The sequence below is a fragment of the Vipera ursinii genome (assembly GCF_947247035.1).
Source record: "Vipera ursinii genome assembly, chromosome: 10".
In the NCBI taxonomy this organism is placed as follows: domain Eukaryota; kingdom Metazoa; phylum Chordata; class Lepidosauria; order Squamata; family Viperidae; genus Vipera; species Vipera ursinii.
Genome location: NC_139520.1, coordinates 2,804,863 through 2,921,909, shown reverse-complemented (window position 1 = coordinate 2,921,909; position 117,047 = coordinate 2,804,863). Strand labels below are relative to the sequence as shown.

General features: G+C 46.0%; 2 protein-coding genes and 1 long non-coding RNA gene across 4 annotated transcripts; 2 read left to right on the top strand and 1 right to left on the bottom strand.

Annotated features, from left to right (window-relative positions):
* Nucleotides 1–4,477: 4,477 nt before the first annotated feature.
* On the top strand, nt 4,478–70,938 carry WTIP (WT1 interacting protein; the record flags this gene model as incomplete). The annotated part of the gene is made up of 8 exons (XM_083370318.1): nt 4,478–5,288; nt 19,551–19,652; nt 44,390–44,457; nt 57,176–57,238; nt 64,275–64,405; nt 64,993–65,044; nt 65,558–65,626; nt 66,664–70,938. The coding sequence occupies 8 exons, from the start codon at nt 4,478–4,480 to the stop codon at nt 66,814–66,816; spliced, it is 1,449 nt and encodes a 482-aa protein (XP_083226444.1). The 3' UTR covers nt 66,817–70,938.
* Nucleotides 70,939–78,995: 8,057 nt separating this feature from the next.
* On the bottom strand, nt 78,996–103,553 carry GPI (glucose-6-phosphate isomerase). The gene is made up of 18 exons (XM_083370184.1): nt 103,409–103,553; nt 97,350–97,440; nt 95,925–95,993; nt 92,419–92,538; nt 91,669–91,752; nt 91,445–91,591; nt 89,839–89,910; nt 86,409–86,453; nt 86,133–86,186; nt 84,870–84,930; nt 83,298–83,341; nt 82,816–82,968; nt 82,404–82,533; nt 81,914–81,990; nt 80,915–81,043; nt 80,354–80,429; nt 80,185–80,251; nt 78,996–79,465 (listed from the first exon to the last, which is right to left on the bottom strand). Exons 1-18 carry the CDS (start codon nt 103,525–103,527, stop codon nt 79,342–79,344), a joined length of 1,662 nt encoding a protein of 553 aa, XP_083226310.1. The 5' UTR covers nt 103,528–103,553; the 3' UTR covers nt 78,996–79,341.
* A 103-nt stretch (nt 103,554–103,656) lies between these two features.
* On the top strand, nt 103,657–109,591 carry LOC310645299. Of its 2 annotated transcripts, none has more exons than XR_014493468.1 (2): nt 103,657–103,731; nt 108,885–109,591. It is a non-coding gene; the product is annotated as an uncharacterized lncRNA (long non-coding RNA). The 2 variants fall into 2 exon arrangements; XR_014493469.1 differs by lacking the exon at nt 103,657–103,731 and adding an exon at nt 104,122–105,190.
* Nucleotides 109,592–117,047: the final 7,456 nt, after the last annotated feature.

The window sequence follows — 117,047 nt, the reverse complement described above, 5'->3', positions numbered from 1 at the left end:
CAAAGGGTTTTTTCAGGGCTGTCCTGTAATTACAGTCACTGTGACTGAAGTACAATAGTGGTGACCCACTCGCTCTTCAGCATCCAGAAAAGTTCAAAATCATCAGCAAAATAATATTTAAATCAGAAAAATAGCAGATCAGCATACCTTACAAAAGCATCAACACTTTGACTTGCACAATTACAAAGTTAGTTGTTGCCTTCCTGTCCTCTACCATCTTCTGGAGTCCATTTAAGCTCACGCCTACTGCTTCAGTGACTCCATCCAGCCACCTCCTTCTCTGTCGTCCCCTTCTTCTATTGCCCTCAATCTTTCCCAGCATTAGGCTCTTCTCCAGTGAGTCCTTCCTTCTCATTAGGTGGCCAAAGTATTTGAGTTTTAGCTTCAGGATCTGGCCTTCTAAAGAGCAGTCAGGGTTGATCTCCTCTAGGACTGACCGGTTTGATCGCCTTGCAGTCCAAGGGACTCGCAGGAGTCTTCTCCAGCACCATAATTCAAAGGCCTCAATTCTTTGGCACTCAGCCTTTCTTATATTCCAATTTTCACAGCCATGCATTGCAGCTGGGAAGACCACAGCCTTGACTATACGGACTTTTGTTGGCAGGGTGATGTCTCTGCTTTTTAGTGTGCTGTCGAGATTTGCCATGGCTTTCCTCCCCAGGAGCAAGCGTCTTTTAATTTCTTGGCTACAGTCCCTGTCTGCGGTGATCTTGGAGCCCAGGAAAATAAAATCTGTCACTACCTCCATTTCTTCCCCATCTATTTGCCAGGAATTGAGAAGGCCGGATGCCATGATCTTGGTTTTACCAAGACATTGAATGGTGGAGTGTATCACCATTAGAAGGGGCCATTAAAGTCACTGAGTCCAACTGCCTGTGCAAATCAGGACTCTGTCCAATTCTCCAAAGGTTTCAATACCTCCAGGCATTTCTGCTCACCATCTAGCCAAGTCAATGGTCAATTTTTATCAATGTTTTGTTTTGCAAATTCCATTAAACTTTGGACTGTTTATATTTCGCTGAGCAAATTTTCAGAGATAGGGTTAAGATTAGGGTTAGAACACATCACCTTGAACTGTTTTACAAATCATAATAACAGCTGTACATAGTACTTTAAACCAAAGCCAAATAATCCATAGATTAGATTGGATTGGATTTTGTTGGGGGGGGGCATGGGGAGACATATGGGGTAAGGGCTTCAGCCTGACCACAGTGGTCCTATAGGAGCTAATGACTTGGAATACCAACGTCATGGTTCCGACAAATGAAACTTCGAAGAACTTCAAGGCATTGTTTACCTTAAAGAATCTTTAATAGAAAAGCATAGCTTCGGCACATACATGGTTGAAGCCGAAATCTGAATTCCCCTCCCCTAAACACATAGTATCAAAGCACAATTCACTCTCCTAATTTAGTCATAAATCACATTCTCCAATTAGTTTGAAATGCAAGCTCTCCCTCCTGTTTCCAACCCGCCATTTCTTATCATCTCTTATTTCAAAAGCCCCAGAATTGTTATGTCTAATTAACTCCCATCCCATTCTAAGAGTAAAGCATAGAAAGAAAAAGGCTGCATCTCCCTATGTTGTCAAAACAAGAAAGTCCCATGTTAGCAGCATTGACAACCGACCTTTCTGAAGAGCAGAAGGCTGGGGGTCAATGCAGACATAAAGAATCAGTTTGGTGTGGTGTTGAAGGCTCCATGCTAGAAAGGGGCGGAGGTGAGTTCTTGTCCCACTGTGGCACAAAGCCGGCTGGGTGACCTTGGGCTACTCCCTTTCTCAGCTCCAGGAAGGAGGCAATGGCAAACGGTTGCCAAAAACTTTGCCAATAAAACTCCAGGGATTTTAAAGGTAGCCTCCAGGAGTTGGGACTGACTCAAATAAGAGATCCGGTTGAAATGACAATGTTCAACTAGAAGCCAAGAGCTGTGAGATCTAGTCCCCTCTTGGGCATGGGGGAATTTGAGCCATCCCTCCCTCTCAACACAACCCTCAAAATGTTGCGGTTGTGGAGAAAATAAGACAATGTGTCAGGCTCGGGCATCGCGGACAAGCCTGACACAGGGCATTAGATATCCTATAAAGGCAAATTGTTAAACAAAGAATAATAATTCAAGACTTTAACAAACCAGCCCCTGCCACATTTCACCCCAGGCTTTACAATTGCTGATAAGAAAGAGAAAAGTGTGTGAATTTGACACTACCTGGAATCAGCAGAAGAGAAGAGAAACAACTGGAGAAAATCACTAAAAACAATGTCCTGCAAATAGAAGTGAACTGACTGGGGCAAAAGAAAGCACAGATAGTATCAATAGTGAAGGCGCCTGGGGTGCAATCCTAAAAAAACAGGAGCACAATTTGAGCACCATCGGCCTTGACAAAATTCCCAGCACTCAATTGCAAAAGGCAGCTTCACCGGGAATAGCTCCATCTTGTGACCAAACCTATTACGCCATCAAACATCCAGATCTGCCCATCCCAGGACCCTGGAAAGGACTCAGTAAATGCCAATCCAGTTTTCAACATCTGGCTGACTGTCTGATGACTCCCCCAGACGATTCCACAGATACCTCTACACGTCATCTGGGGGGAGGATGAACCGGTTCTTGGTTGGCATGTCAGGAGCTGAGTTAATTGATGGCTCCAAGTGGTTGTCTGGAAGGAGGTTGGCTGAGGCTCCAGCTGGAGAAAGCATGCAGTTGCAGATAGTCAGTGGGGAGGAAGAGGACCTGCCTTCTGCGCCTGATCCAAGAACAGGTAGGACAAAGAAAAGTTGGAGCAGAGACGGTCAGCCAGACTACTTGAGAGAAGAAAGCCTCGCCCCTCGATGGGCTGTACCAGAAGCTGCCTATTTAGCACAGCAGACGGAAGCAACTATGGGAACTTGTCTGGTTCCTACCTACGTGTTTTCTGGTCGTTGTGATTCCTGCCTCGCTTTGGATTGAAAACGTACCTTGATTTGAATTGTGCCTTGGAAACTGGACTTTTCTTGACTCGTAAGCTCTCTTCTCTTGCGGATTTAAGTTTGCCTGGTAGATTTATTTTGTTTTATTTTGTTTGAGAAACTTTCAAGTGCCTTGCAGAGTCTTTGGCCATTGCTCTCTGCTCATGGCTGGACTTAACTGAGACAATTCTGGGGGTTTTGGTGAAGGGAATTGCTGGGGAATATTAATAAACTCAGTTATATGTGCATGTGAGTGAGCGGGGCAGCACACTACGTGATGAACTATAATCATCATAGGCACTACCATGCCCCCAGAGCAGCACTATTTTGACCTCCGTGAGACGCTACTTTGATGTGGTTTTGTAGGGCTTGTGTGCTCTGAGGAAGATGAGAGCTACTCAGAGGTTCAATCCTATTGGATAGGTCTCACTAGAGGAGCCAGACAAAGAGCGTCTCTCCCATTAAAAATATGGTGGTTTAGAATTTACAAAAACATCTACTAGATCAGTCATCTCAACACAAACTGCACAAGGTGTTGCAGTTCCTGGACATCTGGAGGGAAACGGGCTACAGAACTCAGGACTGCTGGCTGAGCTCAGGGTCGCAGCTAATACGAGGCGGCTCCACACACACAATTGCACTTCTCAGATGACCCTGAGGACGCGGGTCCGCGGTCTGGATGGGGATAATACAACCCGTGGGAAACTTTGCCTTCATTCCCTAAGACAGTGTTTTCCAACCTTAGGAACTTGAAGATGCGTGGACTTCAACTCCCAGAATTCCCCAGCCAGCATAGCTGGCTGGGGAATTCTGGGAGTTGAAGTCCACGCATCTTCAAGTTCCTAAGGTTGGGAAACGCTGCCCTAAGATGTGAAAACTGGGAAACAGGTCAACCCACCCCAGAGGAGGCTTGCAGGAAACACCGAGCTAATCGCCGCATTTAGTGAATTCTCGCCCTCGTCTCCCCAAAGGCCAGCGGTCGGTTCCTCCTCGCGCTTACAGCCCTCAATCCTCCCGGGTTACAAAGCGAGGACCGCGCCGTCGGGCCGGGCCTGCGGCGGGGGGGGGGCACAGGCCGCGGGGGGTGGAGGAGCGGGACCCGCCCCCGCCCCGCCCCTCCCGGAGGCCCGCCGAGAACGGCAGCGGCGCAGGCGGGGGGGTCGGCTCCCCTTGCCCCGCCCCCGCCCGGGTCAAGCCATTGTTTGGCGCCGGAGCGAAGCGCATTCCGGAGGGACGCAGCGCCGTCGGGCTCCTCCGCGCCTCCCTGCCCCGCACAAAGAAGGGCCGCCGCCGCCGCCGCCTCGGCCGCACAAAGGAGGGCGCCGTCCGGAGAGCGCCGCCGCGGGCAGGGAGCGCAGCGCAGCGGCCGGGCGCGAGGCGGACCTTCGCGCGGCGCCTCCCCCGCGCGTGGCCGGGCCAGGCCGGGATGCCTGGCGGCGGCTCCTGCCGGCCGGACGCGGGGCGGCCGCGGCACTAACCGGCCAGGCAGGCAGGCGGAGCGCGTGGAGCGGGGCGCCCGGCCCGGCGAGCCCATGGCCGAGCCGGCGCCGAGCCAGGAGGGCGTCGGGCGGCGCCGGTGGCGGGAGCAGCCCCCGAACGGGCCGCCGCCTCCCTACCCGTCGGGGGAGGCCGCCTGCCCGCCGCCGCGCGCCCCGACCGGCGAGGAGGGCCCGCGCTCGGAGGTGGCGCTGCCCTGCTACAAGCGCTACTCGGCCGAGGGCTTCCCGCGCGGCAAGGCGGCCGGAGGGGCCAGCCCGCGGGCCTCGACGTGCTGCGGGCCGGCGGCGGGGAGCGGCGGAGCCCTGGCCAGCCCGCGCGGGAGCCTGGCCGCCGCCGAGCCGCCGCTCAGCCCGCGCTCCAGCTACGCCAGCACGGCCAGCGACGCCAGCAAGCACTCCAGCCCGCGCGCCAGCCTGGCCGGCTCCTCCGACGGCAGCAAGCCCAGCAGCGCCCGCACCAGCGGCATCAGCATGGGCTACGACCAGCGCCACGCCAGCCCGCGCTCCTCCGCCGAGCTGGAGGCCGCGGCCCGCCGGTCCCCGGCGCCGCCGGGCGCCGCCTCGCTGGTCAGCCCGCGCTCCAGCCTCTCCAGCCACAGCTCGCGCAGCTCGCGCGGCTCGATGGGCGCCTACCCGGAGCCGCCGGCTCCCTCGCCGCGGGCCTCGCTGCTGCCCGAAGAGGCTCCGCCGGCGGCCCCCGACGCCGAGGCCGCCAAGCTGCGGCTCCCCTGCCAGGTCACGCCGGCCCGGGAGAGCGGCCCCAGCCAGGTGGAGCGGCGGCTGGAGGCGCTGACGCTGGAGCTGGAGAAGGAGCTGGAGCTGCACGTGCGGAAGGAGTACTTCGGTGAGTGCGGCGGCCCGGGCGGGCCTTCCCCTTCTCGGCCGTGGCCCCCGCGCTTCCTCGGGTGGCGGCGCCGGGCCCGGCCGCCTGAGGGCTTCCCCCGAGGGCCGCTTCCCCCGGCCCGCCCTCGGGCCCACCTTGGCCGCCCCCGGCTGCCTCTTTCCGGGAGGGGCCTGCCCCCCCAACCTGTTTTAAACGGGTGCGTTAAAGAGCGAGCGGCGCAGGCGGAGGTTGGCTTCCATTCTGGCTAGAAGGTTTTCCTTTGTTAGCAGTCCCCGGGCTTTGCGCTCTGCAGCCTTGCTCTGCTCTGGGCCAGAGTCTTTCCCAGGCAGCGACCGGGGAGATCAGAAGGCAGCCTTTTGACTCCCAAACAGGCTCCCTGAGGGGGAGAGACCCCTCCTCAAAGGAAGCTGGCTGGAGTAGCTGCTCCAGAGGGGAAGAAGAAGAGGGGCTGGGATTCTTTTTCACTGTAACAAGACTCGTTTTCTCCTAGTTAAGCAATGAGGAGCCCTCTAAAGTTTTTTTAGAAAAAGCAAGTTTGGAGCTCGGTGGTCCGAAGGGCCCCTTTCAACTCCAGGCCGCTGTGAGAACCGGAAGGGCCGCTGCCTTAGCAAGAAGGCCTCAGGCAGTCCTTTTCTGGGCCTTGCCACTTTCCTGGAACATCTGGCCAGCTAGTGGCAAACTGACAGACAGGATGGCCCTTTTGTACCATCTGGCAGGCGTTTGGCCTGATCTGCCAATCTCTTAATAGGGCCCGCCTTCTGGACCTTCAACTTCCAGAATTTCCAGCCATCAGAATGGCCGGGAGAGAGGATCCTGAAAGCTAATGCCCAGGTTGGGAAGGCTGTTCGAATGCTGAAAATGCCCCAAGGAATCCAGGCAGGTTTTGGATGTGGCCGTCACGAGGCAGGAGAGGGTATCCTTGTAGCAGCTACAAATCGCCCTTAATGTCTTTTGGAGGAGGAAGCCTCTTGGAACAGGCAGAGGTGCAGGAAAGTGGAGAGCAGAAATTTTTCATCTTTCAGTGGAAGAAGGCTTGCGGTTTTCTTTTTTAATTTTGTTGTGCCTCTTTTGTGAGTTACATTCTAGTTTTGGGGGTTTCCCCTTCTTCATGACAGGAAACTAGCATCTGCTTTTTTGGTTAACTTGGGAACTCCTTGACCCAGATTAGTTTTCCAGGTCTGTACATTATTTGCTCCTGACCTGATGAAGTTTACCATGTTTCTAAGGTGAAATGACTGATCATCTCTCTGAAGGTCGACATTCCAGATCATTTGCCTGCCCTGCAACATCCCATCTTTGTAAGAAAAGACCAGGAAGGGCAAGTTTGGGGAGTTGCATGTAGATTGCTGTAAATCATTTTCATGGAAATCCGGGCACTTCTTGCTGAACCACGATTGACACTTTTTTCCTCATGAAATCGATAGTGTTTCGGTTTAGCATTTGTTTTACTTTCAAGCAAAAGGGACGCGGTGGCTCAGTGTGTTAGGACGCTGAGCTTGTCGATCAGAAGGTCAGCAGTTTGGCAGGTCAAATACCGAGTGCCACGTAGCAGAGTGAGCACCTGTTACTCGTCCCAGCTTCTGCCAACCTAGCAGTTCGAAAGCACGTAAAAATGCAAGTAGAAAAATAGGGACCACTACGGTGGGAAGGTAACAGCGTTCCGTGCACCTTTGGCGTCTAGTCATGCCGGCCACGTGACCACGGAGACATCCTTGGACAAGTGCTGGCTCTTCAGCTTTGAAACGGAGATGAGCACAGGCCCCTAGAGTCGGAAACGACTAGCACGCATGTGTGGGAGAACCTTTACCTTTACCTTTACTTTCAAGCAAAGCTAAAACAAATGCACTACTTCTGCTTGTATTTTGTTAAAGCATCACAGTATGTTTAGATTTAGTTGAACTGAAATGTAGCAAAATATAGGAAAATGTATTTTCAAAGTGCTCTATTTCAAAATACATAAATACTTGGAAAAAGGCATGACAGTCCAGTAGCGTTATATCAGAGGCTCCCAAACTTCGTACTATGTGATGTCTAAAAGTGATACATGAATTTGTGTGAGCTCCCATTAATAAAGCAAAGGATTTAACTGGAATTAGGGCTCAGCAAAACATACATATTTCACTTACTTGGAATAATTAAATTTGTAGTCAATACAAATAAACATCTTAGAACAGGGTTCCCCAGAGTGGTCAGTATCAAGCCCCAATCCAAGGTCAACGTTGTTATTGCTATTACCCAGAGTTCTCACACTATAACTAGTGTGGGAGGGTGTCAATGAACAGTCTGAAATTTCATGAGGCGGTTGATGAGCTGAATAGTTTCGAGAACCTTGGAAGATTTAGGAGTATCTTGACAAGTTGGAACAAAGGGCAACCAGCCCCCTTTGTCTTAGACTCATCGGCAGAAGTAGACTGTCAAAAGCAGGAGAAGCCATGCTCAGATTACATGTAGAATATTATGCCTAGTTCTAGGTACAATATTATAGGACACATTGGACATAGAACAGTAGCCCCCAACATTTTGGGCACTAGGGACCATTTGTGTGGAGAGGTTTTTCCGTGGACTGGAGGGGGGGCGTGGTCTTACATGCTACCTGCATCCCATAGACTGGTATTGCTTCACTTGTTTGTGCAAACCAATGCCAGTCCAGGGACTGGGGGTTGGGGACCCCTGACATAGAAGACAACAACCAGTAACAGGGAAGAAGAATGAGAACAGTTGGAGGTATTTGGTATCATTATCCTGAGGAAAACAAATTGTGGGGAGACATTGTAATGGCATTGGAGCATTCTATGGTCTGCGGGCCACATCTGGCCCCTTGGCTGTCCCCGTCCGGCCTGTTGGGGTCACCAGGGCAGGAGTGGCCCTATTGGTTCAACCCTCCACAACAGTCCCAGTTTCATATATGGCCCCTTGGGAATATTAATTGTCCACTCCTGCCTTAGAGAGTGTTTAAATGGCTGCCGTGTAGAATTCTGCAGCAGAATTATTCAGAATTGTTTTAGAACTAGAAAATTCAGATACAACTTACAAAAAATGGATCAGGAATATCCATTCAATGATGGAATAAGCTATCTCAGAATATTTCGTGAACAGGACAGTGAACTAAAGAGTTTGGGGATCACTGAGGTTCTTTAAGATCCTTTCTAAGTCTTCCATTCTATGTTTCTGGGGATTTTTAATCTACGTAACAAACTGTCATACCACAAATACCTATCGCACAAACAGAGACAGTTTGGTGTACTGGTTTAGATAGCAGGCTAGAGCCCAGAAGAGTGTGGGTTCTAGTCCCTCACTAGGCATAAATCCAGCTGGATAGCCTTAGGCCAGTCACTTTCTCTCAGCCCTAGGAAGGAGACAATGGTGAATCACTTCTGAAAAATCTTGGCAAGAAAACTGCGTGGATTTGGCCAGTACTCTGCAAGAATCAGACATGATTGAACAGAAGAAGAAAAATCGTGAAGCCTGGAATGAGTTTTTACACTGCTCTCTTTGTAAAGCCTGATCAGTTTTTTAAACCCGATTGTACACTTTTCTTATGACGCTCAGCATTTCCAATCTACAGTTTAGAACCTTAATGTAATGATTGAAATAATGCAAATATATGCATCATACTTTCTGTTTCAGGGTAAGCATTCTTATACAGAACATAAAAGCATAAGCTTAAGAAGAAAGGAAATTATAACTAAAACCACATACGCCAATTCCATTGCTTTGTAACTCTTTGTACCTTTGTTTCTCTGAAACAACCCTCTTTGCTTCCACCACATTCATACTTCTTGTCACATGCTGCCTTGTGCTCTTCAAGCTTTCACTTGTCTCGGTTTGAGGATCTTGTCAGCACCTTACCATGACTTGCTGGGGCTTCCCTCCCTCTCCCACATATTCTTTCATATATTTGTTTTTGTGACTGGATTCTGCTTCCTTCAGTCAACAACATATCATCTGCCTACATTCCTGCTTCTAAGGTGATACGCAAAGGCATTTCTTACACAGGTAGACCTTGACCTTTGACCCATTGGGTCAGCAATGTTCCGGATTACAACTGCGCTGAACAAATGATGGTGCTCAGAGTTTGGGTTGTTCCAGCACCCTCTGGTCACATCATTGCAATCTAAGTGCCGTTGGTTGCCAAGTGCTACAATCGTGTGATCATCATTTGCAACCTTCCCTACTGGCTTCCCCAGAGAATCAATGGCAGGGAAATGTGCAAGTGGTTGGAATAAGTCTCCACCAGCCTAATCTTTGTGTTTCGGCTGGCTACTAGCACCCCCCCCCCACGCACACACCACCTTCCGCCCCCAACCCTCGCTGTACTTCCCACAGACCCATGCAATCTCCCCGACCCGCGTCTCTCACACCCTCAGGTACCCTCCCCAATCCTCCCTGACCCACGTAGCGCCCCTCCTCACCTGTCCCCAACTTGCACTGTGCCTCTGCAAATGTGTCTCTTGTTTGGGGCTTAAGCCATGTTTTCCCCCTTGTCATTTTGGCAACAGGCGGGGTCTATCCACGACAAGGTCATCTTCCTTGCAGTACTCTTTTAAGTCAGTTGTGAGTGAAGAATAGGGGAGAGCTGCGATAAGCCCTGAGAGATACCAGCACTGGGAAAAGAAACTTCTGCTTGTCGGTTCTTCTGTATCAACCCCACCTCTTCCTGTTTAGAACTCCAGTAATCTGTGTTCCCACTAAAGGAACTTGGAAGAGGCCATCAGGTCCACTATTTTACCGGCTTAATACATCCAGTTGCTCGGGTGCTATTTGAATGCATCCAGTGAAGGCAGCCCCTCCCCTCTTTGGTTTTATTCTTGTTAAACTTTCTTAAAGGATGTACAGGAATATAATCCAAGTGAAAGCTAGTAAATTCACTCATATTCTGTGTCTTGGGATTGATGGAGAGCAGGTTTTGACTTCTGTACAGTATTTTAGGTATTTGGAGACTATTTTCTGTCCCCGTCTCAGATTTTCTCAAGGCTAAATACAGTCAGTTTGCTCAGTCTATACTCTTAGGATTTAGTTTCCAGTCTTTTTACCATTGCCCTGCACACACTCTTTCTGTTATACCTGTCGAATGTTAATTGAGGCAGAGTCTAAAGGAGAATATCGTGGAGCTCTTACTTCCTAGGACAGGACTTTTCAACCAGTGGTACGCGTACCACCGTTGGTACATTGGCACCTGGCAGGTGGTACATGACCATCCTAGAAAAGTGGTAGCTGGGGGAGGGGAATGAGTTGAAGCGGCGGCAGCACCACACAAGCCTGAACAAGAGACGGCTGGAGCTGCAGGGCTGTCAGGGCTCAGTGGAAGCGCCAGGATAAGCCCCGGGCTCCAGCTGATCCTGGTGCTTCTGATCATCTGGAGCCCGGTGCTGATCCTGGTGCTTCTGCTGGGCCCCACAAAAGCGCCGATCAGCTGGAGCCTGGCACTTATCCTGGGGCTTACAACAATCACTAAGCGAACTGTTGTAAGTTGTACTACTTTTAGGATATAGCAATATCCTAAAATATCCGAATACCACCAATCACCTAGCAAGGTGTCAAAAACTTGATGACTTCATACTTTATCGCTTTTTTCCTTTTTGGGGGTGGTGTCATCAAGTTTTTGACACCTTTTTAGGCAACTGGTGGTACTCGGATATTGCCATATCCTAAAAGTGGTACAATGGGTGAAAAGGTTGAAAAGTCCTGTCCTAGAATTTGTAAACTACATAATTAAATTGGGCTTTTTCACTCTGGGAATGCATTTCACATGTATGTCACACCATCTATGTATGTATGTATGTTTATATGCACGTTATACCTCAATTCTGTACATCTGCATTTGATGTTATTTTTGTTAATTGAAGCCTGCATTTCATACTGTTATTTTCTAACCAATTCTCTAACTTAGCTAGTAAGTTTGAAATTGCTACTTATTGGTAAGTTTCCATGTATGCCTACTAGCTTTAATATTTTTAGTTGCCAGGGGATTTTGAATATCCCTGTTCTGTACCCTTACTTTATGGATCATGTCCTCCTATTGGCAAGAGCTTCTCCCCCATTGTCTGTGAATCTGTTAAACCCTGGCCTATTTGGATCAGTTCGTTTTCAATAGAGGACAATCTCTATAGCTAAGAGTTGAACTCTGCTGCTTTTGGTGCTCTCTCAGTTTGATTGTTTCTTGCATTATTTCATTATCCAACTAGGTACCGTAACAAAACCAGTGCATTGATGATGTTACCTATTCTGGTACCGAAATGTCTGCAAGCAAACAACCAAGCTCAGAGTGCGCTAAGGATTCTCCAGCTCATTTTGTTTCTCATCCTTCTAAAACTTCATTCCCCTTTTTGAATATTTGTTTTAGACTATTCAGTTAGTAAAATCAGTGGTGTAAGTGGGATGACCCTTGGAAAATGTCATCATACATTAGTTTGGAACACCCAAGACTAACCCAGTCCTTGTGATTTCATTTAGCAACCAGTCCAAAGCTACTATGTTTTCTTTGTGCCTTGAAATATTCTCCATCTGATTATTTACCGGTATAATTTTTTTAAATATTTGGATTGTCTGCAAGGAAACAAAAGGACATCTTTGAAACAGATACCTGAATATCAGTTTAAAAAAAATCAAAGTTGCTAAAAAAACATTTCCACTGTGATATACATAGGAATATGTTGGTTGTAAATGGGAAATATTTCAGTTGTTGGAATTCTCTAATCTGGTGTCTTCCCTCTTCATGAATTGACCCTGCAACTCATACTTGGAAGGAATTGCTTTCAATTTTATGCACCTGCCAGTCCAACAATCCGACCTTAGTGATGTGCCATGCATACATAAATGCTGTATGATAGTTCCCGATGCATTCTTATGACGGGCCTAGGAGACATGGAATGCTGCATCTGAGTGCACATTTTAAGGAGGCTGTTATAAATAGGAACGTGCCCATTGTGTGATGATTTAAAGATGGGGAGCCTTTGGAAATGACAGGGCTGAAAAATTTACTCGGTAGAACTGTAAGATTAGACATGAAAGGCTGCTTTTTGGAACATTGCCACGTAGAAGTGCCCCATAGTTGCTCTGGAGAAGGACTAGAATTGCATGAAATAACATTTTGGCTCGGTTTTGTGTGAAGCTTCCTAGAAATAGCTGATATTACGAGTTCTGATTTGCTTGAGGAAATTTGTTGTCCCTTTCAATAATGTGATTCTCGGAAGTTAGGGCATCAAATCTGTTGCTGTGTTTGAAGATTTTTCTAAATGAAGACTTATTAAAATAAATGTTCATTAAGTGAGCTTGTTAGTGTAAGATTGCACTAATTTTGGAAACTGAATTACCCATTCATGAGTTATCTTTTTACCAAGGCAGAATTTTCACATTTATTGCGTTGAATTCAGGCTGATACAGCTAGTGCATTCCTCTGGAAGAGAGTAAGGGATGTTCTCCCCTGAAATTGCAGCAGCTCATGACTCTTGCTCATGAATAAATAAATAAATAAATAAATAAATAATAATAATAAATAATATACACAGTGTGTTCCTCTGTAGCTAACAATGTATGTAAAGAGCTTTAATGTTTGTTAATTAATGTTTCTGTAGTAAATTGCAAAGATTAAGTAATTTTTTAATCAATTCTGAATAAAGGTATTTTGCTAGACCTTGTTATGGAGCCAGACTGGGAGAATTCTATCACTGTAGGAGAATCCCGGGTTACTTTTCGTATCAGTGGAAAAGAGATCTAATCTCCTAACTGGGGGGGGGGGCGGTGGGGGGGAAAGTATTCACTAGTCATAGATAATTACTGAAATATATCTAATCCGTCTGTTCTCTAGATGTTGGGGGACTACAAAACTACAAAATTGAGATTAATATTTATATGTTACATATGTCTATACATATGTTGTATGTAGTATGTTTAAATGTGTGTTACGTATGTGTACACTTTGAGAGGAAGCAACAAAATTTCATTTTTAAATGTGTGTCTTTGTGCCCACAGTAAAAAAAAATGACAATAAAGGTTATCTTCTCTCTGTCTGTCCGATCTACCTACCTACCTACCTTTCCCTGCTTGCTAAAAATTGTCAGAACTGGAAAACCAGTAACTTTTGCATGGTGTTCACTGGGGAGAAACCCAATGTTCAGAGACACCAAGGGATCACCTTGATACTCTATAAACTCTGCCTTTATGGATCTCATAATTAACTGGTAAAATTTGCTGCCATTGTATAGTTATAGATGACAACTTAGATAGCGTGTAACAATTTCTGTGTTCTGAATTCATAGTGGGCAGATACAGTAATTGTACTTGATCATAACAACATTGGAAAGCAGAGAGGTAGGTGCTAAAGCGAGGCAAAAGGAGTGTTGTGCCCTTTCTAGAAGCATCTGAACAGGTGCTGCTCTGAGTGGGTGCTGGGTTTGGATGTTACAGTGACACACTGTGAGGAGAGTGGGATGGGCAGAGCATTGAGGATGAGGCTGACCAAATCACTTTTTCTGTTTGTCTTTTGAATATGCTTGTCTAAAAAAAGGGGCTGTAGCGTTTCTTCATTCTTCGGATGCTCCAGTGCCTCTTTGAACAATTTTCCCAAGTGAAATAGCATCTGTTTAGTGGAGGGAAATGACCGCGATCTGCTGTACACAAATGTTCTCCCGAAGTACTGGAATTGTCCATAGGCCAAATTTTATTTTCAGTACATAACTTTGGCAAACAATGCAGCTGTGTTTTCTTCCAGTGACTCGGCAAATGCTACTCTTTGTTCTTGTTCTCTGGTCCCATGTAATGAGTACTCCTTCTTGCCCCTTGCCAATAGTTTCTTAATTCTTAATTAATAATATAAGAGAACGGGCTAAATGTACACATGCAAATTTGCAAGTGGTACTTTCTTATTTTATTGCAAGAATTGGCATTTGTTTCTCATGGAATTAGGGAATATCTTTGGTCTGGTTTCTGCAAGGGTTGCAGGGTTCATCCTAAGGACCAATCCATTTGGCACCAGTCACCTTGAGCAAAAGTTCTTCTGTGGTTCTCAAATGGTGAAAGTGCAGGGATGTACGTGACGGGGCTTTCTGCCATGGGCAGCCCTAACCTTTTACACACCCATTGGCTGAGGCAAATGGCTGTTGGGGAAGACAAAGTGACAGAATGCTAGAAGATAAGGATTGGAAGGCGATCGATCAAATCTTTCTTACAGTCACAGGCTGTAATAATTAAAACAAAAATTACATAAAATTAAACAACACATTTAAAAAGTATGTATGTGTTTATATTTATACAAAATATGTGACTCAGTGGTTTGTATCCACCAGAAAGCTTTGTTTTCCTGACTTCGTCTCTCGCCATGATATATCGATTCAGGAAACGTGGACAGCTAAGGGACTGATGTTAAATTCACTCATTCTCAATTGGAGCAGAACCAGCTATAAAGCAGGGAAGTGCGAAAGTGGGCTTGGAGGTTATAGTCTCCACTACTGCATGTGCCATATCAGGGCCCTTCCTCCCATTCAAGGCGTGTGCCATTCGATTGAGTCACCATGCTTAGATGCCTCCAGTCAGCCAGAAACCCCAGATATAAGGGACTGGAATAATAATAATAAGGTTTAGAAGGCTCCTAGTTCTAACCCCATGCAAAAAGCAGGAATCCATTACTACAGCATTCTCAACAGAACAATATCAAGTGAAGCAGCATTGGCCTGTCCTAACCATTTGAAGCAATTATTTCTTGTTTAATTCTGTCCATGGTCTACATGACAGCTGTTCGGATAATTGAAGAAATTTAATTTCTTATCTGTTTGTTTGTATCCCACCTTTACAAATACCTCAATGCAGCACACATACCCAACACATCTCCCTCCTCCTATTTCCCCCACAATAACTACCCTGTGAGGCAAGTTGAGCTGAGACAGAGTGACTAGGCCAAGGTCACCCTTTCATGGCTATGGTGGGACTTGAACTCGTAGTTTCCTGCTTTCTTGTCTATTGCCTGGACCAGACTGAGACCCACCATCTTTGTTTCTCACGTCTGGATGCTCTTGTGTCTGTCAGTGTCTGTCAGTGTCCTTCTTAAAATGCTTTGCTGGAAGCATATTCCAGGAACAGTGACTTAATCTCATCTTGGCCCTCTTCCACTTATATTTCTGGCTTGATGCAGAACATTTGATGTACATATGGTGAGTTCAAACAACTGTACCCATGTAGTGATAATATAGTCTTGCAGGGACTTGTCAGTGCTTTTTTCAAGTCAGAGCACATTGCATTTCTTCTCTCAAATCACCTGCTTAATTATTATATGGTTTTGTTCTGTGTCAGTTTTAGGCTGACAGATATATATTTAGCTAGAAACTCACTTGTCCCCTTTTGGAAAATACAGTAAGTAGGAGCAATATTTGCCCATTTCTAATCCTCCCATTATTTCTTTCTATCCTACCAGATTTCCCAAGCAGTAGATCTTCCCCTATTTCATATACACATCATGTAAACAAAAGCTCACTCTGGAACCATCTTTCTTTTTAAGGCGACCCTCCTTTTTTTTAATATAAACTTGGTGCATGGTCCCAGAGATATAGGATTCTTTAGTTTTTTTCATTAAAGTTGAATTTAATAAATAACATTTGCTTAAAAGAATGAAATATTAATGTAACGATAATAGGATGAAAAAGAATGTCTCCCTTAGTCGCTGTTGATCATACTGCCAAAATTTGCCCAAAGAGCCATCCCTTCAGCAAATTTTGCTTGTGATTGGTGGGGGAAAGATTGTATCCCTCTTGGCCCCGAATCAGCTGCCCCACTATATCACCATCCCTGTAGCTCGGGGATGCCAAAAAAGGCCAAATGCTTCCTCTGAAGTTGGTTTTTTCAAACCTGGAGCAACAGTGCAGAATCTGTGTCTACACAGTCAGTAACTGGGGTGTCCCAGCTTTGCAAAGCAGCCCCTGTTCAGCGTGTTTGATGTGGCGAACCAAGACACCCCCCCCCCAATGCTTTCAGGAAAGCAGGTCGAACTCCACCTTTGGGCTGCTAAGTCACAGCTTGAGTGTTCTTCTTTTCTTACACAATTTCTAGGATGAATATTCATCCTGGAACTGAAATCAAACGATATGTTTTTATTTCCACATAATTCCATCTGGATATTGTACAGTCAAAATGGGATCTGTGTCTGTTTTTCCTTCTTGGATATAGATGGGTGAGGGAACGTATCTGTCAATTTTGTGCTTAAGTGGCTTGGACAGATGTTGGCATTTACTTGTTCCAGGATTCCTTCCTAGTCCAGCTGTTTCGATCAGGCCTCACCACCTGATTTCCAGTCCCCCAGCTGTTGGCCTGCAGGGTAGGCCAGCCTTGGAGATAGGGTAGAACAGAGGAAGCCCTGGATCCACAGCTGAGGATTCCTTCTGTCAGCAAGTATGTCTGATTCTGGGTCCTTTAACAAAAGCAGCAAAAAATGTTGTTTGCCCACCTTCCTTAAGAGAATGTGACCTAGGTTCCCACCTCCCATCTTTCTTAAGACATAGCTTTCCTTCTGACCTGCTGCTTTTAAAATGAGGGCAGTCTTCCAAAGCCTCTGATCTGATCTCTGCTTCTCTGCTCTGACTCAGCCCCGTCCACCACGCTCTGGGGCTGCAAGAAGCCTCTGAGCTGCAGCGTAGTGTGAAGGTGTAGCCGCCACAGAGCCCCCCTGGACTCCCAGACTCATCTAGATGACCTTCACCATCTTCTGCAGGAGTTGAAGGTCATAAATGCGAGGGGGCTGCCAAGTGCCCAGATTTTGATCACATGACGGGGCAAGTGCTGCAACGGCTTCAACTGTGAGGATGGTTGCAAGTCACTTCGTTCAGTGCAACCGTGACTTTGAACCATTGCTGAACAAATGGTCATGAGTGGAGAGGCACCTGTAGCCGTTTGTTGGCCCCTGTCTGGTGATCTTTCCTCATCTCACTTTACTCCTTACTCTTAGGAAAGTGTTCTCAGGTAGTATCTATTTAACTTGAACGTGTTATTTGTTGTCTCTGCTTGCTTTTTATTAGATAATTTCTTACGGATCATGGCTTTCGTTGCTTAAATTTTGCACTACTTGTGTTTTCAGTGCTTAAAGTGATAGACACGTGAAAGGCCAGATACCAGTCTCTACATATTTATTTAGATGTTGCCCATCTCAAGCGGCTGTGGGTAGCTAAATGCATTTATATTTATATATTTTACATTATGTTTATATATAAATAAAAACTGGACATCGCGCAATTGACAATGGAATGTCAACATTTGCAAAATCTGATCTTAGCTTTTGTGCACTCATGATGCAGCTGTTCATCCAAGGCAAACGTATTTTGCGTAAACTACATCAGGGATTATTTCAGTTATCTTGATGATTTATATGCTGAATGTTCTAGAAGACATTTTTTTTCAACCTGGCAGTTATTCAAAATTCCATTGTGTAATTGAATGCATTGCAGTCATCAGGAACTTGCTAATAGCTTAAAGCAGAAGTCCCCAACCTTTTGGGCACCAGGGACCGGTTCCGTGGAGAGAGGTTTTTCTGTGGACCGGAGGGTGCCTGGTTTTGTATGCCGCCTGCATCCCACAGATGAGGGTTTGCTTGTCTGTGCAGACCGGTTGCTGGCATGCTGTGGCCCGGTACCGGCCCACGGTTGAGGAGGCAGATAAAACCCAACGGGCTCTCGCACAAGTGCTGTTTCCCAAGAGAAGAATGTGCATGAATTGATTGAAGGTGGGGCAAGAGCTGGTGATGTTTTATGAATGAGTTTGCAGAAAACAAGATGTTTCATTAAAGAATGGACTTATACCATGTTTGGGCTGAAACTCAGGGAAACAGTTTCTATTGTTCCAAAATATTAACAAAGTCAGTCAGTGTTGGAGGAGGGCAGCGAAAAGCTGCCCAAAGACTGAAAGAGTTGTTGTCATTATTAAGACACTAATTCAAGGGTCGAGGGGTCTAGCTGAAAAAGGGGGGATCAGTGCTTACTCTGTAGGACTGAGCCCCAGTCTAACCACTAGGTAATATTTCCGTGGTGATTTTCTATGGATCAAAACCAGTATATACTGTATTTTCACTTTGAGAAGTTGTTTGCACAGAATTTTAAAATCTTCCCATTCTTTCTGAATTATTAAAACTAGGTAATTTAATTCCAACTTTTTAATCCATTTGATTTATTTTTTTGAGATACCTTGTGCTGAATGTCCAAAAGATGGTTGCTGCCTTTGCTAGAGGTCTTCAGAAAGGTTAGGCGGTCATTGCCAGAGAACTTCCAATGGATCTTGTATTGAACAGAGGGTAGAGGATGGATTACATGACCTCTGTGGCCCTTCTAATTTGGTGATTCTGTTCTTTTCTTTATAACTAAAAGGACTTTCTTTCTAATCCCACTTTTGCAATTTGAGAGATTACATTCTAATGTATGTGTGGCAAGAAAATACATTAGGAAGAGAACTAACCGAGTATCCTCTCTACCTCTAGTAATATTAGAACTTAGATTTGCCTGTTTCCAGACAGAAGAAATAAATTCATAAATAATTTAGTACCATCTTCTGATTTTCCAATAGGTTACAGCTATAGGATTTCCTGGTGGCCTTCCATCCATATCCTAACTAGATGGGGGTCCTACCAAGCTTTTGAGATCAGCCAAGATAGCCTAACAAGCCACATGTACATAAGAGTTCTCACACACCTTTGGGTATTCTCCTCAGCGTCATTGATGTGCAAATTCTGTTTTGAGCAGATATGAAGAAGCAATACTGTATTTATCCAAAAGGAGAGAGCCTCAAATTTAAGGGGTCCCCTCAAAGGAAGAGTAAACAGAAAAAGCTAATCAGAGGAAATTCCTGCCCAATGTCCAGTTTCCTTGCCTTGTCAACTTAGGGCAGCCAACTTGAGGGAGAAGGCGACAGGGAGTTCCCATCTGAGGCTATTCTCCCTTTTGCCCCCCAGTGCCAAGAGCAAAATAAAAGCAATAGCTGGCAAGAAAATTACTTGCCTCTGAAATGAGCTACTCCTTGGCAACAATAACTGATTTCCATTTGAGTTTAACAGCCATGATCCCCCACGTAAGTATGAGCGTGTTAATTAATACCCACCTCGCTTGCTCCAGCAGGGCAGAAAAAGGGAAAAGAAATTAAAAGTGTACCACAGGGGCTAGAGCCATTTGCACCTCAGAACTCCTCTGTTGGAATTTCATGTTTTTCTACAAACAAGATACCTGCAGATTGCTAGTGGGGAGGGTACCTGCAGACCATTAACAAGGTCTAATGCCTCTTCTGTTTTTTCCTCCAAAGGTATTTGTATCAAGTGTGGAAAGGGGGTGTATGGGGCCAGCCAAGCTTGCCAAGCCATGGGGAACCTTTACCATACCAACTGCTTTACATGCTGCTCTTGCGGTAAGTTGCACATTTATACTCGGACAACACCTATACAATTCTTATACCTTGTGCCCCTGTTAAAACTGAACCCCACCAGCAGGGTATCTCCATGATTGTTCAGTGTGAGTTTTGATTCATGCAAAAAGTCTATCGTGAGAATGAAGGATGAGGTCATTTAGAGGGTGTGCAAACGGGCGTGGTGTCCAAAAGTTGTGATTTGGCCAGAAATGAAAAGGAACAACAGTGTGTGTGGCTGTGGTGAGACAAGTGACGAACTATGTATTACAATATCGCGCATTAAATACCATCCCTTCTGTACTTGTGTGTTCCCATGTGACAGAACTACTAAGGAACAAAGCTGGCACTAGGAAGTAGTAATACACGCTTCGTCATCTTGGCATCGCTGTGCTTAGGATTGGGCAGTTTGGAATTGGCGCCCTGCTTAACACGGTATAAAACAGGGATTTAAAGCAACTTCTGTCCTTGTCAGGGCTGAATTATGAAGCTAAATAGAGAAACCTTAAAAGAGAACAGGGAGAGCTTTAAAGAATATTGACGGAGGGAAAGGAACGTTGTGGCTCCCAATGTTTTTTTTCTCTCTCTGGGAAATGGGCCCAAGTGGCTCTTTGAAGGTTGCCGACCCCAGCTACAGGTAGTCCTCGACTTATCAGCAGAATTGAGCCCAAACTTTTTGTTGCTAAGTGAGACATTTATTAAGTGAGTTTTGCCCTCATTTTATGACCTTTCTTGCCACAGTTGTTAAGTGAATCATTGCAGTTGTTGAGTTAGCTAAGTGAATCCGGCTTCCTCATTGACTTTGCTTGTCAGAAGTTTGCAAAAGGGGATCAGGTGACCTCGGGACAAGGCAACCGTCATACATGAACCAGTTGCCAAGCATCCGAATTTTGATCACGCGACCATGAGGATGTTGCAACAGCCATAAGTGTAAAAAATGGTCATAAGTGACTTATTTCAGTGCCGTTGTAATTTGGAATGATCACTAAATGAACTGTTGTAAGTCAAGGACTACTTGTATAGTGACTGTCACACGCACTCAGAGGGAAGATTTGAACAGACCTTCAGATGGATCTGCTTCCCTGATCTGATCCATGTAAACCTGGAAGCTTCTTGGGATTGTACAGCATCTTGAGTGACTTTCCCCCAGATGTAAGGACTCCCCCTTGCCTGAAAGACCCAGGCGTTCTTGAGGGCATTTGGGGAGCAGACGTGGCTTCTGTTGTGGTCACTGGAGCAGCACATCTTGTGGGTTTGTCGTATGACTTCTGATCTCATGATGGTAGCAGATTGTAAGCCATCAGAGTGTCCCATTGGATTAAAAAGACATTTCAAGTAAAGAAGTATTTAAAAATCAACACATAATTATTGCAAATCAGTTGTAAAGAGACAGTAGACATTTGCTACAAGGAAAGAATATTTCTGAAATAGTCCTAAGAAAGTGCTGAAAGAATGGTACATGTTTTCCTTGGAGGAAAGGGAAATCCGATCAGTAAACATTTGGCAGAAACCACATTGGAAACATCTGTTTACTCCATATTTCGGATCTGATGTTATCAAGTGTTGGTCTAGAACTAGAAACATCTGGGATCAAAACATGCTTAATTGGGAAGCTTAGTGGGTAATCCTGGGAAAACTACCGTTCTCCTAGCCTAAGCTGACTTTTGGGGTTATTGAAAGAATAATACGGCAAGCAAACCATGTATAGGTAGGTAATCTTTGGGTTATGGGATCGGCATTTCCATAGCTGAGCAGTATGGCCGGATGGCATCGCTTAGTGACCTGGTGGTGTTGAGACTCCAGGACCCAGCGAGGTGGGCGGAGGAGCAGGCACGGCTGCTAGAGGTGGGGGAGGGGCTAGGCTGCCAGGGTGAGCCAGTGGAGGCCTCAGGCAGGCCGTAAGCAGAGCCAGCGGTGACTGCACGCATGGGTGCAAGGGAACACCGGCTGGCAGGGGTGCTGGGGGTGGGCAGGGCATGCTACAGTCTGGGATCTCATACTTGTAGTGGGGGCTCCTTGGGGGGGGAAGAGTGGCAGGAGCATCTCACAGGTGGAACATGCAGCCTTCCTGCTGACTTCCTCATTGACTTGAACTAGAAAGGGTGCAAAGAAGAGTGACAAACTAAAGGAACTTCATATGTTTGGCCTAAAGAAAAGAAGGCTGAGGGGAGCCATGATAGCAATTTTCCAATCTTTGATGGCTGCCACAGGGAAGGAAGAAGGGGTGGATTGCCCAGAATCAAGAGCAAGAGATGCAAACTCAAAATGAGGAGGGATTTCCTGAGCTCCATCAAGCAGTGGGGCAACCTGCCTCTTGGGGTCATGGACGGTTGCGTCATTGGAGGCTTCCAGCTGTGGGGACAGCATTTAAGAAATCGGACATTGTTCTCCTCACATATCCGCCTCTATCCAGCCCAGGAGGCAAGAGGGAGGGCTGAAATCTCCTGGGTTGTTGGGCATCTTACATATCTGCTTTTTCCTCACTGTGATGGGCAAAACCCAAAACACAACAACAAAAGCTGCTCAGGTATATTGTAACTTTAATATAATTAATAATATTTGGGTTTGTGGGGTCCATCCTGCTTTCTGAGCTTGTGGTTTCCCTGCAGATGTTTCATTACACAACTGGGTAACGTCATCCGTGCTAGAAGGGAGTGGGGTTGCCCCTCTGTCTATATACAAGTGGCTTGCCCCGTCAGGGTTAATGAGAGTGTTCCTCCAAGTTCCTTGATCAGGCGCCTATTTACTGCTTGCTACTAATCCTGATATTAATCTATGTTTATCTGGGTGTTAATTGCTGGTGAGGCAGTCTCTTGGTGCTTTTTTTATCCTTTGTCACTTTTTGACAGTGTCCTTTAAAGTCTAAATGGTATGTAGATGTTGTTCAACCCTGAGCTACGAATATTTGCTTCTATTGATACATTTGGGTTTCTTGTTGAAAAATGTGGATTGCTTGGTAAAAGAACGTTTCAGTCCTGTGTAGTCTTTGGCCAGGCTTTCTCTGCGTTCCACACAGAATACTTTTTGCTATGATCTGTATACAAACAACTTTTTAAAAGAATGCTCTTCTACTCCCTTCCCACTGCCCAGATCTTATATTTTTAACATTCTTTGGATGCTAAAAAAAATTATCTCCAGCAGCTGTGGGAACCAAAGCCATGTGGGACACAAATGCCCCGTCTGGCTGATCAGAGCAGTTTGGCATCAAGCCTGCTCAAACAGCAAATTCCTCCTGTTAAATGGAAGGTTTCCACATGATGCTGGCCAAAGAAATTGTCCTTGGAAATCTTCGAAAGAAGGCTGTCATTGCCCCTTACATGAGCCACGTGTTTTTATTTTTCTCCATTCTTGATGTCACAAAATGGAACTGGATCCATAACCCATAACTTGATGGATGTTAGCTGGTTGTAGCCTCTCCAGCTTTGTCCTTTGCTGGTCTGTGCATCTACAGCTCTCCCTGTAGCCATGTTGACAAGCTGGTTGGACGAATGTACTAGATTAGGGAAGAGGATCAGACCAAGGAGGGATGTCGTTTGGCAACTTTTCTCTCGGGGTTCATAGAAAGTATTCAGGGTAATCCATGATGCAATGGTGGCCAAGATCTAAGATCATGGCATCCGGCCCTCTCAATTCCTGGCAAATAGATGGGGAAGAAATGGAGGTAGTGACAGATTTTATTTTCCTGGGCTCCAAGATCTGCAGATGGGGACTGTAGCCAAGAAATTAAAAGATGCTTGCTCCTCGGGAGGAAAGCCATGGCAAATCTAGACAGCACACTAAAAAGCAGAGACATCACCCTGTGAACAAAAGTGCGTATAGTCAAGGCTATGGTCTTCCCAGTTGCAATGTATGGCAGTGAAAGCTGGACCATAAGAAAGGCTGAGCGCCAAAGAATAGCAGCCTTTGAACTATGGTCCTGCGAGTCCCTTGGACTGCAAGGCGATCAAATCGGTCAGTCCTAGAGGAGATCAACCCTGACTGCTCTTTAGAAGGCCAGATCCTGAAGCTGAAACTCAAATACTTTGGCCACCTAATGAGAAGGAAGGACTCCCTGGAGAAGAACCTAATGCTGGGAACGGTTGAGGGCAATAGAAGAAGGGGATGACAGAAAATGAGGTGGCTGGATGGAGTCACTGAAGCAGTAGGCGTGAGCTTACATGGACTCCGGAAGATGGTAGAGGACAGGAAGGCCTGGAGGAACGTTGTCCATGGGGTCGCAATGGGTCAGACATGACTTCGCGACTAACAACAACATTCTTCTCAGGCTGTATGCTTTCAAGGACAGTTCCATCTAAGTCCTCTGGCGTTGCAGAGTTTTTAGATCAGGTTCTCAGGTCGATACTCGATTCGTAGGGAGGACACAGTCACTTTTGTGGGAGCTGAGAAGCATTTCAGGTGCATGTAGTGGAAGAGTTCATACTTTAGATTCGAAAACTGCCCTGAGGGAAAAGTGGGAGGTAGGGTTCCCATATAATGTAGTTTGGTAAGTATAAATCCAGTACAATAAATACATGTGCAGTTCCTATATATTTTAAGCTTCTACGGGATTCTTGGACAGGTTCTTGCCCTCTGTGGTTCGGCCGTAGTTCAGCTAGCTTAGGGTACCAGCAGGCCTCCATTGCTCCTCTTTGTGCTGAGTGGCATTTTAGAATCCGCAGAAGGATCAGGCGGTCCATTTAAAGGGCAGACGTCTGTGCAGATACTTAGACCTTGGAGGCCATCTTCCTTCTGGGTCCCTTTTTGTGCAGTCATATTCCTAGTAGTGGTGAAGGGGCTTTCTTTTGTCTTTCAAGGACTGGTGGTAGAGCTAAAGGGGTGCAGAAAAGTAGTTCCTGGGATGACCCTGCGTAATGTGGAATTTTGCTTAATTTAATTTACTTGTTACTAGGGAGGAAGGGGGAGTTCTGCTCAAACACAGCCCAGTGGGCGACCTGAGCAATCTGGTCTTGCTTGAGATTCCCATGGTCATTCCCCACACATTTTCAAACAAATCAGCGGAGGTACATGAGCTAAAACTCACTAATAAAAATTAAAGTTCAGATTTTCAAGAAGCTGCACATGAACCAGTGCAATATTTTATGGGAACTCAATATTAATATTGGCAGCGATAGATGCTGTTGAACAAAACAATGCCCCTTTTAAGAGATGCTCAAAATACTAACTTTGGAGAATGAATAATAAATATTGGAATTAGATATAAAATGTAATCAGTGTAACCACCCCCTCTCATGTTCACACACGTGTGTTACTTCATTCTTAAAGAGGGATTTTTCCAACACTTCAGTATCTTAACATTAAAATAATCTTTCCTGAGAACAGTGTGCATGGGACGGAGCTTTCATTGGTAAACCTTTTGAAAGAACAACTTGCATTCTTCAGGGTGTGCATGTGTGTGCATGCTGCGAGGTGGGGTAACAGGACAGCCTCTCCCCTGCTTAAATTGTCAAATTGCAGACTGGGGTGAAATAGAACTGAGCAAGTCAGTGACCTCAGCCTCCAAGAATGCTCCTTGTTTATGTAGCGCTCCTGCTAGTTTAGCAGCAAGCCTTTTGTTCTGCGCAGACATTGTAGGCCAGGTTTGGGTTTATTGGCCGGCCAAAAGCTTCTGCGATATGAGATTTGCATCCTAATACTTGTAGTAACAAGACACATGCGGCCCCTCAAAAAATCAGTGCTGGGATCTTTTACTATGTCTTGGGAGATGTGGAGTGGTTTTTGAAAAGATCGGCTGCAAACATAGAATGCTTCCTTCTGCAGAACTCTGATTGATGGAAAGAAAGAAAGGAAAATTGCACTGGCTTCGTTTTGTTTTAAATAGCAACTTTTGCCTCCAGGTTCCGTCTTGATTAGGCAGGAACTTTATTACTCAGAGGCCTGAGACTCCTAAAATATTTTGGGGTCTCTTGACGTACTGAACCACTGCAATGCACTCTGTTGTAGTGCAGAAAATGTGAGTGTTTGTATATCTTCTCCTCAGGATTGTCTTTCCCTTCACCACAAAAGGCCTTTTCAGCTTTTTCTGGCCTATCAGACGAGTCTCTAGTTCCATTTGATGGAGGAGTGGAAGTCTTCTCACTGGGGGGCCTCTGCAACAGCCTTAGCATAAAAGAAAGTACATTTGGGGAGAGGCCTTACTGATGTGGTCCAGGTTCATAAGGAATGCTACTTTTGTGTTCCTGTCGCTGGGAATAACGGCATGTGAAAGAGGAGGGAAAACCCGCAGGAAATGTTTTGCAGATGCAAAAATGTAGTTTTGTCTGTGGAGATGAATTTGGACTCCCGTTTTTTCTTCCCTCCACAAATTCTCTCCCTCCTCCTTGCAGTTCTTTATCAGCCTAAGATATAGTAATTGGAAAAGGATCAGAGTTAAGTGTAACCTGGACAGATTTCGCTGCTTTCCGACACTCTGGTTTTGAGCAATGTCTGTGCTGTGCTTCCTTTCCTGCTGAAATAGTGGGTTGGTTTTCATACATTCTCCAAGAAATGTGTGTGTGTGTGTGTGTGTGTGTGTGTGTGATTTCCATGCTTCCTTGATGTCAAATGTCCAGCTAGCAAATCCTGGGACATTGTTCTTCCCATAAGTAACACTTGTTTTGAATAAACTACATTGGCAGAAAAGAAGTAAAACCAGCTCTGGATTTCCCACACAAAATCCACATAGTTAAACCTGAATTCCCCTTTGGCTGTTCCCCTCAGACCATCGCGTTGCCCAATTGATTACGCTACTGTTGTTATGGGAACTGCCTGGATCGGTCAGGCACCTGTACAGCGTGGCCTTGAAGGGGGGAGCAGGGTCTCACAGCGTGCGGATGGAGTCTTGGCATTCCATTCCCACCCCAGACATTACAACCAACCCCCTCCCGATTGTTGTCGAGTTGAGAGTGGAGAAGAAACCAGGTGAAAGAGCAAATCACTCTTGACATGCCGACACCCCCCCCCGAATAAACAATAAACCTGGAATGAACATAAACACACAAACACATAAACAACTCACCACTTACAAACCACTGATTCACTAGTCTAGCTGCTCTAACATCCTTTGCTACCACCCATTTTGCTGCTGCTACGGGATAGCTCTTCTACCGCACCAGGTATTGCAACTTTGCCCAGTGGTGTCTAGAGTCCAGGATGTCTTTAATCTCGTAGTGCTCCTGGACCAGAAGCGGAGGGGATCCTCCTACTGGGCTTAGCTTGGAGTCTCTCACAGGTTTTAATAGACTGCTGGGTGGACCAGCCTAAGGCTTCTCAGCATCTACAACTCCACTGTCACCAAGTTTATAATCTGTACAATGGGGAAAGGACCTACATACTTAGGACATAGCTTTTTACAGGCCTCTCTTAGGTTTAGATACTTTGTGGATAAATATATCTTATCCCCCACCCAAAACTCCCTTTGAGGGCCCATTTTCCGGTCAGCTTGCTTTTTCTGCCCCCCCCCCCCCCGCTTTCCCAAGTGCCTTGCATACCATAACCCATGTGCCTCTCAGCGAGTCCATCCACTCAGCCAGTGTTGCAGAGGACAGTACTTCCTGGGGAAGCTCCGGCACGGCTACGAACTCAACCCCGGTAGCCATCTTCAAAGGGGCAAGTCCTGTGCTCCTTTGCACCAAGTTATTGTAAGGCACCTCAGTGAAGGGCAGCTGCTCAGCCCAGTTAGTCTGCTGATAATTTCCATAATACCTTAGGTATTGCTCCACCATTGAGTTAGCTCGTTCTGCCGCCCCGTTAGTGCTGAATGAAAAGTGGAACCGAGCCCCTGGGATGAGCCTATCAAGCCCACAAACTCCCGCCAAAATTTTGCCGTGAACTGCACCCCCTGGCCTAAGATAATCTTCTTTGGGACCCCATGCAGTCTGTAAATGTGCTGCGTGAACGGCTTCACTAGGACCTGGGCTGAAGGGAGCTTTAGGCATGGTGTGAAATGTGCCTGCTTGGAAAAGAGTGTTCCCGCCATATCTGGCAGCTCAACTATGAAGTCCATGGCTATTTCCTCCCATAGCAGAGTCGGGTTAGCTACTGGCTACAGCATTCCAGGGGTTTTCCCTGGCAAGCACTTCAGAGCAACTTGCTATATAGCGGGTTCCCAACCAGGGGTACTTGCACCCCCTGGGGGTGCGAGACAATATTCCAGGGGGTGCGAAAACGGGTTTTCAAAATTATAGTGTATATCAGGGGTGTCAAGCTGCTGGCCCACGGGCTGGATGTGTCATCCAGAAGCTGTGCCCATCCCACTGCCAGTAATGGCAAAACAGTCCCGTGACATCGTGAGTTTGACATGTCTGGTGTATATGCATAATTTGTTGCCATTATTTCAAACTTGTGTAAGGGGTGCAAGAAGCAATGGATGGAAACTAGTCAAGGAGAGAAGCAACCTAGAACTAAGGAGAAATTTCCTGACAGTTAGAACAATTAATCAGTGGAACAACCTGCCTCCAGAGGTGGTGAATGCTCCAACACTGGAGGTTTTTAAGAAGAGACTGGACAGCCATTTGTCTGAAATGGTATAGGGTTTCCTGCCTTAGCAGGGGGTTGGACTAGATGACCTCCAAGGTCCCTTCCAACTTATTATTATTATTATTATTATTATTATTATTATTATTATTGTTGTTGTTGTTGTTGTTGTTGTTGTTGTTGTTGTTATTATTAATATATCAGAAGCGTTGTAGGGGTGTGGGGTATAGAAAAGATTGGGAACCACTGCTATATAGGATTCTACATCTTTCTTCATCTTTGGCCACCAAAATTGTCTCTTTATAAGGTGCAGAGTCTTTACGAACCCAAGTATCCTGCTGGCTTTGCATTGTGATTGCTTTGTAGGACCATGGTTCTCCGGCTGGCTGGGAAGTACAGTTTACTCCCCATCCACGCTAAGCCTTACAGCATCAAGTCTCTCTCATGCTTTTGCAACCAGTCATCCCATCCCAGGGCTTCTCCTAGTTACTGGGTCAGGAGTCTCCTCCTGTTCAAGGGGGGTCTTTCTGTGACTATCTCACGCGTGCCAGTCTGCAAGTTGCTTAGATGGGGTGATAGAATTAACTCTCTCTCCCCTAGTGCTTTTATATTGAGGCATCTGCTAGCAGTTTCTTTAGCACAGCTCTCGCTAGCTTTACACGCTCTTCCATGGTCTCAGTATAGATTAAAATATCGTCCAAGTACACCAGCACCTCCTTATATTGGTCCTCATGTAGCACTTCGTTTATTAGCTCCCTGTAGCCCAAACAGTGTCACCTGGAACTGGTAGCATCTCAAGCGGCATTTGAATGTGGTCTTCCACTCATCCCCTTCCCTAATCCACACTCGGTAGTATGCTTCCCTCAAATCCAACTTAGTGAAAATCTTCCCCTTGGACAAGTAGCTCAGCATGTCCTTCACCAGGGGAAGGGGGTGCATGTTCTCAACGCAAATGGCATTTATCCCTCTGTAATCCACGCACATTCTCAGGGAGCCATCTTCTCCTTGAAGAGCACAGGGGCTGCTACCCTCAACTTGGCTGGCTGAAGCCCCTCGTTAGGTTCTTGTCTATGAACCCTCTAAGCTGCTCCATCTCCCTGGGCATCATAAAATACATCTTTGGCTTTGGCAGCTTAGCTCTGGCACAATTTCAATGGCACAGTCCGTTGGCCAGTGGGACGGTTGCACATCTAACTCCCTCTCGCTGAACACCTCAGCAAGGTCACAGAATTCCCCTGGAATGGGCTGTTCCAACTCCTCGCCCTCTGTTAGCACATTGGCCGGTTCCACTTTCACCTCCCTAGCGACAGGCTTGTGGCTGGCACCTGGCGCTTTCCTCAGCTTTTGCTGCTTAGCTGCCCTCTTTCTTACGTGCCACTTGTCACCACCCCAATCTGCTGCCGGCTTCCACTTCTTCAGCCAGGCTTCCCTCAGGAACACAGTCTCAGTCATTCTGGGGGCTACAATACAGCGGATAGGCTCTATGTGATTCTCGATCCTTAGGCTCACTGGCTCCGTCAAGCAGGTTGCTGGCAGCCTCCCCCTGAGGAAACCGTCTAGCTATTCAAATCCCACAGGCTGCCTTAGTTTCATGAGTCTCAACCCCAGTTTTTCCATCATTGGCAAGCTGATCAGGCACCAGGTACAGCCTGAGTCTACTAGGGCAGTAACAGTGCCTTTTACTCCCAAGTAAAAGGACACCAGTATCTCTATCTGGGCAGTCATTGGAGTTATGATGCTACTTATCATCGGGCTGTCTTTCCCCTCACTGTCGCTCTCGTAAAAGATCAGGCCAGGGTTGTTGAAGGTCGGAGCTCTCTCCCTCTCGTTGGACTGGGGAGAGACCTCCACGATCTGCTGCGCAACCCGTGGCTTCCCCTTCGGCTTTGCTGGCAGTTTTTTCTCCTTTGGCCAGGCTGCTCAATGGCCTTCCTCCTCCCATTGGAAGCAGGCCCTGGGATCTGGCGAGGCTTCTCCCTGTGGCCGGGCGAGCCCCTCCCTTCCCCCCTCAGGCTGCGAGGCACTTGTCAGCTACTCGGCAGGGCTGACCCTCACGGGCAGTGTGCTGTCGGTATTCCCATCAGGTCTAGCTCCACATTTGTGCCCAATTGGTACCACACCCGGAGGTCATTAGGCACCCCCCCAGGGTAGGCAGTTGTGGTTACAGCTCCCAGTTCAGCCTGTCCTGGGACTGGTAGACCAGCAGGGGCTCAGGCCAGTCGCTCAAGTGGGCTACTACGCTGTGAAACTCTTGAATGTTCTCTGTAACTGGCTGCTTCCCTTGCCGAATGGAACAGATCTTGGCCTCTGCCCAGCAGGTTTCCGTGGGGTCCTCAAATCTATACCACAGCTTCTGCATGAGGGTGTCCACTTTCGTCAGCTCGGGGGCACCTTCATCACGGAGAGACACCAACCGCTCCACGGCCTCTCCCTACAGGTTCGAAGTTGCACCTACACAGGAAGGCTCGTCGGGGTGCAACCGCACCATACCGCTCCAATTAATTCCACAACTGAGTCGGGAAATACACCAACTTCTGGGGCTGGCCATCAAAGTTTGCTCTGAAGGGGAGAGGCTTCCGGTCCTGTCACACCAGCACATAGTCCGGGGGCAGCCGCACCACCTGTGGGAGCCCCTATCTCCACGGGAGGTGGAGAGACCTGCTCTGGGGCTGTCAGAGGGAGGACTGCCGTTGCCCCTTGCTGTGCGGGTCCTGTTGCTCCGGTCACGCTTGACATTACTGGCTGCCCCTGAGGAGAGGATGGGAGAGGATGCTTGGTGAGGTGGCTCCTTGGACCTCCAGCCCTCCAAACTTCAGAAGTTTCAGAGAATTGGTCACCAAGCAGATATCCTTAAGTATTTAAAAGCAGCAATCATTTTTATACTCTATTCTTTCTTCCTGAGGCTAAATTTTTATTTATTTTTATTTTTATTTTTTATTACATTTATATCCCGCCCTTCTCCAAAGACTCAGGGCGGCTTACAAGTTTAGCAGTAGCCTTCATTCTATGTATATGCCTGCTTGTTAGGGCTTTCACACACACCCCAAGCGGCATTATTACAAAGTCAGCTTATTGCCCCCAACAATCTGGGTCCTCATTTTACCTACCTCGGAAGGATGGAAGGCTGAGTCAACCTTGAGCCTGGTGGGACTCGAACCTGCACTAATTGCAGGCAGCTGGTGTTACTTAAGGAGGCATTAGCCCACTGCTCCACCAAATGTGCCCAGGTCCTTTAACTGTTACTCATAAAGTTGTTTACAACACCTTTCACCATCTTGATAGCCCTCTTTTGGGATTGTTCCAGTTAGTCATAGTCCTTTTTTGAACTGTGGTACCCAGAACTAGTTGATCAACAACTTTCAGTCAACCTGTATAAGATAAAAAATGTGCTGCGGGTGTGTTCTCTAGTGAGGAAATGCAGGAAATGAGACGTGCTGAAACAAAACAAATATTGTGGGGGGGGGGTAGATGATGGCAGTAAGTGATGAGCAGGACACCAAAGCAATGCCAACCTTTAAGGCGCCCTTGGGCATTAAGCCAGCTGGTGACAGCCGGTCCTTAACAAATCCCAGAGCAGACGTGTCAAACACAAGGCCCAGGGCCCAGATCTGGCCCGCGAAGTGGTTTCATGCGGCCCGCGAAGCCATCCTGGAAACAGTGAGGGAACGGCCCCCACTGCCTTGGCCCTGGCCCAAAGACCCTTCTCCTGCCAGAGACCCTCAGATCTGTCCCACTCCTCCCCCTCTTTCTCTCCCTCTCTCTCTTTCTCTCTCTCCCTCCCTCTCCGATTGTCCCTTCCTTCTTTCCTTCCTTCCTTTCCTCCTTCCTCCCATTGTCATTTCTTTCCTTCCTTCCAAATCCATTTTTACCAAGAAACCTGACGCCCACTTAACTCTTTATGAAGCACCGGAGGAAAGTTGGGGAAGATCTATCAATGATACTTGGAGGTTGCTAGCTCATTTAATAAGCTTTATTCCAGCAACAGAAACACCTCGTATTCGCTCAGAGTCAATCCACACACCCCAACAATGCTGCTGTGGACCGCAGGGCAGGAAGGCACCCTTCACACGGGAGGGATGGAAGATGCACCAAAGCACCCTTCGCCCCGCTCGCCTTCTGCAGATGCGGCCAGAGTCCCAGGTGGGAGGAGATCCGGCACTCAGGGAACTCACAATCAGCTTCTCTTGGGGGATGGAGGCACAAAGCCGGCCAGACAGGACTCGGAGCAGTTGACCGTCCTGGACTACAGCTGCGTTTCCACCTTTCCCAGGGTGGCCCCCGCAGCGGAGCACAGCGGAGGGCACCAGCATGCCCCACTGCCACAGAAGCGGCCTGCCGGAGCAGCCCCAACTCCTTCACCCCTGACAGGCGTTCCAGAGCCTCCCGCTGCTGGAAACCTGCAGCAGCGGCATAGCGGCAATCTCCCTCGCTCCGTTTCAGCTTGTTTTCTCTTGCAGCAAGGCAAGCTGAAACCGAGTGAGGGAGATTGCAGCAGTGCGAGATCAGCCTGTTCGCATTCCTGGCAATCTCCCTCCCTCCGTTTCAGCTTGCTTTCTCTTGTAGCAAGGCAAGCTGAAACCGAGCGAGGGAGATTGCAGCAGCGCGAGATCGGCATTTCTCAGCACGCGCCGATTCATGCTCCTGGCAATCTCCCTCGCTTTCCACTTGCGGAGGTCAGGGCTGGCAATACGGATTAGCTGACGATTCCATACGGCCGGCCCCGACCTCCACCAAAGGGCTCCAGTCGGTGGAGGTCAGGGCCAGCTGTATGGAGTTGCCAACAGTGGGGGGGGAGGGAGTCGGGCACGTTTTTCCCTCCACACCCGCATTCTGATGGCTTCACCTGCCCTGGCGCGCATCAGGAAAACAAACGTGGGCCTCGATTCCCACCTGCTGCCCTGGATGAATCCTCGGGTAGGGCGTGCACTGTCTGGCCGCTTTGCTTTCCCCTTTGCATTGCACATTGGGACGAGGAGAGGGGGAAATCTCTCAAGCCCCGGGAGGGAGGCAATGTGAGGGCCGTGAGGGATATCGCAAGCTCGTGGGGGAGGGGAGGAAAAGAAGATGGACGCGAGTGGACGCAAACACCTACCTGCCGAGGGAGTGGATGGCTTTGTCCCCTTCAGGCTGGCGCTTGTTTCTGGGTTAAGGACAACATGGTTGCTGCACAATGAGTCCCAGGGGAGGGCGGGTTCTCACTCTGCGCCTGTGCTCTTCGCACGGCCTGATAGGTTCCTGCAACAGCATGTTTTCCGGCAGCAAGTAAGCTAGGAAGGAGCAGGGGGGAGGTGGGGGGAGGCAGGGGGGGAGGAAGGCGACGCCGCGTACCACCAGCCACGTGCTCACGTACCACCGGTTGAAAAGCTCTGTCTTAGATCTCTCAGCAACCTTCAGTACCATCAACTGTTGTATCCTTCTGGACTGTCTGGGGGAGTCGGAGGCAGCTGGGAACACGGGAGCCCCCTTGTGTGGTGGGGGAGGAAAGATCAAGTTGTAAGACCTGCTTTGCAGGGAGCCTGACAGCCCTCTTCTCTCTCTGCTCCTTTTCAATATCTATATGAAGCTACTAGGAGACTTCAATACTGTGGGACGATACCCAGTTATCCATGTCCCGTCCCTGGCTCTCCCAGGGAAGCTCTGGGGTTCTTTCCCAGCATCTGGTGGTGGTGAGTCTGGCTGGGGAAGAAATTGCTGTTCAATCCAGCCAGGACTGAATGATTCTGGGATTGAGGTTTCCCAGATCCGGGAAGGGTTTGTATCTTTTGTTCTAGATGGGGGTGACGCTCTTCCATTCAGACATGGTGCACAATCTGAGGTTTTTCCTGGACTCGCAGCTTCTGCTGGAACTGCAGGTGGCAGCATTGCCTGGGGTGCCTTAGCACAACTGCACCTCATTTATCAGTTGCTTCCGTTCCTGGACCATGAGGACCTGCTCATAATCACACATGCCTCGGTCACCTCCTGATGGGATTATTGCAAAACATGGGGATACCCTGAAAGCTTCATTTGGTCCAGAATGCAGCAATGTGGGTAGTTATGAGAGCAACCCATTACGGCCCCACTATTTTGCAAGTTGTACTGGATTCTATAATAAAACTTGCATGGAACACTTTTATAATGAAATAAAAATAGGCTTTTATCCCCAGGGAAATACTATAAAAAATTACAACTAGGAAGGTAAGAAAAGAGAATTGGAGGATGATTCAACCCCCTTCACAAGAAATTTAAATTCCATCTGCTTAGCTATGCATTTAATGAAATTGTTTGAATTGGGTTTTTTTGATGTAAACAGAATGGAACTGTGGGGACTTTTTTTTTACAATAACCTATGTAAAATAGACACATCTCATTTTGTATATGAGAAAACAGGTTATTCTTCTCCACCTCCCCTCCGCTTCTCCACTTTTTCTGCTAGCGAGCTCTTGCTTGCTTCAAGCTTCCATCTGGGTGTAGATCCTAAACAAGTCACTACAAGCCATCTCCGCCTAAGGACATGGTAAAGCCAGGGGGGGGGCACTTTTACGTCTGGATAAAAGAAGGCCTGAGCAGCCTTCTGCCTCCCTCCCTCTCCCCCCAAATCTAAAAATATTCTTTGATGTAGTCCAAATTCCAGTAGCTTCTATGATGGCACAGCAGACGATATCAACAGAAAGAAAGAAGATTTAGTAATTATTGGATATAAAATTAGGGCTTCAATGTCATTTCAGAAAAATATAAACTATTAGCCCTCAGTTCCTTCCCTTCTTTCTGCATGGTGGGCTGGAGATGTTGGGTTGAAATGGCCCCAGAAGTTCCCTGACTTTTTCCAAAGGGAATCATGGCTTATAAGAACGATTCAGGAGAATGGCTGGATGAGGGGTAACAATGCATGGATGAGTTGGAAAAAGTAGCACACAGCATCTTTGCAACTTTTGGGATCAAGTGATCCCCACATGTTATAAGTGCCATAATTGGGACTGGAATTTCCATCACTAAGCAATGCAGCCATAAAGTGTGAGCTTGCACAATCCTGGCACTCTCCGTTGCCGTCACTAACCAAGAATTATGCATGGCTTAGCAAGCACTCACCCCAACCCAAACAAGCTTGGTAAGATAAGAGACTGCTTTTCCTTCAACTCCCCCACTGGCCTCTCTTTTGCCACCTGCCCCCAATCTCCACCTTTTGACCACCCTCAAAAAGCTGCCGCGCTGCATAAAGCTGCCATTGCAGGAAGCACCAGCACGGTAGCAGAAAACCACAGCAGTGTGGAGCCACTGCCCTTTGTGAGGCATTTTCCCCAGGTCTCACAAGGAAACCACTACACAACCTGGGGAAGAAAAATGCCTCAGAAGTGGGAGCAGGAAGAGGTCAAAGGGGATCAAGGAACATGGAGTGCAGGGGATCTAAAGAACATGGGGGGGAGTGCCCCTGAAGTCATAAATGCAGATGGATTTCCAAACACCTCAATTTTGATCATAAGACTTAGGACTACTTATAAGTCACTTCATTCAGCACCCCTGTAACTTCAAGCTGTTAGTCATAAGTCAAGGACCAGCTATAAAAGTCCCATTCCCCAGGGGAAGTGGAACAGACCATTTATGTGGAGCAGACCCTGCAGGAGAGAGGTGGTGGTGTGAACTGAGAAAAACTAAGGATAACTTTGAAATCAAGGTGATGCTATAGTCTTATCGTTCTCTGGAAATACGGCTTGCTCAGCTGCATGAGTGTCTAGGTCTTGTGACTTTCAACACAAAAGTTCTATGATTTGTTGTCGTGAGGTATGTTTCTTACTTCTCATGGCCCACAGATGCCTTTATGTCCTAGGAAGATCATCTGCAAGTAGAAACTTCCTAGTTTGACTTCTAGAATGTTTTTTAATACTAGCGATCTTCAAACCTGGCCCTTTTATGACCTGTGGACTTCAACTCCCAGAATTCCTCAGCCAGACATGCTGGCTGAGTGATGTGCAGACTTTTATGGCCTACTGTGTTGTCTTCGGATTTTCTTGCAATAAGGGAGGAATCTCATAATCTGGGCTAATCATGTGATGTTTGGTGTAAAGAAGTTTATAATTTCATTCTATAAACACCTTATTATATCTGTAAACAACATTAATATAGTTAAACAAGTTATTCCAGTTATACGGTGAGGGAAAAAACAATCTGACAGGAGAACACGCGGGAACTTTGACAGCTGTCAAAGTTCCCCGCACGGCGCAGGCGCAGCCACTGACAGCTCGCGGCTGTCAAAACACCGAGCCATGCGGAAGCAAGAACTGTCAAGAGCAGACGGCGCGGATTGGTCCGGTTAGACGCGGCGCCAAAGGGAACGTTCCTGATTGGCCCTCACTGACAGCTGCCGGCTATAAAAGCCGGGCAAGTTATCCTGTTTTTGTCTTGCTCTAAATAAACCTTTAGTTAAGTAGCCTGTCGTCCCGAGTGGTCCTTTCGGCTACTTCACTGGCGACGAGGATGGGATCGCTCCTGAGCTGAAGTCACGGCCGAGGAAGAGAGTTCCCGGCCAGAGCTGTCACTGGAAGTTTTAACTTCCAACAGAGCGAGACCTAGGACCGGACGACATGGCAAACTTCGGGCGTGTGAGGGAATTCGATACCCGCCATCCCGAGAGGTGGCAATCACACCTGGGACAAGTCGAAGGATTTCTTCTCGTCAGCAAAATCACCGACGACAGAGCAAAAGCCGCCGCTCTCCTATACATCAGCGGACCCCCGGTGTACGACGCTGCCGTCGGGCTGTTTAGCCTGGTACCCATCACCGAAGTCTCCTACGCGGACCTGGTAGACCAGCTTAACAAGCATTATATGCCGGCACGCTCAGAACTGTACTGGCGAGTACAATTCGCCCAGAAGAAACAGCGACCAGATGAACCCGCGAATGACTTCATCGCAGGGGTCAGGCACGCCGCGTGGAACTGCTGCTTCCCCGACCTGGAAGACCGCATCAGAGACCAGGTGGTGATTGGGTTAAGGGACGAGCGGCTTCAGAAGAAACTGACATCTAAACCCGACATGAGTCTAGCAGAATTGACCCGAGAAATTATGGCCTACGAGTATAACCACAAGAAGAAATCGACTACCACGACCCCAGAGAGCCCAGCGACCGTATACCAAGAGAGCGCAACTCTCAGCGACAGCGACGAATCGGTGGACTTCACTGATGGGGAAGCCCTTCAGCGCAGGATGGAACGCAGACAACAGAGAAGAAGCGACACATCGGATCGCCGAAGAACCAGGAACCCCCCTCCACCACCACCACGTTACGAGCAACAGGCCGCCTGCGCCAGCTGCGGGGCAAATCATGCCCGTGGAAGCTGCCGGTTCAGAAACGCTAAGTGCCACAATTGTGGAAAGACCGGCCACATCAAACCGGTGTGCCGAAGCCGGGGCCGCGACAACGTGAATGATCTGGAGGCCAATTCCCCAGGTAGGCCAGCTACCCGGGCCAACATAGAAAAAACGCCAGGGGCCCTAGTAGAAACAATTGATAAGGTACACAGCCTAAGCTCAAAGGTGAGGATCAGGGTAAAAATTCAGGGAGTCCCCTGCCCCATGGAGGTGGACTCCGGGTCAGCAGTCTCCTTAATTTCATTCAAAACGTATCAGGAGATCTGCCAACAAAGCAAGGGAAAAATCCCTCTGAGGCAAACCCAGGTCCACCTAGCAGATTTCCAAAAAAACCCCATTCCTCTGGAAGGAAGGGCTAGGGTTGCTGTAGAGTACAAAAAATTCAAGGGGCCCCTAGAAGTTCTAGTGACGCCAGGGAACCGTACCAACCTGATAGGGCTGAACTGGTTCGGGCCTCTAGGGATCGCCATTACTGGGGTAAATACAGTCCAATCCTCTAGCCTCGAAGCCGTTTGCAACAAGTATGCAGACGTCTTCGATGGCACGTTAGGAAAATACACCGGTCCCCCCATCTCTTTACAATTAAACCCAGCAATCCAACCCATAAAGATAAGAGCTAGGAGAGTACCATTTGCCCTTAAAGAAAAAATAGAAAATGAACTAGAACGCCTCGTAGGTCTTGGGGTGCTAGAACCTACGGAAGGGGGAAGCTGGGAGACCCCAATAGTCACCCCAGTTAAACCTAACGGTGAAATAAGATTATGCGCGGACTATAAGGCGACCCTCAACCTAGCTCTCAGCCCCCATGCTTACCCGGTGCCAGCGGCAAGGGACGTATTTGCTTCCATCCGCTCCGGCGCCATTTTTGCAAAACTTGATCTGACGCAGGTGTATTTGCAACTGCCTGTCACAAATGACACCGCGGAAGCCCAAACAATTGTCACCCACCGCGGTGCCTTTAAAGTGAAAAGGCTCCAATTCGGCATATCGGCAGCCCCGGGTATCTTCCAGGGTATCATGGAGAAAACCCTGAAGGGAATACCCGGGGTCTGCCCCTATTTCGACGATGTTCTCATCGCCGGAGAAAACGAAGCAAACTTAGCTGACAGACTGTCAGCTGTGCTGAGCCGGCTCAGAGAAGCCGGTCTCAAACTCAAACGGGAAAAGTGCTCCATCGGAGTCACATCCACAGAATTCCTTGGGTACAAAATAGACGGCCAAGGCATCCACCCCACCACAGAAAAACTAAGGGCTATTCAGACAGCGCCAAGCCCAAAGAATAAACAAGAACTCCAAGCCTTTTTAGGATTATTAAACTTTTATCACGCTTTCCTTCCCCATAAAGCCACCATAGCGGAGCCTCTGCATAGGCTCCTGGACAAGGGGACTGCCTGGTCCTGGACCAAAACACATGAAAATAGCTTCCAATCATTAAAAAAGATTATTTGTAACAGTTCAACGATCACCCTTTTCCGAGAAGACACACCAATATGCATTGCTTGCGATGCATCTCCCTATGGGATTGGGGCAGTGTTAAGTCATCTATACAAGGACGGCACCCAAAGACCCATAGCCTTTTATTCACGCACTCTGTCAAAAGCAGAAAGGAATTACGCACAAATAGACAGAGAAGCCCTAGCAATAGTCGCAGGGGTTAAAAAATTCCATGACTACCTCTATGGGAGACCCTTTACCATATTCACAGATCACAAACCCCTACTAGGAATATTCACGTGGAATAAAGCAACACCACAGATTCTCTCACCGAGAATACTACGGTGGTCCACCTTCTTATCTGCCTATTCTTATCAATTAATACATAAACCAGGGAAGGAATTAGGACACGCAGACTGCCTCAGCAGACTGCCAATTCAAAGCAAGGACCCAGACCCAGCCCCAGCTGGACTGATTCTAGCAATCTCTCAACTTCCAGACTGCCCCCTCTCTGCAAAGATTATAGCTAACAACTCAGCTAGAGACAAAATACTCAGCAGAATCCTCAGGTGGGCAACAACAGGTTGGCCAGCACAAAACCCACACCCCCAATTCCAGCCATTCTATAACAGGAGAAATGAAATATCTTCACATATGGGATGCCTTCTATGGGGGAATCGAGTCATAATACCTAATAGGAACATAAATCAAACATTAGACATCTTACACAAAGGACATCCAGGCATTGTCAAGATGAAAGCTATGGCCAGAAGTTATGTCTGGTGGCCTGGCATAGATAAAGAGATAGAAAAATATGTAGGAGGGTGCTACACCTGTCAAGCAACACGAAGCGAGCCACCCCAAGCACCAATTCACAAATGGGAAACTACAAAAAACCCATGGTCACGCATACATTTAGATTTCGCAGGACCTATCCAGGGACAGAGTTTCCTAATAGTAGTGGACAGCTATTCTAAATGGTTACAAGTCACTCCCCTTAGAAAAACAACGTCAGGAGCCACTATACAGGCCCTAAGGAAAATATTCGCCACACATGGCCTCCCAGACACCATGGTTTCAGACAATGGACCTCAATTCACCTCTCGTGAATTTCAGATGTTCGCTATGAAGAACTGTATTAGGCTGGTCACGTCTGCACCGTTCCACCCATCGACGAACGGGATGGCTGAAATTATGGTGCGTTCCACAAAAGAAGCTTTGAAAAAATTCGTCAAGGGAAACTGGCAGCGGCGACTCAGCCAGTTCCTAATGTCACAACACGCAACTCCATGCACAACAACGGGCAAATCACCCGCGGAACTAAGATGGGGGAGGAGACTGATAACGCGGCTCGACAGACTACATCCTGACACATACCCGGAAGAAAACGATCACCCCCACCCAAACCGCACCCTCAAACCTGGGCAAATGATATGGGCACGGTCATACACAGACAAAAACAAATGGGTTCAAGGGACAGTGCTAAAACAAACAGGACCCATTTCTTATCTAATATCCACACAAACTCACGGCAATCTATGCCGCCATATCGATCAACTCAGACCAAGACAACCACCGCACAACCCAGAACCCCAACACGAGCTGCAAGCCCCCGCAGAAATACTGCTGATACCAAACCAAGAGGAAGAGGGGCAAGAAAACTTACTGCCACCTGAACCAGACATCGCCCCACTTCCAAGACGCTCCAACAGGAACAGAAGAGCCCCCACATACTTAAAGGACTACCAGTGGGCAGGTTCCAACGACCAAGGGGGAGGGAACGCTCCAGGGGAGGGGTAAGGGGTGTATTATATCTGTAAACAACATTAATATAGTTAAACAAGTTATTCCAGTTATACGGTGAGGGGAAAAACAATCTGACAGGAGAACACGCGGGAACTTTGACAGCTGTCAAAGTTCCCCGCACGGCGCAGGCGCAGCCACTGACAGCTCGCGGCTGTCAAAACACCGAGCCATGCGGAAGCAAGAACTGTCAAGAGCAGACGGCGCGGATTGGTCCGGTTAGACGCGGCGCCAAAGGGAACGTTCCTGATTGGCCCTCACTGACAGCTGCCGGCTATAAAAGCCGGGCAAGTTATCCTGTTTTTGTCTTGCTCTAAATAAACCTTTAGTTAAGTAGCCTGTCGTCCCGAGTGGTCCTTTCGGCTACTTCACCTGATGTGTCAAAACTCATTCCTATTTTATTTCATTTCAATTCTATTTCGTTCCACCTTTTCCTGGGTTTTGCCATACTTCCAAGGGGGAGGGGGGATGTGCCTGCAGGGCTATTGCTTTCACTTCCTCCTTTCACTAAAATGTAATCCTTTATTTTGGTTATTGGGTCTGTATCCTGTTTCCTGCCTTATCTCTCTCTCTGAACTCTATCTTTTAACCTATGATGCCTGGTTTATGTCTAGGCTCCCAGAGAAAGGTGTCAAGAAGTGCTGCATGAGCTGGAGACAGGCCGATGTTATCTCCTGGTTCCCACAACAGACTTAAGACTTGGGGATTGGCTATCCCACATCGGGCGGTCGATCTATGGAGTGGGGTCCTGCTTGGGGTTACTATAATCTACTGTGTTGTGCGGGAAATCTCAGATCCTGTCTATTATGCCTGCTATCACCTACTCTTAATAAAAGTTCCTGCTTGGAAGTAATTGTTTCCAAGAGGTCTGCTTTCTTAAGATGTGGGCTTGAAGTGGGTCCTGATGTGATGATTACTGCATGAGTAGATCTTCAGGAGGTTGTTCTAATAGATCTCCAAGTTAGTTGCTAATGTGTTTGCCTGGGAGCAGGATTAAGTTGAAGGAATATATACATTTACTACAAGCAAGGAAATCTTAATTACTTGAAACAGAACATCCAGAGCATATTGGTCAGTGTCTAACAATTTAATTTGAACTTTTATGGTAAGAGAATAGTAATCTTCCACGTCCAGCTATTGCACAGTGGGAATTTAAAAGAAGTTAGAATCATTTGTGTAGTGGTCATTCCCAATTTCAAATTTGGTGACAAAATCCATAAACCAGAATTTCTGAATCGTGCTGCAGTACAAGCATTTCAACAGGTTCCTGGAGCCCTTGTCAGAGATCCGATTCCCCTTCACAGGCTAAAGGGCCATTGTGGCAGAGTGAGCCCTGGTCATCCGTAAGCCATCCTAAGGAGCCATATAAATGTGTGAGGGTCCCCCACTGTACGTTTTACTTGTTAGCTTCCGCTAAGGTCAGGAACAAGCTACTTACTCAGAGGGATGATACCGGAAGGACGTGAGCATTGAAATCCAGCATCTTGGGAAGGAGACAGCGCAGGAGAGACTGATATTTCCAAACGAAGCACCATTTTTAGATTCATTCATTTATGCATTCACACATTCATTCATTCATTTGCCCATCTTGCGTAGAGGTGACTAGAACACATTCTGCATAAAACTCAACAACTGCACATCACTGCCCGTCCACACGGAGCGGTCCCCGGTTATTTCAGACAGATCAGTTGGCTCAGGTTGTGAATAGGGAAAGCCAAAGGTTCCTTCTTTGTGCTTCCTTCTTTCACAAAGATAAAATGTCGTTCACTGAAGGGGAGCTTCTAGGTCCCCAAGGCAAATCCACTTAAGGAAGCCCATGTGCCCTTTTTGCCCCCAAGGGCCTCTACAGGAGACTTGGCTTTGGATCTCTCCATCTTGGCTACTGATCTGCTCTTGATTCTTGGCATTTTGCATGATGTAAACTAAGTAATCCAGAGAACTTCAGAAATGCTGAAATGGGGAGGCAATAAATAAGCAAGCTTGGCAGGGAGGGCAGGAAAGTCGCAAGGCTGTCACATTTGAGCTGCTTTTTCTGTGGTGCTCTAAAGCTGAGGTCTCCAACCTTTGGGGCACCAGGTTCCGTGGAGAAAGGTTTTTCCGTGGACCGGAGGGGGCGTGGTTTTCTGTGCTGCCTGCATCTTGCGGATGGGGCTTTGCTTGTTTGTGTGGCCTAGTTGCTGGCATGCCGCTGCCCGGTACCGGTCCACAGATCGGGGGTTGGGGATCCCTGCTCTAAAGCAAGGCTTTTCTACCTTTTCACAGATTGTGCCACTTTTAGGACATGACAGTATTTGAGTACCACCAGTGCTTAGCAAGGTGTCGAAAACGTGATGACTAAAAAAAGGGAGGGGGGGAATTTTGGGTATACTGATTAAATTCATTCGTTGTTATAGAAATGGCTAGTTTATAATATTATGGAAAAGTAGAAAGCTGAGGTTCAGTGTTAATGCTTCCTTCCACTGCAACAGAGGAAGTCGGAAGTCAATGCCTTTTTTCCCTTTCTCCCCCTCACTTTTCCCCCTTTTTCCTCCCCACCATGTCCTCCTGTTTGCTTTTATATTTTTATATTTTATTCTATAGTCTAATAAAATGTTACAAACTGTAAGAAAAGGAGAAAAAGTACCGGTTTTAATTTCTCCAGTGGCGGTTCCTTTGCTGAATCACTTTCCCTTTGCACTGACAAATCTATGCTGAATTTGTCCATATTTGTTAATATGCGCCGCTACCTTGGTAGTCAGATGGCTGGTCGGCCCTTCTTCTTCTCTCTTCTTCCTCCCTACTTGCTGGGTTCTCCTTCCGCGGCTTCTTCTTCTTCCTTCTCTCTCTTTTTCCTCTCTGCCGACTGGACTCTCCCCTTCCGCAGCTTCTTCTTCCACCCTGTCTGCTGGGTTCTCCTTTCACAGCTGCTTCTTCCTTCTCTCTTTTTCCTCTCTGCCTCCTGGGCTCTCCCCTTCCGCAGCCTCTTCTCCCTCCCTTTCTCTTTCCCTGTTGTCTTTTTCCCCCTCTCCCACCAAAACTACTCCGTTTATATCCTCCCCTCCTCCTTCTCTCTTCTGTGCACCTCCAGCTGACTTTTCTCCTCAAGGCTGAGCTTTTCTGCCTCTCCATCCCCTTCTCTTCTCCCCCCCCTTGTCTTATTTTTCCCTCCCTTTCCTGCCACAACTTCCTCCTGTTATATCCTCCCCTCTCCCCCCTCTTTTTCGCTGCCCCTCCAGCTACACGCTGCTTCTGGGAGCGCCAATCATCTGGAGCCCGGCACTGATCCTGGGGCTGCTGCCAAGTCCCGGCAGCCCTGCAGAACAACCAATCAGCTCGTAGCCATGTGCACTACAAGCCGTCTCTCCCTCGGGCTTGTGCAGCACTGCCGCCACTTCAGCTCATTCCCCTCTCCCGCTACACCTGTCTCGAAGGGTGCCGTACCACCTGCCAGGTGCCAAAGCCCAGCTCATAATGCATAAAGCACAAGCTTTAGAAAGCTGATGGACCGCATCTCAGGACTGAGCCCCAGAAAGCTGCAAGACCAAATTGTTTTAATTTACTTCTAAACTTCCTTATTTACCCTTATGTGAAAAATTGCTTTTGTACCCACAACTGTAGTTTGAGCAGATACTCCTGAAGTCCTCTATTCCTATCCATTGTATTGTTACTAATCCCCTTTTATAATACCCCCAAAATATTAAAGGTCTGACAGTGCAATATTTTTAACAGGGAGAAGATTACGAGGGAAGGCCTTCTACAATGTTAATGGAAAGGTCTACTGTGAAGAAGACTTCCTAGTAAGTAAGATTTTAGGCATCTTGTAGGGATTAATGAATGTGTGTACTAAGTTCGCAGGCAGCAGCTATACATTAAATGAGGCACAAAGACAAATTGTGAATACTTTGTTAAATCCTTAAGAGGTTGGGTACTGATAGTAGCAGAGGAATTTCTTTTTTTCCAAGTTACCTTGATTGTGCTCCTCTCTGAGGAGCTGCTGTGAGGCATAATACCAGATTCTGGTAAAATCTAGTATACTAGCTTTATACATGCCACCATGTGAATTTTTGCACAGGCTTCTCCTCACTTTAAGTATAAATTACAGACCCATTTTGTCAGATTGGAGATAGAAAGGAATCTATCCACAAGACTTCAGACTGGTTTTCCATCATAATCCTATTTATTTGTATAATTCTATTGCATTTGAGAACTAATTGTGGGATGAACTGTTCTCTCTTGTTGCTAAAGGAAGATGGCTGGATGGCAGCTTCCTGTGTCTGATGGTGTGTCTGTGTATACCTGTGTATGTGTGTAAAGCCAAGATATGTCCCATATGAATATGCCTCATTTCTTTTCACGTGGGTCACAGGGTTGTGGCTGCATAGAACATAGCATAGTCATGGCCACCATCCTAACTTTTTCAGTCATCCCTGCATGCTGATACTTCCCTGTTACGTGCACAATCCGCAGTATAATCTCACGACTGAAAGGAGAAACCGTTTTAAGCCAGCTCTTGTAGAGTTCTAAACTGCTTATTGAGTTAGCCATGAAAGCCAGCTGGGTGACTCTGGACAAGTCAGCAGGAGATGGTGAGTTCTAGCCCAGCCTTAGCCATGAAAGCCAACTGGCTGACTTCAGGCCAGTCACCTGAAGATGGTGGTTTGTCCCACCTCAGCCATGAAAGCTGGCTGGGTGACTTCAGGTCAGTCACCCAGACGTGGTGAGTCCTAGTCCTGTCATAGGTATGAAAGCCAGCTAAGTGACTTGGGCCAATCACCAGGAGATGGTGAGTTCTAGTCCTGCCTTAGGCATGAAAGCTGGCTGGGTGACTTTGGGCCAGTCTCTCTTACTCAGCTCAACCCACCTCACAGGGTGGTGATTGTGGAGAAAATAGGAGCAAGGTATGTTTGATATGTTTGCCAACTTGGCAGTTATTTATAAAAACAATAAAGGTGGAATGCAAATAAGTAAGCATTTTGACTATCTTGGAGCAAGGCATAAATATTGACAGTGAATTAGTGGAAGATTAATTATTTGGATAAAATCCTGAAATCCTGAGATCAAATATTGGGAGTAATAACAGGCACAAAATATGCCATAGAAGCAGTCATATGATTGTGGGGCTGGCTTGCCCAATTGTTAGACCATCTCCTTAGACGGGGGGGGGGGGGGGGGGGCAACTTGGCTGAAGAACATCCATGGAAGGCAGCTATTTTGGGGCAGACAAGTGGCCATTTCATGTAGGTAGTAATTAGGATGCATTGCCTACTTAACAATAATCCTGAGTTAGAAGGAGTTATAGGGACCACTAAATCTAACAGGCAGCCTTACCCAGGCAGGGCCCAGCCGAGCAGAGACAGCCCGACTCCCACAGCCCTCTCCCTGCTTCCTTCCAGCCCCACAGAACTCTCCGGGGGAGACTTGGATCAGCATTCCCTCCCCCACTTCCTGCTAGCCTGGTCTGGCGGAGGACAAAAGGCCTGGCTGCAAAACCTGAGTGTGTGTGTGTGGGGGGGGGGAAACGCAGCAGTAGTGAGGCTTGGAGCCAGAGAACTCTCCCATCTCTCAAGCTGAGCGGCCAGCTAAGAGGAGCAGAGCAGACAGAGCAGCTGAGCCAGCCAGAAAGCTGAAGGGAGTCCCGACCGCACCGAAAGACAGAAGAGAGCCGGCAGAGAAGACAGCAAGAGCAGCGAGCAACAGAAATGAAGGCAACAGTTAAGTTTGAGGTCCCAATAGGCAGGGAGGGAGGGAAGGCCCCCAGTAAAGAATAAAAAGGAATTGGAGCTCAAAAACTTTAGAACAAACGGAGGGAAGGGGAGGATAAATAAAGCTAACATAATAGTAAGAAGGTTAAATAAATAGCAAGGTAAAAAAACGAGCACAAACAGAAAAAAGGATAGGGAACGAGATAGGCACCTAGAACGGGGAAGGAAGAAACGAGGCTAAGGGCGAAGCACGTCCACCCATCAGAAAGAGGAGTTTTCAAACAACAAACTCATGGAACAGGCGAATGAATGATACTGTGGGGGTATGCAGTACATGCTCCACGTATATGCTTATTCCCAAAGAATACCCAAATTATACATGCGTTGGATGTAAACTATTTGAACTATTAGAGGAAAAAGTAAGGCACTTATAGGCAGCTCTGGCCAAACTCGAACCTACACGAGAAAGCTATAACCAAACCAAACCGAATAATGAACAAATAACTCCTGGAAGATTTGACACTGCTGATAAACCCTTGGAGGAAGACAAATGGAGGTATGTCACACATACAAGGAAACACAATAATCAAAGGAAACAGCGGCACACAACTAACAAACCCCTGCTGCCAATCTAACCCAACCAGAAGCAGCCCCATTAAAACTCAGCAATCGATTTCTCCCCCTGGATGGAAGTGTGCAGACCCACAACCTCCCCTCCAAAGAAAACAAGCAGACGCCTAGCAAAGAAACCACACGAAACATCCCTAAAAGAGTCACATCAACAAACACACCTGAGATAAACAGAAAAGCGACCCAGACTGCAGCCCCCCCCAAAAGGAAGCTGAGTGTTGGTAATAGGAGATTCTATCCCCAAAGGAACAGAATCAGCATATGCAGACCAGACATGCAATCCAGGGAGGTATGCTGTCTTCCTGGAGCAAAAATGAAAGATGTGGCTGAGAACCTAACCAAAATAATTAGCCCCACAGATTACTGTCCTTTCCTCCTCCTTCACATTGGGACGAATGACACAACAAAGAGCCTGAGTACAATAGTGAGAGACTACAAACAACGAGGCAATAAAGCTAAGAAGCTAGGAGCACAAGTAGTGTTCTCATCAGTACTCCCAACAAAAGGCCAACCCCCATTGAGGGGAAAAAGAATTCTAGAAATAAACCACTGGCTAAAGGGTTGGTATCACGAAGAAAACTTTGGTTTCCTGGATCATGGACTGCATTTCCTATGCGAAGGACTCTTGGCAAGAGATGGGCTGCACCTCACAAAAATGGAAAAATGTATTCGGAAAAAGACTGGCACAACACATCAGAACGGCTTTAAACTAAAATTGAGGGGGAGGTTGACCAATCTTTAGACTCCCTAGAACACAAAGGGAGAAATCCCAAGAAAAGAAACAATGAGGTAGGGAGTGATGAAGAAAAAGAAAAACTCAAGCAACAATCAGGAGCAGGAAACATACCCATGGACAGGCATAAAAGCCTTAAATGCTTATATACAACAAATGCTCAAAGCTTGGGGAACAAACAGGGTAAACTACAAGCAATAGTACACGAGGGAGGGTATGACATTACAGAAACCTGGTGGGATGAAACCCATGAATGGAATGGACTGATGGTTACAAATTGTTCAAAAAAACAGGTCTACAAAAAGAGGAATGGGAGTTGCACTATATGTAAGAGAACACTACATGTCTGCAGAAATGCACATGATCCAAGACAAAATCTCCCCAGAATGTATATGGGTCAATATAAAAGAGAAAAAAGTGACATTACCATAGGTGTATATTACAGGCCACCCAACAACCCAAGAAGCATGGGAAATTGAAAAATGCAATCATAAAAGCCCATAGAAGCACAATACCACTCAAAAAGAAAAACAAGAAATTCAATAATAAGCCAGCATGGCTGCACAAAGATCTCTCTGACAAACTGAAAGACAAAAAGAACAAATACAAAAAATGGAAAAAGGGGCACATAATTAAGGCTGATTATCAGCAGACAGCCAGAACATGCAAAGATGAAGTCAGGAAAGCAAAGGCTCAGAATGAACAAAGACTTGCAACAGAAATCAAGGATAATAAAAAAAAGTTTCTACCAACACATTAACAACAAGAAAAAAGAAGGAAACTGTAGGTCCACTAAAGAGAGAAGATGGCAAGGAAATAATAGGTAACAGAGAAAACATAGCTACTTAACTCATACTTTGCATCAGTCTTCCCACAAAAAGAAACTATAGCCCAACATACCAAAAAACAAAAGACAAACTAGAAACAAAATTAAAATAAGCAAGAAAATGGTAAGAGAACACCTATCTGACCTTGACAAATATAAATCACTGGACAGGTTACATCCCAGAGTTCTGAAACAGCTGGCAGATGTTATCTGAGAACCACTGCACCACATCTTTCATAAATCCTGGAGCACCAGGGAAGTACCTGAGGATTGGAAAAGGGCTGTTGTGGTTCCCATCTTCAAGAAAGGGAAAAAACCGGACCCAGGAAACTGCAGACCAATCAGTCTAACATCAATACCTGGGAAGATCCTGGAAAAGTAAAAAAACAGATCTGCGAACAACTAGAAGCAAACCAAGTTATAACCAGTAGCCAGCACAGGTTTGTCAAAAACAGATCATGCCAAACCAATCTTATTTCATTTTTTGATAAAGTGACCAGTAGACCAGCGAAACGTTGTGGAAATAGTATACTTAGACTTCAGTAAAAAAAAGCAAAGTTTTACATTTAGGCAGGAAAAACCAAAGGTTTAAGTACAGATTAGGTGAGACCTGGCTCAAGAACAGCAACTGTGAGAGGGACCTTGGAGTCCTAGTGAACAATCACTTCACTATGAGCCAGTACTGTGGAGCAGCAGCCAAAAAAGCTAATACAATCCTGGATTGTATAAATAGAGGCATAGAATCAAGATCATGCAAAGTATTAGTACCGCTTTATAAAACCTTAGTAAGACCACACCTGGAATATGCAGCCAATTTTGGTCACCATATCACAAAAAAGATGTTGAGAGTTTGGAAAAAATTCAGAGAAGAGCAACTAAGATGATCAAAGGCCTGGAGACTAAAACATACGAAGAACGGCTGCAAGACTTGGGTTTGGCTAGTGTAAAGAAAAGAAGAAACCGGGGCGATATGATAGCAATATTCCAGTATTTGAAGGGCTGCCACAAAGAAGAGGGCATCAAACTATGCTCCAAAGCCCCAGAGGGCAGGACAAGAAACAATGGTTGAAAACTGACCAAAAAGAGAAGCAACCTGGAATTAAGGAGAAACTTCCTGACAGTGAGGACAATCAACCAGTGGAACAGCTTGCCTTCAAAAATCATGGGTGCTCCATCATTAGAGATTTTTAAGAAGAGACTAGACAGTCGCTTGTCTGAAATGGTATAGACAGGGCTTTTTTGTCATCGAACACCCAGAACGGAGTTCCGGCACCTTTTTTGGATGGAACTTTATAGGGTAGGCAAGGCGGGTTCGTATGACGTGTGAGTTCCGGCACCTTTTTTTTTTTTTTTTTTTACAAAAAAAGCAGTGGGTATAGGTTCTCCTGCTTGAGCAGGCGGCTGGACTAGAAGACCTCCAAGGTCCCTTCCAGCTCTATTCTGTTCTGTTCCATTCTATTCCTCTGCTCCATGGAGAAATCTAAACTTAAACATGCATGCATGTAACATTCAGTCATAATCTGTCTTGCTGTAACAACAATCCATAATTTTGGTTTTTTTGTGGTGACCTCTTTTTAGATATTTGAAGAATGCTATTCCGTCCTTCCCCAGTTTTCTCTTTTCAGGACTTCCCAGCTGCATAGCATATCGTCATAGGACTTGGTTTGAAGTCCCATGATTGTCCTAGTTGTTTTTTTCTGAACCTTTTCTACATTGTTTGAAACAATTTGTTCTCTTAAACCAGGGGTCTTTAAACTTAGTCCTTTTATGACTTGTGGACTTCAACTCCCAGAATTCCTCAGCCAGCATGCCTGGCTGAGGAATTCTGGGAGTTGCAGTCCACAAGTCATAATAGAGCCAAGTTTGAAGACCCCTGCCTTAAACTGATTATAATACTCAAAGAATGCTTAAATAAATGTAGAATAAAATACAGGTATTCCTTGCTTAGTGACCGCATTTGGTACTGACAATCTATTGCTAATATGCAGTCACTAAGTGAAACATCACATGACTTTGACAGATTTATATCACTTCCCATTTAGTCATTAAGCAAGTCACCGCAGGTTGTTTAGTGAGACATCAAGTGACTACGATTTGCAATTTTACTGCCCATTTTTCTGTTGATTCTGCAAATGGGGACCATGTGACTGTGGGATGCTGTGACAGTTATAAGCATGAGGACCAGTTATAAAGGTTGTCGTATCTTTGAATTGTCGCTAAACAGGACAGTTGTAAACAAGATCTATGTGTAGAACTTTGCTTCTATTGATTCAGCCAAAAAATTGATTTATCTTGTTTGTGCCAATTCAAATCAAATGGCTCTGTGAACAATCTCTAAAATTTCACAGAATTTCAGAGGCCATTCCTGTTGTTGATGGTCTCTTTCAACTCATCAGGATTCTAGCCTCTCTTCTTGTCCTTCTCTTAATAATACTAATCTTCTAGAAGAACCCAAATGTTGAATTAAAGATAAACTCATTAAAGCCAGCTAAGAGAAAAGATTATAATGTAATACATTTCACAGATCAATAGTGTTTTCGCTATGAAAATTTAAGATCGATGGGTCAAATTGTGCTCCTACCCTTGGCCTCAACATATTTGTATTCCTTGTGGTATGTTTGAGATGCAAACACAGACAAGCATCTCATTTTAAAGCTTGACAAATAACATAAATCATATAGCTTCTAGTTGGGAAGGTCCTGAAATATCAATTAAACTGTTCAAATGTTCTTGCTGTCTGAGCTGACATAATCTCCTCAACCCCTATCCTATTTTAACAACAACAAAAAAAGGACAGGCAAACTATTATAACTATAGGGAATGGCCTGGTTCACACAACCTTTTAAGACAATTACAGCCAATTTAGCAGATTAGCACAATGTAGCCTATCATTCTGTGTGAATCCAGCCACTGAGGCTTTAAATAATAAAGGGAAAGAAAAAATATTTCAAAATGAACACAAGAAGCCATATATTTCCAAGATGTATAACCGACATAATATTTTATCACAATCTAGATCCAAATTCCAGTAGAAATGAGACAGTAGTTGGACATCTTGGGCTGTTTCCAATTCCAACACAACCAAAGACTGTCGTGATGTTGAAAGATGGAACAGTGACAAGTTCCCTCATGGACTTTGCAGCAGAACTTCTAAAAGATGTTAGAAAATTTGGGAGAATTAGAAGGTTGTCTGGTGGACAAAATGTTGGGAACTGCTGGGCCAGGCTCCATGGACTGAATGCTTTGGATGGAGAATAGTATCCTGGATGGTTCTTGCTGGTTGATCAGCAGGCCTGAAAGGATGGGCTTCAGAGATTATCCATGGGGGTGGACCAAACCATGTGGCAATGGCCAGATCCTACAGTTCAGTGAGACAGCAGTTTCCACAGGAGGACAGATTATCTTGGGAGGTAGTTCAAATTAGAATTCTTACAATAAGATCTCAATACAAAAGATGGAGGACTCACCCAAGTGGCTCCCAATATCTCTGACTGAAATTAAGACCCTTATCAGCAACCTCAGGAGGGGGAAGACCCGAGGGGAAGACCCCTGGAGCTGACTTTATTCCCCCAGAACTATTAAAAAAATAACACAGAATGGTGGGTTCCAACTTTGGCATCACTTTTTACCTATATTGACACCAGTGGATGCATCCCTGAGGACCGCAACCTGGCCATTATAATCCTAGCCTTTAAGAAGGGAAAGAGATGACCCTGCTAACTGTAAGCTAACTAGCCTATTTAATACACTTTAGCAAACTTTATGCTAAGCACCTCCATGATAAACTTAAGGACTGGCTGGTTCAGGGAAATCTGATAGCACAAAAGCAGGCCAATTTCAGAGAAGGCACAGGCATCATTGATCCTGCAATTTGGTCCTACAGCAATTTATCAAAAAATATTTACCTAACAATATGGTATCATTATATGCCATCTTTATAGGTCTTAAGGCAGCTTTTGGTCCTGTATCCAGGACCAGATTATGGGAGAAGCTTGAAGCCTCATCAGTTCATCGATGAATTGTAAGCTTCTCAATTTAATTCATGCCCTAGACACCCACATGATTCATAAAGTTAGGTGCAGTATGCAAGGATTCTCTCAAAGCCAGTTACAACACAGGAGGGAGGGGGGACGGGAATTTATCCCCTCCCCACTTTTCAGTGCTTATGTCAACAGTAGGGTAAAGTAAAATAAATTAAAGTAGCCCAAAGTCCTTTTGTGTTGCGCTGCAGTTGTGTGTCTAATCTGATTTTTGCAAACAATTCTGGAGTACAGCTGAAACATGGTTGCCAGCCTTTGGTACTGCTACACAAACTCTTAACATTGGGACTGTTTGACTTAGTCAGTTGGATAAGGCTGGCATTCAGTTAGGGATGATTCTTTCAGTGGCCTTTTACTCACATAAATATTCCCAGCCAGACACTCTTAACTCCCTTTCAATGATAAATTGCAGCATTCTTAAGAAGAAAATAGGGCCTGAGGTGGCTGGATGGAGTCACTGAAGCAGTAGGCGTGAGCTTAAATGGACTCCAGAAGATGGTGGAGGACAGGAAGGCCTGGAGGAACTTGTCCATAGGGTCGCGATGGGTCGGACAGCGATGGGTCGGACATGACTTCGCAGCTAACAACAACAAAAGTTTTAAACAGGGACAATCTGCTCTCCCTACTGGTCTTTGAAATACCATGTTAGAAAATGGGAAAAAATAAATATTATTGACCTGGCAAAAGATTTAGGAGAAATTTCCATAAATTTAGTCCAGTTTGGTCAGCCCTGGGAAGGTGACATGCGTTGTACAGGACTGGAGTGGATTTTCTGGTTTTTATACCAGTAGGTTGCCAATATGGATTATGTAGTCGTTTTAAAGCTATGGCATTTGGAAAACAAATGTTATTGACTACCCGACAGAGTTCTCACACTGGGCAAGCGTAAGGCCTTCCTTGATTATCTTACACGGAAGTCAGCAGGTCCTGCCGCTTGTTATGGAGTTTTTCTAATGTTTCACAGCAGACTTCTGAATTCCTGGTCGAACCACGCTCCATGAACTTCAATAGCAGTTACTCCTTTGGCATCTTCATATTTGGCGGGATTTTCTATGGCACCACTTTCGGTGTGTTGTTGGTTCATGATAGCGCTTGCCCACTCACCGCTAGACACACCCAAGAACTTTTGAAGCAGTTCCATTGTTTTTGATCACACACACACACACACACAGAGGCCAGATTTAGCTCCGAGCAAATAGTACTAAGGAATTTCAGATCTTGTAAGACATTATGTCAAGTGCCTCAGTTTGAATGGCGATTATGTCGAAAAGTAATGTAATGGTGTAGTTTTCTAATGTGTTCTGTAAGGTTCTGTATCCGCGAGTGTCTCTCATTGATAACCAAATGGAGGTTTATTTCCAAATTGCCCTCGTATAAATATCTTGAACAAAATAGGGCCTAGAAGAGAACGCTGTGGTACAGCACTTGGCAGATCTTTCCAAATCACATTTATTCAACCATTGAATCCACCATTGATAACATAGTCCAGCCCACATTTTGCAGCCTTCTGTACTGGAATCTCATCAGAAGACTTTTCTCAGATGTTTTGCTCAAGTCAAGATGCATTTTACAAACAGCATTCCTGTGGTCAGCTAAACAGGTCACTCTTACAAAAAAAGTAGGTGAGGTTGACTTGCCATGATTTATTTTTGATAAATCCATGTTGTGTCCTGTCAAGTAATGCATTCTTTTCCAAATGCTCACAAATGAACTACTGAATAGTTTATATCAACTGACTGGTCTGAAGTTATTCTAGTCTTCTTTTCCCCCATTTTTTTCAAGACAGGAACAAACTTTGTTTTTAGGCAGGGAAAACCAAAGGTACAAGTACAGACTGGGCGAGACCTGGCTTAAAAACAGCAACTGTGAGAGGGACCTTGGAGTCCTAGTGGACGATCACTTGATTATGAGCCAGCCGTGTGCAGCAGCAACCAAAAAACCTAATACAATCCTGGGTTGTATAAACAGAGGCATAGAATCAAGATCATGCAAGGTATTAGTACCGCTTTATAAAACCCTAGTAAGACCACATCTGGAATACTGCAGCCAGTTTTGGTCACCATATCACAAAGAAGATGTTGAGAGTTTGGGAAAAATTCAGAGAAGAGCAACTAAGATGATCAAAGGCCTGGAGACTAAAACATATGAAGAACGGTTGCAGGATTTGGGTTTGGCTAGTGTAAAGAAAAGAAGAAATAGGGAGACATGATAGCAGTATTCCAGTATCTGAGGGCCTGCCACAAGGCAGAGGGGACCAGGTTGTTCACCATAGCACCAGAGGGCAGGACAAGAAACAATGGTTGGAAATTGACCAAAGAGAGAAGCAACCTGGAACTAAGGAGAAACTTCCTGACAGTGAGGACAATGAACCAGTGGAACAGCTTGCTTCCAGAAATTGTGGGCGCTCCATCACTGGAGATTTTTAAGAAGAGACTAGATATTCACCTATCTGGGATGGTATAGGTTCTCCTCCTTGAGCAGGGGGCTGGACTAGAAGACCTCCAAGGTCCCTTCCAGTTCCATTCCATTCTATTCTATTCTATTCTATTCTATTCTATTCTATTCTATTCTATTCTATTCTATTCTATTCTATTCTATTCTATTCTATTCTATTCTATTCTATTCTATTCTCTGGCATCCAGTTTGCTAGATCTAATTCTAGAGACTTAAATGCATTAATGCTGGCCAAAGACTCCTAACCATATCTTTATTCACCTTAGGTTTTCACTCCTTTTGGCCAGTTGAACATAGTTTCCCATTGGAGAAAAGATTTGTTGTTGTTGTTAGCTGTGAAGTCATGTCCGACCCATCGTGACCCCATGGACCACGTTCCTCCAGGCCTTCCTGTCCTCTACCATCTTCTGGAGTCCATTTAAGCTCACGCCTCCTGCTTCAGTGACTCCATCCATCCACCTCATTCTCTGTCATCCCTTTCTTCTATTGCCCTCAGTCTTTCCCAGCAATTAGGCTCTTCTCCAGTGAGTCCTTCTCATTAGGTGCTCATCTTCCAGCGTCATGTCATTTTGCCTCTTGGTACTGTCCATGGGGTTTTCATGGCAAAGATACTGGAGTGGGTTGCCCTTTCCTTCTCCAGTGGATCACGTTTTGTCAGAACTCTCTGCTATGACCTGTCCATCTTGGGTGGCCCTGCACAGCATAGCTCATAGCTTCATTGAATTACGCAAGCCCCTTTGCCACGACAAGGCAGTAATCCATGAAGGGGGAGAAAAGATTAAAGCAAAGTAATTGCTGAGAAGTTCTGCCCTTTTCACATCATCTCTCACTATCCTACCAACGTTTGCATTATTGAGTTTCACTTGCAAGCATAAGCTGTTTATATTTTCTCATACTCGTTCTGCAAATATGTTATTTGCAGCTACTCCTTGGCGGTTACACTAACTTCCTGTCACTTGAACTTGGGTAAAAGCTCTCTCCACCCAGAATGGCTTCTAAAGTTACTCCCTTATTCTACATTGGTATGGGGTACAATTATGTATCATAATCTTGTTTTAAGAACTCTCTAGCTGTCCCTTAAATATGAGGGTAGCTTAAATTGCTTCTTGAACCCTAACCCTAATGCTTCCTGTTGCTCCTCACATTTGCCAGTTACACTCAGGAATTCTTGGGTCACATAAGATGATCTATTTCCATTTTTTATTCATGTGCTTATTAATGGCTGTCTCCTCATTAGATAAAAAATATTATTTTTATTGGCTTATTGCACTTAACCTGTCTTCTCCTATGTCATTCTTTCATGCCATGTCTTCTCCTTCTGGCTTAGTGACACAGTGGCACAACAGAACAGACCATTGAACAAAGTGAGGGCAACATTGATGAGGAAGTATTTTTGGAAGCAATATCAGAAAATCACCCAGATAAATACGCAATTTCATATTATCTTGCATATTTATTTTTTAAAATAAATTACTTGCAGTCTCTAATTTAAATGAAGTAGATATTATGGATACATCTTGATAGAATTGAGGGTGGAGGACGAGAGTTTAGTAGACCCTAACATTTGATTCTATTATGTCTAAATAATAACCATTTGGAAAACATTTAAGAAATAATATCCTCCCTGTTCAGCCAACAACACAGAGACCCAGCAATTCCACCCTCAGTTGTGACAAAGTAGAGGTGTTGGTTTCCTTTCGTCTGATGTGGCAAACTGAAATTTCTACTATTGAAATTGAAAAAGAGGATTAGGTGCAAAACCTGGTTCACACTTGCTGTTCTCGCCATCTCTTGGGGTTTTGCCTGTGTTGAAGTGAGTTTTCCGTGTTAAATATCGCAGGTATGTTCTGTTTGATGACAGTTTCATTTTAACTAGATGAAAAAGATTTCAGTGCAAGTTTGCAATGCAAATTGAAATGCGTGGATCAAAAACGTATCTTCAGTGCTTTGTGAATATCTTAGGAAAGTAATGTGTGAAGAACCATTCTCACTGTTGCAATCTCATTTTCAGTTTAGTAGTTAATCATGAAGATTTGCTCGATTGCTGGAAAGAAAATGTGTTTGTGACTTGACCAAACTAAAAGGGAAAGTCTTGTAACTGTCTCCCCCCTCACTTTTTTTTTATAATAGTATTCGGGGTTTCAGCAGACGGCAGACAAGTGCTTCATTTGCGGCCATCTCATCATGGAAATGGTAAGAGTCCTAGCTTCAGAAAAAAAGGAGACCTCTGGGTCAGTTGGGCTGCAGTTCTCTTTCTCCTCCCCAGGCACACACACGCCTCACATCACAATTGTGTCCAAGTTTGCCTATTATGCTGAACAGGTTCATGAAGGTGCCAGCAGCTGCATTTGCACAATCTACTAAGCTTGATTAGCTTCAACTATTACTTTTTTGTATCGTAACATGTTCTAAGAGCTTGGCCTGTTGACTTTACATTTCAGTCTATTGTATGCAGCCAGAAAACAGATTTGTGCTTGTAACCAAGTTCAGTCTGTTGTATGAACCCAGCCAGTCACAAGTATTGTGTCTTAGGAAACTACTACTCCACTGTGATCTCCCCACAGGGCTCTTATCTGTGGCCCCAAGACATATTCCAGAAGGTTCTGGAGGCTGGCGGTCCTCTTCCTTGCAGGGGCTGCCTTTGAACCTCCGGCAGTGCCCGAGTGTTGGACGGGGCAGAGCCTTGAATGTGCCCCTCCCGGGGGGATTGTTTCTCATGATACTGCATAAAATCATAAAATGAACCAATTTTTTCCTTCAGGGACAAAGAAACTTTGCCACCAAGGGATATAGTAATATGTTTGCTTTTACTTTAAAAATGTTGCACCAGTTTTTTTTTCTTCAAGAGATGGCAGGAAAGCCTTCCAGATAGTGTTGGGTTTGCCTCATTTGTAAAGAAGGTGGAGCCTTCTAGCAGAGCAGTTCCTTTTTGGAGAGTCTTTCCCGACTCCTGGAAAGAATGAGGCTTCTTCCCAAACATTTGGCTTCACAGATACCATAGAAATCTGTGCTTGGCTTCGTTCTCTAATGAAAAGGGCTACAGGTGACATAGCAGTGTTCCAATACCTAGGGGGCTCTCACAAAGAAAAGAGGCTCAACTCATTCTCCAAAGCATCTGAAGTAATGGATGGAAAATTATCAAGGAGAGATCCAACCTAGAATTAAGGAGAAATTTCCTGTTAGTAAGATCAGTTAATCTCCAGAATCTTCTCCTAAGCACCTGAGGGAAGGACTAGAAGCAATGGATGGAAACTAATCAACTAATCTAACCAAAGAGAGAAGCAACCTAGAACTAAGGAGAATTCTCCTGACAATTAGAACAATTAATCGGTGGAACAACCTGCCTCCAGAAGTTGTGGGTGCTCCATCACTGGAGGTTATTAAGAAGAGATTGGACAGCCATTTGTCTGGAATGGTATATGCTTGAGCATGGGGCTGGACTAGAAAACCTCCAAGGTCCCTTCCAACTCTATTATTCTGTTAGCCACATGGAATGTGCTTCAGCAAGAGTTGAAAGATCGGGTTATTTCACCTTAACATTATTAAACCAAGTTATGATATTTCTAGCTGGAAACTTTAACATTATTATAGCGATCTTTAGATCAGTATTTTTTTTTTAATTTTAATCCCATTTATATCCCGCCCTTCTCCGAAGACTCAGGGCGGCTTACAATTTAAGCACAAATCAATGTGCTTCGCAATAGCCTTCATTCTATGTATATGCCTGCTTATTAGGGCTTTTGCCCCCCCAAGCGGCATTATTACAAAGTCAGCTTCTTGCCCCCAACAATCTGGGTCCTCAATTTACCTACCTCAGAAGGGTGGATGGCTGAGTCAACCTTGAGCCTCCAGCGCCCGTTCTGCTCTGAAGCTTTGCACCGAGGTCCGGCTTCTGCCTTTGAGGGCTTTTCAGCAGCAGCTGCTCATGCCTCTCTGTGGGGCCGCCCACCTGAGCCCCCTGCCCTTCCTTCTCTGGCCAGCTCTCTGAGGAACTCTGGCTTCCTTTAGGAGCACAGGAGGGAATGACGGTGGGATTCGGAAAAGTAGCTCCCCCCACCCCCGCTGCTGCCTTTCAAGGTTCGTATACTCACAATTTTACTCACAAGCATCCAGGCCAACATTGCAGATGCCTGTAATAATAGGAGGTGGGGGCTGTTCAAGGACCAGAAGCAACCTCTCCATATCCAGGTCCTTAGCTTACAAAAGCAAATGCTAAGACAGAGTGGGGGGAAATGGAGGCGACGTCTGGAGTCCAACAGCTATTTCAAGGGGGCAAGTCAACTGCTGGGACCCCAAGTTGCAGGGACTAGCATTTTTTTAGGGGGGAGGGGAGTTCCTGCTTTGCCAGAACTTGTTAAGCAGCTGGAGGAGAAAGAACAGCAGCTCATTGCAAGTAATGTGAGGACTTTTGGAAGGAGGTGAAAGTTGCATTCTGCTTTGGAGATTATAGTCTTGTGCTTGAACCAAGTACTAAACGACTGAGCATTGGAGGCCTACTTACAGGGCTGCCTGGCGTTGCGAGTTCTAGAAGGGTGAGGCGCAACGGTCTCTAGTAGGGAAGGTGTGTGCTGCAATAAAGCTTTGTGTCCAGATGTGCTAAGTGGTACATCCAGTCCTTGGAAAGCAAAGGACCCTCACAGAGCAGCCACTTTCTCTGCTGCCTCACTTTTCATTGTTTGCAGATTATATTAGAAGTGGTTAGAATGCAGTATTGCTGGTTAATTCCGCCCACTGCCAGCAGTTCAAGGTTGACTCAGCCTTCCATCCTTTCAAGGTCATTAAAATGAGGACCCAGATTGTTGTGGGCAGGAAGCTGACATTTGTAAACCGCTTAGAGGGGGCTGCAAAGCACTGTGAAGCAGCATATAAGTGCAATTGCTAAGTGCTATATTTGGTCATTTATTAGGTTTCCTTCCTACCTTTCCTGTAGGAGCTCAAAGCAATGCGTGTAGCATTCCTATCCTATTTCACCCACAACAGCCCTGTGAGGTAGATTGTGTGCGATCGGCCCACAGTCAGCTTTCGTGGTTTTCAAGGCCTAGCACTGGCTTGAAGGAAGGACAAGAGCAGCCTTTGTTGATGGGCTCTTGTTTCTCCCTTTCATTGGACAGTCAAGAGAAAAGGAGGAAAGACTCTGACTTGATTCAGAAATGTTGAGGATAAACCTTAACCCCCCCCCTTCACTCCAGCTTATCTTTGTCTCTACCCCCGCCCCCCCCCCCCTTCTGGCTCTGCGTGGGGCTCCAGAGCACACACACACACACACTCTCTCTCCCGTTTCCTCTCCCCCGGGGCTTCTGGGAGAGCCAGCCACGGCCTGTCCAGGCAGCCCTTCTGCCACGGAGCTCCAGGAGGCAGTTGGGCGGGAGGGGGAGGTGAAGTCCTAGACCTGGAAAAACGTCGGGAGGAAGGGAAGCATTGCTTCCTGGGATTTGGTCTCAGTCGTTGCTCCCTTTCATCAGAGCAATTTCACCCAGTCCACAATCAGCTTCGCTGAACCTACTGAGCAAACTATCCAGTCCTCGTTTTCCAGGCTGGGCAATTTCCTCTTCCCCCCCCCCAAGTGATGTGGCTTCCAAACAGCCTCCTGCCAAGGTTCATTCATTCATGGCAGAGATCAGGGGAGAAATGGCAGTTGGCAAAGCCTGCCTGATCAGCTCCTCACTTCAGACATTCCCAGAGCTGTTTTCTCTGCCTGCCACCTGGAGCAAGAAGCCCCCCCTTGACACTACTCTCCATGTTTGACCTTGGAGCTGCCCCCACAGCCACCTCTTGCTCCCTCACTAGCCCCCCCCCCCCATTTCTCTCCCTGCTTGACTCCATTGATATTGCTCTGAAGAAATCTCCATGCCCCAGTTGGCAGCCAATAAAAGCACCCTGGTGGGTTTTGCTCACAATAAACTTTTGGTCAGAATTCTGCCAACATTTTCCCAGGCACATTTAATAAATTCATTTCCCTGTGGTTTTTGCATTCACTCATTACTTTTTCAATCACTAGACACAACCGTAGCATTCACACAGTTTTTTCTTTTTTTTTCTTTTATTCTTACAAATAATTGTTATAATTGTTAAAAAGAAGAGGTATAATCCTAATATCAAAAGCAAGTTTAAAATTGGTCCCAGAGATTATAATGGTCATTACAATACCTGGAAAGGAGCCATTCAAAATAATGATAGATTGCAAAGCCCCGGGAATTTAGAGTACAAGATTTATGCCCAATTTCTAATCAAAATGTGCCTACTAAACTATGGTATCATAATTGCAATTAGAATAGAGCAGAACTGGAAGGGACCTTGGAGGTCTTCTAGTCCAGCCCCTGCTCAAGCAGGAGAACTTATACCATCCCAGATAAGTGATTGTCTAGCCTCTTCTTAAAAATCTCCAGTGATAGAGCACCCACAATTTCTGGAGGCAAGCTGTTCCACTGGTTAATTGTCCCCACTGTTAGCAAGTTTCTCTTTAATTCCAGGTTGCTTCTCTCTTTGATCAGTTTCCAACCATTGTTTCTCGTCCTTCCCTCTGGTGCTTTGGTAAATAACGTGACCCCCTCTTCTTTGTGGCAGCCCCTCACATACTGGAACACTGCTATCATATCGCCCCCGTTTCTTCTTTTCTTTACACTAGCCAAACCCAAGTCATGCAGCCGTTCTTCGTATGTTTTAGTCTCCAGGCCTTTGATCATCTTAGTTGCTCTTCTCTGAATTTTTTTTCTAGACTCTCAACATCTTTTTTGTGATATAGCGAGCAAAATACTTTGCGTGATCTTGATTCTATGCTTCTAGTACAGGGGTGTCAAACTGCCGGCCCGCAGGTCAGACGCATCACATGGAAGCCGCACCCACCCCATTGCCGGCAACGGCAAAACTGTCCCAATATATTGTGTGATGTCACATGTTTGACGTGCCTGCTCTAGTAAGAAGAAGAAAGTAACAAATTGTGAACAATATATTCATAGAATACTGTGACTAACATAAGAAAAATTTAGATATAAACTCTAAAGCTTAAAATTCAGATATGGTACAATTCCATTGATATTAGGATTTAGAGCTTTTGTTCCATTCTTAACAGTATAAGTCCCATAAAAATCTCTAAAGCATTCCTTCACTTCTATTTATCCCATGTTATTTCATTACTTTAATTCCTCATTCCATTTCTGCTGGAGGATCCCTGTTTAACTCTGTCCTTCCAGATGTAAATTCAGTAAGTAAGGATGGAGTCTAGAATGGACAGAGGGATTGACTTCCAATATTTAAACAATTGGAAACACATAAGTGGATGTTTGGTCTCTTTCACTCGGCAGGTGTTTCTCCATCATTCCAGCTATGATTTTAGAAGGATGTCGAACAAAGGTCAATTATGGACCAGTTATCTTTCCTTATTTTTTTCAGGATCTGGTTAAATCTTTCTCTTGCTGTCTCTTCAGCCCCTACCAAATGTTTCACAGTTCATAAATGGTTAGACGGAGTCATTGGTCCACAAAACCTTGCTTTTGCAGTCTGGTGTTCAGATGATGAAATTATCTGCAGTGCTGCTCCTGGCTTTTAGACATCAGTAATCTTGTTAGGAGGGATGTGGTGGCTCAGTGGTTTAGGACGCTGAGCTTGTCGATCAGAAGGTCGGCAGTTTGGCGGGTCGAATCCCGAGTGCCGCGTAGCAGAGTGAGCGCCTGTTACTCGTCCCAGCTTCTGCCAACCTAGCAGTTCGAAAGCACGTAAAAATGCAAGTAGAAAAATAGGGACCACTCCGGTGGGAAGGTAATAGTGTTCCGTGCGCCTTTGGCGTCTAGTCATGCCGGCCACATGACCACAGAGACGTCCTCGGACAAGCGCTGGCTCTTCGGCTTTGAAACGGAGATGAGCACCGGCCCCTAGAGTTGGAAACAACTAGCACGCATGTGCGGGTGAACCTTTACCTTTTTAATCTTGTTAGTTCAGGTTTCTTCAGAAGAAATACAACCATACCAGCTATCAGTTCCACTGAGGGGACAAAAAGCTGATTTTAGTTGAAACATCAAGGCCATGGAGGTGGTGCCTTTCACAGAAGAGGGTTCTTATGTGCTGAAGATAGTCACAATCTCTGTATTTCTCTCTTAGGGTTGCTTGACAGGACACTCCCTTCCCAACTGTCTGGGTTTCAGAGCCTGCTCTAATTTCCAGTGTTTTCTTTGTTCAGTTCTATTTTAATTATGCTTGGATTTGGAAGAATCATTTTTTTTTCTCTGAAAGACACAAATTCCAGGGTTGATTCTTGCTATTTTAGTTTGATCTGGGGAAAATTTCTTCTCTATTCTAGTGCCTTCTGATGTTTGGGACCCACAAGGCAATCATTTCCAATTAGTATATTTAATACCAAACCAGTTGAGGAGAGTGGGAATTGTAATCCCACACATCTGAAGGACATCCGTTGAGGAGGCCTGAGCTATTTATCAAAAGTAGCCCAATTTCATTTAAGGAGTCTGTGAAATAATGATACGCTGAGATCTATCTCATGACCATCGTGGTTGAGAATGCTTTTGAACTTAAGGCTCTTTGAGACAATCTACCTCCAATTGCATTAGTTAATACAGCTGGGAGGATGTTACCAATATCTGAAGAGCATAAAACAATAAAACACGATAGGATGGAGTTTCTTGGTAAGAAGTGTCACTTGGAAATTCCCTTAGCATACAGTACAAATCAAGAACAGGCTTAAAAATAAGATCAAGGGATAATTAATTACAGTCCATCTGCCAATCAAAAGAGTTGGGCCTGCCAAAGGTAACGTTGTGTGAATCTTCCTTTTTCATCTCTCCTGGAGCCGTTGCCACAAACACAAAAGTGTTAAGGCCTAAAGTTTCTAAGGGAGGCTGGTTGCAAATCCAGACTTGGTTCTAAAATTTGCAGAAGAGCAAAGGAGAGGGAAAAACAGTCGTGCTTTCTGGTTAGTACTTGGATTGGATTGGAGATGTCTAGGAAACTCAGCACTGCTGATTAGGCTGGGAAGACTGAAAAAACCACGCCAAAAGAGGGGATGGCCAGCGACTGCTGTGTGTGGCGCAGGAAGCAAGAGAGCCTCATCAGAGTGGGGCTTCTCAAGAGAAGGGTCTTCCACAGTGCCAGTTGCCCCACTGATCGTTCCTAGTAATCTGTTTTTCCCAAGCCCTGCACTCGCTGTTCCTTGATGCATGAAACAAATTATAGACAGCAGGAAGAGACTTTGCATAATTTGTGACCTATGATTCTTTTCCAGATTTTGCAAGCTCTTGGGAAGTCATACCATCCTGGCTGTTTCCGCTGTGTGGTGTGCAATGAATGTCTGGATGGCATACCCTTCACTGTAGACATGGAGAACAATATTTACTGTGTCAAAGACTATCACACGTGAGAATGCAGAGTTCTGCAGGGCAAAAGGAAAAAAGGGGGACCCCCTGCTCAGGTCATGAGGAAGGGTTGACCGCTGCTAAAGGAGACAATATCCAGGATCAAGTCCAGTTAAGGACTGACAGCAAGGCGATCTAGTGTTCAACATTTCTGTATGTTGCATTGAAAATGTAACAGGAACTTTTCCTATACTGAAAGGAGATCACATCTGTTTTCTTTTTTCTTTTAAACATTTCCATCAATGATATTTGGAGATGAATTAAATCCCATCTATTAAAGTGATGGCTCGGGGGGACCAAATAGGTCTCACTAGGCAGCCATTCAGTTGGGGGGGGATTGTCTTAGGTTAAGGGGATCGTCATTTTGTTCAGCTGTCCTGCTTTGAATAGAAGGAGGGATATACTTAAATCCACAGCTGAATTTAGATTTCATGCTGTGGTGGTCTAAAAAAACGCAACACAATCATGGGATGGAGTTGGGATTAGCTAACGTTGTTTGCTCTCAGTTGTTAAAATGCTGCCTACCGTTCTGTTTCTTTGCTTCTCAAGAAAAATATAACCTCTTTCCCCCCCTCCCCCCAAATCTAGGGTTTTTGCACCCAAGTGTGCTTCCTGTAACCAGCCTATTTTGCCAGTCCAGGTATGTTTTTCTTCTTTGTCATTTGATTAATACTTTAGTACAGCCATTATCTGCTGGCTTGCAGGCCCTTTGCCACCTCAGGGATGGGAAATCTCACTGGCTTGCTTTCCATTATACATTGACCCAGTCAGCTGTGTGGACACATGCTAAGCCCTCCAAAGAGATCCCTCTGCCCTCTTGAGTGGGCAGCCGCAGCAGTTCTCAATGTCTGATCCACTTGAGATCCCAAAAGTCTCCCTTTTCTCCACTCTGCTGATACGGGCTCCTGTCTTTCTTATCATAGATATTGGACCAAGCCTACATTTTGCAGAGAAAGTACATCTTCAGGAACCTTAATTTCTGCACTTGCAAAATTAATATTTGGGGAATGGAAGAGGTTTCATTGTGGCACTTCTGTAACAAGGAGGGATTTATACAGTTGCAGAGGGAGGTTTCAAAGTACCTATTTTCCTTGAAAGCAAATGATGGACACCTTTCCAGTTTTCAGCTTATTTTGCTGTCTCTCCAAACTAGGGTTCCGAAGAGACCATCCGGGTGGTGTCAATGGACAGAGATTACCACGTGGAATGTTATCACTGCGAGGTAAAGCTTAGAGCTACTGAGACAGCCTAGTTAGAGGGAGGGACCAGTCTAGTCCTTCTCCCAAGAAAAGAAATCCATCCAAAAGGGTTGGTGGCAGCATATTCATGGTATGATTTGCTTTTGTTTCCTAATTTGCCTAAAGCATTTTTCTACTACTCTTAGGGGACGCGGTGGCTCAGTGGGTTAGGACGCTGAGCTTGTCGATCAGAAGGTTGGCAGTTTGGCGGGTCGAATCCCGAGTGCCGCATAACAGAGTGAGCGCCTGTTACTCGTCCCAGCTTCTGCCAACCTAGCAGTTTGAAAGCACGTAAAAAAATGCAAGTAGAAAAATAGGGACCACGACGGTGGGAAGGTAACAGCGTTCCATGTGCCTTTGGCATCTAGTCATGCTGGCCATGTGACCACGGAGACGTCCTCGGACAAGTGCTGGCTCTTCAGCTTTGAAACGGAGATGAGCACCGGCCCCTAGTCGGAAACGACTAGCACACATGTGTAGGGGAACCTTTACCTTTACCTTTTACTACTCTTAAATTTAATTTACATTCTGGGGTGGGTTGCAAAGATCTATAGAGCACTATAAAACAGTAACTGTAAATAAAAGGCAGACAATGGGATATATATGGCAAAATAAAGTAATTTGGGAGATGATAGTAAGAAATGACTGGAAAATATCTTATTTCCCCTTTCCTTTGCTTTGCAGACCTGCAAAGGTCATAAATGCAAAGATTGGGTTTGAGGTTACTTGTTCCTCACTGTCACAGTGAATGGTAGCTAAATGAAGACTAGCTGTACCCATTATCCCAAAGATGTTTTTCAAAAGTCAACCAGACTTTCTTTTCCTTGAAGACGTTTTCACTTGTCATCCAAGAATCTTCTTCACGGAAAAAACGAAGTCCAGTTGCCTTTTGAAAAGCACCTTCACAACCATGGCTGGGATGACTTGAGAATCTCCATAGACATCTGTACTCATTATGTCTCCCAGAAAATTATTTCACGTCCACTGGCCACTAATGGATGAGTGATCTTCTTTTTCTTAGGATTGTGGACTCCAGCTGAATGACGAGGAAGGCCGCCGATGCTATCCACTCGAGAGACACCTGCTCTGCCACACCTGTCATATCAGGCGCTTGAGCACTAAAGTGTCAGCACACTCTCCCTCTGGGTACCCCATGCATATCACGGAGCTCTGAGGCTTTCACTTCCCATCTACTCAAGACCAGGAGGAAGATACCTGCTGGGGAAAGAGCTTTAGAAAGACAAAGCAGCCACCCTTATTTGTTGCTTCTAAGATTGGAAAGGAAGGGGCACCTCTTTGGTTGGCTCTGTGTACAATTTGCCTAAGTAATTCTTCCCAGGATGCTGGTGCTTGAAAAGCAGTGTGCCTCATGGATTGGATGGGAAAAGGGCTGTTGGGATGACGGAGCATCCATTAACACTGGCTTGTTGCCATTTTTACCGTTGATTGATTGAGCTCCCAGAAGAAACATTAGCTTTCCAATGGGAAAGAGACCAAAAAACTTCCATCATGTTTTAGGTCTCCTCGCACCCTGAACTTGTGGTTCTCATAATTTGAGAGGCACAGTGGTTGTTGCATGCATCAAAAGAGTGGTGGCCAAAGTGGATGTGACTTAAAAGATTAACAACTGACAACAGTGTAGGGCAGGGGTAGGCAACCTTGGCTCAGGAATTCTGGGAATTGAAGTCCATGAATCATAAAAGAGCCAAGGTTGCCTTCCTCTGGTGTAGGGGAGACCTGTGGGTGTTCCATCTTGGCCTTTGTTGGGTTTCTCTGCAAAACGAGTATGCAAGACCTCATGTGCTGGAAGCCCATGAATGAAAGGGAGAGCATTCCTATTTTAGGGTTTGCCAGTCATGGTTCTTGGGTGCTTGGCAAGGATGGGAGAGTTTAGTGTTTCCAGGTGGGGGCAGAGCACACAGCCAAGGGGAGAGCTGCAGGCTGTCTAGGGAGACCGGTGACCTCATAGCTTTCTGGGACCCAACAGGTGACAACAGTCTTCAGAGGACCTTTGCTGAAAGCAGGGTTGCAGATGGGAGGTGGGGTGGGGAAAGAGCATAAGCATTCCCAATCCTTAGTTTTTTCTTAGAATTCTTCCGCAGCAGAGATGTGAATGTGTCAGAATGGGAAAAAATATATACAGGTGGTATAAGTTTATTCATTAAATTTAATTCAGATTTGAATTCACTCAAATTAAGTTTCTGTCCCATCCATTTCTTTGGATCTGCCACCACTTATTTTTGAAAGGAATCTTCCCAGCATCCTGAAGTTCAGATGCAGCCTGGAACCCCAAAACAATTTTGCTCAAAGAACAGCAGAAATTGCCAGGTCCAGGTCCCCGGGGGCTCCCCGCAGAAGCTCCATTGGTTGCTCTCTCTTCCTAAGTACAAGGAAAGTGGATTCTTGTGCTGGATCCACCAGGTGACTGCAGGCAAAGAAATGGGCTCTCTTGTCAAGAAGGATCTTCCATGCCTGTCAGATGTCACTTGGCACTTCTCAAAGTCACTGTTTTGAAACTGACTTTCACTAATAAATTCAGCTTGGGGTGTCTGCAGGAAGGATCAAAAAGATCCAAGATGGTGATTTCAGCTGCATGGTTGTGGCCGTCATCTTGATTCTTGCCACCCCATTGTCATCACCCTGGACATCCTGACTCCTGCAAATGGACAATGCACCCATTCCCTTTCTTTCAGCTAAAAGGATGGCAGTTCTGTGGTATGACTTGCAAACATACTACTTCTAGAGGTATTTTAAAAATGGTTGCTTCCATATTTTTGTTTTTTACAACTTGGTTATAACCCAGCTTTAAAGGCCAAGTTAATTATACTTGAATCCACAGCACTTGCATGATAATTTCCATGGCCTCTTGACCATCACAAAGCATTTTAGGTAGCTCACAAAATAGTTGAACAGTTGTTAAAAGTCTCAGGAAAAATAGTCTTTTTTCTAGGCGCTTGGATGTAAAGAAATTGGCTCAGATGTATAGCAGGGAAATACCTAATTTGGAGCATAGAGGGCTTTTTAAAAAAATTAGCAAAAATTAAAACATATAAGATAATGTATTAAGAAGTCTTACACTTCTATTTTGGCTAGACTTTTAAAGCACACTTCCAACTCTGGGAAAATCTGTGTTCCATATGGAAAATGTTTACTTTTTCTATTAAAAATAAGCTATGTTGATTATTTGAGACAAGGAGGGGCCACGTAATTAAAATTGACCACATCAGTTGAGGCTTCAGTTTCAGCCACGTTGTATTATTTCCTTATATACGTTGACTTTAAAACAATTTCAGCTCGCTGCTGCTGATAAAACCACCTGGATTAACCCTTTGTAAAGCTATCTGGTGCTCCAGCAACTTCAGTGAAAGTACACTTTGGGAATCAAATAGAAAAACACTGCTAAATCTGTTTAAAAACTAAAAAACCTCTTATGGAAGAGCAGCAGGCTGCATTCCCCCAGACTATTCAGAGTCCTGTCAGCTGCGGCAGGCACATTTCCCAAGTCTGAAGGGCTGAGAAGAGGGAAACGCCAGGTGAGTCAGTGCAAAAGGAATGTCGGCGGTTCCTTCCAAGTGTACGTGGGAGCACGATGGGGCCCTTTAAAAGGAGCCCCCCTGCCCTTCCCATCGGATCAGCCCTTTTAAGGCTGCTCCAGATGGTTCTGTTTGCCTTTTTGTGCTTTCAAGTTTCCAGAAAGTCATCATTGTGATTGGTTTGATTTTACTGCAAGGAAACCTTCCACCCATTCCGAAATCCCCCTTTCCTCTTGCAGATGGCCGCCTGCTTCCTTCTTGAAAGGAGCCTCTCATTCCTCTGCTGTTGAGTTTTACGGCATTGATTATTTTAGTGTCAGACTTGTCCGTTCCTGCTACTGCCTTAATCTTCAGCAAATAGCATAATAGCTAAAATATGTACACGGGCTATTATTTTCCAAACATGCCAGTCTGTTTCATTTGTTTAAAATATTTCAGGGGATTACCTGTTACATACTTAAATGGATTTGTCAACCTGGTGATTTTCTTCATGAACATTTTCTTGTTTTAATTCCCCCCCCCGCCCCCCCACTCCCGTTGCTGAAATCTGATCCAGCTGAAGATTTGTCTTTTTCTAATGCCTTTTTCCATATTAAAAATGTGGTTTTTAAGGAGAAAACAGCTAGAAAGTGTCATACAGCAAAAAAAAATTGCAAAAAATGTGAAACTTACTACCTCCCATCAATAGCGGCTGAACTGTGGACCCCAGGGCCCCTCGAGGGCTAGACTGGCCCTGCTCCACAGCCTGGTTGCTTTGCCCACTGGCCTCCCTTGCTGAAAGCGTGGGGAGGGCACTTCCCCACCAGCACCGCTAAGGGGGCTGCCTACCAGCCTTTCTCCTGCACAGGTCGTCCAGCTGTGCCCAAGGACAAGGGGTGCCACACCAGGGGACGCCAGATGGAGGACCCTGCAGAGGAGTCCTGGGAGTTCAGTGCCACCTCTGCATTTGCTTCAGAGTTTGGGCTCCACAGGGATGAAGTACTTCTAGCATTTGTGCCAAAATATTTATGGGAGAGCTTCCTTCTTTTTACTGATTCATATGCGCATGAGCGAGGAAGCCGAGATAGATGCACTTATTGAAAAGAAAATAAATATGTGGAAGATCCATCCTGCCCCGTAACTTAAGGTTCCAAAGGAGATGAAGACATGGGGAAATAATGGTTTCAAAACAAGTGGGTGGATGTCTTATAATTTAGAAATTAAAAAATTGACGGGAGAGTTCCATTGAGTTAAACCAAAACTCCAGAAGATAAATTTTTTCTTAGGCCCCAATAAACTCTTGTGATTCAACTAATGCCATAACTAGAGTATATAATTTGACTTAAATTAAGTTTGTTTCTTGAGAAATATTTGCATTTTCTTTAAAAGAATATAGGTTTTATTTCCAAGAACTTGGACCAATGTTAATTTTTCTTTTGTAGGAAATAAAAAATGGGCAATTTGTACATTATGTGTCTAGTTTACATCTGCAAACACATTAGTTTAACCATATTTGTATATATCTTTCTAAAATGTCAGACTTTTAGCTCATAGACTTGTCAGTTTTTGTGTTACCACTTGGTTTCCATGATTGTTGAAGAATAAATGTTGGGAAATGTAGATTTATTTATCTAAAAAAGCTACTTACTATTATCCTAAGTTATTTTAATATTAAAAGTCAGAATTTCATTTAACCTTAGATGTTATAATCTGCTTTTTTCAATAAAGACATTTTGTAGTTACATCTTGATTTTATAGTGTATTACATACAAAAAAAAAATTGGCATAAGAACAACCTACCTGTTACATGATGCCCTACTAACATTGTTTTGACTTATTTTCTGTCACCGGGTGGCCATATACGGTACATTTTCTTAATATTTTTGTTTCTTTGAATAAACCTAAACATTTGTTTATAGTCACTTGAGCCCAGAAACCTGAAGCAATTCTAGAAAATAAGCAGGGAAGGGTGGACCTTTCAAATTCCAAGCTCCACGGGGAGATTGCAAGGCATTTTGCAAATCTCCGTTAGATGATAGCGGAGGATGAAGAGAGGAGAAACGTCTAGAGGAGATATTTAAGATATAATCTGAAAGTTATTTAGCCCCTTTAACTTGTAGTGTTGAAACACTTTAGTTCTTATGTCACCATATATGTTACAGCAGAGTTCCCCAACTTTTCCAGCTTTGCAGATGGGGGGATGTTTCCATGCGAGGGGGGCAAGTGTGCGCACAGCTCCAATTGCACAAGTGGCGGGCATGCACAACTGCCACTTGTGCAAGTGGAGCGCATGTGCACTCACCTGCCATTTCCATGGCCATGTTCTGAACAGCTCAAGGCCCCGTAGAGGTTGGGGACCCTTGTGTTACAGGAACTGCTTAGAGGTTTCTGCAAAACAAGACACTTCCAGAGAACTGCTGTCGTTGCTAAGCTGGCTTTAGTTTTTATAATTACTCTTTATCTAGTATGGAGGCAGGTTGTTTCCAGTGTCTGTTTAATACATTGCCCATCTCACAAAAAGCAGCATCCAGCAAAAAATGTAAACCAGTGAACGTGTAAAAAAAATTAGAAATGTAAAAAGCAAAAAAACACCTAAAAGCAACAAAGATGATTGGGGGACTGCAGGCTAAAACATATAGGGAACGGTTGCTGGAATTGGGTATGTGTAGTTTAATGAAGAGAAGGATGAGGGGGGACATGATAGCAGTGCTCCAGTATCTCAGGGGCTGCCCCAAAGAAGAGGGAGTCAAGCTATTCTCCAAAGCACCCGAAGGCAGGACAAGAAGCAACGGATGGAAACTAGTCAAGGAGAGAAGCAACCTAGAACTAAGGAGAAACTTCCTGACAGTTAGAACAACTAACCAGTGGAACAACCTGCTTCCAGAAGTGGTGAATGCTCAAACACTGGAAGTTTTTAAGAAGAGACTGGCCAGTCACTTGTCTGAAATGGTATAGGGTTTCCTGCCTGAGCAGGGGGTTGGACTAGATGACCTCCAAGGTCCCTTCCAACTTCTTATTATATCAGCAATAGAGACACCTTATGATCTCACCAGTCGCCAGAAACATAGCCTGTCCCACAAGGCCTGATGACGTAACCAGGTTGTGGGGGACTTCCAGAAAATAGGTAGGGATAAACATCGACTCACTGGGATGGGGGTGGGTTAACATCACAGGCTACAGCAGACCTCACTCCCTTATTGAAGAGAAATACCAACTGGCAGGCAACCTGAATGTGTTCTACTGAAGGTTTGAGAAGAGATCAGAGTCATCTACTGCTACCTACCCCACTTCAGATACACCAACAGTAGCTAATTTTCTATACCTACCTCCATCCCTCTTGGGGCCCCCACCTCTGGTGATCTTAGAAAAAGATGTGTGAGGTCTATTTCATAGACTAAAAGATGAAAAGCACCAGCCCAGAGTGACGACTCCTTGCTTGCAAGCCTGTGTTGAGCAACTGGCCCCCATCTCCACAGTTTTTTAAATAAATCACTGGATATGTTAAGTCTCTTCTTGCTTCACTCTATCATCATCCTAGTTCCTTAAAAATCCTCCATTGGAGCTGAACCATTAACAGGCCAGTTGCTCTGATGTCTGTAGTTATGAAGGCCTTTGAGGTTAGTGCTGGCCCACCTGAAAGTCGTCATGGATCCACTCTTAAGGCCCCTTTCAGTTTGCCTACCAAGCAAATAGTTTGGCAGATGATGCTATCCATATGACCTTGCAATATCTTGAATCCCCAAAGACCTATGCGCGTCTTTTTTGTGGACTTTACCTCGGCATTCAATACCATCACTCCAGAAATTCTTCACTCCGAACTGATTCAGCTCGGTGCCTGTTCACACTGTACTGTACTATCTTTTTAACAGATAGGAAACAGCAAGTGAAACTAGGGAGAATTATATCTAGTACATGGGAAATTAGCACAGGTGCCCCTCAGGGCTGTGTGCTCCCTGTTGCTCTTCTCTGTCTCTACCAATGCCTGCATCTCTAGGGATCCCTCTGTTAAAGGACTCCGGTTTGTAAACGATACAATGGCCATTGGCCTCATTCGAGATGGTGATACATCTGCACGTAGACGGGAGGTAGAACAATATGCTCTGTGGTGCAGCCATAACAATCTGAACATGCTTAAAACTAGAGAGGGGAGTGGATTTTAGGAGGAGCCCTTCTATTTTACAACCTCAATAAAAATGGAATAGAATAGACTAGAATAGAATAGACTAGAATAGAATAGAAGCAAAGCTGGAAGGGACCATGGAGGACTTCTAGTCCAGGGCTTTTCAACCAGTGGTACAGGTACCACCTGTGGTACATTGGCACCTGGCAGGTGGTACACGACCATCCTACAAAAGTAGCAGGGGAGGGGAATGAGCTGAACTGGTGGCAGCACCGCACAAGCCTGAGCGAGAGACGGCTGGAGCTGCAGGGCTGTCAGGGCTCAGCGGAAGCGCCAGGATCAGCGCTTCTTTGGGGCTGTCAGGGCTCAATGGAAGCGCCAGGATCAGCGCCAGGATCCAGCTGGAGCTTGGCACTAATCCTGGCGCTTCTGAGCCCAGAAGAAGCGCCAATCAGCTGGAATGTTGCATCTCCAGGGTCTTGTGATTTACATTCAGATGCTTGGCAACTGATTCATATTTATGATGGTCACAGTGTCCAAGGGTGATGTGAAGTGACCAAAATCTGCAACCACCCAGCAGATGTGGAGAATAAAACCCAACCCACCCAACTGCTGCCAATCCTCAACAGAAATGCTCACAACAATGAAAACCTCAGACAGGAGGAAGAGAGGCAGATGTCTTGCTCGGCTGTGGCTTGGGGGACACTTTTTCCAGTGCCATTGTAACTTCAGTCACTAAGCATACTGTTGTAAGTCAAGGACTACCTGTATTTCATCACTTTTTTCCTTTTGTTTTTGGTCATCAGGTTTTTGACACCTTGCTAGGCGACTGGTGGTACTCAGATGTTGCCATATCCTAAAAGTGGTACAATGGGTGAAAAGGTTGAAAAGCCCTGTTTCTAGTCCAGCCCCTGCTCAAGCAGGAGGACCTATACCATTTCAGACAAGTGAGTGTCTAGTCTCTTCTTAAAAACCTCCAGTGATGGAGTGCCCACGATTTCTGGAGGCAAGCTGTTCCACTGGTTAATTGTCCTGTCAGGAAGTTTCTCCTTAATTCCAGTTTGCTTCTCTCTTTGATCAGTTTCCAACCATTGTTTCTTGTTCTGCCTTTTGGTTCTTTGGAAAATACAGGTGAAACTCAAAAAATTAGAATATCGTGCAAAAGTTCATTTATTTCAGTAATGCAACTTAAAAGGGGAAACTAATATATGAGATAGACTCATTACATGCAAAGCAAGATAGTTCAAGCTGTGATTTGTCATAATTGTGATGATTATGGCTTACAGCTCATGAAAACCCCAAATCCACAATCTCAGAAAATTAGAATATTGTGAAAAGGTGCAATATTCTAGGCTCAAAGTGTCCCACTCTAATCAGCTAATTAAGCCATAACACCTGCAAAGGGTTTCTGAGCCTTTAAATGATCTCTCAGTCTGGTTCAGTAGGAATCACAATCATGGGGAAGACTGCTGACCTGACAGTTGTGCAGAAAACCATCATTGACACCCTCCACAAGGAGGGAAAGCCTCAAAAGGTAATTGCAAAAGAAGTTGGATGTTCCCAATGTGCTGTATCAAAGCACATTAATAGAAAGTTATGTGGAAGGGAAAAGTGTGGAAGAAAAAGGTGCACAAGCAGCAGGGATGACCGCAGCCTGGAGAGGATTGTCAGGAAAAGGCCATTCAAAAGTGTTGGGGACTTTCACAAGGAGTGGACTGAGGCTGGAGTCAGTGCATCAAGAGCCACCACACAGACGGATCCTGGACATGGGCTTCAAATGTCGCATTCCTCTTGTCAAGCCGCTCCTGAACAACAAACGTCAGAAGCATCTTACCTGGGCTAAAGAAAAACAGACCTGGTCTGTTGCTCAGTGGTCCAAAGTCCTCTTTTCTGATGAGAGCAACTTTTGCATCTCATTTGGAAACCAAGGACCCAGAGTCTGGAGGAAGAATGGAGAGGCACACACTGCAAGATGCTTGAAGTCCAGTGTGAAGTTTCCACAGTCTGTGTTGATTTGGGGAGCCATGTCATCTGCTGGTGTTGGTCCACTGTGCTTCATTAAGTCCAGGGTCAACGCAGCCGTCTACCAGATTTTGGAGCACTTCATGCTTCCTTCCACAGACGAGCTTTATGGGGATGCTGACTTCATTTTCCAGCAGGACTTGGCACCTGCCCACACTGCCAAAAGCACCAAAACCTGGTTCAATGACCGTGGGATTACTGTGCTTGATTGGCCAGCAAACTCGCCTGACCTGAACCCCATAGAGAATCTATGGGGCATTGCCAAGAGAAAGATGAGAGACATGAGACCGAACAATGCAGAAGAGCTGAAGGCTGCTATTGAAGCATCCTGGTCTTCCATAACACCTCAGCAGTGCCACAGGCTGATAGCTTCCATGCCATGCCGCATTGCTGCAAAAGGGGCCCAAACCAAGTACTGAGTACATATGCATGCTTATACTTTTCAGAGGTCCAATATTGTTCTATGTACACTCCTTGTTTTATTGATTGCATGTAATATTCTAATTTTCTGAGATTGTGGATTTGGGGTTTTCATGAGCTGTACGTCATAATCATCACAATTATGACAAATCATGGCTTGAACTATCTTGCTTTGCATGTAATGAGTCTATCTCATATTAGTTTCCCCTTTTAAGTTGCATTACTGAAATAAATGAACTTTTGCATGATATTCTAATTTTTCGAGTTTCACCTGTAAATTGACCCCCTCCTCTTTGTGGTAGCCCCTCAAATACTGTCACCTCCATTTCTTCTTTCTTTAGACTGGCCAAACCCAAGTCCTGCAGCCATTCTTCATGTTTTAGTCTCCAGGCCTTTGATCATTTTAGTTGCTCTTCTCTGAACTTTTTCCAAAGTCTCAACATCTTTTTTGTAGTATGGTGACAAAAATTGGTTGCAGTACTCCATGTGTTACTAGAGTCCTTCTAGTTTTGGGGTTCTATAATCTCCCAGGACTTGAAATGAACACTTAACATTAGAACAGTCATGAAAAAGGCACAACAACGAATGTTCTTCCTGCATCAACTTAGGAAGTTCAGACTGCCCAAGGAGTTGTTGATATAGTTTTACAGATGAATTATAGTGTCTATTATTTGTACTTCTATAACTGTGTGGTTTGATACAGCGACCAAACAGGACAGATACAGACTCCAACAGATAGGCCTGCAGAAAAAATAATTGCAACCAGCCTGCCTTCCCTAGAAGACCTATATATTGTGCAGGTCAGAAAGAGGGCTGAGAAGATATCTACAGACCCTTCACATCCTGGACATAAGCTGTTTCAACTCCTTCCCTCGGGATGGCGCTATAGGGCATGCCAAAACAACCAGACACAAAGATATGTTTTTCCCCTCGGGTCATCACTGTGCTGACCACCTGATTTTTATATTGCTATCTAATGTCTCTATATGTTTACTCATCTAGTGTGGCTGTAGTATTCTTTATCCTTATTATCTTCTTTAAAGGTAAAGGTAAAGGTTCCCCCACACATGCGTGCTAGTCGTTTCCAACTCTAGGGGCCGGTGCTCATCTCCGTTTCAAAGCCGAAGAGCCAGCGCTTGTCCGAGGACGTCTCCATGGTCATGTGGCCGGTATGACTAAGACACCAAAGGCGCACGGAACGCTGTTACCTTCCCACCGCAGTGGTCCCTATTTTTCTGCTTGCATTTTTACGTGCTTTCGAACTGCTAGGTTGGCAGAAGCTGGGACGAGTAACAGGCGCTCACTCTGTTACGCGGCACTCGGGATTCGACCCGCCAAACTGCCAACCTTCCGATCGACAAGCTCAGCGTCCTAACCCACTGAGCCACCGCGTCCCTTATATTATCTTCTTTACTCTCCCCTTTTATGGTATGATGATGATGATTCTGTTGCTTTGTATGTACACTGAGTGCTTCTGTACCGGAGATAAATTCCGTGTGTGTCAGATCCACCAACATTCACCCTATTTTCCATTGTAGTTTACTAAAATCAGAAATTCAATCCTCTCTACATCCAAACCTGCCACTGCCACCCAAGCCACTAATGAGGGGGAAGATTTTGAAGTTAAGGATATTCTAGACTCTCACAAACACAGAGGAAAACTCCAATATTTAGTCAAATCACGCTTGACCAAATAAAGTCCAGTTCAAGTCAAGTCATCTTGATTCTACGCCTGTTTATACAACCCAGGATTGGGTTAGCTTTTTTGGCGGCGGCTGCACACGGCTGGCTCATAGTCAAGTGATTGTCCACTAAGACTCCAAGTCCCTCTCACAGTTATTGTTTTTGAGCCAGGCCTCACCTAATCTGTACTTAAACCTTTTGATTTTTCCTGCCTAAATGTAAAACTTTGCTTTTCTCCATATTAAAACTTACTTTGTTGGATAGGGCCCATTGTTCAAGTCTGTCAATATCTTTTTGGATCCTGAGCTTGTCTTCTAGGGTCTTGGCTATTCCTGTCAGTTTAGTGTCATCTGCAGATTTGATGAGTTCCCCTTCTATTCCCTCATCTAAGTCATTAATGAAGATATTGAAGAGTCCTGGGCCTAAGGTGGAACCTTGTGGTACCCCAGTGTTTACTTTTCTCCATGGGGATGTGGTGCCATTGAGGACTACTTGCAGAGTATGGTTTATCAGAATAATACATTTGATTAAAAGGCAGCAGCTTTTATAAACCCTTGCTTAAAAAAACCCCTCCAAACCTATGATTTACGAATTTGATTAGAAAGGGTAGGAAAGAAAGAAATCATATTGCAAAGAGGGAGACAGGATAAAATATAAAAGTGCCTGTAACTCTTGCTAAGAAAATTATGTTGCTTCTTTGTAGCTTTTCTATGCTGGTCTGTGACCATAATGAAGATTTGATCACTGTATAACTTGTTTTTCCTTTCTCCTATTTCTTACTTTGCCCTTTTTTCACTTACTTATTACTTTACCTTTTTCTTTCTGAAGCAGTACTTTTTCTATTCCTTTACAAGTTTATTGATGCAGTGGTAAGAATGAAGTATTGCACACTAATTCTGCCAACTGCCAGCAGTTCGATCCTCACTGGCTCACGGTTGACTCTTTTTTCCATCCTTCTGATGTCAGTAAAATGAGGAGGCAGATTGTTGGGGGCAAGAGGCTGTAAACTGCTCAGGGGGTGCTATAAAATACTGTGGAGTGGTATGTAAGACTAAGTGCTATTGCGTGTGTGAGTTTTGCTTTTTAATATAATTTGTTAGAAAAGGTGTAACCAGAATACTGATAGGTTCTAATCATTCTTTTTCAACGAAGTGGCTCTGTGGAAATTAAGAGAGAGATGGAATTTGATGCTCCCAAACTGGACTGTGGACCATTAGATATTCTCAACCTTTTCTCAAAGGGCAGAACCAGAGAAGAGAGAACAAAAAAGGGGAGGGGGGTCATGGGGTATAGAATCCCTCAACATGCCCCAACAAACCTCTGAATATTTGTGGATGTGTGTTACAAACCGCAACTAACAGATTTTTTCCCCCTTGTGATAACTTCTGATGTCGAAATAGACACCCATCAAAGAGAACCAGTGGTGGTCAATACGGAGGCCCCACCACTGATCTCTGGCCTGCAAGTCTCGAGGTAGCTTGAAGCCTCTTTTCCGAGGATGAAAAACCCAACTCCGCAGGTTCGCAGGATGCTTAAGTCCCTCTGCACACCGACAAGACCATGTACAGTTCAAATAAAGAAGAACAGAAAGGGAAATGTGATGATTAATTCTGGTTTATTTCTGTGCAGGTCAGGCTGGGTCTTCACAAGACAACACGGAAAGGGTTTAACCACCCTCTACAGGCTGCTCCCCTCCACAGCAGGACCGACCGGGCACGGGGACTGACACAGGAGGAGTGCGGTGCTCTACACATCACAGTTGCCATGAAACAGTCACTAATTCAAATTTCTAGATTCGCTTTGCAAAGACTGCTTCCAATACAATAAAGCTAACCACCAAGAACGACGAGGCCAGAACTGGCGGGAAGTCTGAACTGGGAAGCGGCTAAGAAAGCAGCAGCTACAACACAGATCTGGGCATCGGGCCGGCAGCCTGTTCTGGTCAGGCTCGGTTCTTCTTGATGAAGGCGATCAGCCCGTTAGTTGAGCCATCGTGGGAGGTGACTGGGGCATCAGATGCCAGTTCAGGCTCAATTTTTTTTGCCAGTTGTTTTCCAAGCTCAACACTTAAGAAAGGGAGAGAGGGGGGAAATTCAGGCTCCAGAGTGAAAGCTTTAAAACCAGCACCAGGTTCCTATTCTCACTGTCCCCAATCGTTCCGAAATCCCAGCCGGAGAGGGCAGCTGGCTGAAACTGCGGCCTGGTGTCAAAACCACAGTAAAACGTGTTTCGTTTGGAGTGGGAATCCAAACACTGAGCCTTGTAATCGACAATTTAGGGCTTAGCACATTGTCACAAACGTCTACGGCACGAAAACCAAGTCCACGACTACGCAAACATTAAATGGTAAAATGTTACCAAACTAACTTCTCAAATGTTGAGAAAAGATTTGAATCCAAGCCTTATAAGTTGACTGGGTCATTCAATATGCTAAACTCTGAACTGAGAGAAAATGTACCAAAAAGAGGTTTTACGGCTATGACTTTTGTGTTGCAATGAAGGCACATCTGGTCTCCAGTTAAGGCCCTGTGAAATGGGCCCAGATTCAATTCTTTTTCTCCAAGCCAGCCAGCCTAAATTCATCCTGCCTTGTAAGGAACGCAATACATTAATCAATTTTATGACTGTTCATTGCCCAGAATCACTTGTTTAAGATGGGCAGCCAAACAAAACGAATTGACTAAGTAAGGAGCTTCTAACTCCCAGGAAAGTCATGATACATCTTAGTGAGTGGGGGGAAAACCCCCCACCAGTATTGGTAATTTATATGTGGCAGGACACTTACCCCCACTGGTCATAGCTATTAATATCCCATACAATTCCTTGAACAAAGATCTTGTGTTCATACATTGCTGGAAAGAGATTGTTTTCAACAAAAGCAGTATTAATAATAAGTCTTTTGAGACAATATACTTGAAGTCAAGAAACAAAATTATGGAAGAGGAAAAACCTACCAATTAAGGCTCCAAGAATGAATGGAGTAAGTTTAGTAAAGACAATGGAATTGGTTGGGCGATTTCCTTCAAAGACCTTTCAAGAAAGAAACAGAGATTATCTGCTAGCTATAAAATATTACAGTTCTCTGTTCCATCCCCAAAACACCCAATACTAAAAACATCCTGAAGTCAAGAAAGTTTAGTATTGGCTTCGTAAATGTAAACCCCCTTCCTAAGCGTTCCCAATGTTATCACCTTCCCATACAGAGAAACTTGTGGTTGCAACCTCTTTGGAACAGAAAGACATGATTCCTTGCGTCCTGAGCATGACACAGCTTGCAAAACTCAGGCTGTGTTGTCTATCCAGCTGGATTACAATGCTCGTCCTCTGAACAAACCCCAAACTCCTAATTAACAGCAGCAGGCTAAATCGACCTATGGCACACCTGGGGCACAGGTCTTGATCCCTCACCCTTTGAGACCATCCAATCCATCGTTCATTGACCAAATCAGTGAACAAAAGGAAGGGACGGTAAGTGGGCTTCCACTGAGATCTGAGGAAACCTGGACTCCAAGTACCTTATGTGGAAGCAGCTTCTCCAGAGTCTCTCCACTCAGTCCAGCAGCCTGCAACTCCTTGCGGGCCTCCTCTGTCGTCTTCCCTTTCATTAATGCCTCGGTTTGAGCGAGAAAGTTGGCTAGAAGAATCTGGCAGGAAAAAGCCAGAAGTCAGAATGGCAAGTTGAGCAGCCGGCCTACGAAGCAGCTGGCCAGGACAAACAGCTTCTCTTCTGCTGAAGAGCAGCTACCAGGTTGGTAGCCACATCACCACCCGAACACCGTGGAGGAGAAAAGACGCCCACTGGGCCCACCAGGGCAACAAAGCAAATGCCAAAAGGCCAAGCCTAGATCTGTCCCGACCAAGTCCAGCTGAAGGAAATTAGGAGAGCATCGAATCTAACATGCAACTCCCTACGCTGAGCTGTCGCATACTTTTCCCTGAAAACAGGAGAAATAGACTCATTGGAAAAGGTAAAGAAATTTAAATATGGCAGAAGTTATAGAGATTTGTATCTTTTCTCTTGTTACGCCACCACTGTTTGATGGGATTGAGGAGCACTGTTCTTCTGTGGCAAAAGGCACCTTTTCACATGGGATATTCTGGCTTTAATTTCTCAACCTTTCATCTTTCTCTGGCTAAAATTCTAGAATGCCAGTACAGATGGAGGACCCAAGAAATCAGGTTTACGATCTGACACAACTTGAGGTGACCTCGTGAACGCTCTTGGGTCACAATAGTGTCTGTTCCATGGATCCACGTCCTGCCTTGCTTTGCCTTCCCAGCAGCCAGCAACTCTTCCAAGTCTGCAACTTGAGATGGGTCCATTAAGCCCCACCAATCGGTCACCCTTTCTCAACATTTGGCATCATTTCCAGAAGGCGACTCATTAACTGTTCCTTTGAACTTATTTAGGGCAGGGAGCTTGCTCGTTCAGAACAAGATAGGAACCGGAGGGAGCTCAGCACAAGGCTAGAGGAAGTTAAGCAAAGGGGAAAGTGGGTTGCAAGCCATTCTACCTTGTGATGCAGGCCATTTCTGATTGGATGCTGGGTCTGGACTGGGATCAGAAAGTCACAAGGGATCATGCGAGTACCTGCAAAAAAGATGGAGGAAAAAGTCATTTTATAATAGCAGGGACATGGAACTACTGCCAGCCTACGAGTCACCTTATCCCCTCTCTGGTCACGGTCAGGCTTGTCTGCTGGTGAGGCCAGCTGAATCTCAACAAGATCTGGAGGCCAGAGTCTCATCCCACCATGACTGATGAATGCTGTACAAAGAACATCACACCACTAGATTGGCCATCAAGAACTTGGCAGACAGGTTCTGTGCAGTTAAAACATACAGCTTTGAATTTTAAATGTTAGTCTGTACTCACTCAATGGTCCCACAAACTAACATTTGACACTGAGAAACTCACATCAAAATGGGTGCTTTTCTACAGCAGCTCCAGACTGGAGTCCAACCTTCTTTAATTGGCTAAAACCCCCACCCCCTTTTCCATACCTTGATGAATCAGCTGATAGAAGGCATGTTGCCCATTGGTTCCAGGTTCGCCCCACACGATTGGTCCAGTATTATAGTTCACACGGGTGCCCTTCCTTGTGATGTACTTCCCATTCGATTCCATATCCCCCTAATCAAGAACAGCAGAAGACCACCAGGCTTACTTAGGCCTTTGCTCCTCTCATGAAAGGACAAGGATAAGTCCAAATTCTGGCCAGAGATGGCGAAAACGCACTGAGACCATGTGAGGAGAGTCAGATATTGCTCAGGAACACAGGCATCCCATCAATGTATGCACCAACAAATCAAACGAGATTGCCCCCCCCCAAGCTCAGGACCGCCCTCCAGGAAGCATAGCCCCCACCCCATGTGAGGACCCCTTCTCCTAGAGAACAAAAAGAAGACATCTCACCTGCTGAAAGTAAGCAGCAAAACGGTGCATGTACTGGTCGTACGGCAGAAGCGCATGGGTTTCTGTACCGTAACAGTTGATGTACCAGATCCCCAACATCGCCAGCAGCACGGGGACATTCTTCTCCAGGGGAGCTGAGCGGAAGTGATTGTCCTTTTAGGCGACAGCATAAAAACAAAACTGGATTAATAGGACACGGTGGACCCCTAGAAGACCCACTACAAAACTCTAATGGAATACAGAGATTTTTAGGGCTTCCCAATTCCCAGTGCTAGGAAAAACATTTTATTTTTTTTGAAAGCTAAGGCTATGTTAGCCAGAGGGAAATCTAACCTAGGTTTAATAGCTCAGAATCCTCTCCTGCAAGGGGAGGGCATCGTCGGCAGCCATTTGCCACTGAACTTTGGCAGGGTAACTTGAGGGCTGCATGTAGACCACAGTCAACCACTTCCCCCAATCCCAGAGAAGGTTCAAGGACTTACCATCCAGTGGGCTCCAGCAAGCAGTTTCTCAAAATTGTCAAAACCTAAATAAAGTAGTTGTATTATTAAGAACAGAAGCTGTATTTCAAGAGTGCAGGTTTTAAAGTCCAAGGCCTAATGCTAGGTTCTGCTGCCCAAATAGCTCTCAAGAGGTTTTGGAGTAAATATTCTTGTGGCTAAAAGATCCTCCCTCTGCCTGACAAGGACTCTTTGTCCACCTCCCTCCAGACCGTCTACCCAGCCAGGCAGGAACCTTCTGCAGGGGTCACAGGTCTGGCTATCGTGAATGCACAGCGTGGCTCTTACCAAGCTGCACTTGTATTGGTCAAATTAAAAGCCTTTCACTATCGCCATCACTGCTCGCTTCTCACAACAATAAATCCAAGGTATTTCTAGGTCATCTTTATCTGTTTTCTCAAAATTATATTTTTATACTAAACGTTTTTTGTCTCAACTGAAGGATAAGAACCTTGTGTGAGAAGGAAACTAGTGAAGCTTCCTGTATCTGGCTGGAGATACACCGAAAGGCCAAACAGGAAGCCCTGAAGAAATGACGCCCTCCGAACTGCTGCAGGTGAGCAGGTGGGCCGGCCTTGCCGGCTCGCAGTCTACTCCGAAGTCTTTGCACAGCAGCCAGAAGCCCAAGGCAGGAAGTCAACATGGCACAATAGTTTGTCAATATAGCTGGGAAGACCTTCCAATAACCCGTCACCACCAAGATTTGCTGGACTACAACTCCCACCAAGCTTAATTAGCACAAGAGCTAACTCTGCATTGGGTTCGCTGCCTTCAATCCAACAGTTCCACTCATGAAAAAGAAAATGTCTTCCAAGAAATCAGAGTGACTTAACAGGATCCAGTGGTGCAAAATTAAGCTCAACTAATGGAAAATTAACTGGCAACCCATTTTTCCTTTGTGCCATTACTCTGCTGAACACTTAATTCTCACAGAGCTGTCTAATCTCTGTGTGTATTTTCCCATGTGATTGCAGTATTATTTATCATTATCTTCTTTACTACTTATTTTATTGATATTATTGCTATTGTTAACAACAACAACAACAACAACAACAACAAGGTTAATCTTCAATTTGATTCACAGTTTGGGACTTTAATAGCCCAAGTCGTAACCAAGGACCTAAGAGCATCGAGTATATAAGCAGTTCCAAGTAAGGCAGATTTTTTTCTAATACTCAGGTCTAATAATTTCAAAAGTTCCATGTATCTAGGCAACTCGCTGGCTATTGCTCCAAGGGCTCCTATTACTATTGGTATTGATTTCTTCTTCCTCCTCCTCCCCCCCCTTATTATTATGCTGCTTTGCATGTGCATTGAGAGCTTCGGTGCCGTTGACAAATTCCTTGTGTTTCTAATCACACTTGGCCAGATAAAGTATTCAGTTAATCATGGAAGAACAAAAGATTGATAGAATACTACAACCTTCTCAGATGCTTTAAAAGAATTTCTTTCCTTGGGAGACACCGTGTAAGAAAGAACCAGTCAGTTATTAAGTTAAACTAACTTTAATCACCCTCCATGGAACATTCAGTTGACAGGGAAGCAGATACATACCAATATGCAGAGCAATGGAGAGGCCAATGGCCGACCATAGCGAGTAACGTCCACCAACCCACTGCGAAGCAAAGGGGTGGAAGGAGAAACAGAGTACATTTATCCAAGGCATTGGAATGAAAATGGAAGTCTGTAAGAGCCCTTCTCATCATGCATGAAGAAGCACCCTGTGGCCACCCTTCCTGCTGCTGTCACCCTCTCCTGGGAATGGGGGAGTTCTGCCAATGTCTCAATTGAAATCTGCAGAAATGCTTGTCCAAATGCTGAACAGCCAGATGGGGAAGGGCAGATGCTACGCTGATGAGCATGGGCAGGAGTTGACCCGACCACTGATCAGCGGCAGCCCCAATTCCATTCCCTCTGGCAGAATACTTCTGAATCCCCAATGGAATGGAGAAGGGGGGGGCATTTTTGGCACCCGTTCTATACGTGGGAAGAAGAAAGTCAGGTGGGATACTTGATATGTTACTAAAATTAACCAGCAGGAAAATAAGTACTGCAACTGTCTAATTCTTCCTGCCTTCCTCCAAAAGGCAGATTGCTCAGGGCAAACTTCCCAGGGGTGTGCACATGGGACAGTCAAGGGGTCCCATTGAAATGCTTAGCCCTACAATTAAGATTGCACTTCTGCCACATATCCCCAGAGCTTTACTGCCAAAACCATTGTGCTCCAATCCCTTCCCAGACTTGGGAAATTCAGGGTTGAGGTCTCCAACAAGATGTGACCTTTCGTGGCCCAAGTGACAAGCTTTCACAGGCAAATGTCATGGCTTATAATAGCATCTTTGGACCGGCTTGAGAGCAATTAAAGTTCTTTTTACCCAGCAGCAGTTTAAGCCAAAATGGGGGCAACAACCTCCTAGCCTGACCACTGAGGAGCCCCTGGCAGGACAGCTGAGGAGCAGGAGGCTCCAGGCTGCTCAACTGCAACTGCAGCTGCCCTGCCCTTCTGCCCCTCATCCCTTGCTGCTCCTGCAACAGAGGCCGCAGCCCAGGAGATGGGGGGGCTGGCAAAAGTCTGGGATCTTGGAGCGCTGCTGCCAGAGGACAGGATCCACTGGGAGGAAGCTGGTTTCATTCCAAAATGATTTGAATAGATCTGCGAGGCAGATCTTCTGACACCAGTATTCCAACTGCTATTTCAGGACCTGTGCTTAATACAAGGATGCCACTGCATGCTTCTGGAGGGGGCAAAGCAGGCGCTACGAAAGGATGCTGGAGAGGAGAGGGACTCACTGTCCAAATAACACACATTTTACTTACATCCCAGAATTCAAACATGTTTGCAGTGTCAATTCCAAAGTCTTTGACTTTAGGCTGAAATATCAAGAGAAGAGAGAGAAAGCACATATGGAGGTTTGTAAGGCTGCATTTCCCATCTCCCTCTCACGACAGGCTCCCAGCAATATTTGGGCATTTTTAGTAAAGCTTCACACTGTAATTTGATCTATCGATGGGGACTTAGGAATGTCAACCCCAAATGTCTTATTAGTGAAATACTGGTGTGAACTGCAGATTTGAAAAATGTGATGTACTCACCCCATTGGTAGAGAGGGCAGCAAAGTGCTTGGCCACAGCAGAAGGCTTCAAATAAACAAAACAAAACAATCAGAGCAACATTACGAGTTCTTAAACATAACATTTACTAGAAATTTTTAAAACAAAAGTTGAACATGAAAAAATACAGAAAATGAAGATAAGGAAAGAAAAAGAAAAATATTTAAAGAAACAATTTCTGATTTTTCTTACAGCAGTTACAAACTCATTGTAACTCCTCTCACATCAAGACTTGCTTCTTCAGTGAACCTGTTCAGCCCTTTTTAATCTAGGAATCATCACATCATTTTCATTTTGAGCAAAAAGTCCATAAAGCACTTTTCCTGTCTTTCATAAAAGTACTTATTATTTTATTTATTTATTTATTTTTGGGACTTATATGCCGCCCTATCTCCCGAAGGACTCAGGGCGGCTAACAACAATAAAAAACAATACAAAAATTTAAAAAGAATTAAATAGCCCCAAAATAAATTAACTACACAGTTAAAAAATTAAAAATTAAAACATATTTAAAAACCCATCATCAATCCAGGTCAGCCTGATGGAAAAGGAACGTCTTGAGGTCGCGGCGAAAGGACCGGAGGTCCGGGGCCATCCGAAGCTCAAGGGGGAGTTGATTCCACAGGGCTGGCGCTCCCAGAGAGAAGGCCCTCCCCCTGGGGGTCGCCAGCCGACATTGTCTGGCCGACGGTACCGAGGAGGCCCTCTCTGTGTGAGCGCACTGGGCGATGGGAAGTTGTCCCTGGTAGCAGACGGTCCTGCAAATATCCCGGACCTAAGCCATGTAGGGCTTTAAAGGTAAGTACCAGCACCTTAAATCTCACCCGGGCAACCGGTAGCCAATGCAGCTCACGCAGGAGGGGTGTAATATGGGAGTACTGGGATGCTCCCATCACTACCCGCGCGGCCGCACTCTGCACCAGCTGAAGCCTCCGGGTGATCTTCAAGGGCAGCCCATATACATACATAACACACATATACACATGCTATATACATCTGTATATACCTACACCTATATACATCAAAATCATTTTCCATTTTGAATAAATAGTGGAAGGAGGAAACTTGAGAGTTCACAAGGTTGATACTACATGGAAGAAAACTGACTGAAACTAGATATTCTGCTTCAGATACCACAAAGGCAGCCGAGATCCTAAGAAATTGATCACTGATGTCTAAATCAAATGAATTAGGAGGGCATTGCACAACACTGTCAACTACTTAGTAAAGCTGTATTACTACGATACTCATCTTTCCTATTATCTATCCTTCTCTTCTTATGACTATCTTTGTTGCTTGCATCTTACAATTTATATTGTTTTTAGTATCCTAGTATGATTTATGTTGTTTGCTTAGCTAGTATTTTATGACTATCACTAAGTGTTGCATCTTATGATGAATGTATTTTCATGTTGTTTATGATTATCACTATTACTTCTATGTACACTGAGAGCTTAATGCACCGGAGACAAATTCCTTGCGTGTCCAACCACACTTGGCCAATACAGAATTCTATTCTATTAATATGATATGTGTGGGGATTAGAGATGCAGGTTTCGTGCAGTGGGTGCTCCACTCCCACCGGAACTGTAACAGCCCAAAGTTTCTGGGAGCAGGAAGGCCCCCCGGGAGAGGCAAATCCTCAGAAGGCAGACCAGCATGAGAGACAAGAGGGCAAGGGATTAGAACTGACTCGCCCAAGGGTGAAGGTAGGCAAGCAAAGGTCCTGAACAAGCAAGAGGACTGTCCTGGATGCAACACAACTGTCCTGCGGCTCCTATTTATGGGTCCTTTGGCAATTTACAGATTGGTGTGGGAATCAAAAATCCTTCCACTTTTTCCGTTCAGAGGGATTCCAGAAAGCTGGACACAGTCACAGGTTGCCAGCCAATCCATCTGCTGGGCCTTCCCAGTTCCCAGCATGTATTGTGCATTTTGGAACAGAGCCAATTGGCGACCCGGAAGGCTGCAAAATCTTTGCTGGAAAGTGTGCGTCTTTAGGTTGCCATTGCACGGACACCCCAATAATACCACTCCTGTTCTGAATGCAATCTGGAAGCTATATCCTTTACGCCTTCAGCTGGACTACTTCACCTAAGGGTGCTCTTGGATCACTCTATGTTACAGTCCCATCCCAGAAACTCATTAATGGATCCTCACTGGATCCTCTGCACTTAAAAAAACGGTCTTTTTTTTACCAAAGACAGCCTGATAGGATAAAGATAGTAGAGAAGCTACTGGTGAACAGAAGGAACAACTTGAGCAAGTCTATTCATAGACCGTCTCTCTCTCTGGACACAGTCCAAAGAAAAGCCTCCGAGTTGCCAAAGTGGCCTCATGTTCTCTTGCAGCATAACTGGCCCCACAATGCTGCAAGACATTTAATAGAACAGCTTGGGTGAAACGTGATAGGCAGAAGCCCCTTTCAGGAATGTGTGCTTCATTCCAAGCAAAATTCCCTCCTTTGCCAAGTTTAATCTCACTAGGACTAATAGGGGTTCCACCATCAAGCAGAGTTAGAGTCCAGTTAGAGTCTCAACTTTGGCTTGAGAAGCAAAGGGGGAGGGGCATGTTGATTTGACTATAGACACTCAGGCAGGATGCCAAAGTACCAACAATAGTCAAAATGAAAGCCTTGAAAAATTCAAAAATTGTGCCTCTAAAGATAAAGAAGGGCCTATACATAAACCTTTAGAGTAAAAACTGTTTGCATGGCACCAGGCAGAACTTTGGCAGTGGTGGCTCCTATCTTATTCCTTATCTTTAAACCAGAGGCCCAAAACCTTTGGGGCAACAGGGACCGGTTCCGTGGCAAGAGGTTTTTCTGTGGACCGGAGGGGGCCTGGTTTCGCGTGCTGCCTGCATCCTGCAGATGGGGCTTTGCTTGTTTGTATGGACCAGTTGCTGGCATGCAGCTGCCCGGTACCGATCCACGGACCGGGGTTGGTGACCCCTGCTTTAAACCATTCAGAGAAAGACAAAGCCAGGCAAATTATGGGATGCTCCAAGATAAACTGAACATCCAGAAACGGTCAGTTGAGGTCCCAACTTCTCACAGGGTGTAGACCAATCAGGGGGCACATATCTCACTTTGGAAGGACAGAGAGCTCTAATCCTGCTGGCATTTGGAAGCAAGTGAAAACCATCTTTTGGCTCTTAGCTCTTCATGATACCTTGTTACGTTATTTCACTTTTCTCATTTCGTATTATATATTTTACCTTTTTGTTACCCACTCAGAGGACTGGGTTGGGATATAATGGGAAAAAACAAAGCCACCCAAAGTCAATTTGGATAGCTAATGGGCAGCACATAAATTTAAAAATGAAATAATAATAATAATAATAATAATAATAATAATAATAATAAAATAAAGTATAAAATAATAAAATAAAATAATAAACCTCTACTTACATCTTTAGCAGCTTGAAGGAACCATTCTTTAGCAGTTTCGGCATTCGTGATTGTTTCTTGAGTGGTAAATGTCTAGGAACCAAGAGAGAAGAAAGAGTAAAAAATAAAAAAATAAAAAAATAAAAAAATGGCCGGGTCACCTGCCGAGGGAGACTTGGCGCTTGGTGCAACGAAGGCCAGGGAGGAGCTTCCCTCAAATGGAACCGCTGCAGCCCCTCAATATTTCTTGGGACAGAATCAGTTGTGCAGCAGCTGCAGAGAGCGAGGTTTAAAATCTTGGTAACCTGACCGGTCGCAGAGGGAGGACAGACAACAGCTTAGTTTTTAATCAGGTTAGCACTAACAGATGAAGCATCTTTGTGAACGGGCCAAATAAGTTCTCTTTAAGCACTTCATCGCCAAGGCCTGTAAAGAAGACAACCCAGATTCTACAGAAAGAAAAGCTAAACTCTGTGTTCTGCATAAATCGCAACACTCATGCACAGGATGATCTTGCACTGTCGCTATTTCCTCCAGGTTCTGTCAGTCACAGGAATGACAAACACAACAGAACTCCAAATCAACGGCCTCCGAATCTTTAGCGGTTCTGCTTCAACCTGTTTAAATACCATTTTGCACATTTTTAGTTCTTTTGACTTAATTCAACATTTAACTGTATTACCTGCAAACATACTTATTACTTGGAGAAAGAGACAGTCCATTTAGAACTCTTCATGCAATTGGGGTAAAAGCCCCCAGGCGTATTTGTGTATAGTCCCTTTCTGATTTTAAAACTCTGAATTATTGGGGATTGCCTTTTCTCCCGTCTATGACACATTCAAGGATGCAACTTGGCTGCTGTTTATGAGTTTTGGGTAATCTGACTTGCTCATTAGCCAAACCACTGGCCTACTACATCCTCTCCTTGTTTAGCGACTGCAATTCCCTAAGTTCAGGTTTTCTTTTGCAACTATGTTTGTGTTACTCTCTCTATGCCTTGTTGTTGTTAGATGCAGAACATTGGTTATAAGTGCATGCATGGATCAGATTTTTTAAAAAACTACTGTTGAACTTGTGAATGGTCACCAAATGAGGCAGCCACTAAATGAGAAATGACTATTTTATGACATAATTACACAGCTGATTAGTAAGCAATCTTCTCCACTGGATCTGCTTATCCAACCATTCATATCGGAGTGCCTGTATCCAGTTTTGAACCAAAGGTGAAGCAAAGATGAACAAGATGTCTCATCCTCATCACCCTCAACAGAGGGAGTGACCCTGGCTGGATGGCCCCAGACAATCCCAATCACTATATTGTGCTCACCCAAAAAACAGCATTTGGTGCAAAAGACCACAAAAAATGTCCGTTTAATGACTGAGCTGGCAACCCTGGAAAATCAAACAGGAAGCAAGCCAGTTGTTAATGCCGCCTTAGTCTTTGCATGTATGAAAAAACGAATGCTTAAGACTCACCTACACTTTGTATCTCTTTCAGCACCTGAATGACCCTGAGCTGCTGCAGCAGGACTCACCTTCCAGGTTGCCAAGAAATGCAGAGACGGCCTCACCTCTACTACTGCTGAAAGAATGGGGGAAAGCGCCCCTTCCCCAGAGCAAGACGTACCTTGGAGGCAATGATGAAGAGCACGGTCTCGGGATTCAGCTCCGCAAGAGTTTTGGCCATGTGAGTGCCATCAATGTTGGACACAAACCAAACACGTGGGCCTCCCTTGGAATAAGGCTTCAGGGCTTCAGTCACCATGAGGGGCCCCTGCGTGAAGAGGACAAGCCTTGAACATTGCTATACTCCCGTACAGGCAGAGGCAGATGCTGTGGAGACTCACTCACCAAGTCAGAGCCACCAATGCCAATGTTGACCACATCCGTGATGGCTTTTCCAGTATAGCCTTTCCAGTCACCACTACGGACTTTCTGCAAGAAAGAAGACAACAGCCCTTTCATAAAGCCCCACGGTTTGCTTCTTGGGCACAGGGAGGACCATCATGTGTAGCCTTCTCAGAAGGTTTGGAAGCCGGCCAGAGGCTTGCAAGAACAGTGCGAGAGCAGGCCTCATGGAGAAGCCTGGCCTGGCCAGCAGCTGCCTTGCAGAGGGCCGTGGTGGGCAAGGCTTGTCAGCAGCAGGACCAAATGAATGGGGAAGGTTGGGCTGGGCTTCGGAGGGGGGGGAGCAGCCACTGGAGCTTTCTGGGTGTCTGGTGCTTCCCTGCCTTTTTGCTGTGCTGCTGGGCCAAGCTGAGGTAGCTGAGGCTTCTTTCCTTGGTCTTGTGCTCAGCTCACACTGCAGCAGGCACAAACCTGTGTGTGGCCTGCGCTAAGCCTCCAAGGCCTCTGCCACCCTCTGGGACTCCGTCTGCTTAACCATCAATTCTCGCTCAACAATGGCAGCGGGGATTGTGGTCATTAAGCAAAGTGGCCACATGACATCTCCCTTAACCATTTTACCTTGTGACCGAGATTCCAGTCCCAATTGTGGCCCTAAGTCAGGGAGTCCCTGTCTATGTAATATGTTATCGCAGAATGCTACCAGTATACGGTCATAGAGATAGTCCTCAGTTAATGACAGGAAATGCTTTATACCTGACAGAAATTCTTCATCTTCTCCAATACTTGGTTTACTTCCGGAACAACATCTTTGCCTTCAACGAAGATTGGAGCATTTGAGCGATTCCGGAGAGCAACGTGGAGCACAGCTCGGTTCTGCACCAAGAAATGAGGAGGAGAGGAGAGTGAAAGGAAGTTCAGGGCTACCCAAGAGAGACCACAGCACAAACGCCACTCTGCTGGGCATTCGCGCCGAGCAGTGGTTGATCTAAAAACCAATGTAAGCAAAGACTAATCCTCTTCCTCTCGCTTTCCTAAGATGCCATTCCCACAATCCCCTTAGGAAAGATTTGGAGCCTGCTTGGCCTGGTTCCTCCTACAGCATCCTGCGACTGCCCCAGAGAGAGCCGCTTGCCTGTTTTCTCTAAAGGCAGGCAGGACACTTGGTTTATTTTCAGCATTTTATACTGCCCTAATTACTTGATTTTCAGCAGTTCACAACACAAACATACAACAATCAATCAATTAAAGAATATAAATGTAATGTAGCTCAGATCAGAGCCTATCATAGCTTTCTGGGATACCAAACATTGAGGGAATGGGCTGCACAGGATCGCAGCCGCCACAGAGGAAGCCCCGGTCCCTTTGGCCGGTTGCCGTGACCGGGGCCTGAGCAAGCGTTCTCTTGAGGCTCTCACGAGGTCACACTTACGTCACCTCGCACTGCACCAGGTATGAGTGTTGTGTCAGTGTCTGGAAATTGTGACAAACTGAACGGGCAGGAGGGAATGCCAGCCACTAGACTTGGCCAGATTTTCTCCAGGCAATCAGGTACTTGCAGCACCCTAAGCTAGCTCGGAGAACTATGGCTGCATGAAGGTTAATAACCTCTCTCTATAAAGTCTTACTAGGCTTTTCCAAACCAAATGCAAATGTTTTAGAAAACTTAGTAAAAAGCATTTTACTAAGATTCTGCTAACATAGTTCTCTCACCTTAATGCATAGGCTAAGAGACCAGGCCTGCAGGCAGCTTGTCCTTAGCAGTCAGCCAGCAATGTTTACTTTCACCACCAAGCCATTAATAATCTGAACCTCATGGGGAGCGTATCCCATCATCTGCACATTTTGGTCCACAAACCTGGAGACTCCCCGTTGGAAGAAGTCTAGGTTACTGGAGATCCTTCAGAAACTATTTAAATATTGGTTTTACTTTTGTGTAGGCTTTACGCAACCAAGTAATGAACATAACCCGAGAGTTCTAGAAAAGGAACCTCAGCTGATGCCTCTGCCACAACTGAGGAACTTACTTTGCTCATGTAATTCCTCTGAGATGTATTTTAAGCTGCCCTACGCCCTCCCCAAAGAGCACCGGGTCATTTGGCTTTGCAGAAGCAAAGTGTTTTGTAACAAGTGCGCAGCACATTTCATAATCATCTTTTCAGGACTTTTAACTATCAAAACTACACAATACTGCTCAGATGACATTGTCAAAATCAGTGGGCAGATTTTTTTTATTTGTTATGTAAGTAATTCATATATAATTTATAAGCTGCCCAGTCAGCTTGTAAGGGAGATAGGCAGCATTTATTTTAATAAAAATAAAATAAGAATAAAAATAGTTGCAGTAAGTCCTTATAATGTGTGTGTAATGTAGCTATTTACTTTTGATCTCAAGCCGCCAAAACCAGATCATAAATGTTATTTCCTCTGCTGATCTGACCACTGCATTATTTGTGGTCTCTGCATTTGAGAAGAAAATGGCCCCTGGCCCCAAGAAGGTTGTTCTTCTCTGAATGAGGCACAAAAAGGCAGGATTTGGGGAGCTTGCTCAATTTAATATCCAAATGGAAACCGAAGTGGCCCTGCCTGGAACAGAAGAGCATGCAGAATAACCAAGCCAGAAGGGACCTTGGAGATCGTCTAATCCAGCACCTGCACAAGGCAAGAGATTTTATGCCATCCTGGACAAACGGCTGTCCAATCTCTCCTTGAAAAGCTCCAATGATGGAGCACCCACAACCTCTGGAGGCAAGCTGTTCCACTGAGTAATTGTTCTATCAGGAAATTTCTCATTTCTAGGCTGGTTCTCTCCTGGATAAATTTCCACCCGTTACTTCTTGTCCTGCCCTCAGGTGCTTTGGAAATAGGTTGATCCACTCTTCTCTGTGACAGCCCCTCAAATATAGGAAGATTGCTATCATGTCAGCCTTAGTCCTTCTCTGTGTTAGACTAGACATACCCGGTTCCTGCAACCGTTCTTCATATGTTTCAGCCTTCAGACTCCCTAATCATCTTTGTTGCTCTTCTCAGAGTCTCCAACATTGTTTTTGTTATCATGGTGACCAGAAATGAACACAGTATTCCAAGTGCGGTCTTACCAAAGCATTATAAAGCAGTACTAACACTTCACATGTTCTTGATTATATCCCTCTGTTAATGCAACTGAGGGCCTCATTGGCTTTTTTGGTGGCTGCAGCACATGGCTGGTTCAAATTTAAGAGGAGTTCCCCTAGGACTCCACAATCCCTCTCACTGTTACTGCTATTGAGCCAGGTACCACTTATTCTGTATCTATTATGCATTTGGTTTTTCTTGCCTAAAAAACTTCTCACCACTGAATTGCATTTTGTTGGCTAGGACCCAATACCGTCAAGATCCTTCTGGATCTTGAGCCTATCTTCTAAAGTGTTGGCTATTCCCCTCAGCTTGGCGTTCTGAATTGGAGAATACCCTCTTAATAAAGCTGCCTCTTGACCTGATCCCTTATCCTACTAGTGCTCCTTCCAAACTGGAGTGGAAGAAAAAGGCGGGAATATTATACCGCCTGAATGTCATGGGGAGGCTCGTCTCCAGACCCAGCTTTGAGAGGCTCACAGGACATTCACAACAGGGCAGGGCAGGGAAGAGGTGGGATTTTGCGTTCTTTCCACCTCCCCTACTTCCAACAGGCACAGCAGGCTGCAGTCTCCCTTGTGTAGCCAAGCACCACATTGCCCCTGGGCCTGCTTGTGTGCACGCATGCGCTACTTCTTCTCTGGGTCAGAAGGAAAGGGGCTCGCAACAAAGCAGTGGCCGGCAGCCAGGGCAGGACATTTTCTGTGCAGCGGCTGGACACATCTGGCCTATTTCCAAACACCTCCTTATTTTTGCCAGCTCTCCCCTTCCCCAAATTTGGCCTTTGCCGTTCGGTTTGAGGAGTTATCTTCCATTTTTTCCACACATTTGTATTTGTATCTTGAGCCTTGGGTCAAAATATCCAGTGATGCTAGACACCCATTTCCTACTTTCCCCACCAGGAGATCATATCTCAAGGTATCTACCCAGCCCTCTCAAATTATTTTTCTGCGCTATTTAAGAATCCAAAATGGTTCCAATCCAGATGCTTGCAGCTATTAATCCTTAAAAACAATCAACATTCCCTGATCTAATGGACTGATAAAAGCAACCAAATTGTGGCACACCCTTCTAGCCTGAAGCCATTCAAGGGTTACTATTTCACAAGCATGAAGAACCTTCAGATCAAGGATAAAATCAGCTCATACCTCAGTGAAGTTGATTTTTTCTCCAGTGAACATTTGCTCTCTAGCTTTTTCAACACCTCTTGATTTGGCCTGAAAGTCAAAGGAGCTATTTAGTATAGGAAATAGCTGGTTTTTCAAATCCTCCAGCATAAATCAGACAAACAGCTGATCCATTTTCCATACATAGCCAATGATCTCTAGGTAGTTGAGCTGACCTTTTGTCTAGGACAGGGGTAGGCAACCTCGGCTCTTTTATGACTCATGGACTTCAACTCCCAGAATTCCTGAGCCAGCTGGCTCAGGAATTCTGGGAGTTGAAGTCCATGAGTCATAAAAGAGCCGAGGTTGCCTACCCCTGGGTCTAGGAGCTCAAACGAGTCCTATCTCATTGACTCCCATAACAACATCCCTGTCAGGTGGGGCTAGGCTGAAAAACTGGCCCAAAGTCACCCCGTGAGTTTCCACGATGGAATGCGGGCTGGAACCTGGGTATCCCAGGTGCCTGTCCAACCCATCACCATGGCTGGTCATCAGGAAGGCGGTACGTTAATGCCAGAGTCCTTTTCTGCTTATTTTATTTAAATTAGGATTGGGCATATCACTGACTCCTAGTCAAAAGGAGGGCCCTGAACTGCTCATGGCAGAAATCTGACATCCCCGACTGAGGGAAATCAACCAATCCTTGTCCGTGTCCAGGAAAAGTAAAAGTAAAACATCTCTTAGGAAAGTCATGTTAACCCCCCAAAACACTTCCTATGTTCTGGGCAAGTGGGTTAGTGGAGGCAAGTTGGTATATCTAGGGCAGTGACAGCGAACCTTTTAGAGACCGAGTGCCCAAACTGCAACCCAAAACCCACTTATGTATCATCGGGTGCCGGGTGGGCGTGGCCCTTTGGGTGGATGTGGCTGCCGTGGTAACGGCAGACTGGGTGGGACTAAAAAGCCTTCCATCCTACCGAGGTAGGTAAAATGAGGACCCAGATTGTTGGGGGCAATTAAGCTGACTTTGTAATAATGCCGCTTGGGGGGGGTGTGAAAGCCCCTAATAAGCAGGCATATACATAGAATGAAGGCTACTGCTAAGCTTGTAAGCCGCCCTGAGTCTTCGGAGAAGGGCGGGATATAAATGGAATTAAAATAAAATACGGTAAATAAATAATAAAAATTCCAACTTTGCGAGATCTTTTTTTTTCCTGTGAGAAGTTGAAATTGATTGATTGAACCTTTTTTTTCTTGCACACGGTGGTGGAGGCCTAAAGTGAAAAGGTTTTATAAAACCCAGCTGAAGGCCTAGGACTGGGGCGACGGCACGCATGCCCACAGAGAGGGCTCTGAGTGCCACCTTTGGCACCCGTGCCATTGGCTCGCCACCACGGATCTAGGGCTTTATAAAGAGGAGCAGCTAAAGCCCAACATGACAGAAAACCTAGAAATAAATTAAATTACCAGTTCCAGCAGCAACTTCATAACTTCTTCTGTAACAAGATTCTTTGAATAGTCCACCAAGATGTCCCCATGCTCTGTCTTCAGGGTCACACTGCAAGAGAGCAAGCAACTCCATTACATAAAGGAACATCCTACCACTTGCCTTATCTGAAATAGGTACGTAATGAAGGGAAATCCTAACAATCCAAGTAGGAGCATAAGAGGCAGCAGACAAATGATAGTAAATAAGTACATTTTGTTGTTGTACAAATTATTTTTAAGCAAGCCAGTTTTTCAGGGAATATCCCCATGTGTCAGTCCATAAGAAAAGAAGAACCAACATTAGGAATTAACTAACTCAACAGTTCCTTTTCCCAAATCAAGAAATAAAGGCACCCAGCTGAGGTACCTCTAAAACATCCCTGAAGGGAAACATGGGTGAAGTCATCATTCCAAATTTCCAAAGGGCAAGGCAGGTTCTTACGAGAGGGCAGAACAATTAAAAGCCTGGGGCAATAAGGAAGGCGACTTGCATACACTTTAATGCATCCACGCCCCGGAAGGGTAGGAGAGATGCGGGATCTTTGGTGCTCTTTGAGTTCGCTTGTTTACCTGCAGATGTTTCATTACCCAAACTAGGTAACATCATCAGTGCTAATCATCATCAGTGCAAACTGCACTCCTTACTAGCACTGATGATGCTACCTGATTTGGGTAACGAAACGTCTGCAAGAAAACAAGCAAGCTCAAGGAGCACCAAGGACCCCTCATTTCAGCCAGAAGCTACAAATATTCTCCTGTGTAGGAGACATGCGATTTTCTGTTGCAGGCAAAACAGAACGGGACCTGGAATCATAGAAATAGCAAGGAATACAAAGGAGTCCCAGAATTAACCAAATCCCAAATGTTATTCCTCTGTCTGTGGAAAGTTTAACACCCCCCCCATGCTTTCTCCTCATGATCATTTTCCCATGCACCCTCCAAGAAACCAGGAACCCAGAGAAAAATACGCATGTCATGTATGCCACAGGCACACTGAAAAATCAGAGGCAACTTGTCTTCCTTCACTACTGAGGAATTTTTGCCTTCACTTGAAGAAAGACAAGAAAATGCAGAGTATCAAAAAGGAACAGGATTCACTGGGAATCTTGTGCCTTTGTTACCAAGGTGAGGACCCCAAAGACACTGACCTCGCACAGCTTGTCATTCTCCTTCCAAGATCTAACTGGACTTCAAGCTACTCACACCTATCAGCATCCATGGGAAACCTAGCAAAAGGTAGAAACCTAAAAAATGGGGCAGTAGCACTTTGACACCTTTTTTGTTGCTTTATTAAAAATATAACCAGTAAAATAGCTGTGATCCCAGATTCCCCCATCTGGTGACATTCCTGCCATAATAGCTGGAATATAGCTTTAGAAAGTGCAGCCCAGTACTTACGTCTTGCTGACATGCAAAGAGAACTTATGAATGGACCAGTCAGAGTGATGGAAACCTCACAAGTTATAAAAATAATCAAATTAGGGAAAGCATCTGGGCCAAACAGTCTCCTGGGGGTTTATTACAATGGTTAGAAGATGAGTGATCACAACACCTCCAGAATACAATGAATATTTTACAAGGCAATGAGATACTAGAATCATTGAAACACGCCAATGTCGCTCTAATACCTAAAGAGGGACAAGACCCAACCTTGACCAAAAACTATAGACCAATATCATTATCAAATGGTGAGTGTAGGATATTTACATACCGTATATATATATTGGCTACAGACTCAAGATAATTCTTCAAGAAGTCATCAAGACCAAGGTGGGTTTTTATTCAAAAGACTTTTTTTAGATACAGAAAAAGCTTTTGATAAACTCAGTTGTCCATTTCTACATAAAGCATTGGAAAGTATGGATTTTGGTGAGCTTTGTAAAGTGGATTAAATCAATATATACACTACAAAATGAACAGATTATTGTTAATGGTGACCTGATATACCTATTCATTCAGAAGGAAAAGAAACAAGGATACTTTCTATCCCATTTTTATTCATATTAGCTGTAGAAGTTCTGAATAAGGATATAAGAAAACAAGAAGGATAAAGGGATTAAAATTAAAAAGGATATATTTAAATTAAGAGCATTTGCAATACTCTTATTGTGCAATGGATACTGGAGGACCCACTGAAAAAGGTAGAATTACCAATGAAAAAAACAAAGAATTAGGTGTTCTAACTGGATTTAAGATTAACAAGAGAGAACTTTTTTTAATAAAAACATGATCAATTACAGTAGAACTGATGAATAAAGCAGGTTTTAAGGGGATACCCTGACAAATACGAATTGCATGCTTTACCAAAATAATTGTTTTAAAAAGTGGAATGAAATTTAAAGAGTCACTTTAAGATGAGAGTGGCTACAGCTATTTTTGATGGGGAGAATATCTGTAATAAAAAATGTATGTATTGTATTACCAAGAATGCTATTTCTAACAATATTGGTTTTAACTTCGAATTTATCCTTCAAACAATGGCAGAAAAAGATATCCATATTTATCTGGCAAGGGACAAAACTAAGAGTTGAACATGTGATGCTAAAGAGAGGGGAGGTTCAGGCCTGCCAGATTTGAAACTGTATTTTGCAGCCTCTTGCTTTTTTGGGTCAAAGAATAGGTAATGTTAAGGGATGCAAGGTTACTAGAAGGCCAGGATTTGAGATTTGGCTGACATGCATACCTACAATACTATAAAGTTAACAATTTTAGAAACCACTTTATAATAAACCAACATATGATGTATAATATTAACATGGCATTAGTATTAGTATAATAGTATAGTATAGTGTAGCATAGTATTAGTATAGTAATACATCACTTTATTAGGTGAGCCATTTTGAGAATTTGGAATATAAAAAAGAGGAAAGTAAAGAAAAATAGTATGAAGGAAAAGGTGTGTTCTTTATTGCATCAAAAGTGCCTGGCTAAGGAATTCTGGGAGTTGAAGTCCACAAGTCATAAAAGGGCCAGGTTTGAAGATCCCTGTTCTAATGCATTTCCAAGGGACCGTCTTTCATTAGGAAATCATATGAAATGGAGTGTCTGTAAAAAGTGGATACTCATTTCCTCCTAATTTTATTTTGTGGCTATTTCCTTAAATGTATCAGATCAGTCAAAGAAGAAACTCTCCGATGACTGGACCAAAGAAGGGGCATTTTAGAAAATGCTTTATTTATACCTCACCAAGACATTTGGACCTCCACTCAAGGAGTCAAAGCATTTCATGAAAACATTCAGTTAAACCATCAAAGATATATTTCATTGAGAACACGAGAATCCAGATTTTCTGGATGGGTGGACGTTTTCTGTGTGCATGTGTGCCTTTGGGTCATGTTGATTGCCTGCAGTTTTCTGGCACAAGGGTTTTGAAAGTGCTTTGCCCTTGCTGGCTTCTTCTGGCAGTTTTCAAGGTCACCCAAGCTGGCTCTGAGCCTAAGTTAGGGTGAGAACTTCCGGGTTTCTAGCCTGGTGCCTTAACACTACAACAAGCTGACCCTTTGGATAGATAAGGCAGAATAACTCTCTCCACAAGCGGAAAACACTTTGAAGAAGTGAAATAGCTACTTCCCGATTCTCTTAAAATTTTGAAAGTCATTTTGGAACTTAGGTAACCGAAGACTGCCAGGAAACTCTAGCACAAACCAGCAAATGAGAGCTGAATCTCTTGCCCACCTTTCCATGGACTGCCCCCAAAATGTGCATTCGGTCTTCCAATCCCCAGAACCCCCACCATACAACTGCTGGGTTGAGGTGAGAAACTCATAAAATTGTAGCAGGAGTCCTTGCAACATGCCAAAAATATTCAACATCCCTCCGCCACAGCCTCTGAAAGCACACTACTGGCAGTTCCTCTATCTGCATGACACATCCCACCTACCAACTTTTTATTTTTGCTAATGCTTTGGGGGGGGGGCTCACTTCCGCCCTTAAACCTGGCTTGCTGCCCATTTCCGGTCTCCCCACCAGCAGCAGGACAGCCCCAATGCTAGGCCTCTGCGCAGCAGGGGACAGACACCCAGGGAAATCTCTGTGCCCTCCACACCTTCAAAATAGGAAGTTAAGCTCAAGTGGGAAGCTCACCCACCAAGGGAAGAATCAGAATAATTGCACCAAAACCAGAACTTGCAAAAATGGCATCCCAGCACTAATGCAACTTCTCTGCAACCTGTCAGGACACAGGCTTTAAGTAAATAAAAAGTGGTGGTCTGCACACAATCCTTTTCTTCAAATTAAACAATTCTGAAGGAGGTTCATGGTCCTCAGTTAATAGTCTCAGGATCTCTTAAATGGACATTTAAGAAAAAGAAGATCCCTTAAATATTTTCCACTCATTATTTGCAAACATACTACTTATCAGTTTTAAAAATCCATAGAAACCAATTTTTTTCTTAGAAACAATTGCTCACATTTCTGATTCTTTGCATTTTGCATCACAGAAACCCTCAAAGCCCAGTCTTCATCTCCCCAACATTCCTAAATTTCAGTAAAAAGGTTAACATTTCAGGATGAATACAAAATCATTTTTTTCAAGAAGCAATAAGACTATTATGCCATCTGCTGCAAATTTCATTACCACACTAACAGGAAAGCAAAAGTATTGCTTTGGGTGTTTTTATGCTCAGTGGGTTAGGACGCTGAGCTTGTCGATTAGAAGATCGGCAGTTTGGCGGGTCGAATCCCGAGTGCCGCGTAACAGAGTGAGCGCCTGTTACTCGTCCCAGCTTCTGCCAACCTAGCAGTTCGAAAGCACGTAAAAATGCAAGTAGAAAAATAGGGACCACTACAGGGGGAAGGTAACAGCATTCCATGTGCCTTTGGCGTCTAGTCATGCCGGCCACATGACCACGGAGACGTCCTCGGACAAGCGCTGGCTCTTCGGCTTTGAAACGGAGATGAGCACCGGCCCCAGAGTCGGAAACGACTAGCACGCATGTGCGGGGGAACCTTTACCTTTATTAAATAATCAAAGCTCAGAGCTGTTTCAAGTCCAAGGAGAGAATTCATTAGGTATTTTGACATAGCAAAAGGATGAAGCACATTCACACAATTTCTGAATGCTGATTGGCAAACAGTCCCCGTTTCTAGCTTTGCACCATTCTTTGAAATGTGTTGGGTTTATGCAATAGGCAAGTGTCACCCCCAATCCGGATTGACACTGATCGAGTAGAACAGACTAAGCCAGGGGTCGGCAACCTCGGCTCTTTTATGACTCGTGGACTTCAACTCCCAGAATTCCTGAGCCAGCATAGCTGGCTCAGGAATTCTGGGAGTTGAAGTCCACGAGTCATAAAAGAGCCGAGGTTGCCGACCCCTGGACTAAGCTAATGCAGCCACAGGGCCTTTCATCATCCTGGTTTAGGAGCTTGTGCAAAGCCAACCGCAGCTGCAACAACTCTGCGGGAGGAAGTAAAGACGGCCAGATACACATACTCCTGCGCGTGAAAAACCTACGTCTGCGAGCAACTGCCGATTCGCAGCCCGAACGTCTAATTTCCAGCCGCATTCAAAGAGGCAACAGGCGGAAGCGCCGGAGCAGAAGCCGTAAACGGCCACCGCGCGGGCCGCGCTTCTCCAGCTGCATCTCTCCGCCCGCCGAAAAGCAGCTCCAGGCCTGACCTCTAGCGCAGGGGCTTTTATGGCTCGTGGACTTCAACTCCCAGAATTCCCGAGAGCAAAGGGAGAGCATGCTGGCTCAGGAATTCTGGGAGTTGAAGTCCACGAGCCATAAAAGGGCCAAGGTCGCCGACCGCTGCTCTAACGCCTCAGCCGGCCGTAAATCTCCCGAGCCCCTTTCGGGAAAAAGCCCTCCAGCCCCCGGCTGGGTAGAAGCCGCCCCCTCCCCTTTAAAGCCCGGGCGCTGCACCCCCGCCCCTCCGTTCAGGCCGCCCGGGGAGGGCGCCGTCCGTTTGCCCAAAGCTTCCCCGCGAGGCAGCCGGGCGCAGCCGCCCCCGCGGCCTTGCTCAGCCGGCGGGGCGGGCTCGGCGGGCGGCCTGCGAGGCTCCCGGTTGCAGGAGGGAGGGAGGGCGGGCGCCCACCTGAACTTGTGGAAGCGCTCGGGGTCGGCCTCGAAAAGCTTCCGCAGCACCAGCTGCCCGGCGTGGGCCCGGTGCCACTCGGCCAGCCGCTGGAAGCAGGGATCGGCGGAGAGCGCCATGCTGCCGAGGAGGAGGAGAAGAAGGAGACGGGGAGGAGGAGGAGGAGGAGGCGCTTTTGGCTGAGACCGGGAGCCCCGCCCACGCCCCGCCCACGCCCCGCCCTCCCCGAGGCCTCTGCGGGCCTCCTCCTTTCGTCGGAACGAGCGCGCCTGGCTCGCCTTCGCCTGTCGTGGGAATCCCGATTGCGGTTTATTCGGTTAAAGGTGAACGGGAACAAGAGCTCGGAAAACGGAGGAGGCGGCGGCGTCCTGGCTGCCCTCTGAGCTGGGTTGTTTTCTTGCAGATGTAACCTCGTTGGTGCTAGCGGGCAGTGGATCTCTCTCGGTTTACCTTGAATTGAACAGAGCTGGAAGGGACCTTGGAGGTCTTCTAGTCCAGCCCCCTGCTCAAGCAGGAGACCCTGGGCCATTTCAGTCTCTTTTTGAAAACCTCCGGGGATGAAGGAGCCAGAACTTCTGGTGGCAAGCTGCTCCGCCGGCAGGAAATGTCTCCTTAGCTCCCACCCATTGTTTCTCGTCCTGCCTTATGGTGCTTGTTGTTGGTGCGTGAAGTTGGTGCCCATCTCCAGAGGCTTCCCGGTCAGTGTTAGGTGGTGTGTGTGTGTGTGTGTCTTAGAGGTTCTGTGGCTGGGCTGATCACTGTTAGCTGGTTTGGCAGTTCCTGGACTGGGCTACCGTTTACTTGATTGTGGGTTGTTTTTCATCTGTGCTCTTCTGGGTGCTGACTGCTGTTGGAGAGGGGCTTGGGTCTTTTTGTTGATTGTCTCTTTTGCATAGTATACACACATACCAGAAATTCCCTGGCATTTTTGGATTTGGCTTGGACTAGGATGGTCATAGTTTCCCATTTGAAACTATGGTTAAATCTGCCCATATATTGTGAAATTAAAGAGTTTTCATCCTGTCTTCTGTCTGCTATTTGGTTTTCATGGATGTCTTCTGCTACTCTTCTGCCTGTTTGTCCTATGTAGTAGCTGTTGCAGTCATTACACTGTTTGTTGTGGGTGTCTCCTCTTCCTTGGGGGGGCGGCTGCTGGGTCTTTTGGTTTACTTAGGATGTTTCGGAGGGCTTGAGTTGGCTTTTGTGCTGCACTGATTCCATGTGGTTGTAATAGACTGTTGGCAGTTTCTGGGATATTTTTGATGTATGGCAGTGTTATTCTTAATACAGCTTGTGGTGGTTGTGCTTTATTGGGTATGAGTGGTCAGGCACTTTTTGATGAAATTGTGTGGATATTCATTTTGTTGGAAGACATTGTATAGATGCACTGTTTCCTTTTTCTGTTGTTCAGGGTTGCTGTAGTGTGTTACTGTTTAAATAAAGTCCTTACGCAGCTTCCCTTCTGGGAGGTTAGGTTATTGCTTTTGGTAGCAGAGCACTTAATTGGTGTGGGTGATTTTTGCTATACTTGTGTTTCTAGTTTGTCTCTGTTGATCAGGATATGCAGGAAAGGTAGTAAATTGTTGTTCTCTTCTACTCTGATAAACTGAATTCCTTGGAAGATGTTGTGGAAGGTGGTTTTGCAGGTATTTTCTACTTGGTCCTCTTGTATTGTAGTGAAGGAGTCATCTACATACTTGATCCATATTTGTGGAAATGCTACTACTTCCAGATGTGGCATTATGATCTCCGCTATAAGTCTCGAAAGCCGTGATCCTAAAGGTATGCCTTCAATTTGTTGATAAATTTGTTCATCAAATTGGAGGTATGAAGTTAGGCAGAAGTTTATGAGATCCATAATCCTGGGTGTGCTGTGTAACAATGGCTTACTCCTTTCAGATGGAGGGGGGGACGGAAAGCCACTACTCACCTGCTCTTCCTCCAACCTGATCTAGGCCACCATCTGCCAGCAGCGCCCCTCAGGGTTCCATGTTACACACACACAGGCCAGATTTGATGCAAAAGACTTAATAGACACAAATTTGATATGGCTGGGTTCCCAACAAAGACAAAATAATAGCAGATTATTTCAATTTCCCAGAACACTTGAGTGCAGATTTCTCTGTTGTCGTGTAAACAAACTACAGCAGCATCGTAGAATAAGAGACTGACAAATTCACATACATTGGAAACTTTCAACCTTCCTCAAAAGACCTTAAATAACAATTAGTTTTTAATGCAATTAGTCAAGTTACAACCAGTCACTTAATGACCATTTGAAGTCATGACTGACCCCCAAAAGCTACTTATGACCCGTTTTCAAAGTTATGGCTGCTGCATGCACAGACACACATGTCAGGTGATATTTTGGGCACTTGGCAATGGCTCACATTGACAGCCATTTGTACTGTTCCATGGTCACATGAGCACAACATATGACTTTTTTGTTGTTTTTTCTTGTTTACTTCTGGTTTCCTGCAAGAAATACCCACTGGGGAAAAGGGATTTGCTTAATGACTGCCATATTTGCTTAACCATCATAAAAACATCACAACTCTGAGTCAGGTTATGTGGTGCCTTAATGCATGACAACAACAACTTACAACGAACCAACGGCTCTCCAGTCTATTCTTGAAAGTCTCCAGCAATGGAGCACCCACAACTTCTGATGGCCAGCCTTTCCACTGCTTAAGTTTCTCACTGTCAGGAATTTCTCCTTATACATCAAGTGAACTTTTTTTGGGGGGGGGAATGCCTTCAAGTCAGTGTTGATTCCTGACTTTCATTGGACAGGTCCCTGCAGTTTTCTTGGTATGTTTTTTTTAAGGGATTTGCCATTGCCGCCTCCTGGGGCTGAGAGAGAGGGGCCGGCCCAGAGCCATCCGACTCCTTTGTGCCCGAGGCCTAACACCTTACGCACTTCTTCAAGCTGCCTCTCGAAGAATTGAGTTACAGTTCACAAAATCTTACGTCTTTTAGTACAAAGAGATGCCAGCAGCGTGTTCCTAATTTGGGATCACAGGTAGTCCTCAAATTATGAATGTAACGGAGCCTGCCAGTTACATTCATAATCTGAGGATTCATGCGAGTGAATCAAGTAAAATAAATGTGAAAACTCCTCGCTTTCGCCCATGCATTTGCTAACCAGACACGCAGGTCGTTAAGCGCACATGAGGTATCTCAGGGTGGGGAAGGCCATGGGGGGGGCTAGTGATAGAACAGGCCACATGCTTAAGACCAACCAAGGCCTCCCCTGACCCACTGAGATACCTCATGCAATTGCTTCCCACCCCCCGTGCGAAGATCTATCCCCTCTGCTACGGTTTCTTTGACGATTTCGCTTCCAGCATCCGATCGGCTTGCAAATGCTTTTTGCGTACCGACAATGAAATGTTCTGGATGCCGTGATCTCACGGGACTTCAGGCTGTAAGATCACAGCGCCCAGAAGCTTACAGTCTCCGTGCAAAACATTTGCAAACCGACGGGACACTTGGAGGCAGCGCCTGAAGTCCTGCGAGATCATAGTGCCCGGAACATTTCACTCTCGGTGCGTAAAAAGCGTTTGCAAGCCGATCGATCGGGTGCTGGAAACGAAATCGCCAAAGAAACAGCAGCAGAGAGGAGTCAGATCTTCGCAAGGTAAGTGACCCAGCGCAGCAGGATGGGAGGGGGGAAGCAAATGTGGGAAGGGGGGGGAATGGGCAGGGTGAATGCCGCAGGGCCTCTGCGGTCAGTCATAAGTGTGAATGACTGCCCTGGTGCTGCAACGTTCATAATTTCAGGATTGTGTCGTAAATACTTGGGGGTTACAGCATAACTTTGAACGGTCAGTAAGTGAACTGTCGTAACTTGGGGATTACCTGTATATGTGTGAAAGAATGAATTGGTTTATAATACTGTACTTGATATCAACAGCAGGTGGCATCGCAGAGCAGTATTCAGGCTCTCCCACTTTTAGTAGTTTGTGCAGCAGTTGCTTTTCCTCTCTCGCTCCACCTCAGACTGATCTGCCTAAAACAGTCTATGGGTCATGTGCATCCACTGATAAAAGGTGTAATTCTATGTCCTTCACGACATTTAGCCCCTTGGTGGTTCAAAATGAACAGGTTGTTTTGCAGCTGCCATTTTAGTTTCAGGTTTAATGCAGTTTGTTAGAACAATGTGCAAATCAACCATTTTAGCTGCAGTAATACACCCATATCACACACCTCAGTCTGCTTATATTGGGCAATAGTTTTAAAATATATTTAAACTTTTTAAAAAGATTAATAGAAACTAATGCAATGCAAAGTAAGGAAAAAAATGAGCAAGGACGGAAAGGGAGGAAGGAAATAAAGGGGAAACAAAAACTGCAAGAGAAGAAAAACAAGTAGAAGAAAAACAGAAAGATGCAAAGTAGTTTCCAATATTCTTCACAGCAGTTATAAGTGCAATTATATTTTAACCCCTCTATCTAAAGTTAAATCACGATACTCATTTTTCTATATTCTATCCATCTAATCATCAAAACCATGAATCGTGTTTTTTTTCCTTTTTTATGCAAAAATATCTATAATGGGTTTCCAATCACCAATGAATCTAAATATTGCTTTTTTTTCTCTAATCGAGTCAATTTAGCCACTTCAGCAAACTCATCAACAACCATTCTTCTGATGTAATTATTCTGAAGTCCTTTCATATTTGTGGAATAAGCTCACTGCAGTTACGATGTTCTGTACCAGCCTGCTACCGGCCCTGCAGAAAAGGCAACCCCTTTATAAACGGCAAGAGGCTGGAATGACGTCTGCCAAATTTATTACTACAAAAAACAAACAAGACACGTACCAAGATACAGGAGCTTTGAAACGCTATCTGAGCGGTTACTTTCAGCAAACCAGCCCTCCCCACACATTCCCTTTATAAAGAGTTCAGGGCGTGGCCTCTCTCTGCCTCCTTCCAAGAAGCCCCACAGCCTTCCTCTGTTTACTCCTACTTGACTGTCTCCTGCGTCCGGCGTCCTTGAACAGGGCCAGCTGTGGGTCATCTTCATCCACACTGTCAGGCTCACACAGCTGGGTCTCCATGGTGACCAAGTGGGAGGGGCCTGCCTGAGGGCTATCATCAGCAAGATCTTCAACCCCCTCAGCAAGGTCTTCAACACCCCCCTCCTCCTCTGATTCGTCCGACCCAACTGCCGAACCCACAGGCTGACCCTGAATCACAACATATGATACAGACATACATCACATACAGTATTGCATTAGTCTTTTCCAAGTGCTTTTCCATCAGTCCCAAGAGAAAAAATTCTGGTTTAATTTGAATGTTAATATTCAAAATCCTCTGAATCACTATATTTGAACCCCAAACTCATTACCAAGCATGATAAAATGATTGTTATTCACATTTCCAACATAACTTTGAAGTGCCTTTACACACTGCATATTTTTTTGGGTTCATATTCTAATGGCTCATCATTTTATATAAATTCTCTTTCAGATTTGGGGGGCGTGGTGGCACAGAGGCTTAATGATTCTGGACCTGCCAGCCAGAAATGGTCTGCCTTTTGGCGCTTGAATCCCGGCTCGTGAGACGGAGTTAGCTCCTGTTGTTCGACCGCTGGCTCCTGCCCACCCAGCAGTTCGAAATCACACAATATTGTGAGTAGACAAATGGGTACCACTTCGGTGGGAAGAACCTAGCTGCGTTTGTGTGGAGAGCGGAAGCCGGCGCTGGAGTGGGCCGGACCTGAGGCATCGCGACACGAGGGGAAGCGAGGCGAGACTGGCAGAGGAGCCCAGAAGAGCCATCAACCTGAGCGCCACAAGTCAGCTGCTGTAAAGCTAGTTTGCTCACTGCGGAGCACCAAGGATAGGCACGTAAGCACTGAACAGAATGAACCAGCAATTTAGGCTGTCAGGACTGCGTTGTGTGTCTAGCACAGGGGTCCCCAACCCCCGGTCCTTGGATCAGCACCAGGCCATAGCATGCCAGCAACCGGGCTGCACAAACAAGCAAAGCCCCATCCGCGGGATGCAGGCAGCACACGAAACCATGCCCTCTCTGGTACGCGGAGAAATCTCCACAGGAGCGGTCCCTGCTGCCCAAAAGTTTGGGGGCCTCTGGTCTAGCATGTGTAGGTTTCCCTGACATTGTATGCCATACACTAAATAAATAAATAAATCTCTTTCAGATTATAACATAAATTTCCCTGCTTTCAATCACATATTCTCTCATTGTTCTATTTATTTATTTATTTATTTATTTATTTATTTATTAGTTTTTATAAACCGCCCTTCTCCCGAGGGACTCGGGGCGGTGTACAGAGGAAGGAAGGTATACAGACCGAACAATAAAATAATAAGAAACACTAATGAACACAAACTGGGACCCCAATTAACGCTATCATGCCAGGCCAGCCTGCTGGAACAGGAAAGTTTTTAAGTCGCGACGGAAGGTACGGAGGTCAGGGGCCATCCGGATTTCGGTAGGTAAGGTGTTCCAGAGGGCTGGCGCACCCACTGAGAATGCCCTCCCCCTGGGGGCCACCAGCCGACATTCCTTGAGCGGTGGCACCCTGAGGAGGCCCTCTCTGTGGGAGCGCACAGGACGGTGGGGTGCTGACATCGGCAGAAGGTGCTCCCGTAGGTAGTCCGGACCCATGCCATGTAGGGCTTTGAATGTCATTGTTAGCACCTTGAACTTCACACGGAAGGCAACCGGAAGCCAGTGCAGCGCACGGAGGAGAGGTGTGATATGGGAGTATCGGGAGGCTCCCAAGAGTGTCCGTGCCGCCGCACTTTGCACCAGTTGAAGCTTCCGAGTGGATCTCAAGGGCAGCCCCATGTAGAGAGCGTTACAGTAGTCTAGGCGAGATGTCACAAGGGCATGGGTGACTGTACGTAAGGAATCCAGGTCCAGATAAGGCCGTAGTTGGCGAACTAGTCGAACCCGGGAGAAGGCCCCCTTGGTCACAGCTCCAATGTGGTCTTCCAGGGAGAGCTGCGAGTCTAGGAGGACACCCAGGTTGCGGGCCCTATCAGCAGGGGGAAGTAACTTGTCCCCAATGTTAAGCAGTGGGACGTTCTGAATCTCCTGGCTTGCCGGTACGTACAGCCATTCAGTCTTGTCCGGGTTCAGTTGAAGCCTGTTTCTCCCCATCCATTCCCGGACCGCTTTCAGGCAGCGGGACATCACGTCTAGGGCATCACTGATATTGTTAGGAGTTGAGATAAAAAGCTGGGTGTCATCAGCATACTGATGGTACCCTACTCCAAAACTGCGAATGATCTCACCCAGCGGTTTCATGTAGATGTTGAACAGGAGAGGCGAGAGGACCGACCCCTGAGGGACTCCGCAAGCGAGAGGCCTCGGGGTCGACCTCTGTCCCCCTGTCAGCACCGACTGCGAGCGACCCTGGAGAAAGGAGGAGAACCAACGCAGAACCGTGCCTCCCACTCCCAGTCCCCTGAGGCGTCGAAGCAAGATACCATGGTCGATGGTATCGAAAGCCGCCGAGAGGTCTAATAAGACTAGGACAGAGGAATGGCCCCTGTCCCGGGCTCTCCAGAGATCATTCATCAGAGCGACCAATGCCGTCTCCGTGCTGTAGCCCGGCCTGAAACCCGATTGGTACGGGTCTAGATAAACCGCTTCATCCAGGATCTGAGGAAGTTGGTGCGCCACCACGCTCTCAACAACCTTCGCAAGGAAGCGAAGATTGGAGACTGGACGAAAGTTATTCAAAGAGGATGGGTCCAAGGTGGGCTTCTTGAGGAGAGGTCTCACCACCGCCTCCTTCAAGGCGGTGGGGAAGTGACCCTCACTCAGAGAAGCAGAGATGACCGCTAGGAACCAGCCTCGTGTCGCCTCTCGAGCTGCATAGGCCAGCCAGGAAGGGCACGGGTCCAGTAAGCATGTGGAGGAGCTCAACCTTCTCATAATCCTGTCCACTTCCTTAGGAGTTACAGGATCAAATTCTTCCCAGATGACGTCGACAAGACTGTCCATGTCTTGTTCTTCCATCTCAGCCCAGTTGGAGTCCAGACCAGTTCGAATCCGAGCGATTTTATCCAGCAGATATTGACCAAATTCCTCGGCTCGACCCTGCAAGGGTTCCTCCCTCACCTCTTGGTTTAATAGGGAGCGAGTCACCCTGAACAAGGCAGCCGGGCGATTATCTGCGGACGCGATGAGGGTGGAAAAGTAGTTGGATTTTGCCACCCTTATCGCAGCGAGATAAGACCTGGTGAGGATTCTTAGTCGCAATCGGTCGGATTCGGATCGACTGGACCTCCAACGGCTCTCTAGGCCCCGTCTCCGACGCTTCATCTCCCGGAGCTCCTCGGTGAACCATGGGGCTCGCTGGGATCTGCGCCGGGTCAGAGGCCGCAAGGGTACAACTCGGTCCAGAGCCTCCGTGGCTGCCTTTTCCCAGGCTTCCACTAAGGCTTCCGCCGAGCTGTGAGCAGGGGGTGCATGTGAGTCCCTAAGCGCTGCCTGGAACTTATCAGGGTCCATTAGGCGCCTAGGGCGGTACCATCTGACTGGCACCGTGCACCCACGGTGGGGGGTGGCAAGGGGGAAGTCTAGCCGCAGGAGGTGGTGATCGGTCCATGACAGGGGCGTAATAGTTGAGGCACCCCCACCGACATCATCACGCCACCGTCCAGACAAGAACACCAAGTCTGGGTTGTAGCCTCTCTCATGAGTCGGCCCAGAAATTATTTGCAACAGGTCCATGGCCGTCATGGAAGCCATGAACTCCCGAGCCAGTTCGGACGATCCTCCCAGGGACGGTAGATTAAAGTCGCCCAAGACCATGAGTCTTGGGAATTCAACCACCAACCCTGAGAGGACATCGAGTAGCTCGGGTAGGGCCGCCGCTGCACGATTAGGTGGTAGGTACGCCAGCAGCAGACCCAACTGCGCCCCTGGGCCGAATCTCAGTAGGAGAGACTCACACCCGACCATCTGAGGGACGGTGGTCTCTCGCGGGCTAAGGGATTCCCTGATGATAACTGCCACTCCCCCGCCCCTCCCATGAGCCCGGGGCTGGTGCAGTACCTGGAAACCTGGCGGGCAGAGGTCAACCAGAGGAACACCCCCCTCTGGGCCCAGCCAGGTTTCCGTGATGCAGGCCAGGTCCGCATGCTCACTCTCCACTAGGTCACGAATGAGGTGAGCTTTGTTAGCTGCGGATCTTGCATTCAGGTAGACCAGCCTTAGCATGGGAGGGTGCGCACCTTTGCTCCCGGGTCCTCCGGGGGAGAACAGAGGGTCGGAGCGTCTCACCGCCTGTACAGAGCGGAGATGACACTCCCGGTGACGATACGGCCCTCTGTCTGTGCACCTTCTGCCATTCCCCACCATCCTAGGGATGGGACGTTTGTCAGTACGCCACTGGGTGTTATCGGCGACTGGTCCTCGTTGTACGCCGTCGCGAACGGCCGTGGGCCTGGCATGCGTTATGGTGGCTGGAAGGCGTGCCTTTCCCGCGCAACCATAGTCTCCTCCCTCCCCCCTCCCTAACCCCACAAAAAACTTAACTAAGAACTTAATCAGGGGCCTCTTGTTGGGCTTATGCTGGAGGCCCCTGACCCTGCCTGGCCATCTCTCAGAGGCCCAGTGGTTGGGCCCGTCATCAAGATTGGATGTGATGCAGGCGGGTCGCACCCAGGAGAGTGGGGAACCCCTGAGGGCGTGCAGTGCTATGCTAGAGTATTGAACGAGCATAGTCACAGGTGGTTCCGGGAAGGCTGTCCCCTGGATGGTGAATTTGCAGGAGGGTCGAGTCGGGTAGGTGCGTATCTGGATCGTCGCCCTGCCACTGCCACTTGGCCGGGCGAACCCCCAGAAGCAGGCCACTCCTCATCCTCTCACGATGGGTTGTGTCTCTGCTTCCGGAGGTGGTCCAGAACGTACTCTGGGTGAGGCATACCCCATAGAGCTCTCACCTCTATGGGGTAGCAGGTGTAAGGCCCAGCCACTCTGCCACTGTGGCTAGCACCCAGGCCCGTTATGTCCTGTGGGGAGAGAATGGGCAAAGATGGGTGAGAGTGGGCAGAAGGCAGGATGGAGGGATCCATTAATTGGCGTCAGCTCCAGTGGTTCAGCCGCCCCAAACAGTTCCCTCCCTGATCCTCTGGGCGTTGTTCCCGGCCGCAGTTCCATGGCCCCTATTGGTTGAGGACCGTCCAGAGCGTGGCCTCCCAGAGGTACGGGAGTCCCTGGTGTCATGCCCCTGGTGTTGCCGTCTCCGATCAAGGTGTCTCGAGGAGGTGGCTCGGGCCGTCGCCTCCATTGTCCAGCGTCTCCTTTGGTGTGAATCTTTCGGAGGCACCGCCGTCCAGGGGCAGCCCACGGTGGTCGAGACGCCGCACCGCTGTTACTGGCGTCTCTGTCAGGGCCTCTGTCAAGACCCCTCGGAGGACGGTCGACCAGGGCCCAGAGCAGCTGCCTCACCGCCCATGTCTTCGTTGCTGCCGCTACCGTTGTAAAGCTGGTCTGCGGCGTCTCCTTGAGGATTGTTGCAACGGCCGTAGCGGTACAGGGGGCGGGTCGAAGATGCCACGCCGTCAGTGCTACCGCCGCTGTCAAGGCCCCTGGGTGGCGAACGACTAGGCCTGGAGAAGCAGTCCCGGCCGCGGTCGTCTTCGCTGCCGCCACTTCCACCGCCCAGCTGATCCGCGGCGCCTCCTCTGATCCTCGGAGACGCCGCCGCTGCCCGTTGCTGCTGCTGTTGGTTTCATTGTCGGCGCCTCCGCCGCACAGCTGATCTGCGGAGACGCCGCCCTTGCCCGGTGATCGGCATCGGAGGAGACCGCAGACCAGGGCTCGCTGGGCTCTCACCGCCGAAGATGCCGCCGCCACCCGGGAGCCGGTCAGGGGCAGAGCAGAGCCTTCGGCCCCTCCTGTATGGCTGCGAGGGCTGCCGTGGTCCAGGGCTGTCGTGGTCCAGGGGCGGGCCTCTCGACGCCGATGCCGCCGCCTCCGCCACCCAGCTGGTCCAGCTGGTCCGCGGCGTCTCCGTCGATAGTCCGGAGACGCCGCCGTCCCCGGGAGCCGGTCAGGGGGCCGGGGCAGAGCAGAGCCTCCGGCCCCTCCTGGATGGCTGCGACGGCTGTCGTGGTCCAGGGGCGGGTCTCTCACCTCCGGCGCCGCCGATGCCTCCGCCTCCGCCACCCAGCTGGTCCAGCTGGTCCGCGGCGTCTCCGCTGATAACCTGGAGACGCCGCCGTCACCCGGGAGCCGGTGGGGGGACCGGGGCAGAGCAGAGCCTCCGGCCCCTCCCGGATGGCCAGGGGGGGGCCTGGAGACGCCCCGCCGCCACCGCCATCGCCGTTGCCAGGCTCCCTGGATCAACGACCAGCCTGGGGGCTTGAAAATCGTCGCCGCAGCCGCTGCCATCCTTTCCGCCGGGGCCTCCGCCGCACAGCTGATCGGCGGAGGCGCCGCCCTTGCTCGGCAGTTGACAAGCGGCAGAGGCAGGGCGGAGGGTGCTGGCTCCGTCTATAACGGTTGCCAGCGGCCCAGGCGGCGGGGCAGGGATGTCCTGGCACCCCTGCAGTTGTTTCGGGAGGCAGCGGGTGGCATAATTACCCAGCTCATTTGCCCGAAATTCTTGCCCCACCCCAGGGGTCCATTGACGTCCCTGGGGGGCTCCTGGGGGGACGCCTTACTGTTGGGGGCTACGGAGCTCTCCCCAGCGCGTCCGCCATCTTCGGAGCCGGCAAAAAAAAAAAAAAAAAAAAACCAAAATTGTAGCCAATTTTATCATATGTACATTCTTTGTCCTTTTTTCTTTTTAAATTTCAATAAAAGCTTATACATTTTAGCAATTACACAGTCATCATTTGTACACAATGCCATTTGAAATTCTTACATTCTTCAATACCATGAATTTTTTGCCTGGCCTTAAATTTTTTTGATAACTGTATAATAAAACCATTGATAATGATGTTCCTCTGTCATCAGTGTTCTGTTTATTTTATTTTACATTCCCCTTGATAAAATTCTGGCATTTCATGATATGTTAACTATCTTTGCCTATTATCTTGTGTATAAAATGCTTCTTGTACTGAAAGTCACAAGGCTGCTTTGGGCATTGTCTAGTAGTTTGTATCTATTCCTTCTTCTCAATATGGCACATTTAACATAATGATTTTTTAAATCTACATTTACTTTATTGTATCATAAATAGTTATGTCACCCAAATCTCAGATCATGTCCTTCTAACACTAAAAGTCTTTTATTTCTCAGTAATGCTCATTTTTTCATTGAAACCAAACAAGCTGCAAAATACACTTTCAGATCAGGTAAACACAATTCTCATCTTTCGTTTGCATTTTGTAACACCTTATACTTAGCTTGTGATTTTTTCCCCTTGCCATACAAACTTATATTGTTTTGTTGGGTCTCAATTACAAGGGAAAAAGTAAATGGGAGACTTTCCGCCCCCACACTTTTTTTTCTAGACTTTCTGTGTCCTTAATATTCATTTGACATTTATTTGAGTCTCATTTGACACTCTGTAGTTGCAGTCATACTATCTGTTCCATATTACCTTTATCTCTTGTTTTGTAAAATACACCAATTACCTGTGTGCTTTAACATTAAACATTCGTATGAAAATCCAGTCTATTGGTCTATTTAATCCCATTATTTTCAAAATCACTTTTTGCCAAAAACTAATATTTTAAAATACTTTATCAGTTTAAACTTTTTTACATCAAATCCTTGTTAAGCTTTTTGCTAACAGTTTAAAATCTTTTAAAATAATTTTTCACTTTGATCCAGAAAAACAGTAGATTCACCAAGCAGTTTTTTCCTTATTCTGCCAACTGGAAGATCTTTCTTTAACTGTAATTTTTTTATCTGATAGTTGTTAAAAATAGTTGTATATAAGTTGTTAAAATTTCAATAGCTGTATCTGATAGTTGTTAAAAAAAGGATGCATGAAGCTTTGGAGTGACATGGGGAGATGGAGGGAAGTGTGTAGTGGGGTGCCCCAGGGCTCTGTTCTGGGCCCAGTGCTCTTCAACATCTTCATCAATGATTTGGATGAGGGGATAGATGGCGAACTCATAAAATTTGCAGATGACACCAAACTGGCAGGAATAGCCAACACTCCAGGGAGAAGGCACGAAGGAGGACACAGCACAAGACATTGTGGGCTGTCCCCTGACACCACTGGATGACCTCGCCAGGGCTCGTTGCCTTGGAAGAGTGAGGAAGATTCTCAGGGATGACTCACACCCTGGACGGTATCTCTTTACTCTCCTACCATCCGGTAGGAGATATAGGAATATAGCCAGCCGTACCAACAGGCTGAAAAATAGCTTTTATCCGTGGGCTGTCAGGCTTTTAAATGGGACATAATCTTATGCAGAATTGACTTGGGAGGCCGGTGTGTGGAGTAGTTGGTTCACATAGTGTGGTGGGATGGAGGGTTTGTTGTCACTGTGTGTTGGGGGGAGAGAGCATGGGGGGAGGCTCAGCTAATCTCAATGTACACATGTTGTACTTTGACAATAAAAAAAGGTTTATTATTTGCTTTCTTCACACATGGGCTGCAAAGTAGGGGCTACCGATGGCTCAGGAGTAGTTTTGCTTTACCTGCAGCTTTTCTCCAGAGTTCAGTAGCTGCACCTGAAGCAGGAC

Excerpts from the sequence above, each read along its gene's own strand:
- GPI (XM_083370184.1), bottom strand. The coding sequence starts at position 103,527 with ATGGCGCTCTCCGCCGATCCCTGCTTCCAGCGGCTGGCCGAGTGGCAC. Across the intron at positions 81,044-81,913 it reads GAAATGGCCTGCATCACAAG|ATTCTTCTAGCCAACTTTCT; the intron begins GTAGAATGGCTT and ends TTTTCCTGCCAG. Across the intron at positions 80,430-80,914 it reads AGAAGCTGCTTCCACATAAG|GTCTTTGAAGGAAATCGCCC; the intron begins GTACTTGGAGTC and ends CTTTCTTGAAAG.